This window comes from Hypanus sabinus, unplaced genomic scaffold (assembly GCF_030144855.1).
Source record: "Hypanus sabinus isolate sHypSab1 unplaced genomic scaffold, sHypSab1.hap1 scaffold_520, whole genome shotgun sequence".
NCBI classification, from domain to species: domain Eukaryota; kingdom Metazoa; phylum Chordata; class Chondrichthyes; order Myliobatiformes; family Dasyatidae; genus Hypanus; species Hypanus sabinus.
Window position 1 is genome coordinate 216,682 of NW_026781383.1, and position 130,455 is coordinate 347,136.

Genomic DNA, 130,455 nt, shown 5'->3' on the forward strand with positions numbered 1-130,455 from the left:
AGTGACGTTCAGGCAGGATATTTTCACCAGTTGTTTAATTGTTACCGTCACTGTCTGTAAGGAGATTGTACATTCTCCCTGTGACTGTGTCGGTTTCCTCCCTCATTACAAAGACGTTTGGGTTAGTAGGTTAGTATGCCCACAAGAAAATGAATCTCAGGATTATATATGGTGATGTACAGTATACATAATGAATTTGCTTTCAACTTTTGAAATGAATTTCTCTTGTAAGTTATAGCAAACTTCTGTCTTCCACCACACTGCTGCAGCAAAGCAGCAAATTTCCTGTCAGAGTAAATAGTGACAGTGAGCCTAATATTTCTGAGGATATATGAAAATATGCAGAAGATCACTGTCATAAGGTAGGCGTTGAGAGCGAACCCTAAAGCAAGACACAGACACCGAAGTACGAGGGAAAGTGGGATCTGGTGTGACAGAAAGCAAGGGAAGTGGGGAGAAACAACGCTGGACAAGACTAGGATACAGGGCACAGGCGAGGACGAGACTAGGATAGAGGGACCTGGATGAGGAATTAGGAACAGGGAACTAGGAACTAGGAACCTGGACAAGCACTCCGAGCCAGAGACTGGACCGAGACCTGGAACCTGGGTCTTGACTCGGGCTCGGACTCCGGATCCAGGAGAGGACTGGACGTGGCAAGGTAACAGGACTGGACGTGGGGGCCGGACGCGGGACTCCAGGGCTGGACGAGGACATGAAGCTCAGACTTTGTCTTGGTCGAGGGAGAGCAAAGCCGAAGCCAGGAGAGGCGTAGCTGGGTACTGACACTGGCCCTGGACGAGACCAGGACTCACGGACATGGACTGGAACCCTCCTCGAAACAGGCCTCGGGGACCTGGTCACGGACTGAAACCCTCCTCGGGGACCTGGGCACGGACTGGAACCCTCCTCGGGGACTTGGGCACGGACTGGGACCCTCCTCGGGGACTTGGGCACGGACTGGAACCCTCCTCGGGGACTTGGGCACGGACTGGCACACCTGCACTTGCTCAGGTGCCGGTCCCGCCCGGGAGTTCAGACGTGAGTACAGTTGAAGTAACAGTCGTGGATATGGAAGGGACGATCCAGCTGCAGGGTAACAGCAAAGACGGCCTGACCTACCCCACAGAGGCAGGTACAGGATACTGACAAGACAAACCCCACAGAGGCGAGGACAGGATACTGATAAATCACACCCCACAGAGGCGAGGACAGGATACTGACAAGATAAACCCCACAGAGGCGAGGACAGGATCCTGACAAGACAAAACCCACAGAGGCGAGGACAGGATACTGACAAGACAAACCCCACAGAGGCGAGGACAGGATACTGACAAGACAAACCCACAGAGAGGCGAGGACAGGATACTGACAAGACAAACCCACAGAGAGGCGAGGACAGGATACTGACAAGACAAACCCCACAGAGGTGAGGACAGGATCCTGACAAGACAAACCCCACAGAGGCGAGGACAGGATACTGACAAGACAAACCCACAGAGGCAAGGACAGGATACTGACAAGACAATCCCCACAGAGAGGCGAGGACAGGATACTGACAAGACGAACCGGCACCTACACTCGAACCCAGGGCCACTTATATTCCCGGCTCCAAGCCGAAAATCAGGTGCCTATTAAGCCCAAATGAAACAAGGACAGCCAGAAGACCCGGAGTCTGGAGTCCACGGACTGGACCGTGACAATTACGAGGAATACATGCAGGTTCAAAGTAAGATTTATTATCAAAGTACTTAATTGTCACTATATACTGTCCTGAGATTCATTTTGTTGCAGTCATCTACAGGAAAATAGAGAAAAACAACAGAATTTGAGAAAAACTGTACAAAAGCAAAGACTGACAAACAACCAATGCGCAAAAGAAGGCAAATTGTGTAAATAAAATATATAATACTGAGATGATGAGTTGTAGATTCCTTGAAAGTGAGTCTGTAGATTGAGGAATCAGTTCAGAGTTGATGTGAGTGAAGTTATCCACGCCGGTCAGGAGTCTGATGGTTGTGGGTGATAAATGTTCCTGAAGCTGGTGGTGTGGGACGTCCTGCTGGGAATATTACCACTGATCAGGGTGAATATGACTAGAGGACATCGATTTATGGTCAGTGGTCAGAGATTCAGGATCAGAATTAGGTTTACTATCACTAACGTCTCTTGTGAAATCTGTTGTTTTTTGGTATGTCTGTCTGTCTGTCTAATGTGGGGGATGAGAGGTTTGATCTGTTGGATCTGTGATGTTTATTGGATTCTCACGGACTGTTACCTCCCAGCCAGGTTTGTCCTTACCAGATTTTGGCTATCTTCTTTTCTTTTAATCTCTCACCTGACCCCACCTACCCTGTCTCTCTCCTCACAGATCCCGATTTGGACAACACTCAGGAAACCCAGGGACCAGCGACGGGAGAACCTGGTCCGGGTTTGACCCCCACCCCAGAAGGATTAACAAGCTCAGGTATCTGTGGTGGGGATCACTGAATGGAATGTTGTTCCCCATGGTCAGTCCCTAAAATTCATCCTGTGTCAGACTGAGGACAGTGACGGGGAATTGGGAAGGAGAGGAATGGTGTTGGTTTCACCACAGACCCAGTCTCACATTCCCTGAACTCCTGTCCCATTGTAATGACTTGTTTCAGAGTTTCCACTCGGGTGTCTCTCTGTTCCTTCATTACAGACCAAGAGACTTCCACAGGGGAACAGCCCAAAGGATCATCGACTGGAGGGTGCATACAGGTTCAATCCTATGTTACAGGCACATTCCCCCCTCCGCCTTCCCTCTACCTCCCTCCCGACTCTCCTCCTCCTTCTTTCTCCTCCTTCTCTCCCCCTCTCTCTCCACCCTCCCCCCTCTCCACCCCCTCTCTCCAACCGCCCTCTCCCTCTCTCCCTCCCCCACTTCCCCACACTGACTCACATTCACTCTTACACCCACTCGCCTTGCAGGGCACTGCAATATGAATGACAGTGTCAGGGGAGATGGTGGGGAGAGGAGCCGGTAGGAGACTAGAGAGAACGAAATTGTGGTGGCAGGGAGAGGGTAAGAGGAATGGGGAGTTCTATATTGTTTCTTCAGCCTTGAATACCCTCTGCAAGGCATACATGGTTTACTGATACAGACCTGGGTCGCCAGACTTGAATGCCACATATTTAGCTTTCAGCAGGCGATGTGCTCCCTTGTTATAGAGAGACCTGATGTCACTGAGGAAGGGAATGACTGGATGTGGCGTGAGGGATGTCTGGTTGAGGAGAGATGGTTGGAGTGATTGAGGAGGGAGAGGGTGAAGGATAAACATATTGACAGCATTTATGAGACATTTGTATGAGAATGTGGATTGTTAATGATAGAGGGATGTGGGATAAACACAAAGACAGTATTTATGAGTAATTTGTGTCATTTGTATGAGAATGTTGATTGCTAATGATAGAGGGATGTGGGATAAACACAAAGCAGCATTTATGACACATTTGTATGAGAACGTGGATTGTTAATGATAGAGGGATGTGGGCCAAACTCAGGCAAAGGAGACCAGTTCAATTTGCCTCCTTGGTTGGCATGGATCAGTTTGGTCAAAGGGCTTGTTCCCATGACGTGTTCCTCCAAGAATCCATTCACTATGTGATCGTAAGTCTTCACTCCTCATTAACACACGACACCCAATACCAGGAGCTCTAAACTTCTGCACCGATGACCGTGTACTGCTCTAATCTTACATGTGGATGTAACTGACATCATTTCCCATCTCCATAAAACTGTCCAATGCAGGTAACTGGGTAATCTCACATTCCATGTCTCTGTCTCTCACTCTGGATTCATCCACCTTTCTCTTTCCTTTATCACTGCCACTTTCCACCCCACTCACTGTCTGCCCCTCCCTCGTTCTCTGCCTCTCTTCACTACATGTGCACACTCTCGTCCTGACCCCACCCTGCCCTTTTCTCTCACTCTCCCTGTCCCTGTCTATACGTATATTGACACAGATTTTTGATGTGGGTGTGGGGACGAATCAAGCTGTCAGAGGGTGGGGTGGGTGTGGGAAGGAATCAAGCTGTCAGAGGGTGGGGTGGTTGTGCGGAGGAATCAAGGTATTAGAGGGTGCGGACTGGGGGAGAGGAGATTGCACGAACGAAGGGACAGAGATGAGGAAACATCCCATGAGCAGCACTTGACCTGAGAGTGACACCATGTTGACACTGGGCTGTTTTGTTCAGGAGTTCGCGTGTGGATTAACGTGCAGCTGACAACGAGTGGAAACGTGAGTGAGGATGAAGTGTGGAAAGCCATTCGACGAAAGGTGAGTGAACTCCCTCCCAGTCTCTCAGTTCTTAATCCCTCTCCTTTCCCAACTCTCCCTCTCAGTCACAGCTCTGCCTGCCGTCTCGATGCCCCTCTCCTCCCGTCACTCCTTCAACTCCCCTACCTCAGCAATCATTCATCTTTCCTCCTCTCTGACCGCAGCTCCAGGAGATGTTCGGTGATCCAAATCTTCAGATCAATCTTGCACGGTTCAGGGCAGAACCTTCAGAGGAGTGAGGGAGTGATCTGTCAACGAGTGAAGGAGTCTGCAGTTCCATCTCCCTGACGCTTTACACCCTCTCCCTTACTCCAACCTGCCTTTAGACAAGTATACGGCTCACACGGGGTTAATCCCAGGAGAGCCTGAGATGTTGCTACACTCTGCCGATTCCCCAGTGTGCCGCAGCCTGCGAGCTTTTAGTTGCTCACATTGTGAAGTACGATCCCATTGAGTAGTGACGCCAGAAGCCCAGAACTGAGAGTGAGCACACAGACCCGGCCCGTTCCAGGTGGAGCAGATCCTCCGAATGATGAGGATCAATCACAGAACATCCCGGGTACGGTCCCCGTAAACACCCACACCCCTCACTACAGGACCGGGTCGGTATGAGACGTCACACACCTTCCACAGTGTACGGTCCGTAAACACCCACACCCCTCACGACAGGACCGGGTCGGTGTGAGACGTCACACACCTTCCACAGTGTACGGTCTGTAAACACCCACACCCCTCACTACAGGACCGGGTCGGTGTGAGACGTCACACACCTTCCACAGTGTACGGTCAGTAAACACCAACACCCCACACTACAGGACAGGGTCAGTGTGAGACACACATCTGGGTTTACAATAAAATGGGAACTTTAGCTGATGCTGGGCTTCATTGCATTAATATATCATCAATAATTTGCTCTTAGCTGATTGAACTGGAATTATGTGTGAAATAATGAAACGCTCTTTGATAAAAACACAGAACTGCAAAGACGTCATGGTCTGTGGATGTAGTGAGGAATGTCTCTGATCTCCAGAGGTACTGAGGGAAGTATCCTGTGGACCTTTGCAGACATCTGTGTACACTCGCAGAGCACAGGACAATCCTGCACATACCAACCCGATCAACACGACACCCGACACATCCGTCTGACACCGTCCCGATCTCCATCTCTCTCTCTGACACTCTTCTTGTCCATCCCTCTATCTGATGCACTCTCGTTGTCCATCTCTATCTCTGACACTCTCGTAGTCCATCCCTCTATCTGATGCACTCTCGTTGTCCATCTCTATCTCTGACACTCTCGTTCTCCATCTCTAACTCTGACACTCTCGTTGTCCATCCTTCTATCTGATGCTCTCTCGTTCTCCCATTCTCCCTTTACCTCTAATGCTCTATTTCTCTCTCTCTCTCTCTCTCTCTCTCTCTCTCTCTCTCTCTCTCTCTCTCTCTCTCTCTCTCTCTCTGATACACTCTGTCTCCATCTCTCTCTGACATTCATTCCTCAACTCTCTCTATGACATACGGTCTTACTCCGTCTCTCTCTCTCTCTCTCTCTCTCTCTGATACACTCTGATTTCCATCTCTGACATCGAGCAAGTCAGTCAATCTCTAACCACAGATTCCCACAAAGGGAGAGAGGGAGATTGGGACAGGGTGTCGGAGAACAGAGTGCAGAGACGTTATAATGTGTCCACAGTCTGCAAGGGTTTGAAGGGTTAAAATCCAAGGGATCTTTGATATTCCTGAATATTATTTGGTAGTGAAGCTGATGATTTGCATTGCTATTGCTTCTTGTGCGTGCTCAATAAACATGGAACTGTCCGAACGCAAGATTTTGAGAGATGTGTTCCTTTCATATCATCTGTAATTGCGGGTCAATCTGGAGAGTGAACATTTGCGCCATTTGCTGGGGAGAGTGGGCAGGGCAGAAACAGTGGGTGGCGGGAGGTCAGAGGGTGTGTGTATAGGTCATTCGGGTGGGTGGCTGGGGTGTGTGGGGGGGGGGGGCTGCGCGACCCTTCATAGACCTGGGGAAGTTGGAACGTCCCCCCTCTGGCTCGGCACTCCCCCAGTTCAGGGGAGGATCCAGTTTCCCCCTCAGGGGTCGGGCCTGGATGTCGCCAGTGATCCTGGATCCTCAGCTACTTCCGCTGGGCTTTTATGATCTCCAGGATCCGTCCACATATGGCATCCTGCCAATTCCCTACATGAGGCCGCTGAGAGAGGGTTAAGGACTCGGTCTGTGAGAGGAGGGGATTAATGTATGGGGGCCAAGGTATCAGATTGTTAAGGTCGAAAGCCTAAAGAGGAGTGTGTTAATGGCTCATGGTGAAAGAGGAGGGTGATAATGTACAAGGCCAAAGGAGGAGGGGGTTAATCCAGCAGGCTGGGAGGGAGGAATCAGTCCGTACCATTAGTTCTCAGGGCTGAGAAGAAAGATGGAATATTCCAGAATATTGAGTTTGTAGACAGTGAAGCCAGGTGGGTGGGAAAGGTATGCGCTGGAGAAGGAATCTGATCGGACAGGAGAGTGGACAGTCGGAGAAAGGGAAGGGAGGAGAACACAGGGAGAAAAGTAATAGGTGAGAAGAAGTAACAGGTAAGAGTGGCGAATAGGGGAAGGGCCTGGGGTGGTGCGGGGGGGGGGGGGGTGAATTTCTTCATCAGAAGGAGAAATCAATATTTACGCCTTCAGGTTCAAAGCTACTCAGACGGAATATACGGTGTTGTTCCTCCACCCTGAGGGCAGCCTCATCTTGGCACAGGAGGAGGCCAAGGACTGACACATCGGAATGGGACTGGGAATCGGGTTTAAATAGTTTGGCCACTGGAAAGTCCCGCTTGTGGCAGATGGTGCGTAGGTGCTCGATGATGTGGTCCCACAATTCAGGCCGGGCCTCAACAATGTCGTGGAGGTCGCACCGGGAACACCAGACAAAATAGAAGCCGATACTCAGGTGACACATCACCTGGAAGGACTATCTGAGTCCCTAAATGGAGTTGAGGGAGGAGGTGTATGGGCAGTGTGATGAGCAAACCAAGCTGAGATGGGGTCCAGAGTTCACCCCCCCCCGTGAACTATGCTGCTAATGAGAGAAAGAGAAGGAGGGAGGAGGCATCCAGCGCAGATGAGAGAGAGAGAGAGAGAGAGAGAGAGAGAGAGAGAGAGAGAGAGAGAGAGAGAGAGAGAGAGAGAGAGAGAGAGAGAGAGAGATATGATTTAATATTATGGCTCCTTGGCTGATTATTTACCTTGGCTTCAAGGACACTTTTGCCTGCTTGTTAAGATTCTTGCAGAGACAGCAAGGTGGGACCGGGTTGATGGACGGCCGGTGCCCTGAAAGGCGAGATAAAAAGCAGGTCTGCTAAGACACAGGCAGACACACCACAGGACAGTGAAAGAGCGTTGTGCACCCAGACGAAGGTGGGTTATTTGAAGGACCGATTCGGGGAATGGATCAGTGGCTCACAATGTGTGAAGGTACGACCGGTGGGGAACTGTTTGTGTGCCCATCCTTGCCTGGGTGACGGGTCCACCACTGAAGAACGGTCATATGTGGTATGGTCATAGTCGGTGACCATAACAGAACGTCGGAAGACAGCGGGAAGATCAACAGCAACGGCTTCCCTCTCATCACCTCTCTCTCTCTCTCCAACGGTACACAAGCAACTACCTCGACCTAAACTGAAGTGAACTGAATTCTTCACCATCTTAAGACTTTATTCAGTCACCCCTAGACTTTGAATGAACTTGATTTTGATTCCTATTTCCACACTTCTGTATATATCACTGCTAACCTGTTTCATATATTTGCATTTTATAGAACTGTATTGCTGAGTTTACTAATAAGCACTGTTGGTTACGGTAATACCAGAGTCCAATGTGTTCTCAATTTCTGCTCTTTCGGCAAGCCGGTCACGGGATACGTGCCAAAATTGGGGGCTCGTCTGGGATTTTGAAGGACAAATTGGTGGGGGGGGGGGGGCTTGTTGAATTGATTGGGGGTAAATTCCCTTATCTGATTTGGGTGTGTGAAGACCAAATGGAAAACAGCAGAAATGGAGTTTGAGGGTAATAGGCGTAAGGAGCTGGTGGTACCGTTTAATATCAGCCAGGAAATTGGGTTAGTACCGCCCTTTGATACAACTGAGGTAGACCGGTGTTTCCTACACTTTGAAAAGGCGGCACAGACTCGACAATGGCCGAAGGATAAGTGGATTGTCATGTTACCATATGAGTTGAAAGGGAAGGCTCATAGGGCGTATTCTGCCCTGACCTTTGAACAGTCAAGGAATTATGATTCAGTGAAACATGCAGCACTTAAAGTCTACGCGAGTAGACAAAAGTTCAGAGACTTAAAGAAGTCCAGGAGTCAGAGCTACCAGAGGGTTAGTAGGGATGTTAGAGAGAGACCACCGGCTAAGTCAGGAAGTAAGCCAGGGACTATCGGAAAAGGTAAGGAGGGCGAGAAGCAGTCTGGAGGGAAGTTCCCAGTTTACCTGTTATAATTGTGGGAAGACTGGTCACACAGCGTCCAAGTGTTTTGCTCCAAAAAAAGTGAAAGGAAAAGCAAAGGCGACAACCCCGACTGCCGCATTGAGCCGTTTAACAGACCGCGAAGGAAGGAGGGGTCAGATAGAGTTCAAGAAGGACGCGAGAAATTGATTTTGAACGGGTTGGTAACCGTAAAGGAGTGGTCAACTCCGGTTCCAGTGAGAATCTGGAGAGACACTGGGGCTTGTCAGTCATTGGTCCTAAGGAATGTGTTGGAATTCGGTGATGAGACGGAGACTGGAGATGTGAATGTGAGAAAAGGTATTGGAAAAGGGAGTGAGGCTGTACCTCTGCATACAATATTTCTGAAATGTGACTCAGTATCCGGACCAGTCAAGATAGGGGTGAGGTCTGAACTACCGATAGCCGATGTGGATGTCTTACTCGGTAATGACCTGCCGGGGGGATGTGTTCTCAGCAGTTCAGGTAATGAGCAAGCCTGCAAGTGCTGAGGAGCCGCCCATAGATTCCGAAGTTTATCCTGCCTGCCTGTAACCCGAAGCAAGTCGAGAAAGGCTGCCGAGACAAACATTGATTTAGCCGAGATGTTTTTACCGTCCCTGTACCAACAGGATTTAGAGGACAGTAAGGCTGAGGAGAATAAGGGGCACGAGGCAGATTTATCGTTATCGAGGAAAGAATCTGTGGAGGAACAGAGCAAAGATGAGAAACAGATGTGGCAGCTGGGAGGTCCAATGGTGGACACTGATGGTTTGTATAGCTTGAAAGAACTGTTTGCAGTTGAAGAATTTAAGTGTGTTTCTGATAATGTCAGGGCATTCCGAGATGAAAAGGATGCCAATACCTTGAGGGAGTCTGCTGGGTTAGAAGACGAGGTTGTTTTAAACCACAAGATTGAGTTTTCTCCTGATGGGAGTTGCCTAGAGACTGGCTGGGGGATCAGGGGAACTTGGCATTTGAAACTGGCACAGGTATTGAAAACCTAGAAGAGGCAGCTGTCCCGTTTGCCTGTGTTCAGGTTATTGAAGTACCTGTGGATTCACAGGGTACTGAACCTAGCGTTGAATCTCAGTTAAGGACTGAGCGGTCTGACTTGGTTAAAAAGGAATCCAGTCCTTTCGTGTCAGATGGACTTGGTTCATTGAGTAACGAGTTAACCCTGGCACCAGTGGAAAGTGAGGATTCTCTGTCACTTGTGTTAGAAGGTGTTCTAAAAGTTGGTGATGAGATAAAAGCTGGTGAGGTGAATTTTAATGAAGATAATGAGAAAAGTGTTACTGGACTTTTGAATCAGGTAAATTTAAAGTATGGATTGGTGTCAGAACCATTGACCTTGCTGAAGAGACAGTGGTTTGGTAGCAAAGTGCCTGCTAGTCTGAAAACACGAGGAAATCTGCAGATGCTGGAAATTCAAACAACACACAGAAAATGCTGGTGGAACACAGCAGGACAGGCAGAATCTATGAGGAGAAACACTGTCGACATTTCGGGCCGAAACACTTCGTCAGGACTAACTGAAAGGATGCCCCCCCCCCCCCACTACTTTCAAATCTCTTACTATCTTTCCTTTCAGTTAGTCCTGACAAAGGGTCTTGGCCCGAAACGTCGACAGTGCTTCTCCCTATAGATGCTGCCTGTCCTGCTGTGTTCCACCAGCATTTTCTGTGTGTTGCCTGCTAGTCTGTTACAGTTAGTTTTGGAATTTAAAGATAAAGAACTTGGTGATGTTGTTCAAATTTGTGATTTGGAGAGACCATCTGCTGGTGTTATTATGGAAACTAATAGAACTAATGATCTTGAAAATAGAATTAATGACTTGCTTAAAATTAATGAGTTGTTTGAAAGTTCAGCAAATGGGCTGAGACTGGAAAACATTGGTGATAAGCTAGCACCTGTGCAGGGAGTCTATGAAGGCCTCATCCGAGCTGGTAAGCAAGCTGATCTCGGGATGGTTAAGTGTTCTGGTTCGAAGTGGAAAAGGGACAATGGTTGACCAAACCCCACTTTGAACAACAGGATCTGGTTTTGCAGGAATTTGACTTTTTTGTGACAATGCTTGTGAAAGATAAACTCAATTCCATGGTAGATTGACTGTTTGAAAGTTAAGTTTGAATGTGAAATAATTAGTATTTGTATACTCTTCTGAAATGTACTACATGATAATCACATATGTATTGCTTTGTATTCTGTAATGTACTGACAATGTGATTGCCGATTGTTTATCTAGATGTAAGATTTGAATCTGTATCTGTTTTACTCTGTTAAGTGATGGCTACCTACGTATTGTATTAAACTCTGTAATATACATTCACGTTTAAATCCCCCCACCAGTAAAAACTCTGGACCTTCTAGCTGCCACATCTGTTCCTCATCTTGGTTCTGTGCCTCCATAAACTCATTCCTCACTCCAAAATGTACACCTAGGGGTAGCTTATGGGCAAGACTCAAATTCTCTTTCCTTGACAACCTTAAATTTGCCTCGTCTCTTTTACTTTCCTTAGCTCCACTGTTCTCCATTTTACCACCCTCTAACCCCTCTTGGTACAGGGCTGGTGAAAACGTCTCAACTAAATCAACGCTGGACTCATGTAAATTGGCGCCTGTCTCTGCCGCTTTTCTGGCCATGCTTCGCCTCACTGCGCAGGCGGGAGTAACTTCAGAAACTATGGGCGGGTCCTCAGTCCGGGCAGGCTTGCTCGTCAGCTTCACCGCTGGGTACACATCCCCACCTGCCGGGTCGTTCCCGAGCAAGACATCTACATCGGGTATCGGGAGTGCAGACCGTACCCCTATCGTGACTGGTCCGGAAAACAAATCACACGTCAAAAATACTTTATGTAACGGTAGGGCCTCGGTCCCTTTTCCAACTCCTTCTGTCACGTTCACGTCACCAGTATCTGTCTCACTATTGAATTGCAACACTCTGTTTAGGGTTAAGGACTGAAAAGCCCCAGTGTCTCTCCAGATTCTTACAGGCACCGGGGGGTGAACCCTCCCTCACAGATACCAACCCGGTTGAAAGGGATTTCTCACATCCCTCCTGAACCGGTTTAGCTCCTCCTCTCTTAAGGGCATTTCAACCGGCTTAACACAGCCCGTCGGCGCGGTCGCCTTTCCTTTCCCCGTCGCCTTCCTCGGGGCAAAGCTCCTGGATGCAATATGACCGGCTTTCCCGCAATTAAAACTAGGAGACTTCCTGCCAGACTGTTCCCCGTCTTCTTTACCCTGCTCACCAGTCCCCGGCTTACTCTCTGGCTCAGCCGGCAGACTTCCTCTGCCCTCTTCTACCACATCAAACTCCTTCGCATCCTCTGCTGACAAGGCTGAGTAAGCTTGCTGAGCCTTCCCCTTCAGCACACTCTGGAGTACAACAGCCCGCTTATCCCTCGGCCAGTCCGGACTCACAGCGACCTTTCCAAGTGTAGAAAGTACCGATCAACATCGGTCTCCTCAAATGGGGGAACCAACCTTACCTCCGGGGTCGCCGTGAACCCTCCACCTAGGACCCGTCTCGCATTCTCTTTAACTTCTCCAGCTCAAACTCCCTTTCTCACACCTTCTCTCTCTCTCTTTCCTCCCTTTCTCGCCCTCTCTCTCTTTCCTCCCTTTCTCGCCCCCTCTTTCCTCCCTTTCTCGCACCTTCTCTCTCTCTTTCCTCCCTTTCTCGCGCCTTCCCTCTCTCTCTTTCCTCCCTTTCTCGCCCCCCTCTTTCCTCCCTTTCTCGCGCCTTCTCTTTCTCTTTTCTCCTTTTCTAGCTGTTTCTCTCTCTCTTTCCTCCCTTTCTCCCGCCTTCTCTCTCTCTTTCCTCCCTTTCTAGCTCCTTCTCTCTCTCTTTCCTCCCTTTCTCGCTCCCTCTCTGTTCCCTCCCTTTCTCGCGCCTTCTCTCTTTCTCTTTCCTCCCTTTCCAGCGCCTTCTCTCTCTCTTTCCCTTTCTCGCTCCCTCTCTCTCTCTTTCCTCCCTTTCTCGTTCCCTCTCTGTTTCCTCCCTTTCTCGCGCCTTCTCTCTCTCTTTCTTCCCTTTCTCGCTCCCTCTCTCTCTCTCTCTTTCCTCCTTTTCTAGCTTTCTGTCTCTCTCTTTCCTCCCTTTCTCGCTCCCTCTCTGTTTCCCCCCTTTCTCTCGCCTCTCTTTCTCTTCCCTCCCTTTCTAGTTGTTTCTCTCTTCCCTCCCTTTCTCGCTGTTTTACTCGTAACTCATGCTCGAGCCTCAATCTTTCCATCTGCAGCTGGATCGCAGCCCCTCCAGGTTTGCTCTCAGACACCACCTCCAGGTCCCCTTCGGGAAACACATCCTGACACACATAATACTCAACCGTGGTTCCGTGTATCTCCGGTCTCCTCATTGCCTGCTTCCCCTTCCAAAGATTCAGCCGTTTTGCAACATTCACCCAGTCTGATTTCTTGGCATCCTCTAATGCCTCCAAGGTTGGCATCTTTAGAAATTCCTCAGTCTCCATTTCTGCTGTTTGCCCTTTTTGTTTTTTTTTTCCCCCAGATACGGGAATTTAACCCAATCGATTCAACTAGTCCCAATGTTGGCGTTCAAAATCCCGGACAGAGGCCCCACTTATGTTCCGTACCCCGTAACTGGGCTGTCACCCCAGCAGAAATGGAACACTCGTTGGTGTCTGTTATCACTGGAAACTAACAACGTTTATTAGTAAATTAAGTAATACAGTACACTAGATGCAAGGGTATAAGTGTAACAGGTTAGCAAAGATAATATACACAGAAATATGGGAATCAGCCAAGCTCTATCGAAGTCTAGGGGTAAATGATCAGTCTTCCAGAGTTCAGTTCAGTTTAGTGTAGTTTGAGATAGTTGTTGTGGTACCGTGGAGGGGAAGGAGGGGAGAGATACAGCTGAAGTTTCAGGCAAACCTTCCGTTGTCTTCTTGTCCCGTTGTGGTCAGCGACTGCGACCCCTCCGTTCCAGATGCGACCGTTCTTCCGTGGTGAACCCGTCACCCAGCCGAGGGTGGACACACAACTGGTCCCCACCGGTCGGACCTTTACACCCTGTGAGCCTCTGGCCGATTCCCGCGAATCGGTCCTCCAAACTCCCACCGACTTGTGGGGGCACAATGCTCTCTTCAGGGTCCCGTGGCGTGTCTACCTGCGTCTTAGCAAACCCGCTATTTTACCCCCCCCCCCCATGGGGTATCACCTGTCCATCAAACTTCACCACTTCCTTTCGTCTCAGCAGAAGTTTTACCGAGCAGGTCATGCTCAAAGCGAAATGACCGCGGCAGTATCACTGCAGATGCCAAACGTGTCTCTCTCTCGTTATCTCTCTCTTATTAGCACTTTGGATGGCTCTCCCTTATCTCTCTCTCGTTATCTCTCTCTTATTAGCATTTTCAATGGCTCTCCCTTATCTCTCTCTCGTTATCTCTCTCTTATTAGCACTTTGGATGGCTCTCCCTTATCTCTCTCTCGTTATCTCTCTCTTATTAGCATTTTCAATGGCTCTCCCTTATCTCTCTCTCGTTATCTCTCTCTTATTAGCACTTTGGATGGCTCTCCCTTATCTCTCTCTTATTTAACAGCATGCGTTCTGCATCTCTGCTTGGCTTCACACTTAACAACCTGGAATGCAGAGGCAGAAGGGAGATCTGAGAGGCTAATAAGATTTTGAGAGGCAGAGACAGAGTGGACGGAGAAATCTTCTTCCAAGTGTTGAAACGTCCAACGCCAGAGAGCCTGCATTGAAGGTGAGAAGGGGTCAGTTCAAAGGAGAGGTGAGGAGCAAGTCTTTTGTACAGAGAGTGATGGGTGTCTGGAATGTGCTACCCGGGGTGGTGCGAGAGGCAGAAACATCAGAGACTTTTAAGAGATGTTTATATAGGCACATGAATGTGAGGAAAATGGAAGGTATGGACATTGTGTAGGCTGAAGGGATTTAGTTGGGTTGGCATTTGATTACTAATTTATTCGGCCTGGCATGACATTGAGGGGCCGAAGGGCCGGTTTCTGTGTTGTACTGTTCTATGATTGAAGACGTCCCTGACCCTGACACCAGGGAGGTGAGGAACCTTGCTGTCAGCTACAGAATTACTCACTGTTCCTGTCACTGATGATTCCCCACAGTTCCTGCTCGCCATGGACTTTGCCCTCCCCTGCTCAGCATCAGAGACAACCTGGGTATAGGAAGGGAAAAGATCAAATATGAGGGCAGGCTAACTAATAACATAAAGCGGGTTACCGAAAGTTATTTTCAGTTAGATAAAGAGTAAAAGGGAGGTGATAGTTGATATTAGACCAATGGAAAATGATACTGGTGAGATAGTAATGGGGGATAACGAAATGGCAGACTAAATTAATGGGCACTTTGCATCTGTCTTCACTGAGGAAGACACTAGCTGTGTGTCAGTGGTCTGTGAATGTCAGGGAGCAGGAGTGAGTGCCATTGCTGTTACAAAGCAAAAAGTGCTAGGCAAACTCAGAGGTCTTAAGGTGGATAAGTCACCTGGACCAGATGGACAACATCCCAGAGTCCGGAGAGAGGTGCTGAAGAGACAACGGATGCATTGGTGATGATCTTTACAAGATGAAGCAACAGTTTCTGCAAGGGTTCACTCGATTTCTTCCTTACTTTTCCACAGGGTCCGAAGGTAAGCTTGCCGTGGCCCGGGGATTTTATCCACCTCAGGCTAACCAATCCCTCTCACGTGGTAAGCGGTGAAAATCACTGACGGCCCTTGGTGTTGGCACGGTACATAGCAGTTAGAGTAACGTTTCACAACGCCAGCGACCCGGGTTCAGTTCCGCGGTCTGTAAGTTTGTACGTTCCCAACGTGGGTTTCCTCAAGGTGTCCCGGTTTCCTCCCACATCCCAGAGACGTGCGGGTCAGTAGGGTAACTGGTCACAAGGGTGTAATTGGGCGGTGCGAGCTCATTGGTTGTTACCGTGCTGTATCTGTAAATAAATAAATCAGTCAATATAGACGGAAATGAAGCTGACATCAACACAAGTGGGAGATGCGGTGAAAGTGGGATTGTACATCTCTTGAAAGTAGAATGTTAAGTGCTGTCAGCATCTTACCCAGAACGTCAGCTTCAGGTAATATGTATTCAGGAGACAATATTGCATTCAGAGCAAAGAAAAAAAAATAGCCACATCTCAGTCTGAGTGTACAGAAGGACCAAATGCGTGGTTTATAGTATCAATACCTGGATATAACAACAAGCACCACAACAGTGAGAATGCAGAACTGAGCTAGATCTTTCACTGTAATACCGGACCCTGCCTCGGGGCGGCGCTGTTGCCCCGGCAGTTCCGATGGAAATGAAATCACGGAAGTGTGGGAAGGAAAGAGCCGTATTTACCGATGAACCGGAGAGAAGGAAAAGTCCCCAAACGTCAGCGGTTTCCAGTGAGACCGTCATTAATTACAGTCACTGAACAAACACACTCATTTAACCGTTTCCAGCCCAGAACATCTCCCGCAATATCTGATGAAACAAACGTGATCTTAAACACATACATTTCTGAATGCTGCAGAATAATTTTAGGTTATCACCGAGAGCTGGGTCAGACAGAACATGGAGAAGGGAATAGAAGGATTGAAAATATGTGGCCGAACAGGAAAAAATTATACACACAATCGCGCGCGAGCATATACAGTACTATGCAAATGTCTGAGACACAGACAGATATACAGCTCAAGTGCCTAAGAGTTCTGCCCAGTACTGTATTGTCAACATACAGGGTAGAACGTATTGGTAGATTTGGCGGGAGCAAAGGGTCTTGGGAATGGTGAAGCTGGAGCGCCGCGGGAGGGAGTGTTGGACGGGTGGTAGAGAAGGAGCTCCGGGGTCAGGAAGTGACGTAGGTGCAGGCACTTAGCACCGAGGCAGCAGGCAAGGTCGTCTGATTCCAAGCAGTCGGTTTATTGATCATCACCGAATGTCTCACTGGTGCCTTCCGCTCTCTCCCATCTCCCTTCCAATTTTCCCAAACGTGATTCCCCTCTCCCTGCCCCCTTCCCACTCTCAGTCCACAACAGAGACCAATATCAGAATCAGGTTTGTCATCACTCAGATTTCTCATGAAATTTGATGTTTTTTCGGCAGCAGCAGTACAATGCAATACATAAAATTACTGCAGTACTGTGCAAAAATCTTAGGCTTCAGAGTAATTTATATCTGCCTAAGACTCGTTCACATTACTCTATAAGGAACTTGCTGTGGTGTGCTCGTCAATACGAAAAACACGCGATAAAATAACCCAACATTCAGCAATGATGAAGAATAAAGAATGTTATAAAATGTCGTTAGTGGTTAAAGTACTGATATGGAATAAAATACATTTCTAATATAAAAAGCGGTTTAAAATGCTGACGGTGCAGTGACGGGGGCGAGGTAATAGATAGAGGAGGTGGGGGAGGTCTAACTAAAATAGTTGATCAGATTATCCCCGCGGAAATGGGAGAACGTACAAACTCCTTGCAGATAGCGGCAAGCTGAGTGGAGGAGAGTTTAGAGAAGATGTCAGAGATGAGTTGTTTGTACAGAGTGTGGTGGGTTTTGGAACAGTGTGGTAGACGCGGGTGTAACTACGAATTTTAAAAGACACCTACGTAGACAGGTGAGCGTTAAATTGTCGGATTATGGCCTGTGTAGGAGGGAAGAGTTATAGTTACGGGAAAGTAGGTTTACAGAGGTGGAGAAAGCATGGTGGTCTGAAAGGCCCCGAGTGTGCCGGACAAGTTCTTTGTTCTTTGTTCTACTTTGGTCCTGTCTTCCAAGGTCAGACATAAAACACCTCCCAGATGTGTTGAGGAAGGAGATTGAGAACGTGAAAGTAATCAGTTTTATGTTTAGAAGCATTGAATGGGCTCGTGGGTCTAGTAGTATGATTCTCGCTTAGGGCCTGAGTTTGAGAGCATGCGAGAGGTCCGGGGTTCAAATCCCGGACGAGCCCCTCTGAATAATACGTTTTAGGACTTCATTCAGTGAAGCGCAGGAGAATGAGGCAAGATGTTTAGTGGTAAACAAAACTATGAGGGATATAGATAACTTCAACGTCAGCAGGGTTTCCCCCTCAGATTGACAACTCGAAGTCACAGGTTGAATATGAAAAGTTATATATTCAAGCGGAATCGTTGGGGGAACGTCTTCGCTCAGAGGATATTGCGAGAGTGGAACGAGATGCAGATTGAATTGTAACAATTAAGAGAAGTTTGTGTAACGTTCTCCTTCGGGTGTAACGAACGCCGAATTTAACGTCCGGATAAACCACAGTTAATAAGAACCAGGTCGCAGTAAGATTAACCATTTATGTTCACTCTTCACATTAACATATGGTGAAAACTGTTGATAAAACAATACAAGATTGATACAGTATTTGTTCCTTCCTTAATATCACATTTCAAGTGTAAATACTTGCAAAGGTGACTATAACTACATTACACTAAGGTGCAGTATACAGGGACAGTTTACCTGCTCCATTGACTACTTTAAATACACTTCCATGCAAACTATCCGCGGCTCTTTAACTAACGAAAGCATAAACATTATCTACCGTCGTTATTTCTAACAGGATCGGCATTAACATCTTAGTTCAATATATCGATTATCTATTAACTTACAGCGTTGCTCTCACTGTGATTTCTCATGCCTGCAAACAACTTCTGCTCCGGTGAGCCTCGTGGAAAGCCCCCACCCTCGCGCTAATTTCAAACCGGTGTTTTCCCACAAGACGCGGCGAAACCGGATGTGACGTCATCGCATGCCGATATATTTTACATGCAATGAATATACTTTAAACACTTCTAATTCTAACTAGAAAATACTATTGAATGAATTACTAAGCGAAAATATTATAAACTAAATAACTGTCGTAAAGACAGCACAGTTTGAATGCGAGGGATTTGGAAGGCTATGTTCTTGGAGCGGACTGGTATGGACTAGATGGGCCGAAAGGCCCGCTTCTGTTCTGCAGTGCTCTTTGACTCTATAATCCATGCGGGAATCGGGTCAGGATATAAATGGAGTGGGTGGGAAGTGTTAGGAAGCTGGTGGCCAACTCCTGCCCCATATTCTTTTGTTCCTGTGTTACTGAAATTCAGGACAAATACTAACAAATGTTAGTCGTCATACACTCTACATTGGAATGAAATAAAGATAGTGACCATGGAAAATAGTATTTCGGTAGATGACCGTCTTCCAAAATGTCTCTGCCGTCTGGAGACGTTCTTGCCGAGCCGAGTGTGGCAAACGTAACCTCGTTGTTTCACAAAGGAACTGGGAACCCGGGGGATAGGAGTAAACCAGGTTGTACACAATGATGAGGGGTATAGACAGCGTTAATGCAAGCAGGACCTTTCCACAGAGGTTGGAACTAGAGGTCACAGGTTAATGGCGATTCCTGAGCGATCATTACTACCGTCTCCACAACCCCTCCACCTACCTCTTTCAGAAATCTGGGCTGTCGTCCATCAGGTCCGGGTGACTTGTCTAACTTCAGAACCTTCAGCTTCCCAAGCAGCTCCTCCTTAGTAATGGAAACCTCATTCATTTCTGTCCCCAAACTCTCTCGGATTTCTGGCATACTGTTCGTGTCTTCCACCGGGAGGCCTGGTGCAGGATAGTTATTAAGTTCGTCCGCCATTTTATTGTTTCCCCATTTCTAACTCTCCAGTGTCACTTTACAGTGGTCCGATATACACTCTCACCTCTCTGTAACTTTGTTTATATCTGAAAGTAAAACACATTCGGTATCATCTTTGATATTATCAGCCAGCTGACCTTCATATTTCATCTTTTATCTCTTCAGCTGCTTTCTGTTGGTTTTTAACAGCTTCCCAATCCTCTATCTTCCCACTAATAGTTGCTCTATGATATGTGACAATTAACGCTAATCTTTACCTTTTATCTTTAAGGGCAAATGCCTTGAAGAGTCAATAAGAGACCATTTTGCGACCAGTGAGCATAATTCCACCAGGCTGAAATAGTTCTGCAAAAAGATAGGGCTTTTCCACAATATCAGGTGTTAATTTCATGCGGGGCCAATTTGAGAGCGGTTAGCCGGGGGTTTCCCGGGGTTTATGGTTGAGAACAGGCTGATTTTATTTTCTGGTAAATAGACATCTTGTTTCCAATCAGGAAAGGCAGAGGAGAATCCTCCGGGATTATATAAATATATTGTAAAAAGAGGACACGGCACCGATCTATCAGGAAAGGCAGAGGAGAATCCTCCGGGATTATATAAATATATTGTAAAAAGAGGACACGGCAACGATCTATCAGGAAAGGCAGAGTAGAATCCTCCCGGATTATATAAATATATTGTAAAAAGAGGACACGTCACTGATCAATCAGGAAAGGCAGAGGAGAATCCTCCGGGATTATATAAATATATTGTAAAAACAGGACACGTCACTGATCAATCAGGAAAGGCAGAGGAGAATCCTCCGGGATTATATAAATATATTGTAAAAAGAGGACACGGCACCGATCTATCAGGAAAGGCAGAGGAGAATCCTCCGGGATTATATAAATATATTGTAAAAAGAGGACACGTCACTGATCAATCAGGAAAGGCAGAGGAGAATCCTCCGGGATTATATAAACATATGGTAAAAAGAGGACACGGCAACGATCTATCAGGAAAGGCAGAGGAGAATCCTCTGGGATTGTATAAACATATTGGGGTAAATGCATGTTCAAAGAGTGAGTGGATCTGTCCGGCCGTCTGTGTGGAGCCCGAGGGAATGGGCGAGGTTTCAGGTGAATACATCCCAGCTGAATTTAGCGTGGAGGATATATGGAAGCAAGGAAATTCAGGGAAGAAGACGGTGCTGCCTTGAACCATACGCCCGTTGCAAAAGATGAGGTGCTGGCCGCCTTACACTGCAGAGTAAATGCATACTGTATATCTTGACCCCCTCCCCCCAACGCTGACCATTCTCCATTAACCATTCTCTTCTCTCCAGTTCCCCAGCTGTTCGTTTTTTCCGTTTGCTTTAAAGGAACTGTGCACTCTTCTAAACACTCGCTGGATAGAGAAGAAGGGAAGAATTAACCGTTGATTCTCACCAGTAACTGGGACAACTATAGTTGACACCCAAACAACACTAGACCCATGTTACACATTCGGCGCAGGTTGAGAGGATGGTTCTGAAGTCACGTGGTGCGCTAACCTTCATTGGTCAGAGATTGAGGTCAAGTACCGCGAGGTAACGTAACTCTGTCAGACTCCAGTTGGAACGCACTTGAGTATTGTGTTCAGTTCAGCTCGTCCCGTTATAGGAAACGTCAGCGATCAGGGATCAATGTTTTCCCCGATACATTTACGTGTATTCGTAAGCTGACGTGGTGTGTTGGGATGGCATGCAACAAAAACAACATTTACCGGTGATAAAGCGTAAACAGTTATATAAATAACGTTCGTGATTACAGTACGGATTTAGAACAGAATGTGCAAAAATAACAAAGACACCAGCGTGTATTTACAATGTAAACAACTTGATAGAAATGTAGTTTACGGTATTTACATTGTGGTGCAGAGACTGGGGTGATAAATAGAGGGCGCTTCGGGGAGCTGTGGTGGTTCTACATAGAATGGTTGAGCGGAATAACTGTCTGGAGGGAGGTGTGGGGAAAACGTTTAAAAATACTTTAGAGAAGGTGCAGAGGACGTTCAGCGGGATGTTCCCTGGATTAGAGCACGTGTTGTGAGGGAAGGCTGAACGAGCTGGAACATTTCTCTTCAAAGCTGCAGAGCGTGATGCCGGTGTATGAGATTACAGGAGACACAGGGTGGTCAACAACACCTTTTTCATCAGGGTGGCAGCGGCCAATATGAAAGGACACGCGTTGAAGATGTGCGGAGGAATGTTTAGGTGAGAGGAAAGTTGTTTTTATTTTGAACGATGTGGTGAGTTCTGGGAACGCACTGCCGGGATGCTGGTGGCTGACACAATAGGGACGTTAAAAGATACTTGGATAGACAGGTGGATGTCGTGAAAATAGCAGATTGTGGGCTGTGTAGGAGGGAATTGTCATATTGATGGCAGAGTAGGTTTACACAGGTGGGCACAGCATCGTGGGCCGAAGGGCCTGTAGTGTGCTGTACTAGTCTTTGCTCTTTGAACTAATTTCGTGGTAAAATTACCACTCTATAACTCTATGAGGGATTTGGACTGGCGCAGAATTGGAATGGATGGGAATCGTTGTGAAGCTGTGTGGCCAATTCCTTCTCCTGTGTTCTTGTATTACTGAAATTCAGCTCTATCGACAGGAACAGGTGTCCTGAGTGTGATACTCTCTACATTGAAGCGAGATACACAACGGGAACATGGGAAATAGTATTTGAGAGGATGACCATCTTCCAACTTTCTCTGACCTCTGGAGACGTTCCTGCCGAGCAGAGTGTGGGAAATGTAACCTCGTAGTTTCACAAAGGAACCAAGAAACCCGGGGAATTGGAGCAACCCAGGTGTACAGAATTATGAGGCGTATAGACAGGGTTAGTGGAAGCAGGTCTTTTCCACTGAGGTTGGAGCCAGAGGTCATGGGTTAAGGGTGAAATGTGAAATAGACGCGGTGGTTTAGTGCATTTGTGCTTTCAAAAGGATTTTGTTAAGTTTCCTAAAGGAGTCTGGCATGGATTGTGGCATTGAATACGAACCCACACGGGGCATTGTCAGGTGACAGGGCCGAAGCAGGGAAGAGGGAGATGCGGGCCTTTTGCTGGATGGAAGGAAGTGACAAGTTGGAATTCGCGGGGTTCGTTCCCCAGCCCAGTTGTTCGCAGAGTACGGCGATAACTTTGAAGCTTCAGTAAAGTGTTTAAAGATTAGATTTATTTGTCACGTGTACATCTAAACTTCGGGTGAAATTCATCATCGGTGTCAAATTGAATCAGTGAATATTGTGCTGGGGGCAGCCCACAAGTGTCCAGCACCAACATAGCGTGCCAGCAACTCATCAACCCGAACCAGTACGTCATTGCAACGTGGGAGGAAACCGGATTACCCGGAGGAATCCTAGGCGGTCGGGGATAGAACGTACAAACTCCTTTCACTGAGCAGTGGAAATTGAGTCCCGATCTTACAGCGGCCACTCGAATAGCCTGACGCAAACCGCTCCACTACCGGGTCATGTTGTGGACACATTGTCTGTCTGCGGACGGCATGAAACTACACTGTTGCTGGTGCGATGGGGAGCAGTGAGCAGGACGCAAACCGCTCCACTACCGGGTCATGTTGTGGACACATTGCCTGTCTGCGGACGGCATGAAACTACACTGTTGCTGGTGCGATGGGGAGCAGTGAGCAGGACGCAAACCGTCTCCGATACGGTCCATTCAGGATTGGTGAACGGGCAGATGTGTACCAGATGTGGACGGTGATAACTGAGAGGTTAGTCTTCATTCTTATCAACTAGAAACCAGATTATTAATGACGTAAGGGAAATGGGTCACGAAAAGGAAATGGGACCGGAGTGTCCGTGGACACGAGGCAGAGATTCAGGTGGCACAAGAGATTCTGCAGACACCGGAAACCCAGAGTAACACGCACTAAATGCTGGCGGATCTCAGCATGTCGGGCAGCAGCATCTATGGAGAGGAATGAATAGTCATCCCTTCCTAACCAGACCCTTAATCCGGGCTGATAAGGATTCAGAAGCAGCGAGCACTTGGGGAGACATGTGGGAGGCCATGCTTTATTGCAAGAGGGAATGCGTACAGGAAAGTCCCAGCGCAGCCCCACAGGGCCTTTGTGAGACCCCACGGTGCGCAGTCTGACCGTTTTATCTATGGAGAGGAGTTCGTTTCATGGCGAGGATGCGAGCCGTTCTGTTCGCCAGTTGTCTGTCCGAACGGAGGATGAGAGACCGGGCCGATCATTCTGTGCTGTCCCCACCGTGAGGCGGGATGTCAATGACACCCTTCAAAGTCCAACATGTCCCGATACGATGGAAAGTGGTCCCGACTTTCACCGGAGGTTGACAGGTTCCTGATGAGAAGCAGCGTGAACGGAATGAGGAGAACGGGATCGGGATAAATAGCCACGATAGAATGGCGGTGATGGGCGGAATGGCCTCATTCTGCTCCGTTGCCTTATGGTCTCGGTGTGGACTCCAAACCTGGGGGTCACATCGTCAAGTTATTTACAAACGTCACATATATGACCAGGGGAGCAGAGGACCATAAGGCATAGGAGCAGAATTAGGTCATTTGGCCCATCGAGTCTGTTCCAACATTCAATCGAGGCTGATCCGTTTCCCCCACCTCAGCCCCACTCCCCGGCCTACTCTGCCAGACCATAAAATGGAGATCGGGACTCAACTCGTCACCGAGGCAGATATATTAGAGAAATTTATGAAACTCACAGCTACATACAGAAATGACAAGCAGATACATGTCCAGACCTGCCGAAGGGTTTCGGCCCGAAGCGTGGGCTGTACTCTTCTCCATGGATGGTGCCTGGCCTGCTGAGTTCCTCCAGCATTTTGTGCGTGTTGCTCGGATTTCCAGCGTTTGCAGATTTTCTCTTGCTTGTAGCGAGGGAGGGTTAGGTTGGTCTTGGCGTACGTTTAAAGGTCGGCACGACATCGTGTGCCGAGGGTCTGTGCTGTGCTGTGTTCTCCAGGTTATGCCAAGGGCAGACTGGCCTCCCCGCACTTTGCCGCGGTTGTTCGGTGCGTGGGCCTTCAGAAGCCCGGGGGCCGGACAGGTGATCCCGGGGTCGCTCAGGTGGCCGAGGCGCCGATGACCCGCAGCAGCGAGGTGACCGGATACACCGCCGCGCTCTTCAGCTGCTCCCGGAACCTGGACTGCGTCGCCGCGTAAATGAACGTGTTGGTGCAGCAGCTGACAGTCCGCAGCATAAACCCGAGCAGCGGAAAGATGAACTGCGAGTCGTTCCTCCCGGCCCCCCGCCGTCCCCGTGATCTGATAGCAGATGAATTCCACGACGGGCGTCAGCCACAGGAGGATGAAGCTGCCGGAGAGGGTGAAGAGTAAAACTATAGACCTCCTCCTGCTCTCCATCTCCGGGTCGCTGCGGGTCTCCCCACTGCTCTGACCCCGAAGCCCCTTCCGGACCCGGCTGGCCGCCAAAATGTGCCTGACTGTCAGAGCGTTGAGCAGCAGAATGACAGCGAAAGGGAGGAGCGGGGTTAAAACCGTGTTGAACCAGTCATACCCCATCCAGCCTGGTTCGGTAAAGAAAGCGATCATTGGATAGCAGCCCCGCGGCACATTGTCGATGATCACTCTGGGTACATACGTGAAGTGGTAGGGGACATTTTTCAGACACAGCAGGACGCCGGTTGTCCCCAGGACCACCGCCGCAGTCTCCCCGGTGCAATATCTTGTTTTCAGCCGCTGGCAACAGACCGATGGAGTGTGAAAGTGACGGTGAACCAGACGGAGCAGTCGGCGGCGGAGCGACGCAGCACGGTGATGACACTGCACACCGGGGTTATGTTGAGGAAGCACTCCGGGAAATAATGGAAGTTGATCCGGTACAGAATAACCTCGGTGAGGATCAGCATCAAGTCCGCCGCCGCCATGGCGACCAGGTAGCGAGTGGTGCAGGTGGAGAGACCGCACTTTCCCCGGGACAGGAGGGCAATCGCCAGCAAATTCACTGGAGGGAGCGAGCAGGGATCAGAACGGGGGAAGTAATGGAATCGTGTTAGAGCACACAGCATACACTCGGTGTCCACTCTATGAGGGACACCGGTACACCTGACTGTTAACAGAAATATCTCATCAACCAATGACGCGGGAGCCGCTCATTTTTTAGAAGCACGCAGACCGCTCTGATGATAGAAATGAGAACCGGACACATCCTGGATGTGGGTGGGGGTTGGACCTTTAATGATGAATGACACTGCAGGTAACCCTTTCCGAATGAAACTTCGAGGCTCCACAATCTCAAAGTTTTTATAGCCATTGAGATCTCCAAGGGGACATGGAGGCTTCAACAGTTAAGAACAGTCATTTTAGAATTGTGTGTTTTGAAAAAAAGCATCAGCCGAGCCAATTCCCTGTTGGGATTTTAATTTCTTTGCATTAATTGCGGAACTCCAAAGAATGGAAAATATGACACGTTAATGAGTGAAAATTTGGATCGGCGTTCTTCCAGCAATTAGAATATAGGAGCAGAATTAGGCTATTTGACCATCGAGTCCACACCGCCATTTCATCGTGGCTGATCCAATTTTCTTCTCAGCCCCAAACTGGTCTTAGACTCTCCCACCACAGGAAACAGCCTCACCACATCCACTCCAGCAAAGCCTTTCAGCATTGGATGGGTTTCAGAGAGGTCGCAATTTGTTCTTTTGAATTCCATCGAGAACAGTCCCAGAGCCATTAAACGCTTTTCATATGACAAGCCATTCAATCCCGGATTCACTTTTGTGAAGCTTCGTTGAACCCTCTGCAGTTTCAGATCTAAGGGAAGGTAAGGGACCGAGAACTGTTCACAATACTCCCAGTGAGGCTTCATCAGTGCTTTGTAAAGTCTCAGCATTACATCATGGTTTTTATATTCCAGTTCTCTTGTAATGAATGCGACATTGCATTTGCCTTCCACACCAGAGACTCGACCTGCAAATTAAACTTTAGCGGACCTGCACAAGGACTCCCAAGTCCTGTCGCACATCGGATTTAACTTGAATTTTCTCTCCATTTAGAAAATAGACACTTTTTTCATTTCTTCTGCCAAAGGTTATGACCATTCATTTCCCAACACTGTATTCCAGCTGCCATTTCTTTACCCATTCTCCAAATCTGCCTTTCTGTAGAAACATAGAAACCCTAGAGCTTTGTGGGCTCTTCAGCCTGCAAAGCTGTGCCGAACATGCCCCACCTTAGAATTTACTGGGATTACCCATAGCCCTCTGTTTCTCTAAGCTCCATGCAACTATCCGTCTTCACCACCGTCGCTGGCAGCCCATTCCACGCACCGACTACTTTCTGCTTAAAAAACCTGCCCCTGACATCTCCTCTGTATCTACTTCCAAGCATTTTAAAACTGTGCCCCTCTTGTTAGCCACTGCAGCTCTGGGAAAAAAAGACTTTGACTATCCACAAGATTAGTGCCTCTCATAATTTTATACACCTTTATCAGGTCACCTCTCATCCTCCATCGCTCCAAAGAGAAAAGGCCGAGTTCACTCAACCTATTCTCATAAGACATACCCCCCAATCCAGCCGTTTTGCATCCTATCAACCTCCACTGTAACCTCTGACAACCCTCCACACTATCCACAGCATCTCCACCATTTATGTCATCAGCAAATTTACTAACCCATCCCCCCACTTCCTCATCCAGGTCATTTCTAAAAATCACGAAGAGTTAAGGTCCCAGAACAAATCCCCGAGGCACTCCACTGGTCACCGACCTCCATGCAGAATATGACCCGTCTACAACCACACTTCGCGTTCTGTGGGGAAGCCAGTTCTGGATCCACAAAGTAAGGTCCCCTTGGATCCCATGCCTCCTTATTTTCTCAATAAGCCTTGTATGGGGTATCTTATCAAATGCCTTGCTGAAATCCATATGCACTACATCTACTGCTCTACTTTCATCAATGTGTTTAGTTACTTCCTCACAAAATCAATCAGGCTGGTAAGTCACGACCTGCCTTTCGCAAATCCATGCTGACTTCCCCTAATCATATTACGCCCATCCAAATGTTCAAAAATCCTGCTTCTCAGGTTCTTCTCCATCAACTTGTCAACCGCCGAAGTAGGACTCACTGGTCTATAACTTGCTGAGCTATTTCTATTCCCATTCTTGAATAATGAAACAACATCCTCAACCCTCCAATCCTCCGGAACCTCTCCCGCCCCCATTGGTGATTCAGAGATCATCGACAGAGGCTCAGCAACCTTCATCCTCGCCTCCCACAGTAGCTTGTGGGGCATCTCGTCCGGTCCCGGTGATTTATCCAATTCGATGTTTTCCAAAAGCTCCACTACATCCGATCTCTTAATATCTACCTTCTCAAGCTTTTCAGTCCGCTGTAAGTCTTTCCTACAAGCGCCAAGATCCTTTTCCGCAGTGAATACTGAAGTAAAGTATTCATTAAGTACCTCTGCCATCTCCTCCGGTTCCATACACACGTTTCCACTGTCACACTTGATTGGTCCTATTCTCCCACTTCCTATCCTCTTGCTCTTCACATACTTGTAGAATGCCTTGGGGTTTCTTTAATCCTGACCGCCAAGGCCTTCTCTTGTTCTCGCTCTCCTAATTTCTCTCTTAAGCCTTATAAGCCTTATAATCTTCTAGATCTCTATCATTCCCTAGCTTTTTGAACCTTTTGTAAGTTCTTCGTCTCTTGACTAGATTTACAACAGCCCTAGTTATCCACGTTTCCTGTAGCCTACCATCCTTTCCCTGTGCCACATTTCTTTCGTACGTTTCCCTGAGAATATCTGCTCCCAATTTATGCTTCCAAGGTCCTGCCAGATAGACTCAAATTTCCACTTACTCCAATTAATTTCCTTCCTAATTTGTCTGTTCCTAACCCTCTCCAATAGAAGGAAAGAGAATTTTGGTCATTATCTCCAAAATGCTCTCCCACTGAGAGATCTGACGCCTGACCTGGTTCATTTCCCAATACCAAATCAAGTCCAGCTTCTCCTCTTGTAGGTTTCTCTACATACTATCAAACGCCACCCCATCTAAACCCCACGCTCTATTGACCTGCTCCCTACTTTCTCAAATCTACCTGCCCCTCCATCTATTTTCATATAGTCTGTAAACCTCCGCAAGAAAGCCATCAATTTATCATCCAAACAACTGAAATAACCTGAACAGAATCAGTCCCGACATAGACCCCTGTGGATCAGCAATAATCAGCGGCAGCCAGCCACTTAAGGCTGCCTTTATTCCCACACTTTGTCTCCAGCTAATCAGCTCGGCTTTATCCATGATAGACTCTTCCCTGTACTACCATGGGCTCGTAACTTTTTAAGGAGCCAAACGGCGGTTCAGGACAGATTGAGTGGCCGCTCAACACATTTCGTCCAAGGGGCGTCTGGAGCCGTTTCCAGCCGCCTGAGTTTGGTCAACCAATGAGGACTAACTTTCAAATGCACTTCATGTGTCCAAAATATTAAATATCCAATATTAATTGCCTAGAAATAAAATCTTAAATTCGGCAAAGCCAAGCCACCAATCTTTTTGGATTTCTGCAAATATTTTTTACTCAGCCTAAGATTTTTATTCTGCCATATATAAGAAATTTTAGGGTCAATAGTATCAAAAAAAGATTAAGGAATAAAGATCGGTACCGCTTAGAAAAGATATAAAAATTTAAGTAAAATAATCAGTTTTTTTTTGTTTGTGCTAAACTTGCGTTGATTCAATTTAAAGCGATACATACGGCACATAAGTCCGAAGGTAAATTAGCTCGATTTTATTCTCATATAAATCCGATCTGTGATAGATGTCATTCTGAGGTAGCCTCTTTGACTCATATATTTTGATCTTGCCCTCTCTTGGAAAAGTTTTGGAAAGATATTTTTGATATATTTTCTACAATTTTACATATGGATTTACAACCTCATCCAATTACGGCAATTTTTGATTTACCAATGATCGATCTGCCCTCTGAAGCTCGGCAGATGATTGCATCTGCCTCCTTAATGGCTATTGAACTGGAAAGAAATTAATCCTCTAACCACATCTCAATGGTTCTCCCAAACCATATCTTGTTTAAATTTAGAAAAAATTAGAAGTGTCACATTTGACCCCTCGGTTAAATTTGCAGAAACTTGGAGGCCTTTTAGTCAATACTTTCATAGAATGTAATCTGACTTTCTCTGATCCCTTTATTTTATTCATTGAGTTGAGTAGGGGAGCGGAGTTAACGACATTAATGATATTATTTGATATAATTGAATAGCCCAGCTTTGTTTCGTTTTGTTTTAGTTTGGTTTAGATGTTTTTCGATTTCAATTTTGGTTTTTTTCCCCATCTTTTTATTTTTTTCTATTTTGGCTATCAAGGGTTTGGGAGGTCAATTATATTGGTGCTATTTATAGCTTTTTCTTTCATATATTAATTACCAACAGTCTAATCCCACTCGCTTGACACTACCATGATCATTAAGTATTTACTTTTGAAAAACAATAAAAAGATTGAAAAAGAAAGGATTTTATTTTAGTTGTCAGTCACTATGTTATTAACTGAGTAACATTTTTCTCTCTTGAGTTTATGCCAAGAACATTTTTGGAGCATTTACTTTTTTCAGTTAATTCAATAATCCTCTCCTCACTTCCCCACTCTCCCAGTAGGGACAGCACTACGAGATTTTATTTCTTAATAATTCGGAGGATGGAGTTAACCGGATACTTCACGGCGTTGACAAACTCCTGCCGGAACTTCGATTGAGTCACCCCATAAATGAAAGTGTTGGTGCACAGACTGAAGTTCTGTAGCATATATCCGACATGTGCAAAGATGAACTCGGAATTGTTGTACTGGCTGGGAGTTGTTCCGGCGATGTTGTAATATAAGAAGTCAAGGACAGTTGTTAACCACAGAAGGATAAAGCTGCCAGATATAGTAAACAGTAAGATCATCGACCTCCTCCTGCTCTCCATCTCCGGGTCACTTTGATTCTGCCCTTTGCTCTGACCCCTCAGGGCCTTCCGCACACGACTGGCCAGTAAAATGTGTCTGACCGTCAGAACATTGAACAGCAAAATAAAAGCGAGAGGCAGCAGGGGGGTCACAACCTTATCAAGCATCCTGAACCCCACCCACAGCGGGTCGGTGTAATAAACCCGCTTCCGTTTACAGAACCACGGTACTTTATCAATGATAAATTTGGGTTCGGAAGAGAAATAGAAGGGGACGTTTTTCAGACACAGCAGGACGCCGGTTATCGCCAGAACCGCCGCCGCAGTTTTCAAGGTGCAGTATTTTGTTTTCAGCTTCTGGCAACAAATGAGGACAAAGCGGTCGAAGCTGAATGCGACGGTGAACCAGACGGAACAGTCCCTGGCCGCGCACATCAGGAAAAAGTTAATGTTACAGGTGGGATACCTGTCCAGGTATGATCCGGGAAAGTAATAGCTGATTCGCATGAGTATGACGGCGGTGACGACAGCCAGCATGTCCGCTGCTGCCATGACAACCAAGTAGCGAGTGGTGCAGCTGGAGAGGCCGCACTTTCCCCGGGACAGGATCGCGATCGCCACCAAATTCACTGTGAAGAATAAAAGAGAATGGATTATTTAATAAACTCCGCCGACTGTTCGGAACCCCGGGTGACTTCGTCAGTGAGAGACCCTACTCACCCGGTGCACATTGCCACCCCTTGTTTTAATCAACTGGTTATCTGCTCTGACGAAGTGTTATCTGGTCCTGACGAAGGGTCTCGGCCCGAAACATCGACAGCGCCTCTCCCTATAGGTGCTGCCTGGCCTGCTGCGTTTCGCCAGCATTTTTTCTGTGTTGTCTGAATTTCCAGCATCTGAAGATTTCCTCGTGGTTATCTGCTCTGCCTCTTGACACCAGACTGAGTTCTGTTTCTCAAGCCCTGCTTACACATAACCGGGTCCTATAATTCTTGTCCCTATAAAACACCGTTTTCACTGGAGCAATTATGTTACTGTGTAAGCAGAATATACGAATGGAGACCGCTTCAGAGATGGCTGACCGGCACCGACAGACGGCCCTGATACAGGCAACAACATGTCTGCTACCCGACCGTGAGTCCGATCGAGAACGTGGAAACTGTCATTTTTAGAATAATAATTTCATTGTTACTCTCAATTGAAAGAAAGGAATGAACAGTGAATATTACTCACAATATCTTAACAAAACACTGTTGCTGATCCTACGATGGGACGCAAAGATGCAAATTCAGAAATCAGAGGGGCCACGGGCCTTCGGTGCAGGATCCGGTAATGGTGAACTTATCGATGCTAGGATTCATTTCGAGAGGACCAGAATATAAACTCAAGTATGTACTGCTGAGGTTTATAAGGCGTCAGTCACACCGCGTTCAGAGCTGTTTTGGGACGAAAGAACGCGATGGCATTGGAGAGTGTCCGGAGGAGTTTCACGGGAATGATCCGGGTAATGACAAGTTTAACGTATCAGGATCGGGTGATGGATGCGGGTCTTTACTCGCTGGAGTTTAAAATAATGCGGAGGGGGGGGGAGGATCTTACTGAAAACGGTCAAATATTGAACGTTTATATAGAGTGGATGTGTAGAGGGTGTCGTCTGTAGTGGTGGAGCCTGGGACCAGAGTGCATGGACTCAGAATAGAGAGAAGTCTCTTTAGAATGAAGACGGTGGGAGAAATGGTTTTCCAGAGGGTGGTGAATCTGTGGAATTTTCTGCCACATACGGCTGTGGAGACCAAGTTATTTGGGATATTTAAAGTGTTATGTAAAGGCGTGAAATGTTACGGGCTGAAGTCTGGAGAATGGGGTTGAGAGGGATCATCAGTTAGTCATAATTAACTATCCGAGCAGACTCAAAGGACCGAGAGGCGCCGTTTTGAATCGATGTCTTACGGTCTACCGTTTGCCGCTCGTCATTGAATTAGGTATTGAGCGTGGAGTTTGTCACCTTACACAATAGAATTCAAGTTTAGTCTCATTTGAAAGAATGCAATAAACAGCAAATGCTGTTCGGAATATCTGAACAGAATAATGCCGCTGATAATATGATGGGACATGGGATTAACCGCTGGATCAACGGGCAAGAATTCCAGGTACAAAACGGAGCAAATTACTGGCTGACAACACATCATTTCCAGTCGCTTACCGGGTAAGCCAATGATGGCAATGATCAAATAGCAGATCCTTCGGGCGCTGTTAAATGTTTCCAACATTTTCGGCCCGCACGCTGTTGGCGGCCTTTCTGATTGAAGCTCCGGATCCGCATTCCGTCCGGGAGCATCACAGTTATAAACCCTGAGATCTCCTCTGGGAATCTTCAATTGCGACATCGTTCAATACCGACAAATTTAGCATTGAGAAATAAAGATGACGACAGCAGCGTGGCATCTTCATTGTGTTGCAATACAATTATTTCACCATTACAAATGAGACACCAGCAAACATGCGGCCGTTAACAATGAAGCATAACTTGATAGGAAATATTGTAATTCAACAATGGGATCATTTGTGCTAAGCCAGCCCAGTCATTGGATTTAAAGTGTGATATTGCTTGATCAGGTCCTATTGGGTTCGGGTCATTGATTGATGGAGAGTTGCAGCAGAGAAACAAACCCTGCGTCCACCGAGTCAGTTCCAGTGACTATCCGCCCATTTACATCACTCCTATAGCCGTCCCGTTTTATTTTCCCCTCGTTCTCATCAACGAGTCCCGCAGAACATCTTGCCGTTTGCCTGCATGCCACCTGCAATTTCAACGTTCAAAGTACATTTGTCACAAAGCATGTATGCAGTATTCAACACCGGGATCAAAGTTCAAAGTAGGTTTATTATGAAAGTATGTCTGTAGCATACAGCCTGAGATTTGTATTCCCGCTGGTAGTCACGAAACAAAGAAACACCATGGAACCCATTCCAAAAAGCATCAAACACACCACACGCAAAAAGAACAAGCCGTCCAAAAGGTAAAGGTAAAGGTCACTGACAGGGAACGTTCAGTTCGGTTCACGTCATCAGCGCCGTGTCGTTTGATGACCTCAGGCCGCAGATCCTTCCGGCCCGATCAACATCGCACAATAAAACAACAAATAAAGGCGCAACCAGAAACGAGGAACACTTTGATGTAGTGGGGAAGGGTCGATTGATTTTAGAGTAGGTTACATGGTCGGCCAAGACTGTGGGCTGAACGGCCTGTACTCTGCTGTAATGTTCTATGTTCTCACAAAATGCCCTTGTCTTAGACGAATCAAAATTGAATCACCTTTCAGGGTTACAAGGCAAATGGAAATCCTTGTGTATCCGGATTTAACCGAATATTTCAAGATGTTGAACTTCATCGACCACACAGAAGCATCCTGTTTCTGAACAATGTTTATTTCATTATTACCGTTAATACCGCCAAACTAAAAGCACACGGGCATAGTTGGCCAACAGTAGCTTCAAAGTCATGATGAAGGCGTTTCATCAGTCAAAGTATTAAATATTAACGTTAGGACGTTATATTGCGGTTACACGCTGAGATCGCATTGGAACATTGTGTAGGGTTGTTGCTACCCCATTTTCTACAGGCAGCGTGGTCACCAGGAAAGGAACGTCAGTCGTCAATGACCCACAGCACCCAGACCATGTACTTTCCCCGATAACGTCATCAGGACCCACGCCACCCAGACCATGTACTTTTCCCGTTACCGTCATCAGGACGCACACGACCCAGATTATGTAATTTCCCCAATAGCGTCATCAGGATCCCCACCACACAGACAATGTACTTTTCCCGTTTCCCCATCAGGATCGCCACCACACAGACCATGTACCTTTCCCGTTTCCGCATCAGGATCCCCACCACACAGACCATGTACCTTTCCCGTTTCCCAATCAGGATCCCCACCACACAGACTATGTACCTTTCCCGTTTCCCCATTAGGATCCCCACCACACAGACCATGTACCTTTCCCGTTTCCCCATCAGGATCCCCACCACACAGACCATGTAACTTTCCCGTTTCCCCATCAGGATCCCCACCACCTAGACAATGTACCTTTCCCGTTTCCGCATTAGGATCCCCACCACACAGACCATGTACCTTTCCCGTTTCCCCATCAGGATCCCCACCACACAGACCATGTACCTTTCCCGTTTCCCCGTCAGGATCCCCACCACACAGACCATGTACCTTTCCCGTTTCCCCATCAGGATCCCCACCAAACAGACCATGTACCTTTCCCGTTTCCCCATCAGGATCACCACCACACAGACCATGTACCTTTCCCGTTTCCCCGTCAGGATCCCCACCACACAGACCATGTACCTTTCCGGTTTCCCCATCAGGATCCCCACCACACAGACCATGTACCTTTCCCGTTTCCCAATCAGGATCCCCACCACCTAGACAATGAACCTTTCCCGTTTCCCCATTAGGATCCCCACCACACAGACCATGTACCTTTCCCGTTTCCCCATCAGGATCCCCAACACACAGACCATGTACCTTTCCCGTTTCCCCGTCAGGATCCCCACCACACAGACCATGTACCTTTCCCGTTTCCCCATCAGGATCCCCACCACACAGACCATGGACCTTTCCCGTTTCCCCATCAGGATCCCCACCACACAGACCATGTACCTTTCCCGTTTCCCCGTCAGGATCCCCACCACACAGACCATGTACCTTTCCCGTTTCCCCATTAGGATCCCCACCACACAGACCATGTACCTTTCCCGTTTCCCCATCAGGATCCCCACCACACAGACCATGTACCTTTCCCGTTTCCCCGTCAGGACCCCACCACACAGACCATGTACCTTTCCCGTTTCCCCATCAGGATCCCCACCACACAGACCATGTACCTTTCCCGTTTCCCCATCAGGATCCCCACCACACAGACCATGTACCTTTCCCGTTTCCCCATCAGGATCCCCACCACACAGACCATGTATCTTTCCCGTTTCCCCATCAGGATCCCCACCACACAGACCATGTACCTCTCCCGTTTCCCCATCAGGATCCCCACCACACAGACCATGTACCTTTCCCGTTTCCCCGTCAGGATCCCCACCACACAGACCATGTACCTTTCCCGTTTCCCCATCAGGATCCCCACCACACAGACCATGTACCTCTCCCGTTTCCCCATCAGGATCCCCACCACACAGACCATGTACCTTTCCCGTTTCCCCATCAGGATCCCCACCACCTAGACAATGTACCTTTCCCGTTTCCCCATTAGGATCCCCACCACACAGACCATGTACCTTTCCCTTTTCCCCATCAGGATCCCCACCACACAGACCATGTACCTTTCCCGTTTCCCCATCAGGATCCGCACCACCTAGACAATGTACCTTTCCCGTTTCCCCATTAGGATCCCCACCACACAGACCATGTACCTTTCCCGTTTCCCCATCAGGATCCCCACCACACAGACCATGTACCTTTCCCGTTTCCCCGTCAGGATTCCCACCACACAGACCATGTACCTTTCCCGTTTCCCCATCAGGATCCCCACCACACAGACCATGTACCTTTCCCGTTTCCCCATCAGGATCCCCACCACACAGACCATGTACCTTTCCCGTTTCCCCATCAGGATCCCCACCACACAGACCATGTACCTTTCCCGTTTCCCCATCAGGATCCCCACCACACAGACCATGTACCTTTCCCGTTTCCCCATCAGGATCCCCACCACACAGACCATGTACCTTTCCCGTTTCCCCATCAGGATCCCCACCACCTAGACAATGTACCTTTCCCGTTTCCCCATTATGATCCCCACCACACAGACCCTGTACCTTTCCCGTTTCCCCATCAGGATCCCCACCACACAGACCATGTACCTTTCCCGTTTCCCCATCAGGATCCCCACCACCACCCAGACAATGTACCTTTCCCGTTTCCCCATTAGGATCCCCACCACACAGACCATGTACCTTTCCCGTTTCCCCATCAGGATCCCCACCACACAGACCATGTACCTTTCCCGTTTCCCCGTCAGGATCCCCACCACACAGACCATGTACCTTTCCCGTTTCCCCATCTGGATCCCCACCACACAGACCATGTACCTTTCCCGTTTCCCCATCAGGATCCCCACCACACAGACCATGTACCTTTCCCGTTTCCCCATCAGGATCCCCACCACACAGACCATGTACCTTTCCCGTTTCCCCATCAGGATCCCCACCACACAGACCATGTACCTTTCCCGTGTCCCCATCAGGATCCCCACCACACAGACCATGTTCCTTTCCCGTTTCCCCATCAGGATCCCCACCACACAGACCATGTACCTTTCCCGTTTCCCCATCAGGATCCCCACCACACAGACCATGTACCTTTCCCGTTTCCCCATCAGGATCCCCACCACACAGACCATGTACCTTTCCCGTTTCCCCATCAGGATCCCCACCACACAGACCATGTACCTTTCCCGTTTCCCCGTCAGGATCCCCACCACACAGACCATGTACCTTTCCCGTTTCCCCATCAGGATCCCCACCACACAGACCATGTACCTTTCCCGTTTCCCCATCAGGATCCCCACCACACAGACTATGTACCTTTCCCGTTTCCCCATCAGGATCCCCACCACACAGACCATGTGAATTTCAACTGAAATGTTCCCGGTTGTAGAGTCTGACACTCCAAGCGTGAACAGATTATGCCTCTGAGCTTCGAAACGACCTCATCGCCAACCTGTCTCTCCACATCATCATTTGGCAGCGACTGACGCGCTTCATTTTCTCAATGGATTTAAATGGATGCCTGCAATTAAATTCGTGGCAGGGGTAATTGACTAATCGTTGAAATGAAGAACGAAACAATCAAATGATTACTGCCATTGAATCGGTCTGTATTCAACAGGTCAATGATTCGAAGAACATTTATTATCAAAGAACGTATAAATTATATAACCTTGAGATTTGTTGGCATACAGGCAGCCGCAAAGGAAGAAACACGAATGAACCGAATTAAAAAATAAAGCCCAACCCCGCAACCCTCTGCTCATAGAGAAAGAGGAAAAGAAAACACAAATCATGCAATCAATGGAAGCGAGCAACTGCAACACCAATACGAGCCACATTGAGTCCTTGGATCCAAATCCCCGGAGCAGCCCGGAGTAGGCCCAAAGCCTCGGGACTCAGTCCATTCTATTAGCGGGGAAAACAGCCGCAAAGTTTTCAGACACGAAGAACTGCAGCCGAGGGCAGTCTCACAGCCGTGGCGTCGCAGAGAGAGGAGCCCCTCAGTCTCTCTGAGCCGGCGTGTAAATTGTCCAAAACAGCGGATCATCCCTCGCATTACGACCCGGGCTCTGCCGAAATGTATCGCTCCGGGCCTCGATTTCGCTGCCCACGAAGACCCCGGCACCCAGAGCGATCCAGCCTCACACGACACCCGGATTCTGCATATCCTGATGCATGGAATATAAAGTGGTGGCTGACAGGAACAGCCTGTGATGGAAAAGAGGAATGAAACGCAGCCCTTTAATTCACAGGGCAGGATGAGAGATGTAGGGAGGTTTGACACTGTCTGGGTCCCGAGCGAACCGACGTACAGGAATCACAGAGACTTCGGCAATTCAAACAAGAGTAAATATTTATTACAAAAATTAACCAGAAAAACTAACAGGAGTTCAGACAAACAATACGGAATCTTGATGAACAAAAATCACTGGCCATATTGTAGGGTGCAGGAACGGTGGTGTACAAATGCTGCAGTAAATCTTTTCAAGAAGAAAAGAAAAGCTTACGAAGGTTCAGTGAGCGAGGTGATGTTAGAGATCGAGAAGATCAGAAGGCTAACAGGAAGGAGCTTAATAAATAAATTAGGAGAGCCAGAATGGGCCAGAAGAAGGTCTTGACGGGCAGGATTAAGGAAATCCCCAAGGCATTCTACAGGTATGTGAAGAGCAAGAGGATAAGGCGTGAAGGATTAGGACATATCAAGAGCGACAGAGGGAAACAGTGTATGGAACCAGATGAAATAGCAGACGTACTTAATGAATATTTTTCTTCAGTATTCACTATGGAATAGGATCTTGGTGATTGCAGTGATGACTTGCAGCGGACTGAAAAGCTTGAGCATGTAGATATTAAGAAAGAGGATGTGCTGGAGCTTTTGGAAAACATCAAGTCGGATAAGTCGCCGGGACCGGATGCGATGTTCCCTAGGCCACTGTGGGAGGCGAGGGAGGAGATTACTGAGCCTCTGGCTCAATTGGGACGGGAGAGGTTCCGGAGGATTGGAGGGTTGCGAATGTTGTTCTCTTATACAAGAAAGGGAGTAGAGATAGCCCAGGAAATTAAAGACCAGTGCGGCTTAATTCAGCGATTGCTAAGTTAATGGAGAAGATCCCGAGAGGCAGGATTTGTGAACATTTGAAGAGGTATAATATGATTAGGAATAGTCAACATGGCTTTCTCAAGGGCATGCCGTTCCTTACAAGCCTGATTGAATTTTTTGAGGATGTGACTGAACACACTGATGAACGAAGAGCAGTAGATGTAGAGTAAACACGAGGAAATCTGCAGATGCTGGAAGTTCAAACAACAACACACACAAAATGCTGGTGGAACACAGCAGGCCAGGCAGCATCTATAGGGAGAAGAGCTGTCGACGTTTCGGGCCGAGACCCTTCGTCAGGAGTAAGAAGTCAATGTTCATGCCATCAGGTTGGAGGCTACCCAGCCGGTATATAACGTGTTGTTCCTCCAACCTGAGTTTGGATTCATTTTGACAATAGAGGAGGCCAAGGATCGGCATATCAGAATGGGAATGGGATGTGTCACCGGGAGATCCTGCTTTTTCGGGCGGACAGTGGCCACACATTTTAATTCCACATCTCATTCCCATTCTGATACGTCTGTCCATGGCCTCCTCTATTGTCAAAATGAATCCAAACTCAGGTTGGACAAACAAAACTTTATATACCGGCTGGGTAGCCTCCAACCGGATAGCATGAACATTGATTTCTCTAACTTCCGTTAATGCCCCTCCTCCCCTTCTTACCCCATCCCTGACATGTTTAGTTGTTTGCCTGTTCTCCATCTCCCACTGGTGTTCCCCCCACCTCCTTTCTTTCTCCTGAGGCCTCCTGTCCCATGATCCTTTCCCTTCTCCAGCTCTGAATCACTTTCGCCGAACACTTTTCCAGCTCTTAGCTTCATCCCACCCTCTCTGGTCTTCTCCTATCATTTCACATTTCCCCCTCCCCCCACTACTTTCAAATCTCTTACTATCTTTCCTTTCGGTTAGTCCTGACGAAGGGTCTCGGCCCGAAACGTCGACAGCTCTTCTCCCTGTAGATGCTGCCTGACCTGCTGTGTTCCACCAGCATTTTGTGTGAGATGTAGAGTATTTGGATTTCAGTAAAGCATTTGATAAGGTACCCCATGCAAGGCTTATTGAGAAAGTAAGGAGGCATGGGATCCAAGTGGACAATGTTTTATGGATCCAGAACTGGTTTGCCCACAGAAGGCAAAGTGTGGTTGTAGACGGTTTATATTCTGCATGGAGGTCGGTGACCAGTGGTGTGCCTCGGGGATCTGTCTGGGACCCTACGTGATTTTCATAAATGATCAGGATGAAGAAGTGGAGGGATGGGTTAGTAAGTTTGCTGATGACACAAATGTTGGGAGTGATGTGGATAGTGTGGAGGGCTGTCAGAGGTTACAGTGGGAAATTGATAGGATACAAAACTGGTCTGAGAAGTGGCAGATGGATTTCAACCCAGATAAGTGTGAAGTGGTTCATTTTGGTAGGTCAAATATGATGGTACAATATAATACGAACTGTAAGACTCTTGGCTGTGTGGAGGATCAGAGGGGTGTCCATAGGACACTCAAAGTCGCTACGCAGGTTCACTCTGTGGTTAAGAAGGCACACGGTGCATTGGCCTTTATCAATCGTGAAATTGAATTTAAGAGCCGAGAGGTAATGTTGCACCTCTCCATGACACTGGTCAGACCCCACTCGGAGTACTGTGCTCAGTACTGGCTGACCCACTACAGGAAGGATGTGGAAATAATAGAAAGGTGGGGAGTATGAATTTTGAAAACAGCTTGAGGGAACTTACCTCTGACATCTCCTGTGTACCTACTCCCCAGCACCTTAAACCTGTGCCCTCTTGTGGCAACCATTTCAGCCTAGGGAAAAAAGCCTCCGACTATCCATTTGATCAATGCCTCTTATCATCCTATGCAGCTCTATCAGGTCACCTCTCACCCTCCGTCACGCCAGGAGAAAAGGCCGCGTTCACTCGACCAGTTTTCATAAGGCATGCTCCCCAATCCAGGCCACATTCCTGTAGATCTGCTCTGCACGCTTTCTATGGTTTCCACGTCCTTCCTGTCGTGAGGCGACCAGAACTGAGCACAGTTATACCTGACTGTCAGAACGCTGAACATCATAATAAAATAAAATAGTAGCAGTGGGGTTAGAACCCAACATCTTGAAGCCCACCCACCACGGAGCAGTGGAATAATCCGACCTCCTTTCACAGAACAAAACCACATTGTCAGTTATCCCTCTAGTCCTGAGGTTGTTCACCTTTTTTAATGCCTTCGACTCCTTTGACAGCCCGGTCAAGCCCATGCACCCTTCTCAGAATAATGTGTTTAAATATACAATATATAATAAACATAATTACAAAATTAAACTATTATATTTAAATACAGTTACCAAAATATTTTTAAAAAGAATTAATGATATAGTAGTATATGTGTGCCTCTTTATTAATCCATTAAATACCAAAGCGATGCATTAAATATATAGACAGGTTAAGGTTAGATTTTATTCTTTAAAGCTTATCACTCTGAAGACTGTGATTACTCAGCTTGAATAAGAACATTAAATTGTGAGGTAGACTTTGATAAAGCAACACGCATGCCATGTTGGATGTCTAGGACAAGAGGGTATAGCCTTAGGATAGAAGGGCACCCTTTTAAAACAAAGATGTAGAGAAATTTCCTCAGCCAAAGGGTGGTGAATTTGACGGATTTGTTGCCTCAGGCAGCTGTGGAGGCCGGGTGTTTGGGGGCATTTAAGGCAGAGATTGATAGGTTCTTGATTGGACATGGCATCAAAGTTTACTGGAACATGGCCGAGAGCTGGGGTTGAGGAGGAGGAGAGAGAAAAACGAAACAGTCAAAAAGGATGGCTTAATTCTGCTCCTATGTCTTATGGTTGTATGGTCGTATAGACATGTCGGACTGCTGACGGAATAGAGGCACTGTCGTGCTTTCTTCGCAATAATATTTTTGTAATGGGTCCAGGACAGTCCTCTGAGATAATGACATCCAACAATTTATGGTTATTGACTCTCTCCAGCTCTGGTCCTCCGATGATTACCGGACAGGGACCTCTGGTTTCCCTCTACAATCAGTCACTTGGTCCTATCGACTTCGAGAATAATGGAGAACAACGAAGCTGAACGACGACTCGGCGCAGGGCTGCCCGATAGTTGGCCAACTGCGTCACACGAGCGTCCGCAGACAGGAAGTCTGCGATCCATTTTGATCTGCTGATGGGTCTAATATCTATCGCAGTGTTGAAGTGGTGATCAGTGTGCCGTAAGCGATGTTTTGAGACATTTGTAACAACTGTATGGTGATATGAAAATGTCTGTGATTTCCATCGTTGACCAACTCACATTTACTACTAATCGTACTGTGGCTTTTTGCCTGCATTCATAATTGAAGGAAATGCTAAATGTCAGTTAGTGGTCTTTGAAAACAAAGATGTAATTTTTCCCATTTCCGTTCATCTATCCATTGGCACCTGACAGCAAGTTAAAATAACCCTACTCTATAATCACATGTTCAAGAAGAGGGTTTTTTTAAACAAGAAACAGAACACAACGCCAATTGTTGGCACAGCCACGGTCGCCATTTTCTCCATGCAATATTTTGTCTTTACTGCTGGTAAATGGAAGGGGAACGAATGGAAATGTAAGAATGTGTTCTGTGTTTGTTTAGCCTAGGAATATGTTTGATTTGTGGCTGGCAAGGACTCGTGGCTGATGGGCCTGTTTCCGTCCTGTGTCAATACATGAAGAAGTTAAGCAGCAGAGAGGGCGGAAGAATTAGTAAGACGAGACTCGTACTGCGAAGCCAGGATTGCCGTGTTATTCCTTCGATCATCCGATTGTCAGGAAAATGTGGACATTTATAGGTATTAATATTGAAGTAGTAAAATGGATTCAGCAGTGGCTGGATGGAAGATGGCAGAGAGTAGTGGTGGATAACTGTTTGTCAGGTTGGAGGCCGGTGACTAGTGGAGTCAAGGATCTGTACTGGGTCCAATGTTGTTTGTCATATAAATTAATGATTTGGATGACAGGGTGGTAAATTGGATTAGTAAGTATGCAGATAATACAAAGGTAGGTGGCGTTGTGGATGATGAAGTATATTTTCAAAGCTTGCAGAGCAATTTAGGCCTGTTAGAAGAGTAGGCAGATAGAGTTTAATGCTGATAAGTGTGAGGTGCTACATTTTGGTAGGAATAATCCAAATAGGACATACATGGTAAAGGTAGGGCATTGAAGAATGCAATAGAACAGAGTGATCGAGGAATAATGGTGCATAGTTCCCTGAGGTGAAATCTTATGTGGATAGGGTGGTGAAGAAAGCTTTTGGTATGCTGGGCTTTATAAATCAGAGCATTGAGTATAGGAGTTGGGATGTAATTTCAAAATTGTACAAGGCATTGGTGAGGCCAAATTTGGAGTATTGTGTACAGTTCTGGTCACCGAAGTATAGGAAAGATGTCAACAAAATAGAAAGTGTAGAGAGGAGATTTACTAGGATGTTACCTGGGTTTCAGCACCCAAGTTACAGAGAAAGGCTCAACAAGTTAGATCTTTATTCTTTGGAGCGTAGAAGGTTGAGGGGGGACCTGATAGAGGTATTTAAAATTATGAGGGGGAGAGACAGAGTTGACGTGGATAAGCTTTTTTCCATTGAGAGTAGGGGAGATTCAAACAAGGGGTCATGTTGAGTGTTAGGGAGCAAAGGTTTAGGGGTAACACGAGGGGGAACGTCTTTACTCAGAGAGTGGTAGCTGTGTGGAACGAGCTTCCAGTAGAAGAGGTAGGGGCAGGTTCGATATTGACATTTTTAAAAAATGTAGATAGGTATATGGATAGGAAAGGAATGGAGGGTTATGGGCTGAGCGCAGGGCGGTGTGCCTAGGTGAGGATAAGCGTTCGGCACGGATTAGAAGGGCCGGGATGGCCTGTTTCCGTGCTGTAATTGCTATATGGTTACATGAATATAACAGAGAGGGAGATACAGACAGACTGACAGCCAGACAGTCAGATAATTAGACAGGCAGGCAGTCAGCGACGGATAAAGGAAGAGTTTTTTAATGCATAGCTGTGAATAATACGGCAGAATTGCTTCTTTCTGATTCAGGAACTGAAGATTACTCATCCGAAGTTGCTGCATTCGATATACAGATCGGACGGATGAATTATGCAACTTTGGAATTGAACAATTATCTTCATTTACGGACAGATTGTGCTAGAATATAAATTAAAATGAAGGTTATCTAATAATCACTGGACATATTTTCACCACACTCAATCCGACATGGGGGTCTGTCGATACATGCACTGTTATAATTCCCACATAACGCTGAAACAATCCCGCAGAGCAAAGGGAAATAATTGTAGATAAATTAGAATTCAAAGTCAGAACTTGCACACTGGAGAGAGGTTTGCAGGTTAAAGAGTGACAGCGGTGTGCACAGGGGCATTTGCCATTGGAGCTGACAGAGTAGGAGAAGCATGGATAGTACAGAGTGTGCAGTTTCAGGACCAAGAATAGTACTGAATGTGCTGTTTCAGGACAATGGATAGTACTGAGTGTGATGTTTCAGGACTATGGATAGTACTGATTGCGCTGTTTCAGGACAATGGATAGTACTGAGTGTGATGTTTCAGGACAATGGATAGTACTGAGTGTGATGTTTCAGGACAATGGATAGTACTGAGTGTGATGTTTCAGGACAATGGATAGTACTGATTGTGATGTTTCAGGACAATGTATAGTACTGATTGTGCTGTTTCAGGACAATGGATAGTACTGAGTGTGATGTTTCAGGACTATGGATAGTAGTGAGTGTGATGTTTCAGGACTATGGATAGTACTGAGTGTGATGTTTCAGGACAATGGATAGTACTGAGTGTGATGTTTCAGGACAATGGATAGTACAGTGCGTTCAGCTACAGGACTATGGATAGTACTGAGTGTGATGTTTCAGGACAATGGATAGTAGTGAGTGTGATGTTTCAGGACAATGGATAGTACTGAGTGTGATGTTTCAGGACAATGGATAGTACTGAGTGTGATGTTTCAGAACAATGGAGAGTACAGAGTTTGCAGCTTCAGCACTATTTTTGAGAGAACTTCAGGGACAGGGGACAATTCTGGTGACAGCTTGATTTCTGTCGAGTATCACGATATTCTTCCACTTTCCAAAAACAATATAGGCTGGTTTAAAAACTGGCCATTACAAAGTTGTCTATAGTGTATAAATGAGTGGTGGATCTGTACGAGGGGCGTACAGTAATTGGAGTGTGGAACGTGTTTGTTATAAAGTCTCTCATTAACTTGATGGGTTGCTGAAGTCTGAAGCTCAAGGTGAAGTCTGACTTCCCGACCTACTGTATGTATGAGCGTGTTAACTTTGTGGTCTAACAGTGATCATTCCGATCGAAATCTCTGTTCCCGCTATGCTGCGCGAGGGCGTGCTCGCTCGGTAAATACTCCCCCTAACATTGCCTTTGCCGCCACGTAGCTGGAAGTGCCACGAAGTTTTCAGACCGTGACATAAGTTGCTGCTCAGTGGAATGGTTGGTCTGAACATCTGTAAAAGTAAATAGACAGAACTTTGCGCAGGAAAGCTCTTTTGGATTGATTACAACTTCATTATCCCTTCCCTTCCAATTTATCCGATGCATTGTTATAAATACAGCTCTGGGATTTGGAGGAATGCATTGTTTTGAGAAGGTGTATAGATTAACCACATATTGGATCGAAGTCTGCACAATGGATGGGTTCTCGTGTTCTGGGTTGCAGTATTATTTAAACGTAATACTCTGACTGAGCAGCAGTAACGTTTGATACGAACATAAGAAACAGGAGCCGAAGTTGGTTGTCTGGTCTGTCGAGCCTGCTCCGCCATTCAATAAGATCATGGCTGGAAACTCAGGAATCATCCTGGTGAACCTCCTCTGCACCGCGTCGAAAGCCGGTATATCCTTCCTCAAGTAAGGAGAGCAGAACTGCACACAGTACTCCAGGTGTGGCCTCACCGGTACCCTGTACGGTTGCCGCTTAACCACCCTGCTCTTAAATTCAATCCTCTGATGTTCTATAAAACAGACAAATGTATTGCAACATTCCATTTGCCTGTTTAAACAGCTACATCGCCACGCATTACAGTGGATGCTCTGATTTACCGCGCGGTATTCATTGAAGGTTTTTAATATTATTTTAACTATGTAAACCACTTAGAGGTTCTCTGTCTTAAAAGTTTCTTCCGGGTCTCCGCTGGTCTTTTGTATTATTGTGCCGCTTCGAGATCAATTTTAATTACAGTTTATATCAAAGGTTGATATTGCCGTAAATTATTGTCATTTGTTGACAGCATTGCATTGGAACTTTCTTAACCGTGTAATTCCTGTAGATTGCCGACATCAATTAAATCTTTCAAGCTATGGCCAACACGGGTGTTTCAAGTTTGAGATCAAGTTACGTTTTTAATGTCTCAGTTATAGAGTTCGGTTTTTCTGCCATGAGAGGGGATCGCAGCAAATACTGTTGACTATCGGCGGCAACTGAACAAAGGTCGACAGTGGAATAATACGGGATCGGTTGATTAACACCAGCCTGCTTAAATGAAGAGCCTCATCTTTGATTGAAACTGTTTTCGCCATTTCATTGATTAACTTATTAAGAACTGTCGGTAGTCTGGGGCATTCATATATTGATGCTAAGTACATCCAAAGAGTTTCGAAATTTACTGACGAGTGATTTAATTAAACCAATTCTGAATGTGAATGATGTTGTAACCTCACTGTCCCTGTGGGGATGTGGAGGGGTTTATATTAAAGACAGCCGGGACAAGTATCTCACTGTAGTTGCTTCTAAGTCAACGGATCGGATCCTTCACACGGAAAATGCTGGAGACGTTCTACAGTGCCAGGAAAATATATTATATTGTAATTGCAGTTATTGGTATCCCGGGTAAGCAACGATAATTTTCTTTAGTTAATTTTGTAACTTTACACTCGAGATTCTCTCCCCGTTTAATCTATGGATGAAAATGTTTGCCTGCTAATCCAATGGTTTTGCTTTGACCAATAGTGGAACAACGGTATCGTTTCCACGACCCAACATCCCCAATGTATGGCACTAGTAATGATAATTATAGTAGTTCTAATGGTAACAGTAATAAACAATAATAATAACAAGAAAAAAAATAATAATAATAATAATAATAATAATAATAATAATAATAATAATAATAATAATAATAATAACAGAACGTCTGTTGATCTTTCTGTGTGTCTAAAGTTCTTACTGAAAATTCAGATTTTACAACCACAGAGAGACATCCGGCGAAGAGGTTGACAAGTAGCCCGGTTACTGCCTGATAACAAATAGTATAATCCGCAGAGGAGATCTGTGTTGTTGAGTTTCTGTCCATTATATTGAAGGATACAAACAAATGCTTTAAAACAGTGGTGTAGTGAGAATGATCCAAGTAACTCCCATTTTATTTGGCTTTTTGTGATGTGATTTATTTCTTCTTCCGCTGCTGTTGTTGTTTAAATAAGTTTACTCATTATTACTCTTCACAAAAGCCATGTTCCCATGACACCATTTTGCAAACGGTGTTCGACCTGATCTTCACGTTCACCATTAATCTCTTTATATCACATTTCCAGAGAATTTACCGCATGGAATTCGCCCAGTCCGAATCGCTGGCATGTTGGCACAGTGTGCTTACGTAAAATTGAGACTTTGATTCGGATTGTGAACGAAATGCACACAGATGCCTGCACTTTGTCTCGCTTACACACGGGAACTTGGATGTATTGAAGGGAGACTGATAGTCAGTATTACTTGTTAAACTTCCAAGCAGAAAATACTCGGAACATGGAAAACCATTGCACAGAGTTTTCGCGATTTTGTGTCTCTTCTCTTTCCGCAGTGAATCTGGTTGCGATTGGGATCCTGTCCCGAGGAAAGTGTGGCCTCTCCACCTGTACCACTCGCTACCTGGTGGCCATGGCAACGGCGGACCTCATGGCTGTTACCACTGCAGTCATACTGAGGAGGATCAGTTTTTACTTCCCAGGATCCTTCTTGGATATCTACCCAGTGTGTAGCATTATCTTTGTACTGCAGTGTGCGTCAAAGGACTGTTCCGTCTGGCTCACCGTCACCTTCACCTTCGATCGGTTTGTCGCCATTTGCTGCCAGAAGCTGAAAACGATCTACTGCACCGGGAAAACTGCGGTTTTGGTACTGATGACTACCTGCACTCTGATCTGTTTTAAAAACGTTCCTTTCTATTTTATACACAAGCCAGGGACACTGATTAATAACGTATTTTGGTTCTGCAAATTAAGAGAAAGTTATTACACTGAGCAGGGATGGGTGGCTTTTGATAGGTTGAATTGGAGTTTAACTCCGTTAATCCCCTTTGCTTCAATCCTGCTTCTCAACTTTCTGACAGTCAGACACATCCTATTGGCCAGTCGAGTGCGCAAGGCATTAAGGGGTCAGAGCAAGGGAGACAATCGGAGTGACCCGGAGATGGAGAGCAGGAGGAGGTCGGTGATCTTACTCTTCTCCATATCCGGCAGCTTCATTCTTCTGTGGTTATCAACTGTTATTAATTTCATAAAATATAACGTTTCTCAAACAGATCCTAACAATTACACCGATTCTGAATATGTCTTTGAGCAGGTCGGGTACATGTTGCAGAATTTAAGCTGTTGCACAAACACTTTTATTTATGGAGTGACTCAGGCCAAGTTCAGAGAACAGTTCATCAGCGCAGTGAAATACCCCGTGACGTCACTGCTGCGATTCATTCACAAACTAAAGAACTGACCCCGGCCACGGCTGCTTTCAATATCTCCAGTTCAGGAAAGTAATATTTAATACCTGAATAAGTTACCCATGGATGCAAACAACGGGATTGACAGGCGGGAGTTTGTCTTAGAGAGCGACATTAGATCTAATGGAAAAACGCTGGTTTATTTTGTAGAATTTTACCCAGAAATTCCAGATTCAAGATTCATGTCGGTTTATTGTCATTCTTCCGTTCACGAGTGCAAAGGGGAACGCAATGAATGTTACTCCAGATTTGATGCAGCGTTGAAAATAAAACACGGTAAACTTAAATAAGCATAATGAACTCGGTGAAACAATGAGAAATCCACAATAAATAAAGCAACACTATAAACACGTTTGCAAGTAACTGTTATATACCGAGACTGATAGAATCAGGGCGGGTGTTGATCAGCTTGCCAGTTTGGAGAAAGTAACCTTAGCGTGGATGTTGTGTCGCCTCTCCCCTGATGGTAGTGTGAGCAGTGGGACAAACAGTTTACAGGCATATCGGGCATGATCCGTTTTGCAGAGGTTTACCGTCTCACCTTGTAGCTGATACCCAATGTTTTTATGCTTCAGTCATCCTCGTTCACTCCAAGAACCATCTGAATGTCATAGTTTAGACAGGTGTCTGTTTACAACCTTTCTTCCTTGACCTCGATAGAAATATCTAGTCTGAGCAAGCTTCTCCAACAACACAAGTTCGGTGACATTCTCTGGGACGTTGTTCGTGATGTCGTGATTCTTGATGAGAAGGGGTATCAGAGGCTGAGATTGCCATCCTTGGAATAGTGTCTGCTGAACACAGTCTTGGTAGATGCATCCAAGGTAATGATAAGTACAGGAAAGGTAGATAGGAGGAAATTTACCGCCATGTCAGAGCAGCGAACAATTAGGGAGCTTACCTTCCTGTTCGGAGGTAAATCATCAGCAGAGTAAAAGGATTTTCGTCCAACTGTTGGATCCTGGAATGCACTGCCTGAGAAAGTTGGATTCAGAGCCTTTCCCAGCATGTATGAAACCGTTTACTGAGAGAACTGGAAAGCCAAGGCCGAGAAGGCGACGAACAATTGACTGGAAATGAGGTTGGTATGGATAGAAACAATGGACATAATTGACCAAACAGACTGCTTCTGAGTTGTATGTAGCCCGATGCCTCGATGGCCACGACTCAAACTCCCACACATAGAGTAAAATGCTCACATCAATCCCCACTGCCCAACTTTGCTCTGATCCTCAGCACAAACCCGAGATGAGAATTCTGCGACGACTGACACTAATTCCATCATTCTGCCCCATTGCATCCCAACATAAACCCGGGATACGCAGCCGGGTGAACTGGAGATTAGTTTTCACTCTTTTCAATAAATCAGATGGGTTCCTTGATCCATTTTTTCACCTCACTAACTTGGTCCTCAGGATGTAAACCTTCAGCAAACAATCGTCCTTTTCCTTGGCCGGGGATTTCCATTTACTGCTTGTCTGTGTTACTCCCACCACGCACTTTACCCATCAGCAATCACTGACAGAGATTCCGACCATGTGCAGTGAATCCTCAGGGAGTTTTCAGTCATTGGCGTCAACCAATGGTCAGTAGTAGAACCGGGTATCTGCGGTTAGCTTTGGGGAGCATAAAAATATAGATTATCAGGACGGATAAAGAGAAAGGGTGATATAACTGCACAATCATGGACGTTGAAATATTATTGGTAACTAACAAACGAATCGACTTGCGTGTTGGAAACGTGAAAAAAATATCGACAACATTTAATTAACATAATCACGAATTCTACAAGTTGCAATTCTGCAAAAGAGCTTTCTTGCGGATTATTTGTAGGTGCTTGAAAATAAAATGCAGGACGGGACGGGTTGGAGGAATGGGTGCGTGGGTGGAGGACAAGCAGTTCCCGGAGGGAACGTGTTCCGGGTCACGACCGCAAAATGAACTGAACTGCTCAGTGTCGCGATCTCCGTGTGTTTCACTTCCTCAGCTGGGACATGACGACCTTGTGAACGGGGAGCGCAGACTAATAAATTGCAAGGAAGTCGCTGACTAGAAAGGAAAATGGTGTTGAGAGCAAAGGGAGTGGTGTAGTACGATCCAGAAGTCTGCAGAAAGTAAGGGATACGGACGAGTCCGTCACGGGTAAAGCCCTCCCCGTCATTGAGAACATCTACCCGGAGCGCTGTCACGGTAAACCGGCGTCCATCATCGGAGTTCCCCACCACGCGGGTCATGCTCTTTTATCGCTGGTGTCATGTGGGAGAAGGTTCAGGAGAGTCAGGACCCCACACTACCTGGTTCATGAACAGTTAAAACCTGTCAGGCACCAGGCCCTTGAGCCAAAGGGCCTAACTTCACTGAACCTCACTTGCCCCATCACTGAAATGTCCCTACTGCCTATGGACTCACTCCCAAAAACTCTTCATCTCCTGTTCTAGATATGTATGGCTTATGAAATAGTTGTTATTATTTGTTTATTTCTGAATTTGCACAATTTGTTGTCGTTTGCACGTTGGATGAACGCCCGAAGTTGGTGCGATCCTTCAGTGGTTCTATTATTGTCATGATTTTTTTGTGGGCAGCACTAAAGCGAAATACAGAAAATAACTACGCCCTCGATATGCTCTATATCATTACAGTATTGAGCTGATATCGTTCATTTGGAATCGATCTCAGTTTTAATTGATATAACTGCACACTCATGGACGTTGAAATATTATTAGTAACTAACAAAGGAATCGACTTGCGTGTTGGAAACGTGAAAAAAAATTCACGTTTACTAGAATGTTTACAAGAATGTTACCTGGGTTTCAACACCTAAGTTAGAGGGAAAGATTGAACAAGTTAGGTCTTTATTCTTTGGAGCGTGGAATGTTGAGGGGGGACTTGATAGAGGCATTTAAAATTATGAGGGGGGTAGATAGAGTTGACATGGATAGGCTTTTTTTCCGTTGAGATTAGGGGAGATTCAAACAAGAAGACTTAAGTTGAGACTTTGGGGGCAAAAGTTTAAGTGTAACATGAGAAGGAATTTCTTTACGCAGAGTGGTAGCTCTGTGGAACGAGCTTCCAGCAAAAGTGGTAGAGGCAGGTTCGGTATTGTCATTTAAAGTAAAATTGGATAGGAATATGGACAGGAAAGGAATGGAGAGTTATGGGCTGAGTGCGGGTCGGTGGGACTAGGTGCGAGTAAGTGTTCGGCATGGACTGGAAGGGCCGAGATGGCCTGTTTCCATACTGTAATTGTTATATGGTTATATTGTTATATGAGAAGTTCTGGTCTGATTTCACCCTTTGGTCAGGGCTAGTATATTTATTTTTACTCGACCTGAAGAAAAAGGTAAAAACCTCTATCGCATTGGAAATGTTCTTGTGAAGATCCCTGTGAAGAACGCTGCGAGGGTGCGCGGCTGGTGTAACACGGAACAGCCACCTTGTATGTTTGCTGCTCTTATCCTGTTTCTCTGTTTTGTATTCTATTCTCTCTGATGTACCCGTCTTATTTTTAATGTCCTGCGTTTCTCCAGCACAAAGTTCATGTTTATATCGTTCGAAATTGGTTCTACTATTTGAATTAATTCATAGCTTAACTGATGGAGTGGCATATAATTTCAAATCACCCATGTGGAGAAGCCGTGTTAAGGTATAGCTCATTTCATTATTTCAGATTTGATACCCAATGTGCATCAGATTCAGTAAATTAGAGGGCGGGTTTAAAGCCGAACAGAACCATAGTGAAGAGTCGCCTTGTAAAATGCCTCGGTTTATTTTGGTAACGGCCGTTTTTCTTTTTATGGTTGTTAAAATACAGGGTGATCTGAGTAAGTCACTGCTTCATCAGATATTGCAGGAATTTCACCAGTATTGGGTGGGTGTGGTGAACTTTCAACTCTGACCGTTAAAAATCAGGCCCCTGAACCAGCGAGGGTAATTTCACTCTTCTCAACATTGAAGTGACCAATGAACACAACCTATGGACTCACTTTGAAGAACTCTTCAACTCAGTATTACTTACTTACTTCGTACTTGCATAAGTTGTCCTCCGTTGCTCATTAGTTGCTTGTCAGCATTTGTCTGCAGTTTCCTTTAATTCTAATGTATTTTCTTCGTTCTACTGTGAATGCCTGATAGATATTGAAATTCAGGGTAGTATATGGTGACATGCATGTACTTTGAAATAAGAAATTGACTTTGGACTTTGAATTGTGCTGGCTGGTGGAGGAGTTGGCACTTGAACAGATTTGTGAGGTTTGATCCAATTCATTCCTGGCCGACTTGGCCGCAGAGAGTGTCCAATTTGTCAGCCAAAGAAATTGCCGCATCCCTTCACTTCCGCATCATTTGCAGAAGACACTCAATCATTGTATAGTTTCGTCTGGGGCGCAATACTGGCTCACAGCAAACGTACCTCTTATTAACAATTCGAGGAATTATGGTCGCGGGTTATTTCACAGCGTTTAAAAATTACTCTCTGAACTTCACAGAGACACACGGAAGTAAATGGGTTAGAACACATACTGGATTCTGTATCTTGTATCCGAGATGGCCTCAGATATACCAAGATCGGTTATAATTACTGGGATTTGTTCCTGCAGTATTACGATATAAGCAATCCATAACGGAGGTTGGACACGGGAGAATGAAGCTGACGGATCTGGTGAAGAACTAAATCACAGAGCTCCCTTCGTTCTCAGCCTCTGGGTCAGTCTGATTCTTTCCCTCACCCTCAACCCTCAGGGTCACATTCAGATTTATTTTGATCAGATGTACATCGAAACATTCAGTGAAATGCGTCGTTTGCCTCAATAACAACACGAACTAAGGATGTGCTGGCGGCATCCCGTAAGTATCATCAGACATCCTGACACCAACATAGCTCACCCACATCGTTCCACAGAACAACACAAGCAACAGCAACAGAGAAACAGACAAAATATCCGAAACACCGAAATAAGCCCCTTCCTTAAATTCTAACTCGTGCCTCTAGTCTAAATTAGATTCGCGAATTCACAGTCACCCGTCCTCCGACTTCTCCTGACTCACTGACTCGCAGACGCAGGTCTTCTGTCTCAGCGACATACGCACAGGACTGGTAAATAAAATATACCTGACTGTCAGAATGCAGAACATCATTATAAACGAAAACGGTAACAGTGGGGTTGCAACCTAACATCCTGAAGCCCCCCCCCCCACTCCCCGCCACGGAGCAGTGGAATAAGCCGACTTCCTTTTATGGAACCACGTCACATTGCAATATATCTCCCTCGGCCTTAGGTTGTTTACCTTTATTAATGCCTTGGACCCCATTGGCAGATCGACGAAGCCTATGGACCCTTCCCACAATAATGTATTTAAATATATAAATTAAAATACACATAATTAAAGAATTAATCAATTATATTGAAATGCAGTTATTAAAGTAGTTTTAAAAATGAATTAATGATATAGTAGTATATGTATGCCTATTTATGAACACATTAAATGACCAGGCGATGTATTTAAAGTATAGGCAGGTTAAAATTAAATTTCAATTTTAATGACCTATCAGTGTGAAAGTTGTGAATGCTCAGCTTGAATAAGAACATTAAATTGTAAGGTGATCTTTGATAAAGTAACACGCATGTCATGTTGGAAGACTTTACATCATAATGCAAACAGCGTACAATAGGGAAGTACGGAGAGGGAAATTAAAAAAAAACACAGAGAGCCTCTGCTACTCACAGGTTTTGCAACACCACAATCTGTGAGCAAAAATATGATGTTACTTTAAATAACACACTTCAACAGTTATCCCAACCGGCAGCCCGTGTCTGAAGCTGCCTGGTCAACACTCATAGCCCGTACTTCTCTCTGTATGACAAAAAGCAGCGTTACGGAATGTTAAGAATTTACATTTGAACTGTCCAGTTTTGCAAAACCTTTTTCTTTTTCAATATATTTGCTGATTTCTTACGTAAAGGAATGCAGAGTACAGTAGGATATATAATATATATCGATTACAATATATGGAAATCACAAATATAGTCTCATTACCCCGTATCTGTACACAATAAATTTAAACATAATATTGAAAAGAGATTATTTTATTATACAAAAAAATCTAAACCCACTACCAGAAAAAGAAAAAAAAACAGCTGTTTGGTTAAAAAGAAGTGTAGGAAAAAGTCCTTTTCATATAATAAAACATATTGTTAGCCAACATCTGTGCTCAATAGCAAATAAAAGATTTTTAAAATAATTCTAAAAAGGTCCCCACAATGTTAAAAAAAATCTTGTCTAGGTTCAGAAATTAAACAACGAATCTTCTCTAAATTTAAGCATGACATAACATCATTTAACTAATGAGTATGAGGAGGCGGAGTGGCATCCTTCCACTTCAGCAACAATGCCCTCCTGGCTAGAAGAGAAATGAAGACCAAAATATGCAAATCATTTACTCCAACAATACCAAATGAGGGAGTCAAAGGATTAGGTTTAAAATTTACTTTAAAAAGCACCGAAAAACTTTGGAATACTTCCTTCCAATATTGAGAGATTCTAATATTCCAATAAAATTGAGAGAGCTTATCTTTAGTCATATGGGCCCTGTGAACCATTTTAAATTGCAGAAGGGAATGACGGGCACATAATGATGAGGTATTAAACAATTTAAATGTTTTATTCCAAGTGATCTCAGAAGCTGGAATCTGTAAATCGTGTTCCCAGAGATTTTTAATATTGCCTAAAGGAATATTTCATATTTCTCCCAACAACATACCATAGATGATAGATATAGATCCATTATGGAAGGGTTTCAAATTAAAAAATGTATCATGTAAGTTCTTATCTGGACTTTTAGGAAATGTATGTACTTGAGAATGCAAAAAGTCTCTAATTTGTAAACATCGAGAAAAGTGAGATTTGGGTAGGCTATACTCAGCATGCAATTGTTCAAATGAAGAGAGACGATCTCCAACAAACAAATCCTGAAAACATTTAATACACAATCTATTCCACTCCTTAAAAACTACATCAGTCATAGAAGGTTTAACAAATAGTTAGAAATATGGGATTTCAAAGAGAAAAACGCAATAAAACAAAATATTTTCTAAATTGTACCCAAATACTCAAGGTGTGTTCAACTACAAATTTATCAGTTAAATTACATAAAGATACAGGAACTGACGATCCGAGAAGTGAAATGATAGAAAATTGATTAACAGAATTAGCCTCTAAAGGAACCCGAACCGAACAGACCTCTCGATTAACATAATGTAACCAAAACGTAAGGTCCCGTCTTTTGACTGCCCAGTAGTTAAAACTAAAATTGAGAAAGGCTAAACCTCCATTCTTTTTATCTTTTTGAAGATGAACTTTATTTATTCGATAAATATTAAGTGTCCATATATAAGAAGATATAATACAATCCAGGCAATCACAAAAGGATTTCGGAATAGAAGCAGGTACGGTCTGAAATAAATATAATAATTTAGCCAAAAATTTCATTTTAATAGAATTAATTCGGCCAATCAACGATAAAGAAAGGGGTGACCAAGTTGATAACGCCTTCTTAATATAAATCAGAGATATTTTCTTTTAAAATGAATTTATAATTCGCAGTAATTGCTATGCCCAAATAAGTAAATTAATTTCTTACAATTTTAAATGAATTAGTATTAAATAATATCAAATTATTCACAGGAAAGAGTACACCCTGATGAAAGTTAAGCTTATATTCTGAAAACTGACTAAAGCAGGAGAGTAAGGTACGGATGGTAAAGAAGACTCCACGTTGGAAGTGTAGAGCGAAAGGTCATCAGCAGAAAGAGACCCGAAGCGTCCACTGTACCTCTCCCTATAGATGCTGCCCGGCCTACTGCGTTCCACCAGCATTTGTGTGTGTTGCTTCCATTTCCTCGTGCAGATTTCCTCGTGTTTGCAAAAGACAGCCTTGTCTGGTTCCACGTTGAAGTTTAAACGGTTTAAAATTCTAAGAGTTAGTAAGAACATGAACGGAGGGAGATAAATAAAGTAATTTAATCCACTGAATAAAATCGGGCCCAAAGTTAATTTTTTCTAAAGTTTTAAGTAAAGAACTCCTTTCAACTCGATCAGAGGCTTTTTCAGCATCTAAGGATATCACACATTCCGATATCTCTTTAGAAGCAGAATAAATAACATTCAATAAACGACGAATATTAAAGTGGGAGTATCTAGTTTGAATAAACCCAGTCTGATCATGAGAAATAATAGATAGCAAAATACTTTCAATACTACGAGCCAGAAGTTTAGATAAAAGATTAGTATCAACATTATGTATGGAAATTGATCTAAAAGAAGAGCGTTCAGTTGGATCCTTGTTCTTTTTTAGAATTAGCGAAATAGAGGCTTCATAAAAAGATTGTGGCAACATACCCAATGTAAAAGAGTTGGAGAGGACTGAATATAAGTTAGGTATAAGCAAAGAGGAAAAAGCCGTATAAAACTCTCTGGAAAATCCATTAGACCCTGGAGCCTTCTCCGAGTGCAAATAGTGAACATCCTCGGCAATTTCCTCATAAAAAATGATTTGATCCAACAATTTCCGATTATCCTCTGAAAGTGTAAGAATCGATCTAAGAAATTATTCATTACAAAATTATCTTTAGGAGGATCAGAACTATACGGTTTAGAATATAATTCTCTAAAAGTATTGTTTATTTCTGAATGATCAGTTGTTTTATCACCATTAGCTTTATCAATTTCATTAATTTGGCGTTTATCTATAAAGGTCTTTGATTTGCTAGTCAATAGTTTACCCGTTTTATCCCCATGAACATAAAACTGTTAAACCTTTTAAAAGTTGAATTTCAGTTGGATAAGTTAACAGCAGACCGTATTTAGTTTTAATTTCAACACGTCTTTTATATAAAGCTGGATCTGGATCCAAAGCATATTTTTGGTCTAATTGTTTCACTGATTGGCTAATTCAATTCATTCCTTGTTAGCTTTTCTCTTAACACTTGCGGTAAAAGGAATAATATGTCCTCTAATATAAGCCTAAAATACATCCCATAAAATAAGATAGAAGTCTCTTCTAGCGTATTCTCTTCAAAAAAAGACTGATTTGTCTCTCCAAAAATTTGTAAAATTCTTTATCGGTTAACAGAGTTGGATTAAAACATCAGAGTCTGTTTATTTGGGAGATACCAGGAAGATTTAAAGATAAAAACATAGGAGCATACAAATTAGCAAACACCATTAATTTATTATCTAATTTCCCTAACACTATAACAAACGCTCATTGGTATCAGACACTGCATTATGTTGAACTAAAGTAACTGAATTGTCTATAACAACCGAAACTCCTCTTGCCTTCGCCTGAAATAAGGAATGAAACAATAAAACTTTCTAGCGGCTGAAAAGACGCAAATGATCACATTTACGGACATGCGTTTCTTGTAAAAAAAAATAATTGAGACATTTAGTTTCTTAATATATTAAACGTATTACGTTTCACAAGAATAAATCTAAATAAATTAATAGGATGGTTTATATTAAATATTGCTTAAGAGAGAGGTTAGAAAAAAACCGCTGGGATGCATATTAAATCCAAGCAATAAACTTTACGATAAAGTTACCAAGCAACAAATGAAGCTAAGAGAACAAAACAGCTGCTAGAAACGAAAAAAAAAACCCCAGCCCGCACCCAAAGAAAAATCCCTCACAATTCGGATCTTCTGGCTTTCATAATCAATCACACCTTTCCGACGAGATTCACGAATTAAAAGTTCTTTTGTTTGAAAGTGGTGACGACAGATTATCACTGAACGGGGTCGATCTCCTGAAGGGGATCTTGATACCTGCCATCTCTGAGCTCGGTCTATTTTAAGTGGCGATTTTAAAATATTCGGAAATAAATTAGCCAAATGGTTTCCAAAAAATTCCGAAGGCTGATTGCCTTCCATTTACTCTTTAAGACCCGGAATACGCATGTTATTTCTTCGGGTTATGCTTTCTAAGTTGTTAATCTTCTGTCTTAATATGTCATCACCCTTTGACCGCTTATGACAGATCTTTTCCAGGTCATGAGTCTTCCTATTCAAGATTGTCAAAGTGTCTTCATTTTCTTTTATCCGTTTATCGTGTTCACTTAGTGTAGAATCCAATTTTACATCCATTCGTTTAAATTCGGTGCTGAGTTGCCGGAGTTCCTGCTGGAACTCCTCCAAAAGTTCATTTTTATGCTTCCGAAATGTCTCCAAAATAGATTTCAAAGTTATAGCAGGGTCCTCTTCTTTTTTTGGTAGCTTTGGCACGACTCATCGTAAATCAATATTGCGTTTAAAAGTAAGTTTACAAATCAATTTAGAATCAATAAGTTAAGTAGAGTAGGAACAATTATAAAAACGCTGCTACTCCATCAACAGCCAGTAGGCTCTTTAACACACAATTAAAACGAACAGCCTCCTTCTCCGTATTGAACAAGCGGCAATTGCAGATAAGTTCAAAGTAAAATGTATTACCAGACTACATACACGTCATCACATGCATATCTGAGATTCTCGTTCCTGCCGGCACACTGAGCAAATCTATAGATCAACAACTGCAAACTGTAAACATGAGGAACTGTTGACCGTAAACAAGCTGTCCAAATGCAGGTGTAAATAAATAGCCATAAATAACTAACATGAAGTAACAAGATAACAGATTCCCTGAATATAACTATCAGCTTTTCTTCAAATGCCTGATAGTTGAGGGGCAGTAACTGCTCTTGAACCTGGTGGTGCAAGTCCTGAGGCACTTGTACCTTCTACCTGATGGCAGCAGCAAGAAAAGGGCATGAACTGGGTGGAGAGGATATCTGATGGTGGATGCTGCTTCTCTGCGGCAACGTTTCATGTAGATATGCTCAATGGTTGCGATTATTCTACCCATGGGGGGGGGGGTCTGAGGGTGAGGAGTCCCGGTGAGGGCGTCTGAGTGTGTTTGGAGTGACTGAGGGCAGGGAGGGTCTGTGGGTGAGGGAAGGTAGTAGCTGAGGATGATTCAGTGAGGGAGGGTCTGGTAGTGATGTTTTTCAGTGAGGGAATGATTGAACGTGAGGGAGGGAATGAGGATAAGCAGTGTCTCTGTAGGAGGGACTGAGGGTGAGGAACGTTCTTGGTTAGGGCGAGTATGCGAGTGAGGGAGGGTCCGGGGGTGGTGGGTCGCAGTGAGGGAAGATTTGGGGGTGAGGGTCTTGATGAGGGATGTTCTTGGGGTGTGGAGGGTCTCGATGAGGGAGGTTCTGAGAGTGGGGAGGGTCACAGTCAGGATGGTGTTAGTGAGGGGTGACTGAGGGTGAGGAGGGTCTTGGTGAAGGAGGTTCTGAGGGTGGGGAGGGTCACAGTGAGGATGGTGTTAGTGATGGGTGACTGAGGGTGAGGAGGGTCTTGGTGAAGGAGGTTCTGAGGGTGGGGAGGGTCTCAGACCATGGGAACTCTTACATTGAGTGTTGGTCTGAGTAACTCCTGAGGTAGAGATGGGTCTGAGGTGAGGGAACACTCTAGGATAAGGGATGGACTGCGGAAACTCATGGGGTAAGAGGACATTGTCTCTTGTAGCAGCTCCAGGGATGGGCTGAAAGATCTCCTGAAGTAGTGGGAGGATTGAGGTGAGGGAGCTCCCTTGGGTGAGGGATGGATCCGAGGGAGCTTCTGAGATCAAGGGACCATCTGACTTGAGGGAACTCCATAGGGTGAGAGATGGCTGGGTCTAAGGGACTGACGAGGGAGCTTCCGAGATAGTGGGGTATTCGGAGTGATGAGCTCCTGGGGGTGAGGGACGGTTTTGAGAGGGAGCTCCCGAGGGTGAGGGAAGGTGTTGAGAGGGAGCTCCCGAGGGTGAGGGACGGTGTGTTGAGGGGGAGCTCCTGAGGGTGAGGGACGGTGTTGAGAGGGAGCTCCCGAGGGTGAGGGACGGTGTGTTGAGAGGGAGCTCCCGAGGGTGAGTGACGGTGTGTTGAGGGGGAGCTCCCGAGGGTGAGGGACGAGTCTGAGGTGGGCAGAGTCCCAATGGTCAGAATCCACTGATGACGGGTCTGTTACAGGAAGGTGTCAGACTGAGAGCGATGGACTCTCCGTGTCAGAGGCAACGTCTGGTGAGGAGCTACAGGGGACCATTGAACAACAGATGGAAACCAGGCTGAGGTGAGAGATGGAGCTGAGACTGGGAGGGTGAACATTTCCTCTGGTCTCACTCCCCACTGAGATATCACTGCTGTCCCATCCCTGCCCCTATTATCCTGAATTAATCTCTACAACACTGTCCACCATGACCCTCTGCTCTAGAATTACCTCCCGAGACCCCTCCACCACTGAGTGTATGTCCCTCATGATTGTCTACACCTCTATAAGATGACCACTCATTCTCCTACACTCCAATGGGGACAAAACAAAAAGTCCCAACCTGCTCACCCTCTGTCCATAACTCAGTCCCACGAGTCCTGGCAACATCCTGGTAAATCTCCTCTGCACTCCGTCCAGCTTCATGATATTGTTCCTGTCGCAGTGTGACTAAACCTGAGCATAGTATTCCAAATCTGGCCACACCAACATCTCGTACAACGAATAATGTCAGAACATAGAAATAGGAACAGGAGAAGACCCACAGACACGAGACAATCTGCAGATGCTGGAAATCCAAAGCAACACACACGAAATGCTGGAGGAACTCAGCAGGTCAGGCAGCATCTGTGGAAAAGGGTAAACAGTCGACGTTTCAGGCTGAGACCCTTCATCAGGACAGAAGGGAAAGAAGAGAAGTCCGATTAAATAGGTGGGGGAGTGGAGGAGGAAGTACAAGGTGGTGGGTGATATGTGAAACCGGGAGTGTGGGAGGAGGTGAAGTAAAGAACGGGGAAGTTTGATGGAAGAGATAAAGGGCTGGAGAAGAGGGATCTGATAGAGGGTAGAAGACCATGGGAGAAAGGGAAGGGTAGGAGCACCTGAGGCAGGTGATGGGCAGGTAAGGAGGTAAGGTGAAAGAGGGAAAAGGGAATGGTGAGGGGGGTGGGGGCAATTACCAGAAGCTCAAGAAATCGATGTATATGCCATCTGGTTGGATGCTCCCCAGACAGGTGTTGTTCCTCCAACCTGAATGTGGCCTCATTGCGACAGTAGAGACCATGGACTGACGTGTCGGAATGGGAATGGGAAGCAGAATTGAAATGGGTGGTCACTGGGAATCCTGCTTTTTCTGGCAGATGGATCGTAGGTGCTTGGTGAAGCGGTCTCCCAATTTTCGTCGGCTCTCTCTGATATACAGGAGGCCACACCAGGAGCACCGGATACAGTAGATGGCCCCAACAGACTCACAGGAAGTGAGTGAAGGAATTGTAGTGAGGAAGGAGGTGTTGGGACAGGTATGACTCTTGTTCCGCTTGGAAGGATGAATACCAGGAGGAGATCAGTGGGGAGGGACGAGTGGACAGGGAGTTGTGTCGGGAGTGATCCCTGTGGAAAGGGGGGGGAGTGCGGGAGAGGGCGAAGGCACAGAGTGAATCTACCTCCACACCGTCCCATCACACACTCCCGGGGTCACACACAGAGTGAATCTCCAACCACACTATCCCATCTCAAACTCCCGGAGTCAGACACAGAGTGAATCTCCCACCACACCGTCCCATCACACACTCCCGGGATCAGACACAGAGTGAAGCTCCCTCCACACCATCCCATCACACACTCCCGGGGTCAGACGCAGAGTGAATCTCCCTCCACACCGTTCCATCACACACTCCCGGGGTCAGACATAGAGTGAATCTCCCTCCACACCGTCCCATCACACACTCCCGGGATCAGACACAGTGAATCTCCCTCCACACCGTCCCATCACACACTCCCGGGGTCAGACACAGAGTGAATCTCCCTCCACACCGTCCCATCACACACTCCCGGGGTCAGACACAGAGTGAATCTCCCTCCACACCGTCCCATCACACACTCCCGGGTTCAGACACAGAGTGAATCTCCCTCCACACCGTCCCATCACACACTCCCGGGGTCAGACACAGAGTGAATCTCCCTCCACACTGTCCCAACACACAATCCCGGGGTCAGACACAGAGTGAGTCTCCCTCCACACCGTCCCATCACACACTCCCGGGTTCAGACACAGAGTGAATCTCCCTCCACACCGTCCCATCACACACTCCCGGGGTCAGACACAGAGTGGATCTCCCTCCACACCGTCCCATCACACACTCCCGGGGTCAGACACAGACTGAATCTCCCTCCACACCGTCCCATCACACAATCCTGGGGTCAGACACAGAGTGGATCTCCCTCCACACCATCCCATCACACAATCCCTGGGTCAGACACAGAGTGAATCTCCCTCCACACCGTTCCATCACACACTCCCGGGGTCAGACACAGAGTGAATCTCCCTCCACACCGTCCCATCACACACTCCCGGGGTCAGACACAGAGTGAATCTCCCTCCACACCGTCCCATCACACACTCCCGGGTTCAGACACTGAGTGAATCTCCCTCCACACTATCCCATCACACACTCCCGGGGTCAGACACAGAGTGGATCTCCCTCCACACCGTCCCATCACACACTCCCGGGGTCAAACACAGAGTGAATCTCCCTCCACACCGTCCCATCACTCACTCCCGGGGTCAGACACAGAGTGAATCTCCCTCCACACCGTCCCATCACACACTCCCGGGGTCAGACACAGAGTGAATCTCCCTCCACACCGTCCCATCACACACTCCCGGGGTCAGACACAGAGTGAATCTCCCTCCACACCGTCCCATCACACACTCCCGGGTTCAGACACAGAGTGGATCTCCCTCCACACCGTCCCATCACACACTCCCGGGGTCAGACACAGAGTGAATCTCCCTCCACACCGTCCCATCACACAATCCCGGGGTCAGACACAGAGTGAATCTCCCTCCACACCGTCACATCACACACTCCCGGGGTCAGACACAGAGTGAATCTCCCTCCACACCGTCCCATCACACTCTCCCCGGGTCATACACAGAGTGAATCTCCCTCCACACCGTCCCATCACACAATCCCTGGGTCAGACACAGAGTGAATCTCCCTCCACACCGTCCCATCACACACTCCCGGGGTCAGACACAGAGTGAATCTCCCTCCACACCGTCCCATCACACAATCCCGGGGTCAGACACAGAGTGAATCTCCCTCCACACCGTCCTATCACACACTCCCGGAGTCAGACACAGAGTGAATCTCCCTCCATACCGTCCCATCACACACTCCCGGGGTCAGACACAGAGTGAATCTCCCTCCACACCATCCCATCACACACTCCCGGGGTCAGACACAGAGTGAATCTCCAACCACACTATCCCATCTCAAACTCCCGGAGTCAGACACAGAGTGAATCTCCCTCCACACCGTCCCATCACACACTCCCGGGATCAGACACAGAGTGAAGCTCCCTCCACTCCATCCCATCACACACTCCCGGGATCAGACACAGAGTGAAGCTCCCTCCACACCGTCCCATCACACACTCCCGGGGTCAGACAGAGAGTGAATCTCCCTCCACACTATCCCATCACACACTCCCGGGGTCAGACACAGAGTGAATCTCCCTCCACACCGTCCCATCATACTCTCCCAGGGTCATACACAGAGTGAATCTCCCTCCACACCGTCCCATCACACAATCCCTGGGTCAGACACAGAGTGAATCTCCCTCCACACCGTCCCATCACACACTCCCGGGGTCAGACACAGAGTGAATCTCCCTCCACACCGTCCCATCACACAATCCCGGGGTCAGACACAGAGTGAATCTCCCTCCACACCGTCCTATCACACACTCCCGGAGTCAGACACAGAGTGAATCTCCCTCCATACCGTCCCATCACACACTCCCGGGGTCAGACACAGAGTGAATCTCCCTCCACACCATCCCATCACACACTCCCGGGGTCAGACACAGAGTGAATCTCCAACCACACTATCCCATCTCAAACTCCCGGAGTCAGACACAGAGTGAATCTCCCTCCACACCGTCCCATCACACACTCCCGGGATCAGACACAGAGTGAAGCTCCCTCCACTCCATCCCATCACACACTCCCGGGATCAGACACAGAGTGAAGCTCCCTCCACACCGTCCCATCACACACTCCCGGGGTCAGACACAGAGTGAATCTCCAACCACACTATCCCATCTCAAACTCCCGGAGTCAGACACAGAGTGAATCTCCCTCCACACCGTCCCATCACACACTCCCAGTGACAGACACAGAGTGAATCTCCCCCCACACCGTCCCGTCACACACTCCCGGGGTCAGACACAGAGTGAATCTCCCTCCACACCGTCCCATCACACACTCTCCAGTTGGCTTGCCACCTTCCTGCCTCCCTCCCCTCATCTCCCATGTCCTCTACCCCTCAGTGACAATGACTACAAGGAGGACGAGGAGGAACTGAGCGAGGTGGATTCCGATGATGTTTAAGAGTTCTCCGATGACCCCGAGGATGAGAATTACATCCGTTCATCCGATAGGTGTGTGTGTGTGTGTGTGTGAGTGTGTGTGTGTGTGTGTGTGTGTGTGTGTGTGTGTGTGTGTGTGTGTGTGTGTGTAAGTTTGAGAAATCGATGTTCATGTCATCTGGTTGGATGCTCCCAGACAGAATATAAAGTATTGCTCCCCCAACCTGAGTGTGGCCTCATTGTGACAGTAGAGGAGGCCATGGACTGACATGTTGGAATGGGAATGGGAAGCAGAATTGAAATGGGTGGCCACTGGGAAATCTTGCTTTTATCTCCAGTCAGAATGTAGGTGCTCGGTGAAGCGGTCTCCCAATTTTCACTGGGTCTCTCTGATATACAGGAGGCCACACCAGGAGCGCCGGATACAGTAGATGCCCCAACAGACTCAGCTCACCCGGAAGGACTTTTTAGGGCCCTGAATGGTACTGAGGGAGGAGGTGTAGGCACAGTTGTGGCTGTAGTTCTGCTTGCAAGTGTAGCATCTGTGCCCCCAATTTACCCCCATTCACCTAGGGTTAACCGCAGTCGCCCCACCAATAGTAAAATACTTCGGTGTAAATACAGTGTAATGCCCCCCAGTACACGCCCGCAACACAAGTATCAGACAATACACCAAAGGCGAGTAAATAATTGCAACTTTATAGTTATTTCCTAGTGATGGGTTAGTAGAAACAGATAACCTAAAAACGCCGAATCAGTAGGTTCATCAGTTTGTGCACATAATATTTTAATACATTGGAGCTCACGCCTCCGGTTCCATCCACAACGACCTTCCGAGCCTTTGGCCACCGTCCAAACCGCCGACGTCCAGTATCCGCTGCCCTAGAACCGCTGTCCACTCCTCACACGTCCATCCTCCTCGCTCGCCTCCCGAGAAAAGACCGTGAACTCCTGCTCAGCTCACAGATACAAGATAGCATAACAATTCTTCATCGACTAGTTCCCCCCTTAGCTACAGTTATAACCCAAACATTCCAGATACTGAAACACATTACAGCATTAAGTAACATTACAGGGAAGCCATTTCATTATAACAATACAAAGAAGCCATTTTGTTAGCCTGAACAGTTAACACCACAGTTACTGAGAGCCCGACATAAGACTTTTACTCCTGTATATGAAGGTTGTAAGTTGTAAGGTCAATTCCAATTCAATGTACACAGGCCTCAGAACAGTAACTAGGATGTAGACTATAAATTGCATGTAAAAAGGGACAATGTAATGATAACTATGGGGATTTCAATTTGCAGGTAGATTGGGAAAATCATGTTGGCGTTGGATCCCAAAAGAAAGAATTTGTAGAATGCCTACGAGATGGCTTTTTAAAGCAGCTGGTGGTTGAACCCACCAGGGAAAAGACAAGTCTGGATTTGGTGTTGTGTAATGAGGTAGTGATCATGATACAGAATTCACCCTGCAGTTTGAGACGGAGAAACTAAAATCAGATGTATCGGTATTACAGTGGGGTAAAGGGAACTACAGAGGCATGAGAGAGGAGCTGGCCAAAGTTGATTGGAAGCGGACATTAGTCGGGATGATGTCAGAGCAGCATTGGCTGGAGTTTCTGGGAATAATTTGGAAATGCAGGATAGATAAATACCAAAGAAGAAGAAATATTGCAAAGGGAGGATAAGACAACTGTGGTTGTAAAGAGAAGTCAGTTACAGCATAAGATCGAAAGCAAGGGCATACGGTAAATCAATAATTAGTGTGGACCTGGAGGGTTTTAAAAACTAAATGAAGGCAATTAAAAAGAAAGAACAAGAAAAGATTAAATGTGAAGGTTAATTAGCCAGTAATACAAAAGAAGAAAACAAAAGGTTTTTCAGGTATGCAAAAAGTAAAATTGAGACAAGTGGAAAATGACACTGGAGAGGTCATAATGCAGTATTAAGAAAGGCGGCCAAACTTAATAAATATTTTGTATTTGCCTTCACTGTGAAAGACACCATCAGTCGGCCAGAAATTCGAGTGTCGGGGGCAGAAGTCAGTGTAGTTGCTATTACGAAGGAGAAGGTGTTTGGGTTGGTGAAAGGTCTGAAAGTCGATAAGTCACCTGGACCAGATGTACTACACCCCAGGGTTCTGAAAGAGGTGGCATTAGTAGTGATCTTTCAACAATCACGAGATTCTGGGATGGTTTGGGAGGAATGGAAAATTGTAAATGTCACTCCACTCTTTAAGAAGGGTGGGAGGCAAACAACAGGAAATCAAAGGCAACAAAAAACACCCAGATTGAGAACAATGGGCTGTTCATTTCACACACGCAGGTATCACATGTTGAAAGCCACAGATGCAAATTCACCCACAGATGCAAATTCACCCACTAACAGAACTGAGAGGAGTTCCTGGAATAGGGTGCTGAGCTGATGTAGAGAGTGAGACAGAAAAGTCGGGGGGGGGGGGGGGTGAGGTGAGAGAGGGTCAGAGAGATGCCCATGTAGTTTGTGGGGCTGAATATTCAGTTTCTCTGCAAAATATTCCAGATTATTCACTCTGCCTCTGTGGCCATTACAGTTCCAATAGGAACATCCCTCTGGTTAATTCTGCCCCGTTCTGTTCTCCTGTTTGCCACCAGATGAAAACAGACTGAGAACAGAGGGGTTTTCACATCATAGACACAGGTCACATTTGGTGAAAGGTCGCAGGTCAAAGTAAGAGGCATTGGCACAATGTGAGGTGTTGGGGGGTGGGGAAAGTGGAGAGGAAGAAAGTGAAAGACAGTTGAGGTGAGAAAGGAAGGGGGGAGAGAGAGAGAGATTGACAGTGTGATTCACAGTGTCATACAACAGTGAAACTGGCCTCCCCACCATTGAGCACATCCAGAAGGAGCGTTGACACAAGAAAGCTGCATCCATCATCAGTGACCCCCATCCAGACCGTGCTCTCTTCCCCCTGCTCCCATTGGGCAGGAGATACAGGAACCTCGGGTCTCACACCACCAGGTCAAGCACAGTTATTACCCTTCAATCATCAGGCTGCTGATCCAGTGAGGATAACTTCACTCACCTCAAACTAAACTGATCCCAACACCTTGTTCACCTTAATAACCAGGGATGTTGATTAATTTAACTGAAAATGTGGTCCTTTTTTCACCATGGAGCCAAAAAACAGAGAAAATTGTACAGCATGGTGAAACTAAATTTCAAAAACTGAAACGTCATTAGTCTAAATATTCATTCCGTTTGCTCAGTACTTAATTGAACCGCCTCTCACAGCCAATAGTCTTTTCAGATGTCTTTATTCGCTTTGTACAATGTAAGGGAACGGGATTTGCCCATTAACTCCTGTAAATTTGCTCAAACTGTGCCAGATTAGTTGGGAAGTGACGGTCGACAGCTTTATTGTCGTTTTGCCAGAGATGTTCAATCGTGAAGGTCAGGACTCGAATTGGGCCTCTCAAGGATGTAGACATAAAACATAGAACAGTAAAGCACAGGAACAGCTCCTTCAGCCCATAATGTTGTGCCGATCCAGCTACAAAGCAAATCAGACAGACTAATCCCTCCAACCTACAGAATGTTAATATCCGAACATCTTCCACACATCCATGTGTCTATCTAAACATCTCTTAAAAGCCTCTCGTGTATTTGACTCTACCACCACACCAGACATCCATCACTCTCTGAGTAAAAAACTTACCCCTCACATCCCCTTTGAACCCAACTCCTCTCACCTCTAATACATACCTGTATGAGACATTTCAACCCTGGGGAACAGATACTACCTGTCCACTCTATCTGTGCCTCTCATAATATTATAAACCTCTATCAGATGTCCCCTCAGCCTCCTCCGCTCCAGAGACGACAACCCAAGTTTATCCATCCTCTCATGCCCTCTGAACTGGGGAGCATCCTGGCAAACCTCTTCTGTACCCTCTCCAAAGCCTCAACATCTGTCCTGTAGTGATGTGACCAGAACGGTTTGCAACAGTCCAGATGTGGCCCAACCAGAGTTTTATGAAGTTGCAACATAATCTCTTGACTTTGGAACTCAATGCCTCGACTAATAAGAGCAAGCATTCCATAAGCCTTCTTCACCACCTTATTGAACTGTGTAGCCACTTTCAAGGAGCTGTGAACTTGGGTCCAAAGATCTCTCGGCTCAGCAACACTGCTAATGATGTTGCCCTTAACAATGAACTGTCTCCTTGCATTTTCCCTGTCAAGGTGCAACACCTCACATTTACCTGGGTAAAGCTCCATCTGCCATTTCTCAGCCCATATCTGCAACTGATCTATATCACACTGTATTCTCTGCACGTCTTCCACACTATCCACAATTTCACCAATCTTGGTATCATCCTCAAACCGGGCTGGTGTTGCCAAGCCCCAGTGGGTCACCTCCCCCAAGTAGGATCCATAGAGGTGTCATCAAAGATGCCCTCACCCGCATCTCCTCCACTTCCCGCACTTCAGCCTTTAACCCATCCTCCCGTCACCACAACAGGGACAGGGTTCCCCTTGTCCTCACCTACCACCCCACCAGCCTCCAGATCCAACATATTATCCTCGGCAACTTCCGCCACCTTCAACAGGACCCCACCACCCAGCACATCTTTCCCTCCCTACCCCTCTCAGCTTTTCGCAGGGATCGTTCCCTCCGCGACTACCTAGCCCACACATCCCTTCCCACAAACTCCCACCTGGCACTTATCCCTGCAAGCGCAAATGCTACACCTGTCCCCACACCTTCCCCCTTACCACCATTCTGGGCCCCAGACAGTCCTTCCAGGTGAGGCAACACTTCACATCCAAGTCTGCTGGAGTCGTCTATCGCATCTGGTGCTCCCGGTGCGGCCTCCTCTACCTCGGCGAGACCCGAAGCAGTTTGGGGGACCGCTTCGTTGAGCACCTACGCTCCGTCCGTCACAATAGACAGGACCTCCGGGTTGCCACCCACTTCAACTCTGCCTGTCATTCCCATCTAGATATGTCCATACATGGCCTCCTCTACTGCCATGATGAGGCCAAACTCAGGTTGGAGGAACAACACCTCATCTACCATCTGGGTAGCCTCCAGCCTGGTGGTATGAACGTTGAATTCTCCAGTTTCTGGTAATTCCCCCCTCCCCCTTTCCCCGTCCCTCTCTGCCTCTCTCCCCTTTCAACTTTCTGCTCCTTTATCTCTACAGTTCTTTCATGCTTATCCCCTCCCCCTCCCTCCTTTATCTTTCCTCTGATTGGTTTTCCACCTGGCGCCTCTAGGCCCTACCCCCTCCTTTATCTCTATTACTGGGCTTCGGCCCTCTCTTCCTCCCCATTCCTGATGAAGGGTCTCGGCCCAAAATGTTGGCTACTCTTTTCTCACGGATGCTGCCTGACCTGCCGAGTTCTTCCACGTTGTGTACATATTCTTTGATCCACAGCATCTGCAGTTGTATATTTTTGTTGTCCGTAGAGATGTACTCGTTTCTGAGGTTAATGGCCACAGGGGAACCCTTCCTAATCCCCTTACCTCCCCTTCAGACTGGGGTTGTTGTTCTCACACCGGTCCACAACCCTCTCCACGTCCTCTCTGTACTCCAACTGGTCATCGTTGTTGCTGAGGCCACAACCACTGTTGACAGGGTTTGATCTGAATCCCGAGATACACTCATGTGTCAGCAGGGGGCTGAGCATACAGACCTGGGGAGCGCCAGTGCTCAGTGTAATGGGACTGGAGACTTTACTGTCCACACAGACTGACTGTGGTCTTTCATTCAGAGTCCAGGATCCAGTTACAGAGGGACGTGTTGACACCCAGAGAGGGCAGTTTCTAGGGTACGATGGTGTTAAATGCCAAACTGGTGTATAAATGTGAGACCCCATTTTCCAGGTGGGACAGGACAGAGTGGATGGCAGAAGCTAATGCATCATCATTGGATCAATTCAATCCGAACCAGAAAGTGAACCGGTAAGGGGGCAATGTAGGCGGGAGAGAGGCTTTAATGTGCTCCATGACCAGCCAGTCAAAGCATTTCATAATGGCTGATGTCAATTCCACCAGATGATAGTAATTTGGACAGGTTACTGTCACCTTCTTTGGCCCTGGAATGGTGGTTGCCATCTTGAAAACTGAGGGACAATGGACTGCTCGAGAGAGATGTGGAATATATCCGTCAGCACCTCAGTTAGCTGGGATGCACAGTCATTCAGAACCCGACCTGGTATATTGTCAGCTTTGTGTGGGTTAGCACTGGCCAGGGTCTTCCTCACCTCAGCTTCAGCCAGACGGAGGGTCTCCTCCCCTGGGTGTCTCTCTCACCAGCACTTTGTTCTGTGCCTCAAACCGGGCTAAAAGACATTCAGCCTGTCGGGGAGTGAGGCGTCCTGGTCCCTCTGATCCAAAGACAGCATCACGATCCCTCAGCCATGCATGGCCCTCTGCAGTGAGCCATGGCTTCTGACTTGCCCCACACAGGTGTGTTTTGTAATGGTAACAGTCTCAGTACACTCCTCTATGTAGCTGGTCACAGAATCCACATATTCCTCGATGTTAACATGGTTGACATAGGTAGCAGCCTTTCTGAACATTCTGTTTCAAAGCAGTCCTGCAATGCTGAGATTGCTCCCTCAGAACTGGTTTGGCCGGTTTGATCAGTGGTTTGTGTGCTGGAATTAGCGTAACAGACAAGTGATCTGAGAGCCCAGTGTGGGGCAGGGGAACAGTTTTATATGCTCCTGGTATGTTAGTATAAACCAGGTCTAGTGTACAGTCAGTTAATTCTGCTCTGTTCTGTTCTCCTGTTTGCCAGCAGATGCAAACAGACTGAGAACAGAGGGGTTTTCACATCAGAGACACAGGTCAAAAACAATGTATTGAGGGGAGGGGATTAGAAGAGCGAGAAAGTGAAAGAGAGCAGAAGTGAGAGAGGAGGGGAGAAAGAATCGCAGTCATACAGCACAGAAAGAGGCTCTTTGGCCCACTGGGTACGTGCTGACCATCAAACACCATTGACACTGATCCTACCCTAATCACTCGTTATTGTCTCCATATTCCCCCAGTGGCAGTTTTCTGTGGCCATTTAATCTACTGATCAGTGTGTGGAATCAAACCAGGACACCCTGCTCCAGAGTTACCTCCTGAGGCCCCTCATCTCATTATGCAAGAAGACAACACACCAGGAGCAGAAGATGTCCCGGACCCTCGAGTGATTTGCCCCAGTCCCACACCAGTACACAAGAATGGAGAAACCTGTTAAAAGTAGTGGGGTCAGCATCCATGATCAAGGACTCCTACCACCCAGACTATGGTCTCTTCCCACTGCTTCTATTGGGCAGGAGATACAGGAGTCTTGCATCTCACATCACTAGTTCAAAAACAGTTGTTACCTTTCAATCTTCAGGCTGCTGAATCAGAGTGAATTCACTGAATTCAGCAGCCTCCATTCCAGAATCCAGTGTTGATGAAATATCCCTTCTAACATCTTCATCTCTTGCAAAGCCCCGGAGTGTATTCCATCTGGTCCAGGTGATTTACCTACCTTCAGCCCTTTCAGCTTCCCAAGCACCTCCTCCTTACCCCCACTCTTACCCCATGACACTCTCCAGTTTCAGATGTACAGCTGCTTTCTTCCATCGTACAGACTGACACAAGAACAATTAGGATGGGAAACAACTTCTTTCCCCGGGCTGTCAGACACGGAACTCCCAGCCTCCTGCCAGGTCACATCACACTTGAAGCATGATGCGGTCTACTTTTTAACTTGTGTCACAAATGCACCTTATTATTTATGAATCTACAAGTGGTGATATTAACGTGTGTGTGTTACCTGTATGTCCGGAGGAACGTTATTTCGTTTGGTGGTAAACGTGTGTACTGTTGAATGATAATAAACCCAACTGGAACTTGAGCTTGAAAACATTTATTAAATTCATCCACCAATTCTACGTCCAATCATTACTACCGCTCCAGCATCATTTTCCATTGGTCTGATATCCACTCTCTTGTACCCTTGATTTATCTAAAAAATCTTTTTGTGAGCTCTTTTATATTATTGGCTAACTTACTTCCATATTGCATCTTTTTTCTTTTTTCCCAGTTACCTTCTATTGGCTTTTAAAAGCTTCTGAATCCTCGCACCTCCCACTAATTCTTGCTCTATTCTCTGTCCTCTATTCTGCTTTTATGCTGACTTTCACTTCCCTTGTCATCATGGTTGCATCAGCCTCCATTTAAAAGACTTCTTTTCTTTGGGATTTATCTACCCTGCACCTTCCGAATTGCTCCAGAAATTCCAGCCATTACAGTTCTACTATCATCCCTGCAAGTATTCCCTTTCAATCAACTTTGGCCAGCTCCACTCTCATGCCTTCTCTTGGAATGCAGCGCCAATCTGATTTTCCAAATCTGCCTGCATATTGAAAACCCCATGACTATCGTAACATTGCGCTTTTTTCATGCTTTTTTAAAATCTCCTGTTGTAATTTCTACCCCACTGTTAAGAGTCTTGTATATAACTCCCAACAGGGTCTTTTTATCCTTGCATTTTCTTAACTCAACCCCCAGGGATTTAACATCTTCCAATATTATTCACCTGTTTCTAAGGATTTGATTTTAGTTTTTAGCAAGAGAGACACCCCACTTCCTCTGCCTACGAGCCTGTCCTTCTGAATGACGGAGGAGGTTGGGGGATGAGCAAACGGAGGGATTGGGAAGGAGTCTGTGTGTGGAGTGTGTCAGAGTGATGGAACTGAGACTGGGGGAGTGTGGTGGAAGAACAGAACTGGCTGGTGTGTGGACGTTGCAGGAAGAATCAGTCTCAGCCCTGGACCTATCCTCCAAACTCCATTTCTCACCTGGACCTTCTCTCGTCCCAGATCCGGATAGGAACACAAGCCCCAACGCCGGGCAGGAGAAGCCGACGGACACCACGTGCAAAACCTATGAGATGATCCCAGGTAACCACTGAGTTCTGATAGGGGATCGTCAGGTACTCCTGATCACAGGGACCCTTTCTGATGTATCTGGCCTTCGGGTGGTTGGGGTCTGCATGGAGCATCTCCCCAAACAGAGACTGGCATTCCCTCTCCCCCAAACCCCACCACTTTCAGCCCTGGTGGGGGGGGGGGAAGGCCTTGCTCTGACTGTCCCGTGGAACTGGCATGCAGATGTTTCAGAGATGTGCAGGAGGGGTGGAATTCTTTCGCAAGCAAGACATGGATATGGAGAAAAGGGTTTTTGATTACACAAAAATTTGTGCTCATGTAGGAGAAATTGCTGATAATTGACTTGGCGTTGAGAAGTTCTGACAATGTCAAGTTGCACTCGGGGAGACACAATGCAGGGTCAGACATTGAGTGGGGGGTGCAATCACACTGATGGGATTGAACAACACACCCCAAGCAGTCACCGGGACATTGAATAGATATGTAATCAGGTTAAGGAAATGTGTAAAAATAATGCAGTTGTTGTCATGGGGGGTTTCAACTTCCCTCATGTAAACTGGGACCACCTTAGTGCAAGGGGTGTGGATGGGGCAGAAAACAGGTTATTTTCTTTGGAGCAGTGGAGGCTGAGGGAAGATCTGATCGAGGTTTTTATGATTATGAAGGGCTGAGATGGAGCAGATAAGGAGTGTCTGTTTCCAGGGTTGAAGCGCCCAACTCCAGAGGGCAGGTATTGAAGGTGAGAGAGGGGTAGGTTCAAGGGGGATGAGAGGGGTAAGTTTTTTACTCACGGAATGGTGGATGCCTGGAAATCGCTGCCTGGTATGATGGTAGAGGCAAATACATTAGGGGCTTTTCGGGGACGTTTAGATTGACAGATGGATGCGAGGAAGATGGAGGGATTTGGACATTGTGTGGGAAGGAGGGATTAGATTTTGGATGGTTTTGATTTACTTTTTAGCTGGTCCAGTACAACATTGTGGGTTGAATGGTCTGTTCCTGCGCTGTACTGATCTCTGTTCTGTATGAGACCAAGGTAAACTGAATCGGCCAGTGTGTGGGAGACACCAACAATGGGGGCATAGTGGGCGTGAGGAAGGCTGTCAATATCTGCAGCAGGATCTGGATGAGTTGGGGAAATGGCAGATGGAATTTAATGCAGACAAGCATGATCGCACTTTGGGAATGTAAAGCAGGTTCAGACTCACACAGGGAACGGTGCGGTGGAACAGAGGAATCTGGGAATACAGATCCATAACTCTTTGAAAGTGGTGCCACAGGTAGATAGGGTTGTAAAGCGAGCTTTTGGCACATTGGCCTTCATAAATAAAAGTACTGACTGCAGGTGTTAAGATGCTATGCTGAAGTTGTACGAGACATTGGTGAGGATTAATTTGGAGATTGTATGTAGTTCTGGTCACCCACCTACAGGAAAGATATCAATAAGATTGAAAGAGAGCAGAGAATATGTAGAAGGATGTAGCCAGAACTTGAGGACTTGAGTTTTGGGGAAAGGTTGGATAGGTCAGGAGTTTAGTCCCGGGGATGTAGGGGACAGAGGGGAGATTTGACAGAGGTATACAAAATTGTGAGGGGTACAGAGAGGGTAAATGTGAACAATCTTTTTCCACTGAGGTTGGATGGGACTGGGACTAGAGTTCATGGGTTAAGGGTGAAGGTGAAATATTTGAGGGAAACCCGAATGGGAACTTCTTCACTCGGAGGGTAGTGAGAGTGTACAACGAGCTGCCAGCAGAAGTGGTGGATCTGGGTTTGATTTCAACATGTAACACAAGTTTGGGTAAGTACATGGATGAGAGGGATTTGGAGGGACACAGTCTCGGTGCGGGTAGATGGCACAATGCAAAATAATAGTTTGGCAAGGACTAGATGGGCTGAAGGGCCTGTTTCTGTACTGTAGTGCTCTATCACCCAAAGATCTAGATCCCTCTCTAGATGTCATTACTCTCCCTCTGAGAGCGGAAGCCCCCCCACAGTATCCAACTTCCAGTGAAGAATTAGGGTCAAATTTTTCTTTAATACACATTCCATTGGATAGGGTTGGTTTTAGCCATTCAGTACTATACATCATGCGATGCTTAGAAAAATTTGTTCTTCTTTGTATTATTGACCGTACCAATCTTTACTGGCTTCAGCTAACGTACACATTTCCCTTCTTATTGAATTAATATCTAGCCAGGGAGACAAAGTGAATTTACACGTTCTACAGAAAGGCTGGTGGTGGATGGGGGAAGGGACTGGTTACTGGAACGATGGGCAGGAGAGGAACCTGGGGTCAGTCTGGGTCCCCGTGCTTACACAGAGAGGCTGGTGGTGGATGGGGGAGGGACTGGTTACTGGAACGATGGGCAGGAGGGGAACCTGGGGTCAGTCTGGGTCCCCGTGCTTACACAGAGAGGCTGGTGGTGGATGGGGGAGAGACTGGTTACTGGAACGATGGGCAGGAGAGGAACCTGGGGTCAGTCTGGGTCCCCGTGCTTACACAGAGAGGCTGGTGGTGGATGGGGGAGGGACTGGTTACTGGAACGATGGGTAGGAGGGGAACCTGGGGTCAGCCTGGGTCCCCGTGCTTACCATCACCAACACTCCAGCCCAACCACCCATCTTACCGTGTGAGTCTGCTATCTCTGGATCTGCTCTGACTGAACACTTCTCTCAAACTCCCAGTGAATGAGCTCCTGTTGGATGAGGAGTGTGAGGGGATGATCAGCAGTGTCCACGTGCTGTACCTTGGGCAGAACAACCTGGGAGACCCCCGGGAGCGAGAGGCCTAGCTCGATCAGGTGAGAGATGTTGTCCACATTCATTCCCAGAGGTGGAGATTCTGATTCATGTGCCTTTGGTCAATCCAGGTCAATGATCAGTGAGTCTCCTTTCCCGATGAACGGTGAAACACCCAACCCTGAAATGATTACATCTGAGTCACCAGAGACTCCCTGTCCTCAGTCACCACCCAACACAGGATATAAGAACAGAATTAGGCCATTGGGCCCATCAAGTCTGCTCCATGAATGTGTTTCACCATGGCACTTTCTCCCTGTAAGACAAACCCTCTTACCGATCATTCTCTGCCCTAAGTACACCCAGTGTGAATGGGGACTGCCCCACCACCTGATAATCACCATCTCCCCGTCTCCCCCACCTCCACCCCATTATACACGACCTCCAAAGACAAACTGTTTACAGTGATCATTGTCCCCTCGTTGTCCCACCATTCCTCTGAATCCCTTATTCCTGAGTACATTGTGTGCACATACGGGCATGGACATAGCCTTGGACAGTCGGTTCCCAACCTGCTTTCCTCCTCCATTGGCAACGAGTTCCCACCAACCGACCATCTCCACTCATATCCTTTCAACTTTGCATTTCCCCCATCGTCTCAGTGATCACTTTGTGACTTTCCTGCTCGGGGTTCCCGTCGTTAGCAGAGCAGAGGTTCCTCTGGTTTGGGGAAATGTTTTCCTCTGGTGCCTGTTTTCTAGGAACATTTATCTCCCATTCTGTGGACTGTCTGTTGTTCATGAGATATGCTGATTTACAGGTTTAGGGGACATGATTCCATTCATTAGGGAGTTAATGTTTCAGCTCAGTGACCCTTGGTCAGAACTGTCTGGGAGAGGGGGAGATACGTCTGGTCTCGGTTTGGGAGACAGCAATACACTGCACCAGGGAATCGGTTTCAAAGGTTTGTGAGGAGGTGGGTTTCCATGTGGTCGGGAAAGGATCGTGCCTGGTTTTGGGAGGTGGTGAGTGAAACTCCCAGACTGAGGGGTTGAGGGGAGTATCCTGGTCTGGAGAGGGGAAATCCCAGAATCCGAGTGGGGAAATCCCCTGGTCAGAGGGAGGGGGGCATCCCCTTATCTTCAGGGTGAGGAAAATCTCCTGGTCTTAGGGTTTGACGAGAATCCCTTGGTCCGAGGTGAGGGTGTGGTATAAATACCCCTGGTCTTGGGGGATAAGAGATGTTCTCTGGTCCAAGGGGAATGAGAGGCATTCTCTGCCCTCGGGGGTAAAGAGATCCCCTAGTCCAAGGAGAGTGGAAATTTCCTGGACAGGGTGGGGGGAGAGGTGGGAATGCCCTGGTCTCAGTTGGTGAGGAGAATTCCCTGGTCCGAGAGTGAGAGGGAGGTGAATGCCATTCTCTAGTCTCAGCGGGTGAGGACAATCCCCAGATCTGAGAGGGATGAGAGACTCTTCCTGGTCTCGGGGTGAGGACAATCCCCTGATCTGAGAGGAATGAGAGACACTTCCTGGTCTCAGTAGGTGAGGACAATCCCCTGATCTGAGAGGGGTGAGAGACACTTCCTGGTCTCGGGGTGAGGACAATCCCCTGATCTGAGAGGGGTGGGAGACACTTCCTGGTCTCAGTAGGTGAGGACAATCCCCTGATCTGAGAGGGATGAGAGACACTTCCTGGTCTCAGTAGGTGAGGACAATCCCCTGATCTGAGAGGGGTGAGAGACACTTCCTGGTCTCAGTAGGTGAGGACAATCCCCTGATCTGAGAGGGGTGAGAGACACTTCCTGGTCTCAGTAGGTGAGGACAATCCCCTGATCTGAGAGGGATGAGAGACACTTCCTGGTCTCAGTAGGTGAGGACAATCCCCTGATCTGAGAGGGATGAGAGACACTTCCTGGTCTCAGTAGGTGAGGACAATCCCCTGATCTGAGAGGGGTGAGAGACACTTCCTGGTCTCAGTAGGTGAGGACAATCCCCTGATCTGAGAGGGGTGAGAGACACTTCCTGGTCTCAGTAGGTGAGGACAATCCCCTGATCTGAGAGGGATGAGAGACACTTCCTGGTCTCAGTAGGTGAGGACAATCCCCTGATCTGAGAGGGGTGAGAGGTATACTCTGGCCTCGAGTTGAGGAGAATTCCCTGATCCATGGATGAGGACAATCACCTTTTGGAGGGGGTAAGGGGCATTCTGTGAGAGGGGAGAGTTTTCTCAGGTCTGAAGGAAAAGCTGATTCCATTTTCCGGGAAGCTCTATCCCCAATTTGGAGCATCGGAATTTCTCTGATCCCGAGAGAAGGTGGATCCTTGTTGTGGGATGTTTGGAGGAGCAGGTTTTCCTGGTGAAGGGATGGGGTTTGGGGAGGGGTTGATGGTGATTTCTGAGGAATTGAATTTTCCTGGTGTTTAGGGAGTGTAGTTCTTGGTGTAAAGAAGGGAATCTCCTGGTGCTAAGTGATGGATTTTGTGGGTGATGAGAGGAGGGTCTCTCTGCTGTCCTGATCCCCCACACAGTGCGGTCTAACTGTGTTTCTTCACCCGTCGCTCCCCATCGACATCCCTGGTCCACAGATACGTGAGATACTGAGGAAACAGCTCCCCTACAAGCAAATCCTGTCCAGGAGAAAATGTGACAAGGGAAATAACTGAGAAGGAAGATCTCAGACTGTGTTTTTCCAACGTATCACAGGGTGATGGACAATGTGTGAAGTGTTCATGGGTTGTGGTGGGGAGTGTGAGGTTTCAGTCAGTTGTGTGATGGTGGTGGGGAATCCAATATCAGTGAAATATTATTAGCATCAATTAGACTGTGTATCTGTCATTGAGAATCAGGTTTATTATCAGTGACATATTACTCTTTCATCTTTCATTATTTCTCATCGATTGAGTGTAATAATGGGTTTAATCCAAGCAATGAAAGACACATTCAGATTCCTGGGATGTGTCTCTGTAATTGTTTCTGTATTTCCAATGATCCATGATACTTTAATTAAGAACGTATTTCTGTTTTACTTCAGTTGTGATGTTACGGTCATTTATGACTGTTGTTAAAAGTAATATCATAAAGACACAAAATAAATGAACATTGCCAAACAGCTTGTGGAGAAAGGAGACCGTTTCTGCACAGTTGATCTTCCTTTGCATGTCAGCTGTTTGTCGGTCTTTATTTAAGTGTAGATTTTGGTAAGTTGTATCGTGCTTTATTTTCACGTGAATGCTTGTATGAAAATGAGTCTCAGGGTAGTATATGGTGATGTATACGTACTTTGTTAATAAATTTACTTTGAACTTTAAGCTGTTCTTTTCAGTATCTGAATCAGGTTTAATAACACTGACGTATGTCATGAAATTTGTTGTTTTGTGTCAGCAGTACAGTGTAAGACAGAAAATACTATGAATTACATTAACAAATGTATAGAATATAAAAATAAGTTGTGTAAAAAGAGAGCAAGAATATCTTCAAGCTGATTATCTTTCCTGCAATTCCATTGAGCACTGAAGACTGGTTCTGGATTGAATTAATATCTGCTACACTCACATAATTCCACAATTCCTGAATCATTCCAAACAGAACCTATCAAATACCTGGAAGAGGCCTGAACTGCTACAGCACAGGAGGCTATGGATCAACAGCAGGTAAGAGGGAAGAGTGGAGATGGGTACCTGCTGTGTTTTGTAACTACAAGACATTAAACTAATGAAAAGAATGACATGGGAGCGGGAATGTGAGTCTAACTAGGCACACACATATCACGTGGTAGCTTCATGACGCATGCAATACTTTAATTTTTACAGATAGTCCATAATGAATTATTTAAACAAGAATGTTTAGTCAACAATATATTTACAATGTTACTGAAATATTAACTACACAACATTCCTACCTGCTTAGCTGTAAACTCCAATTCAATGGAGAATGCATCTCAACTCTCTATACACAGTATACTATATAATACAACTGCTGTAGACAGACATCATGCATAGTCAATTTGAAATTGTCCCATTCAGGCGAAAGATTGATTCACTATGGATGGAGGTTTTCTTACTCTGATGGGATAATGTCTTTCCTGACTGAGGGATCGCTACACTTGGCAGGTGTGACTTTTGAAGCATTGAGCCTCACCCACATTAGCACTGGTTAAAACATTTTACACCCCAAAGCTGACTCGAGGCCTTTCTGTCGATCTGTGCATGTTGTTTGTCACTGCAGCATGAAGGCAACGTGATGCGGAGGCTGTGGGGTGTTCATTTCCATCACCCAGAACTTGTGACATGACTGCACCTGTACCATAAGGCGAGGTGTCATGGGCAAGCTTCCCTAGACAGTGTGGATCAAGATGTTTGAGTACAGTGTGTGTTGTCACCATTTCCTCTGCCTTTTGTCCATTACCATCTCTTCTCCATCTATGATGATGAGTGCAGGGAGTGGAGGAGAGTAGCCAGGTTTGGCAGGAATTAACAAATCATAAAAAGTACCACAACTCTGACATGTCTCGGGGCATCCACCACTGCTTGAATTTTCTCAGCACACTTGTGTAATTCTTGTGCATCAATGATGTGACCACAGTAAGTGATGTTTGGTTTAAAGAAGTTACAGTTGTGTTGTGCTCTGGGCCATAATCTTTTAATCTTTTTAACTCTGTCTTGAGGTTTTAGAGATCATCCTTACTGGTCATCTGGGTAACACTGAGTGGCTGGACAGCCTTGCAGCACCTGGTTCCTCACTTTCTGCTGGACCTCAGGTGCAGATGCTCCTCCAAAAATAAGCAGAAAAACCCTTTGTAGTGTTTATGCTGAGAAACACTATGGACTCTTCTTTCATCTCCCTCTGTAGGTAAGCCTCAGCTAAGTCCACTTTGCTCAAGTGTTTTCCTCCAGAAAAGTTTGCAGAGGTATCCTCCATCCCAGGCAGAAGGTATTGATCTACTTTTGGTACTGGGTTGATGGTGATCTGAAAATCACCACAGATCTGGACAGACCCATTCTTCTTGGCTACTGGGACCACTGGCATTGCTCATGGGTTCCACTCGAACTTGGACAGAATTTCTTCAGCCTCCATGTGATCCAGCTCACTGGCTACTTTATCATGGATAGTGTAAGGAACTGGTCGGGCTTTGCTAAACTTGGGTGTGGGATGTTCATTTAACACTGTTTTACCCGTGATACATTTGAGTTTTCCAACGGCATCCCTGAACACTGCTGTGGCATCATCCAGGACCTTGCTTAATTCACTTTCGGTCGTCTCTCACAGGGGATGTGTTATTCCCACAGGAATGATCTCTTCTCCAGTATGAGATCTGCAGGCTTCAATTTAATATCTTTGAAATGGCATTCAATCTGATTTTGTGGAATTACTGGAACAGCTGAGCTGGAGTCCAATTCTGTTTTAAGCCACATTGCTTGTCTATTATTGGTTTTCAAATTGTAAAGCTCAAGAGTACCCAGTCTCGTGTCACTCTACCCAAGAACATCTGCTGATGCTGGAAATCCAGAGCAACACACACAAAACGCTGGAAGAACTCGGCAGGTCAGTCATCATCTATGGAAAAGAGTTAACAGTCCACGTTTCAGGCCAAGACCCTGCATCAGGACTGAAATGTTAACTGATGGTGCTTTTCCACAGATACTGCCTGACTTGCTGAGTTTTTCCAGCACTTACATAGAATAGTACAGCACATTACAGGCCCTTTAGCCCACAATGTTGTGCCTACCTTCAAACCCTGCCTCCCATATCCTCCCCCCACTTTAAATTCCACCATATACCTGTCTAGTAGTCTCTTAAACTTCACTAGTGTATCTGCCTCCACCACTGACTCAAGCAGTGCATTCCACGCATCTACCACTCTCTGAGTGAGAAACCTTCCTCTGATATCCCCCTTGAACTTCCCTCCCCTTACCTTAAAGCCATGTCCTCTTGTACTGAGCAGTGGTGCCCTGGGGAGGAGGTGCTGGCTGTCCACTCTGTCTATTCCTCTTAATATCTTGTACACCTCTATCATGTCTCCTCTCATCCTCCTTCTCTCCAAAGAGTAAAGCCCTAGCTCCCTTAATCTCTGATCATAATCCATACTCTCCAAACCAGGCAGCATCTCCTCTGTACCCTTTCCAATGCTTCCACATCCTTCCTATACTGAGGTGACCAGAACTGGACACAGTACTCCAAGTGTGGCCTAACCAGAGTTTTATACAGCTACATCATTACATCGTGTCTCTTATACTCTATCCCTCGACTTATAAAAGCTAACACCCCATAAGCTTTCTTAACTACCCTATCTACCTGTGAGGCAACTCTCAGGTATCTGCGGACATGTAACTCCAAATCCCTCTGCTCCTCAACACTACGAAGTATCCTGCCATTTACTTTGCACTCTGCCTTGGAGTTTGTCCTTTTAAAGTGTACCACCTCACACTTACCCGGGTTGAACTCCATCTGCCATTTCTCAGCCCACTTCTGCAACCTATCTATGTCTCTCTGCAATCTTCGACAATCCTCTACACTATCTACAACACCACAAACCTTTGTGTCATCTGTAAACTTGCCAACCCACCCTTCTACCCCCACATCCAGGTCGTTAATAAAAATCATGAAAAGTAGAGGTCCCAGAGCAGATCCTTGTGGGACACCACTAGTCACAACCCTCCAATCTGAATGTACTCCCTCCACCACGACCCTCTGCCTTCTGCAGGCAAGCCAATTCTGAATCCACCTGGCCAAACTTTCCTGGATCCCATGCCTTCTGACTTTCTGAATAAGCCTGCCATGTGGAACCTTGTCAAATGCCTTACTGAAATCCATGTAGATCGAATCCACTGCACTACCCTCATCTATATGCCTAGTCACCTCCTCAAAGAACTCTATCAGGCTTGTTAGGGACGATCTGCCCTTCACAAAGCCATGATGACTGTCCCTGATCAGACCATGATTCTCTAAATGTCCATAGATCCTATCTCTAAGAATCTTTTCCAACAGCTTTCCCAGCACAGATTTAAGGCTCACTGGTCTATAATTATCCGGACTATCCCTACATTTTGTGTGTGTCCGTGTGTCCCTGTGTCACTCTTATGATGATCAGATTTTCATCATGCAGATTAATGCTCTTTTTGTAACTACAACTGTATATTTATATTTTGCTCTTCCCTGTGCAATCCATTTATTTTTCTCTGTCTGGCATGATCTATGTATGGGCAGAATTTGTTGGGTATATCCAGGAGGGATTCTTAAATCAATACTTGGACAATCCATTGAGAGGAGGAGCTGTACTGGACCTGGTGTTGGGTAATGTACCTGGCCAGGTGACTGACTTTTCAGTAGGTGAGCAGTTGGGGTACAGTGACAACAACTCCTTAACTGTCAGGATAGATATAGATAAGGATAGGTATGGATCTCGTGGGAGAGTTTTACATTGGAGTAGGGCAAATTACAAGGCGATTAGGCAGGAACTAAGAATGGTTAATTGGGAACACCTTTTTTCTGGCAAGTCCACATCAGACTCGTAGAGAGTGTTTAAAGGTCAATTACACAGAGTACAGGAAAGGTGTGTTCCTGTTTGAAAGAAGGACAGGAATGGAAGGTGAGGAGAGCCTTGGATATCCAGAGAGGTGATGTATTCAGTCAAGGTGAAAAAAGGCAAAGTATGTAAACCTACGGATGTCAGGATCAAGTGAAGCACATTATGAGTATAAAGAAGGCAGATAAGAACTAAAGATGGCCATTAGGAAAGCCAGGAGAGGCCATGAAAAGTCATTGGAAAATAGCATTCCAAGGCATCCTACAGTATACATACATCGAGCAAGAGGATAACTATGCAGAGGGTAGGAACACAACCGGATAAAGGGGGAACATTTGTTTCGGTGTGGACATGTGAATGAGGTATTAATGAGTACAGTACATTGCTCAAGTGATTACCAAGGAAAAGGACATGGAGGACCAGGAGATCAGTGCCGTGTGGATAAAGTCTGGTTCGGCCTCACCTGGAGTACTGTGCAGAGTTCTACTCAACCCAACAAAGGAAGGATGTTGAGGTTTTGGAGAGGTTGCACAGAGGTTTACCAGGATGCTGTCTGGTTTGGACAGAATGTGCTAACATGAGAGGCTGGATAAACCTGAGTTGTTTTCTCCAGATCGTCAGAGGCTAAGAGGACTATGAGAGGCAGAGATACAGAGAGTATCTGTTTCCCAGGGTTGAAATGTCTAATACCAGAGGGCAGGCATTGAAGGTGACGGTGGGTAGGTTCAGAGGGGATATAAGGGGTAAGATGGTGGGATATAGGCATTGTGTAAGTAGGATGGATTAGTTTTCAGGTGTTTTTGATTTAGTTTTCAACTGGTTGGACAGAACATTAAGGGCCAAAGGGCCTGTTGCTGTGCTGTACTGTCCTATAATTGATGCACTTCTTTGTATTTCTGCAAGTTTCATCTTTAAAGTGCCATTGGTCTGGCGAATGTGAGTCCTCGCCAAACCAGTAACACAATGTTGTTCAGACACTCCAGCTCTGATTCGTCATTTCAATGTAGTTCACACTCATTTTCATTTCTGACTGCAACACAATTATGTCTACGTTGGACACTGGGCTGAGTTTACAGGAATATAATGGACAGAGAGGGTGAGAGAGGGACAGTTCACAGGATAAATCCCCCCACACCAGCAATGTGTCAGTGTTGGACACTGCGCTGAGTTCGCAGGATTATAATGGACAGAGAGGGTGACAGAGAGACAATTCACAGGATAAATCCCCCCACACAAGCAGTGTGTCAGTGTTGGACACTGGGCTGAGTTTACAGGTCAGTTAATCACTCCGCCACACGAGGTGCACCTTCCATCCTGTCATTGGTCAATTCACCCGCTCGCCGCGCGCACTTTGCCCTACGTCACTGCTCAGATAACTCCGCCCACCACTGAGCTCCATCTTTGTTCAGGTAAACCGTCTGCCTGCGAGCTCCTCTCTCCGCCTCTGGTCGGTTCGTTTGCCCAGACCTTCCTCGCTGCTTTATTGGTTGGTCAGTCCGCCAATCCTGCTAGCCCCACCTTCCTCGCTGCTTTATTGGTCAGTCAGTCCACCAATCCTGCTAGCCCTCAGTCATTGGTTGATTTATCTACCCGAGGCTCGAGCTCCGCCTGAGTCAGTGACTGTGAGGCGGGTCTCGGCGAGGGAGGGTCTGAGGGTGAGGAGGGTCTCGGTGAGGGAGGGTCTGAGGGTGAGGAGGGTCTCGGTGAGTGAGGGTCTGAGGCTGAGGAAGGTCTCAGTGAGGGAGGGTCTGATGGTGATTGGGGTTTCATTGAGGGTGGGTATGAGGGTGAGGAGGGTCTCAGCAAGGGAGGGTCTGAGGGTGAGGAGGGTCTCGACAAGGCAGGGTCTGAAGGTGCGGAAGGTCTCAGCAAAGGAGGTCTCGTTGAGGGATGGTCTGAGGTTGAGCAGGGTCTCGCTGGCTGAGGAGGGTCCAACAGTGATATGGGTTTCATTTAGGGTGGAATGAGAGTGAGGAAGTCCTCGCTGAGGGAATGTCTGAGGATAAGCGAGGGTCTGAGAGTGTCAGTGAGGGGGATGAGGAGGGTGAGGAGGATCGCAGTGAGGGAGGGTCTGGTGGTGATAAAGGTTTCAGTGAGGAAGGGAATGAAGATGAGCAGGGTCTGAGGGTGAGGGAGAGACTCAGTGAGAGGGGGTCTGAGGTTGAGCAGTGTCTTGATGAGTATGTTGATGAGGGAGGGTCTGAGAGTGAGGTAGCATCTCAGTGAGGAGTGTCTCAGTGAGGGAGGGCCTGTGGGTGAGGAGATGTTTGAAGGTGTCAATGAGGGAGGAAATGAGTATGATGAGGGTCTCTGTAAGGGAGGGTCTGCTGGTGATAAGTGTTTCATTGAGGGAGGGAATGAGGGTGAGGAGGGCGTTGCTGAGGGAATATCTAATGGTAAGGGAAGGTTTGAGTGTGTCAGTGAGGGGGAGGATGACGAGGGTCTGAGGGTAAGGGGATCTCAGTGAGGGAGGGTCTGATGATAAGGGTTTCAGTGAGGAAGGGAATGAAGATGAGCAGGGTTTGAGGGTGAGGGAGAGTCAGTGAGAGGGGGTCTGAGGTTGAGCAGTGTATTGATGAGGGTGTTGGTGAGGAAATGTTTGAGGCTAAGGGAGGAGCTGAAGCTGAGGTGGGTCTTGGACCATGAGACCTCTTACACTGAGTGATGGTCTGAGTAGCTCCTGAGGTAGAGATGGGTCTGAGGTGAGGGAACACTCTAGGGTGAGGGATGGACTGAGGGAACTCGTGAGGTAAGTGGACAGTGTCAGTTGAATCAGCTCCAGACATGGGCTGAAGGATCTCCTCAGTGGGATGGATTGAGGTGAGGGGGCTCCCTAGGGTGAGGGATGGATCAGAGGGTTCCTGAGGTCGAGAGACCATCCGACGAGGGATATCCCTAGGGTGAGAGATGGCCGGGTTTGGGGGACACACGAGGGAGCTTCTGATGTACTGGTACGGTCTGGTGTGAGGGACGGACCTGAGGGAGCTACTGAGGAAGTAGGGTAGTCGGTGTGAGGGGGCTCTTGGGGCTCAGACACAGTGAGTTGAGTGGGACCTCCTCAGGGTGAGGAACAGACCCGAGGTAGCAGAATGGTCTGGTGCAAGGAGGCTCCCCTGGGTGAAGGATAGTGTCTTGAGAGGGAGCTCCCGAGGGTGAGGGACGGTGTGTTGAGAGGGAGCTCCCGAGGGTGAGGGTCGGTGTGTTGTGAGGGAGCTCCCGATGGTGAGGGTCGGTGTGTTGAGAGGGAGCTCCCGAGGGTGAGGGACGGTGTTGAGAGGGAGCTCCCGAGGGTGAGGGACAGTGTGTTGAGAGGGAGCTCCCGAGGGTGAGGGACGAGTCTGAGGTGGGCAGAGTCCCAATGGTCAGAGTCCACTGATGACGGGTCTGTTACAGGAAGGTGTCAGACTGAGAGCGATGGACTCTCCGTGTCAGAGGCAGAGGCAACGTCTGGTGAGGAGCCACAGGGGAACATTGAACAACAGATGGAAACCAGGCTGAGGTGAGAGATGGAGCTGAGACTGGGAGGGTGAACATTTCCTCTAGTCTCACTCCCCACTGAGATATCACTGCTGTCCCATCCCTGCCCCTATTATCCTGAATTAATCTCTACAACACTGTCCACCATGACCCTCTGCTCTAGAATTACCTCCCGAGACCCCTCCACCACTGAGTGTATGTCCCTCATGATTGTCTACACCTCTATAAGATGACCACTCATTCTCCTACACTCCAATGGGGACAAAACAAAAAGTCCCAACCTGCTCACCCTCTGTCCATAATTCAGTCCCACGAGTCCTGGCAACATCCTGGTAAATCTCCTCTGCACTCCGTCCAGCTTCATGATATTGTTCCTGTCGCAGTGTGACTAAACCTGAGCATAGTATTCCAAATCTGGCCTCACCAACATCTTGTACAATGTCAGAACATAGAAACAGGAGCAGGAGAAGACTCACAGACACGAGACAGTCTGCAGATGCTGGAAATCCAAAGCAACACACACAAAATGCTGGTGGAACACAGCAGGTCAGGCAGCATCTGTGGAAAAGAGTAAACAGTCGCCGTTTCAGGCTGAGACCCTTCATCAGGACAGAAGGGAAAGAAGAGAAGTCCGATTAAGAAGGTGGGGGGAGTGGAGGAGGAAGTACAAGGTGGTGGGTGATAGGTGAAACCGGGAGAGGGGGAGGAGGTGAAGTAAAGAACGGGGAAGTTAGATGGAAGAGATAAAGGGCTGGAGAAGGGGGAATCTGATAGAGGGTAGAAGACCATGGGAGAAAGGGAAGGGGTAGGAGCACCTGAGGCAGGTGATGGGCAGGTAAGGAGGTAAGGTGAAAGAGGGAAAAGGGAATGGTGAAGGGGGTGGGGGCAATTACCAGAAACTGGAGAAATCGATGTTTATGCCATCTGGATGCTCCCCAGACAGATGTTGCTCCTCCAACCTGAGTGTGTCCTCATCGCAACAGTGGAGACCATGGTCTGACATGTAGGAATGGGAAGGAGAATTGAAATGGGTGACCACTGGGAAATCCTGCTTTTTCTGGCAGATGGATCGTAGGTGCTCGGTGAAGCGGTCTCCCAATTTTCACTGGGTCTCACTGATATACAGGAGGCCAGACCAGGAGCACCAGATACAGTAGATGGCCCCAACAGACTCACAGGTGAAGTGTCAGCTCACCTGGAAGGACTGTTTGGGGCCCTGATTAGCGGTGAGGGAGGAGGTGTAGGGACAGTTGTGACTCTTGTTCCGCTTGCAAGGATGAGTACCAGGAGATCAGTGGGGAGGGACGAGTGGACAGGGAGTTGTGTCTGGAGTGATCCCTGTGGAAAGTGGGGGGAGTACAGGGGAGGGAATGATTTGCTTGGTGGTGGGGTCATGTTGGTGCTGGCGGATGTTATGTAGAATTATGGGCTGTACGTGAAAGCAGGTGGGGTGGTATTTGAGGAAAAGAACTCTATTCCTGGTTTGACGGCAGGAGGATGGGGTGAGAGCAGATGTGTGTGAAATGGAAGAGATGCGGGTGAGGGCAGCGTTGATGGAGGAGGAAGGGAATCGCTTTTCTTTGAAGGAGGAAGACATCTCAGTAGTTCTGGAATGAAGGGTGATGGGGTTTTTACAAGTGACGGGGTGGGACGAGGTGTGGTCCAGGTAGCTGTGAGAGTCGGTGGGTTTGTAAAAGATATCAGGAGATAGACTGTCTCCAGAGATGGAAATAGAGATTGAGAAAGGGGAGGTATAGACGAGGTAAATTTGAGGGCAGGGTGGAAGTTGGAAGCAAAGTTGACGAGCTCAGCACGGGTGTAGGAATCAGCACCAATGCAGTCTTTGATTAGCATGGGAAGAGTTGGGGAGCAATACCAGTGTACGCTTTGAACAGGAATGTTAAATGTAGCCAACAAAAAGGGAGGCACAGCTGGGACCTATGTGAGTGCCCATGGCCACACTTTTGGTTTGAAGGTGGTGGGAGGAACCGAAGGAGAAATTATTGAGGATGAGGACCAGTTCCACCAGACGGAGGAGAGTGGTGGTAGATGGGAAATGGTTGACTCTGTTGTTCTGAATGTAACTCCCTGGGTCGCCTCAGGCTCGCTCAGCTCGTTCTTGTCTAGGGGGAGCAGCCTTCGGCCCCACCAAACTGGGTAATCAGCTGGTGTGGATGCTGTGTGATGTCCCCGCCTCGCCCAAAAACAGACAGTACACCATATGCGATTAAATGAGTACAATTTATAAAGGTTACTATAACTAAGTGATTAATAACGATACAGTATATATGAAGAGAAAATTAAAGAAAAGGCGCCAAACTTATCAAAGTCCAAACCACTTCGTGCACAACCGTTGGAGCTCAATTACTGAAGTCTTCTGGCCACCACTCGATCCCCTCCGAACTCCTCGACTCGCAGCTCAGGACCCTCCGAACTCCTCGACTCTCCAAACAGCTCAGGACCCTCCGAGTGGTCAACCAAGCACATCTAGCTTCATCCCCCCCCCCCCCGGAGAATCTCCCGGCCTCAGACCCCGATCCTCGCCCAGCTTAGAGCATTGCGTCCTCTCTCTCGACCCCCTCGCGCCGATCTGCCCAAAAGCCCGTCAACAAAAGCTTACAGACTCAGAAGAAAGAACATTAATCCCCATTTGGTTTACAAAGGAATACCATTCTCGGTATCAGTAAATTAGCATTCCTGCTAGTTAACAAAAAGAAACCCTTTCCCAACAGTAACAAAGAAAAAAGAAGAAACCCCCTTTACATGAAGAAAGTGGAGAGATTTAATGCCCACCCGATGGGGGATGGAAGTGTATCGGGTCTGGACATCCAGAGTGAAAATGAGGTGATCAGGACCAGGGAGCTTAAAGACATTGAAAAGATCAAGATCACGTGAAGTGTGACGGATGTAGGTAGGAAGGGACTGACCAAGGGGAATAAAACAGTGGAGGTATGCAGATGTAAGTTCAGTGGGGTAGGAGCAGGCTGAAACACTGGGTCTACCTGGACAGTCAGGTTTGTGGATCTTGAGTGGGAGGTGGAAACAGGAGGTGCAGGTTAAGGGAACTATGAAGTTGGTGGCAGTGGATGGGAGATCCCAGAGTCGATGAGGTCTGTGACGGTGTGGGAGACCATAGTCTGGTGCTTCTTAGTGGGGTCCTGTTCAAGGATTAAGTAGGAGGAGTTGTGTGAGAGTTGTTTCGTGGACTCAGCAGGGTAGTGGTCAGTCCACCAGACTACTACAGCACCCCACCCTTATCTGGAGGATTGATAGTGAGGTTAGGATTAGTGCGGAGAGAGTGGAGAGCAGCGTGTACAGAGGGGTGAGGTTGGAATTGGAGTGAGGAGGGTTAAAGTTAAGACAGTTGGTGTTTCGCAGGCAATTGGCTATAAAAAGAAGAGCAGGCAGAAGACCAGAGCACGGTGTCCAGGAAGAGGAGGGTTGGAGATGGCAGACTGGGTAATCGGTGCGGTCTGCAGAGTCCTTGCCAAAGACGTAAGCATGGATACAGAGGCAATGGAAGAAGAGTTCAATGTCACGGTGGGTGCAGTGGGGCAAAAGTGAGGCCTTAATGAGGACAGAATGTTCTCCCTCAGAGAGGGGAAGGCCAGAGGGAATTGTGAAGACCGGCACGGATGAGAGTTGGGATCAGAATGGGGAAGAGGGTTGGTAGTGTCTGAGGAGAGAGGAGGGTTGGAGTGTCCAGGGAAGGTGGGGTTGGAGAATGTATGTAGAATCCTTGTGGGTAAAATTCAGAATCTGCAAGACTAAAAAATCCCTGATGAGAGTTGTATCACACTGACACAGAGGTGTTAAGGAAACAACCTCTCCCTCAATGTCGTTAAAAAACAAAGGAGCTGGTTGTGGACTACAGGAGGAATGGAGACAGGCTCGCCCCTATTGACATCAATGGATCTGGGGTTGAGAGGGTGAACAGCCTCAAGTTCCTCAGCATAAACATCACCGAGGATCTCACGTGGTCTGTACATACCAGCTGTGTGGTGGAAAAGCACAACAGTGCCTCTTTCTCCTCAGACGGTTGAGGAAGTTTGGTCTGGGACCCCAAATCCTAAGAACTTTCTACAGGGGCACAATTGAGAGCATCCTGAGTGGCTGCATCACTGCCTGGTATGGGAACTGTACTTCCCTCAATCGCAGGACTCTGCAGAGAGTGGTGCGGACAGCCCAGTGCATCTGTAGATGTGAACTTCCCACTATTCAGGACATTTACAGCGACAGGTGCGTAAAAAGGGCCCAAAGGATCATTGAGGACCCAAGACACCCTAACCACAAACTGTTCCAGATACTACCATACGGGAAACGGTACCGCAGCATAAAAGCCAGGACCAACAGGCTCCGGGACAGCTTCTTCCACCAGGCCATCAGACTGATTAATTCATGCTGATGCAACTGTATTTCTATGTTATATTGACTGTCCTGGTGTACGTAACATTTATTATAAATTGCGCAGTTAGATAGAGACAAAACAGAAGTATAGCATCTGAGCCCCCAATTTACCCCCGTTTACCTATGGTGAACCTCAGTTGCCCCGCCAATAGTGCAGTACTTCGGTGTAAATACAGTGTAATGCCCCCCCTCCAGTACACGCTCACAACACAAATATCAGACAATACACCAAAGGCGAGTAAGTAATTGCAACTTTATAGTTATTTCCTAGTGATGGATTAGTAGAAACAGATAACCTAAAAACGCCAAATCAGTAAGTTTATCAGTTTGTGCACATAATATTTTAATGCGTTGGAGCTCACGCCTCCGGTTCCATCCACAATGACCTTCCGAGCCTTCGACCACCGTCCGAACCACCGACGTCCAGTATCCACTGCCCTGGAACCACTGTCCGCTCCTCACACGTCATCCTCCTCGCTCGCCTCCCGAGAAAAGACCGTGAACTCCTGCTCAGCTCACAGATACAAGATAGAATAACAATTCTCCATTGACTAGTTCCCCCCTTAGCTACAGTTATAACCCAAACATTCCAGATACTGAAACACATTACAGCATTAAGTAACATTACAGAGAAGCCATTTTGTTATAACAATACAAAGAAGCCAGTTTGTTAGCCGGAACAGTTAACACCACAGTTACTGGTACTGAGAGCCCTACATAAGACTTTTACTCCTGTATATGAAGGTTGTAAGTTGTAAGTTCAATTCCAATTCAATGTACACAGGCCTCAGAACAGTAACTAGGATGTAGGCTACAAATTGCACCAGGAGTTAGAAAGAGCATGTATAAAAGGCAATCGAATGATAGCCATGGCGGTTTCAATTTGCAGGTAAATTGGGAAAATCATGTTGGTGCTGGATCCCAAAAGAAGGAATTTGTAGAATGCCTACGAGATGGCTTTTTAAAGCAGCTCGTGGTTGAACCCACTGGGGAAAAGACAAGTCTGGATTTGGTGTTGTGTAATGAGGCAGAGATCATGATATGATAGAATTCACCCTGCAGTTTGAGAGGGAGAAGCTGAAATCAGATGTATCAGTGGGGTAAAGGGAACTACAGAGGCATGAGAGAGGAGCTGGACAAAGTTGATTGGAAGCGGACATTAGCAGGGATGATGACAGAGCAGCAAGGGCTGGAGTTTCTGGGAGTAATTTGGAAATGCAGGATAGATAAATACCAAAGATAAAGAAATATCGCAAAGGGAAGATGAGGCAACTGTGTCAACTGTGGCTGTAAAGTGAAGTTAATGACAGCATAAATTCAAATGCAAGGGCATACAGTAAATCAATAATTAATGGGAAGCTGGAGGGTTTTAAAAACTAAATGAAGGCAATAAAAAAGCAATAACGAGAAAAGATGAAATGTGAAGGTTAATTCGCCAGTAATTTAAAAGAAGAAAACAAAAGGTTTTTCAGGTATGCAAAAAGTAAAATAGAGACAAGTGGAAAATGACACTAGAGAGGTCATAATGCTGTATTAAGAAAGGCGGACAAACTTAATAAGTATTTTGTATTTTTCTTCACTGTGAAAGACACCATCAGTCTGCCAGAAATTCGAGTGTCGGGGGCAGAAGTCAGTGTAGTTGCTATTACTAAGGAGAAGGTGCTTGGGTAGCTGAAAGGTCTGAAAGTCGATAAGTCACCTGGACCAGATAGACAACACCCCAGGGTTCTGAAAAAGGTGGCTGAAATTATTGTGGAGGCATTAGTAGTGATCTTTCAACAATCACTAGATTCTGGGATTTGGGAGGAATGGAAAACTGTAAATGTCACTCCACTCTTTAAGAAGGGTAGGAGGCAAACAACAGGAAATCAAAGGCAACAAAAAACACACAGATTGAGAACAATGGACTGTTCATTTCACTCACGCAGGTATCACATATTGAAAGCCACAGATGCAAATTCACCCACTAACAGAACTGAGAGGAGTTCCTGGAATAGGGTGCTGAGCTGATACGGAGAGTGAGACATGTGGGGGGGGGGGGTGAGGTGAGAGAGGGTCAGAGAGATGCCCATGTAGTTTGTGTGTCTGAATATTCAGTTTCTGTGCAAAACATTCCAGATTATTCACTCTTTCTTCTTGGCCATTTCAGTTCCAATAGGAACATCCCTCTGGTTAATTCTGCCCTGTTCTGTTTGCCACCAGATGCAAACAGTCTGAGAACAGAGGGGTTTTCACATCAGAGACACAGGTCACATTTGGTGAAATGTCACAGGTCAGAAACTATGCATTGAGGAGTTCGAGGGGAGGGGATAGGGAGAGTGAGAAAGTGAAAGACAGCAGAGGTGAGGGAGGACGGAGAGATAGTTACAGTCATACAACACAGAAACAGGCTCTTTGGCCCACTGGGTACATACTGACCATCAAACGCCGTTGACACTGATCCGACCCTGATCACACGTTATTGTCTCCACATTCCAAGGGACTGTGGCCATTTTATCTACTGATCAGTGTGTGGAATGAAAACAGGACACTCTGCTCTAGAGTTACCTCCTGAGGCCCCTCCATCTCATTATGCAAGAAGACAACACACCAGGAGCAGAAGATGTCCCGGACCCTCAAGCCCAGGCCACCACTCACTGGTTGATATGTCCCAGTCCCACACCAGTACACAAGAATGGAGAAGCCTATTAAAAGTGGTGGATACAGCCCAGTACCCAGAAAAAGCTCTCCCCACCATTCACATCGACAAGAAGCGTCGGCACAAACAAAGCAGCATCCATCACCAGTGACCCCCATCCAGACTGTGCTCTCTTCTCACTGCTTCCACTGGGCAGGAGGTACAGGAGCCTTGGTCTCACATCACCAGGTCAAGAACAGTTATTACTGATCCAGTGAGGATAACTTCACTCACCTCAATACTAACCTGATTCCACAACCTAAGGACTCTACATCTCATGTTCTCAGTATTATTTATTTATCAATCTATCTGTCTTTTTACAGTGCCTTGAAAAAGTATTCAGGCCCTGACACCTTGTTCACAAAAATGAGTTTTGCAGCCAGGGATTTTGATCAATTTAACTGGGAATTTTTATTTGTGAATCACATGCTCCTTGTTTTTGCAATGGAGCCAGAAAAGAAACAGGGGAAATTGTAAAGTGTGGAAAACTAAGAATTCAAAAACTGAAATATCAGCAGTTCCAAAGTGTTCATTCCCCCCCCCCCCCCCCATTTGTTCTGTACAGAAGGAGCCAGGCTGACTCGAGGGATTTGGAAAGTGGTCGAGGCAGTTTTGGGGCGTGCAGATTGGAGAAAAGTTGGATTGGCAGACCCAGCATAAATACATCCCAGAGAAGAAGTGTTCTAACTGGAGACTGAGGCTGACAAGGGAAGTCGAAGATGGCATAAAAGCAAAAGAGAGGGCATGGATCACAAAATCAGTGTGAGGCTGAAAGATTGGGAAGCCGATGAAAACCAACAGAAGGCAACTTCAAAAGCAATGAGAGAAATGCGAAATATGAAGGTAAGCTATCCAATAAAAGTGGATACAAAAGTTTTTCTCAGATATATAAAGAGACGGGAGAGTGGATATTGGACCAGTGGAAAACCGCTGGACAGGTTCTAATGGGGGACAAAAATAGTGGATGAATTTACAAGTATTGGTGTCTGTCTTCACTGTGGAAGACAGGATGCCAGAAATTCAAGAGTGTCAGTGTGTAGAAGTGAGTGTAGGTGCCTGAAACACCATTCATAAATTTGCAGATTCCACAACTATTGTTGGCGGCAGTTCAGATGGTGATGAGGAGGTGTACAGGAGTGGGAAAGATCAGCTGGTTGTGTGGAGTCAAAACAACAACCTTGCACTTAATGTCAGTAAGACCAGGGAATTGACTGTGGACTTCAGCAAGGGGAAGTCAAGGGAACACACACCAGTCTTCAATGAGGGATCAGCAGTGGAAAGGGTGAGCAGATTCAAGGACCTGGGTGTCAGCATCTCTGAAGATCTCTCCTGGGCCCAACATTAATGGAATTACAAAGACAGTGCCTATATTTAAGAGTTTGAGGAGACTTGGTTTGTCATCAAAGACTCTCACAAATTTCTACAGAGGTACCGTAGAGAGCATTCTAACCGGTTCAGCACTGTCTGGAATGGAGGGGATACTGTACAGGATCAGAAAAAGCTACAGAAAGTTGCAAACTCAGACAGTAATTCATAGGCCAGTTCATCAGACTTCAGTGGTTGGTAAGATGTTGGAGTCCATTACTAACCATGAGGTTCTGGGGAACGTGAAGGCACATGAAAAAATAGGCCGTAGTCTGCATGGTTTCCTCAGGGGAAATGTTGCATGAGAAAGCTCTGAAACTCTTTGAGAAAATAACAGGCAGGAGAGAGAAAAGAGAGTCAGTGGATGTTGTTGACTTGGATTTTCAGTCGGCCTTTGACAAGGTGCTGCACATGAGGCTGTTAAACAAGATCAGAGCCCAGGGAAGATACTGGCATGATGGAGGATTGGCTGAACAGCACAACACAGAAACAGGACTTTCTGTCCATATAGTCCATGCTGAACTATTAACCTGCCTCGTCCAATCGACCTCCTCCCAGACCAGAACCCTCTGTACCCCTCCCACCCTCGTACAATCCACATTTCTCTTGAATGTTGAAATCGAACGTGCATCCACCTCTTCGGCTGGCAGCTTGTTCCACGCTCTCGCCTCTCTCTCAGTGAAGAAGATCCCTCTCGTGTTCCCCTGAAACAGTTCAAGCTCTGTTTACATTTACCCTCTCCATAATATTGTATCGTGAGGGGTATGGATAGGGAAAATAAACCTCTGTCACATCTCCCCTCATTCTCCTACACTCTGGGGAATAAAGTCATAACCTGTTCAACCTTTCTCTGTAACTCAGGTCCTCAAGTCCTGGTAACATCCTTGTGAATGTTCTCTGCACTCTTTGAATCTTGTTGATATCCGACCTGTAGGTAGCTGAACAGAAATGTACACAGTTCTCTAAATTGTGCCTCACCACATCTTCAACTTCAACAGGACATCCAACTCCTTTACTCAATACTGTGATTTATGAAGCCCAATGTGCCAAAAGCATATTATGACCCTCTCTACCTGTGATGTTACTTTCAAGGAATTATGGATTTGTATTCCCAGTTGCCCCTGTTCTACCTCACTCTTCAGTGACCTACTGCTCACTGTGTAAGCCCGACCCTGGAATGTCCGACCGAAGAGCAACACCTCACACTTGTCTGCATTAAATTCCATTTGCCAATTTCAAACCCATTTTTCCAGCTGGTCTCCATCTTGCTGCAAGCTTTCATAGATTTCCTTATTCTCCACGACAGCCCAAACCTTGGTGTCATTCGCAAATTTGTCGACATAGGTGACAAACAAGTGCAGTCGCAGCTCTGATCCCTGTGGCACACACCACTAGTCACAGGCCTCCAGTCAGAGAGGCAGACATTTACAAATACAGACCCAGCTCTGACCCTGCGGCACACACCACTAGTCACAGGCCTCCAGTCAGAGAGGCAGCCATTTACAAGTACAGACCGAGCTCTGATCCCTGTGGCACACATCACTAGTCACAGGCCTCCAGTCAGAGAGGCAGCCATTTACAAGTACAGACCCAGCTCTGATCCCTGTGGCACACACCACTAGTCACAGGCCTCCAGTCAGAGAGGCAGCCATTTACAAGTACAGACCCAGCTCTGATCCCTGTGGCACACACCACTAGTCACAGGCCTCCAGTCAGAGAGGCAGCCATTTACAAGTACAGACCCAGCTCTGATCCCTGTGGCACACACCACTAGTCACAGGCCTCCAGTCAGAGAGGCAGCCATTTACAAGTACAGACCCAGCTCTGATCCCTGCGGCACACACCACTAGTCACAGGCCTCCAGTCAGAGAGGCAGCCATTTACAAGTACAGACCCAGCTCTGATCCCTGTGGCACACACCACTAGTCACAGGCCTCCAGTCAGAGAGGCAGCCATTTACAAGTACAGACCCAGCTCTGATCCCTACGACACACACCACTAGTCACAGGCCTCCAGTCAGAAAGGCCTGTGACTCGTGGTGACCACAGGGATCAGTTCTGGGCCCGTTGTTTGTCATCTGTAACAACAATCTGCATGATAATGTGGTAAACTGGATCAGCAATGTTGCTGCTGACCAGGATTGTGTGTGTAATGGACAGTGAGGAAGCTATCAATGGTTGCAGTGGGATCTGGACCAGCTGAGAAAAGGGTTGAGAAAGGGCAGATAGAATTTATTGCAGATGGGGGTGAGATGTTGAATTTGGGAGGACAAACCAGGATAAGACTTCCATAGTGAATGTTAGGGCTCTGAGGTGTACGGTAGAACCACGGGACCTGGAAATACAGATCCACATTTGCTTGAAAGCAGTGTCACAGGTAGATACAGTTGTAAAGAGAGCTTTAGGTACATTGGTATGTACAGGGTATAGGATTGGGATGTTATGTTGAAGTTGTAAATGATGTTAGTGAAGGTGATTTCAAAATAATGTGTGCAGTTCTGGTCACCTACCGGTAGGAAAGATATTAATAAACTTGAAAGAATGCAGAGAACATTTACAAGGATGTTGCTGGGACTTGAGGATCTGAGTTACAGGGACAGTTTGAATCCATTAGGAATTTATTCACTGGTTTTCTTAGTGGGAACGAGGAAATATTTTAGAGGAATCTGAGGGAGAACTACACTCAGAGGGTGGTGTGAGTGGATCTTCACTCAGAGGGTGGTGTGAGTGGAACGAGCTGCCAACGGAAGTGGTAGATGCAAATTCAATTGTAACATTTAGGAAAAGTTTGGATAGGTGGATGAGATGAGAGAGGTCTGGAGGGCTGTGGTCTGGGTGCAGGGAGATGGGAACGAGGCAGAGGAGCAGGCTGGCATGGACTAGAATGGCCGAATTTCCTGTTTCTATGCTGTAGTGCTCCATGACTCTATGACCAACACCCTCCCATACAATAAATGTCAATGTGCCATTGGCCCTCCTAACTACTGCTGCCCCTTCCTGCAGTCTGAGATAAACACCCCACGGTTGACCAGTGTGACTACACACCTGCATCTGTGTATAAACATCTTTGCATCTTTCATTAAATTCTCTCTAAATTCCTTCTCCATTACAGACTCTGTACACGGTCCACTCCCCGTTACTGACCCATTGCCAACCTGACCGGGGGTTTATCCTGTGTCCACTCCCCCTCTAATGTCTGCTGTCCATTACAGACGATCTACACCTTCCTCTCCACAATACTGACCCATTATAAACCTGGCAACAGTAATCCTGTGACTATTTCCTCTCCAGCACCTGTGTCCATTCCTGTCCCTCTGCTCAATACTGACCCATCACTGTGGTTGTTAGAGGAAGCTCACTGACTGGGAACAATAGGCTCTTCATTACAGAGGCTCAGGATACATGACGTTTGTTTGTTTGCTTTGCATACTTTTTCAAAACATACGTCAACTGTTCCACCGCCCAGTTCTGGTTTCATTGCTTCGAGAAGCCGATGCGGAAAGTAGTCGTTGACCTGTCGCTGCGTCTGACACCACTCACAGCAGAGAGTGAGGAGGTTGTAGGTGGTCCCATCTCCCTCCAGTTCACACAGCAACACCTCATCGGGAGTCACACGTGAGTAGACATCACCCAGACTGATTGAATCTGGAAATTTGTCTTGTGTTCTGTGTTTGTGTGTGGGTGATGCAGAGAGAGAGAGAGAGAGAGAGAGAGTGTAAATAAATGAAGGTAGATGGAGCTCCTCTGTCTCATCCATCTGTGAGGTTTCAGAAAGGGATTTCTCACCTCTGTCTGGGGTCTCAGTCACGGAGAACTCACTGTATGTGTGATCCAGAGAGGGAGATCTCACCTCCTTCCATGGGGACTCTGGAGTATCTCACCTCTGAGTTCTCACTGAGGGAGGTTTCATCTCTATCTTTGGGTTCAGTGAGGGAGATAAAGAGATCCCACTTCTGTCTGTGGGGTTTCAGTGAGGGTGTGATGTATCTATCCCACTGTAGGTGGATATCCCTTTCCATCCTCAGTTCCCATCCCCATTTACACCTTGTCCTCCGCCCCAGTGTGTCATTTCTCACTGAGTTAATTCCAGTCTTTCATTTCCAGAATGTCACCGGCTGAACTGAGGGTTGTGCTGCTGATCCTGGGTTTTCTTGGTGAGTAATGTCTTGTAGGGACAAACTGCGTGCTGTGTACAGTAAGAGGGAGTAGATGTTATTTATTGTTTCTGTAGATGAGCAGAGACAGCCTGTATTTAATGGGGAAAAGTACTGAAGGGACCTGGGGAACATTATGAATGCAATTTGACACCAGGACACACGGCATTAGAGCTGGTGATCAGAAACGTCCAGATACCCGGTTTGGTGAAACAACAGTAGGGAGTGGAGGGAGATGGGGAGGCAGAGAGGTTTCAGCAGAGAATCTCAGGCTTGAAGACTGAGGAGAAGGCACGGCTGGAAATGCAGTGATTACACTCCGAGAGGCTGGGACTGGAGGGAGTGTTGAGAGGCTGGAGGAGATTACACTGGGAGGAACTGGTGAGTCTATGTTGGGATGTGAAAGCAAAGTTGGGTTGTATGTTACTTAACCAGATTAGTGAATGGTGGTGGGTGAAGGGGTTTGGGGCAATTTCAGGCACAGCCAGCAGAGTGTGTGGAGAGCAGAGTGCAGGAGTGGGAGGTGGCTGACGGTGTGAATGAGAGACGGACTGGGTCAGGGGCGGAGCTGGGTGACGTTACCAAGGCGAGCATCACCGTGGGGCAGAGGTGCCTTTTAAATGTTATTATCGTACCTGTCTCAATGACTTCCAGTGGCAGCTCATTCTGCATTCGTACCACCCTCTGTGGGTTTCCTCTGGGTAATCCGGTTTCCTCCCACAGTCCAAAGATGTACCGGTTAGTCAGTTAATTGGTCTTTATAAATTGCCCCGTGAATAGCAACAGGCAGAAAATGCTGGAGGAAATGAGCAGGCCAGGCAGTATCTATGCAGAAGAGTAAACAGTCAATATTTCGGGCCAAGTTTCTTCATCAGGACCGGGAAGCAAGAGGAGCAGTCCATCTTTTTTTTTCCCAGTCCTTCTTTCCAGTCGTGATGAAGAGTCTGAAGCACCATCAATAACTCACTCTGAGATGTAAAGGCGAGATATCGGCTTTTATTGACTGGAAGAAGGAACAAGCAGTGAGTGACCACCATACTACATCCTGGAGACTGAGAGGCCGGGCTCAGGCCTCAATCGCCTTTATACAGGGGTCTGTGGGAGGAGTCACGGGTGCAGTCAGCAGGGGGCGTGTCCAGACAGTTCACCACAGAGTCTCAGCCTGAAATGTTGACTGTTTATTCTTTTCTGTCTAAGCTGGCTGACCTGCTGAGTTCATCCAGCATTTTGTGTGTGTTGCTCTTGGAATCAGTGTAACTATGTGCCCTCAGTGACCACTTTATTATGTGCAGAGTGTAATTGGCTAATTAGATATTTGTATTAATGGACAAGTGTGCAGGTGTACCTGGTAAAGTGGCCACTGAGTGTATCCCCAATGACGTGACCTCCACAGTCGTCTGTGGTAATGAACTTCAGTGATTCACCACACTCCGGGTAAAGAAATTCCTGCTTATCTCTGTTCTAAAGGGATGTCGTTGTATTCTGAGGCTGTGCCCTCTGGTCCGAGACTCCTCCACTATCGGACACGATTGTGTCCACTCTCTCCAGCCTTTCAATATTTGATAGGGTGTGTAAGGAAACTCATAGATAGGCACATGGATGGTAGAAGAATGGAGAGCTGTGTAGGAGGAAAGGGTTTGATTGATCAGAATCAGGTCTGATACCACTGGTATATGTCATGTCATTTGTTGTTTTGTGGCAGTACACTACAGTACAAGATAAAAAAAAACTATATATCACAAGAAGAAATATATTTAAATAAAAAAAAGTTGTGCAAAGACAGAGCATAAAAAGTTTTTACAGTGGTGTCAATGGGTTCATTGTCCATTCAGAGATCTGATGGCGGAGAGGAAGAAGCTGTTCCTGAAGCGTTGAGTGTGTGTTTTCAGGCTCCTGTACCACCTCCCTGACAGCAGCAAGGAGAAAAAGGCATTTCCTGGGTGATGGGGGTCTTTAATGATGGATGCTGCTGTTTTGAGGCGTTACTTGTGAAGATGTCCTCGATGCTGGGGAGGCGTGTGTCCATGATGGAGCTGGTTGAGTTTACAGTATTCTGCACCTTTTTCTGATTCTGTGCTGTGGCCCTCCATACCAGACGGTGATACAACCAGTTAGAATGCTCTCCACTGTACATCTGTAGAGATTTGCGAGTGTATTTGGAGTCAGACCAAGTCCTTCGAACTCCTGATGAAATGTAGCCACTGCTGGGCCTTCTTTATAATTGGCTCAATATGTTGGTCTGAGGATCGATCTTCAGAGATGTTGACACCCAGTAGCTTGAAACTGCTCACCCTTTCCACTGCTGATCCCTCGATGAGGACTGGTGTGTATTCCCTTGACTTCCCCTTTCTGAAGTCCACAATCATTTTCTTGGTCTTACTGACGTGGAGTGCAGGGTTGTTGTTATGACACCACTCAACCAGCTGATCCACTCACTCCTGTACGCCTCCCCGTCACCATCTCAAATTCTGCTGGCAATAGTTGTGTTATCGGCAAATTTATAGATGGTGATTGAGCTGTGCCGAGCCACACAGTTGTTGGTGTGGAGAGAGAATCGAGCAGTTGGCTGAGTTTGATCCTTGAGGTGTGCCGGTGTTGATTGTCAGTGAGCAGGTAATGTTATTTTCCATCTGCACTGACTGAGGTCTCCTGATGAAGAAGTCAAGGATCCAGTGACAGAGGGTGGTTTTGGAGGTTGTTTTTTTTTAATTTATTTATTAATTTTTTAGAAAATTACAAAGAATAAATGTACTGATAAAGTAGTATGAAAGAGAAAAAATAATATTAACCCTCCCCCCCCTTAACCCTCCCCCCCTTAACCCTTATTTAAAGAAAAAAAAAGAAAGAAAGAAGAGAAAGGTTGCCTGTATATCGGAGGATCCCCACATGCTCCATGGAGTTCAAAATAATTTTAATTTTAATTTTTAATTTTCTCCAATTAATTTATAATTTTATCTTCAAAGGACCTATGTATTTAATCCTATCTTTTGTAGGTATGGGAGCCAAATTTTCAAAAATATATCATATTCATTTCTTAGATTGTATGTAATTTTTTCAAGTGGAATACAACTATATATTTCATTATTCCAACGATCCATAGTTAAATATAAATCAGATTTCCAAGTAACTGCGATAACTTTTTTGGCTACTGCCAATGCAATTTTTATAAATTTTTTCTGATACTTATTCAATTTAAGTTTTGGTATTGTCGCTTCAGTGTCTCCTAATAAAAATAATATTGGACTATGTGGGAGTTGTACTCCAGTAATTTGTTCCAATAAAAGTCTTAGATTTATCCAAAATGATTGAATTTTAAAACAAGACCAAGTAGAATGTAAAAAAGTGCCAATTTCTTGATTACATCAAAAACATTGGTCAGGCATATTTGAATTTAATCTATTTATTTTCTGTGGTGTTATATATAATTGATGTAAAAAATTATATTGTACTAATCTGTCAAATATTTATTGTATTTATCATACTATCAGAACATAATCTTGACCAGCTTTTTCCATCAATTTTAATATTCAAATCAGATTCCCATTTTTGTCTTGATTTATGAATTCCTGATTTAATTGTCTGATTTTGAATCAAATTGTACATACAGGATGTAAATTTTTAATTTTTCCTCTTTGAATTAATATTTCTATTTCACTAGGTTTTGGCATCAACATTGTTTGACCCAGCTTTTCTCGTAAATAAGCTTTAAATTGAAAATAACAGAAAACAGTGTTGTTTGATATTTTATATTTATTTTTTAATTGATCAAACAACATCAATATACCTCCTTCAAAACAATTACCTATATATTTAATCCCCTTTTGGAACCAATTATGTAAAAGTTTATTATCCATTATAAAAGGAATAAGCCTATTTTGAATTAAAGTTCTTTTTGCTAATAAAGATTTCTTTATCTCATCATCCCTATTTACCTTATTCCATAAATCAATCAAGTGACTTAATATAGGAGATTCTTTTTTTTCCGGTATCCATTTGGATTCCCATTTATATATAAAATCTTCTGGTATGTTTTCTCCTAACTTATCTAATTCTATTCTAATCCATGCCGTTTTTTCTTCATCAAAAAAAGACGCAATAAATCTAAGTTGATTTGCTTTATAATAATTCTTATCATTTGGAAGTTGTAACCCTCCTAAATCAAATTTATTTATCAATTTTTCCAATGATATTCTTGACATCTTTCCTTTCCAAAGAAATTTCCTTACATAGTTATTCAGTTCTTGAATTGTATTAGTAAATTGTATTAGTAAAGTTTGGAATAAATATTGCAATCTAGGAAATATATTCATTTTTACAGCATTAACTCTACCTATTAATGTTATTGGTAACGTCATCTATTTATCAAGATACTCTTTTATTTTTTTTTAATAATGGCAAATAATTTTGTTTATATAATTTTTTTACATCATTATCAACTCTAATACCTAAATATTTTATCCCATTTATTGACCATCGAAATTGAGTTACTAATCGACATTGATTATAATTTCCTTTGGTAATTTTGGTAAGGGGTAAAATTTCACTTTTATCCCAATTTACTTTGTACCCTGATACTTTCCCATATTCTTCCAATCTAAAAGATAGTCTTTGCAAAGATTGCAATGGGTTTGTTAAATAAATCAAAACATCATCAGCAAATAAATTAATCTTATATTCTTCTTGATTAACTCTAAAGCCCCCAATGTCTGAATCTGTTCTAATTAATTCAGCTAATGGTTCTATTGCCAATACAAATAAAGCAGGTGATAATGGGCAGCCTTGTCCAGTTGACCTTATTAAGCAAAATGGTGTTGAAATCTGACCATTTGTAACAACTTTAGCTTGAGGATTAGTATTTAAAGTTTTAATCCATTGTATAAAAGATTTTCCAACTTATATTTTTCCAATACCTTAAATAAAAAATCCCATTCCAATCTATCAAATGCTTTTTCTGCATCCAAAGCAACTGCCACACTCATTCCCTCTCTTTTTTGTGCCAAATGAATTATACTACGTAACCGAGTTATATTGTCCATTGATTGTCAGTTTTTAATAAAACCTGTTTGATCCATATGTATTAATTTTGGTAAATATTTAGATATTCTATTATATAAATTTTTTGTTATTATTTCATAATCTGTATTCAACAAAGAAATAGGCCTATATGATGTTGGTTTTAAAGGATTATATATTTTTTTGGCAATTATGTTAAAAAAGATTGTGGAAGTTTATGCATTCTTTCCACTTGATATATTAATTCCATAAAAGGAGGAATTAATAAATCTTTAAATTTTTTATAAAATTCAGGCGGAAAACCATCTTCTCCTGGGGATTTATTACTCTGAAGTGATCCTAAAGCTTCTTCAACTCTTTTAATGTAAAGGGCATATCTGATCCTTTCTGTTCTTCCAAATTTAATTTTGCAAGGGTTATTTTTGATAAAAAATTATCTATCTCAGCAATCTTATTTTGTGATTCCAATTGATATAGTTCAGTATAAGTTTTTTTTAAAGTTTCATTAATTTTTAAAGGTTTATAAGTAACCTTATTTGCACTTGTTCTAATTGCATTTATTGTTTTAGAAGCCTGTTCTGTTTTCAGCTGCCAAGCTTATGTGATCTTTCACCTAATTCATAATATTTCTGTTTAGTTCTCATAATTACTTTTTCTGTACGATATGTCTGGAGTGTATTATATTGTAATTTTTTATTAACAAGTTGTCTTCGTTTTTCTTCTGTCATGTATCTTTGAGATTATTTTTCTAACTTTATGATATCTTTTTCCAATTGATCTATTTCTGCCATGTATTCCTTCTTAATTTTAGATGTATAACTTATAATCTGACCCCTTAAATATGCTTTCATCGCTTCCCATAATACAATTTTATCCTCAACTGAATGTAAATTCGTATCAAAAAAAATTGAATCTGTTTTTTTATAACATCACAAAATTCTTGACATTTTAATAAAATTGAATTAAATCATCTACAGATCAGTTCCTCCTTATCCATCTTTATCATTGTCATTATCAAGGGGGAATGATCTGACAGTATTCTTGCTTTATATTCCACACTTTTCACTCTATCCTGAATATTTTTTGATTATAAAAAAAATCAATCCTTTAATAAGATTTATGTCTATTTGAATAAAATGAATAGTGTTTTTCTCTTGGATTAATTTTTCTCCATATATCAATCAGGCATAAATCTTTCATTAATGATAAAGTTAGTTTTATTATTTTTGATTTTGTAATGACTTTAGTTGACCTATCCAAAACTGGATCGAAACAAAAATTAAAGTCTCCACCTATTAATATTTTATCATGTGCATCAGCCAAGTTCAAAAAAACTTCTTGTATGAATTTTGCATCATTTTCATTTGGTGCATAAATGTTCATGAGTCCATAATTCTGAAAAAATTTGACAATGTATAATCACATATCTCCCCACAGAATCAATTACTACATTTTGTATTTAATTAGTAAAGTTTTATTAACCAAAATTGCAACTCCTCTCGATTTTGAATTAAATGAAGCTGCAATGACATTTCCAACCCAATCTCTCTTTAATTTCTTATGTTCTGTTTCTGTTAAATGTGTTTCTTGTAGAAAAGCTATATCTCCTTTCATTTTCTTAATATATGTTAAAACTCTTTTTCTTTTCACAGGTCCATTAAGTCCATTCACAATAAAACTTAAAAAATTAAGTAAATTAATTATTCATAATACCTTGGGAACTCTTTAAAATTCTCCATGTTGCTATGAGTCTCTCCCCAACCATCCAGGCAAAAAAGAAGAAAAATAGAAGAAAGATAACTAATATATAAGACAATTAAACAAAATACCCCCCCACTAATGTTGCGAATAAAAAGAACACAACATTACCCCCCCCCCCATTTTACAGGTCATGGCAATCGCCATGATTGTACACGTGAAACTCACAGCCATCGATCAGGAGCTTCTCCAGCTCCCCTGCAAAAAAAAAGAAAGAAAATATATTAGTGAAGAAACAGAAAAAAATTATTGTCTCTACTCCCAGTTAATACTCCTGAACTATTTTTTTTCTTATTATTCCAAACTTATTTCAGTCTTCATCATTAGTTCACTTCATTTCTATAATTCTTTACTCCCCCTCGTGGATATCAGGTAGTTCTTGTACAAATTTCTCTGCTTTCCGGTAGTCAACGAAAAACCTTCCTTCTTCGTTATCCAGGAAAATAATCAATTTTGCTGGGTAGCTCAATAAAAATTTATAACCCTTTTCCCATAAAAATTTTTTCACTGGATTAAATTCCTTCCACCTCTTCAGAAGATCATAACTTATGTCTGGATTAAAAAAAAACTCTTTTCCCTTCTATCATCAATAGCCCATTTCTCTTTTTAGCACCTTGAGTAGCTGCCTTCAAGATCATTTCTTTATCTTGGTACCTTAAGCATTTTATCAAAATTGATCTTGGATTTTGATCTTGTTGAGGTTTTGGTCTTAAAGCTCTATGTGCTCTTTCAATTTCAATTACTTGACTTCCTTCTTTCGTTTCCAAAATTTTCGGAATCCATTCTTGGAAGAATTTTATCGGAATTTCTCCCTCTGTACCTTCTTTAAGACCAACAATTTTAATATTATTTTGTCTACTAGAGTTTTCAAGCGCATCTATTTTTTCCAATATCCGTTTTCTTTGTGTTGTCCAGGCAAGATTATTGTCTTCTATCTTATCTATTCTTTCAGTGTTTTCTTCCATTTTTACTTCCTTCTCTTTAACTTTATTATCCATCTTCTTTTGTTTTTCCACCACATTATCGAGTGTATTCTGCATCCTTCTTACATCTGTTCTTATAGCTTTTAATTCATTCATCATATATATCAGGATATCTCTTATGTCTCCTTTAATCTCCTCCTTTTCCTCTTCTTCTTCATCTGTGTTTCCCAAAGAATCTGATTCCACTTCCGATTCACTTCCAGCCGTAGTTGGGATTTGTAGTTTTGTTAGTATCTGTTCATGCATACTTGTTTCTTCACGCATGCGTTGTTCTTGCCGTTTCTTCTTAGAGACCGCCGACATTGCCGCAACTTCCTGTCCCGCACCATCAGAAGTGCCATGCACTTCGCCGGGAGCAGATCCAACTTGAGTCCGAGGCTTCGCCGAGACAGTTAGGCCTTTTTCCCCGCCGACTTGCGCAGTCTTCGAAGTAGTAGCTTTCTTCTGTTTCGGTTTAGGAGCCATATCTAAAAATAATCCTGAGTTGCTTATAAATAGATTCTAGTAGGTATTTGTTAACTCTTCTTCACTTAAACCCTATTTCATTACTTTTTACGAGGGAGTTGGATTCCCAACGTCTCGAGCCTACGTCATCACGTGACACCCCCCCCACCCCGTTTTGGAGGTTGTTGATTGGTACTGAGGCTGTGATGGTGTTGATCACTGAGCTGTAATCAATAAGCAGCAGCCTGACAGAGGGATCGCTGTTGTCCAGGTGATCCAAGGCCGAGTGTAGAACCAGTGAGATTGTAAACATGAGATCTCCTGAAGAAGAAGTCAAGGATCCAGTGACAGAGGGAGGTTTTTGAGGTTGTTGATTGATACTGAGGCGGTGATGGTGTTGATCACTGAGCTGTAATCAATAAACAGCCACCTGACAGAGCTGTTGTCCAGGTGATCCAAGGCCGAGTGGAGAACCAGTGAGATTGTATCCACTGTAGACCTATTGTGGTGACAGGCAAATTGCAGCAGGTCCAGGGCCTCGCTTAGGCTGGAGTTGATTCTGGCCATGACTAACCTCTCAAAGTACTTCATCACAGTAGATGTGAGTGCAACTGAACGGTTGTCCTTCAAATTACAAAAAAAGAGTTTTCATCAAGTACTTAGAGTACCTTGTAAAAATATTCAGTCCCCAACCCTTTGATCACATACGTGAATATTACAACCAGGGATTTTGACCAATTTAACTGAGAATTTTTATTTGTGAATCACATGCTCCCTTTTTCACAGTAGAGCCCAAACAACAGGGAAAGTTGTAAAGCATGAAAAACTAAAAATTCTAAAACTGGAACGTCAGCAGTTCAAAAGCATTCATTCCCCTTTGCTCAGTGCTCAGTTGAACCACCTCTCACAGCTATTACAGCCAGTAGTCTTTTTAGATAAGTCTCTATTAACTGTGACAATGTGACGGAGCAAGGTTTGTCCACTCCTCCTTGCAAATTTTCTCAAGCTGTGCCAGGTTCGTTGGGAGTGCTGGTGGACAGCAATCTTGACGTCTTGCCAGAGATGTTTGATCGGGTTAAGGTCAGGACTCTGACTGGGCCACTCAGGGACGTCAATTGTCTTCATTTGAAGCCACTCCATGGTTTCTCAGGCAGTGTGATTTGGCTTGTTGTCCTGCTGAAAGATGAACTTCTCCCAGTTTAAGCTTTCTAGCAGAGGCTAGCAAGTTTTTATCCAGGATCTCTCTGTATTTTTCAGCATTCATTGCCCCATCAACCATTGCCCCCTGACTAGATTTCTGGTCTCTGCTGCTGAAAATCATCTTCATAGCAGGATGGGATACCATACATTCCAGTATAGATGGGGTTATCGGGCTGGTTCTTTGCCATTCTTCCATAAATACTTGTTTTGTGCAAGGATTTAAAGATTGTGGAGCCATGAACGTCATCTCCAGTTGCAGCCACTGACTCCTGCAGCTCACTCCGAGTGACTGCTGTTGTCACAGTAGCCTCTCTTACAAGTGCCAATCTTCTCCGGTGACTAAGTTTAGAGAGATCGCCTGACCTGGGCAGTGTGGCTGTGGTTTCGTATTTTTCCACTGATTCATGATGGACTACACTGAGTTCTGAGGAATGTTCAGTGCCTTTGAGATGGTCTTGTACCCTTCCCCAAATTTGTGCTTCGATATTATCACTTGTCTTGAATGCTCTTTAGTCTTCATTTTGGTTTGGTCTGTTGAAAATCTACCATACTGTTAGCCCTTACTGGGAGAGGGGTATTTGTTCAAGTGATACTCCAATTTTCTCCATCGGCAAATGGGGTGATTGAGGATGAATACTTTTTCAGCCTCACAACTTTGGTTTTTAATTTTCAGCAAATTGTTGACCAGATTTGGAATTTTGATTTGATTTCACACGATGAACACTGTTTCATGGATTAGCTCAAAATATCCTACTTCGATATATTTTAAATTTAGAAGCAGAATAGGTAATACATGAAAATAGTTGTGGGGACTGAATACTTTTTCAAAGCACTGTATATGACACCCAGAGGAGAGGGAGATGGGAGTAGACCTGGGGTGGAGGGTAGTAGGGAGAGACCATGGAGGGAGAGTTAGAAAGTGCCCAAAGGAGACGGGGAAGGGATGCTCCGAAGGGAGACAGTGGTAGTGAGAGACCGAGGGAGATAATGAGACACAGAGGGGAGAGGAATGTAGGGAGAGAATGAGGAAAAAGGAAGGTAGGGAGAGTCCGAGGCAGAGGGTGGTAGGGAGAGATGAGGGGAGACTGAGATAGACAGAGAACATGGGGACAAGGAGTTTGGCAGAGTGAGGGGCGAATGACTTGGGGAGAGCCTGAGGGCAGAGTGAGTTGAAGACAGCGAGGTAAGGAGAGACCGAGGAGGGAATGAGGTAGGGAGTGGAGGAGGGGTGAATGAGATGAGGAGAAACCTAGTAGAGAGGGAGTTATGGTGAGCCCAAGGGATGAGTGAGATGGGAAGAGATCGAATTAAACTTATTTTTGGAGAAGGAAATTGGAGGATCAGAACGGGAGTGCGGCAGGAATCATTTTGATTTTTTGTTCTTCTCATCGGGGTTAAGAGAGACGGGACTGCGAGGCATGTGACGTCGGGTAGTGAAGCGGGGAAGATTTAAAAGGAACACAGCCTTATACAGCGGGCAGCGGAGTGAGCCAGGAACAGAAGGAAGGCTTAAGGGCTTTGGCTCAATGGGCTTAGGTGGAAGCGGGCGAGGCAAGGTAGGCTTAGGTTTCAGTTTTTCCTGTTATTTGAGGAAAGGGGAAGTATGAGTGTGAGGGCAGCTTGTTGTTCTCGGTGTCGGATGTGGGAGGTCCTGGAGTCTCCCAGCCTCCCGGACGTCCACATCTGCACCAGGCGCGCCGAGCTGCAGCTCCTAAGGGACCGTGTTAGGGAACTGGAGCTGCAGCTCAATGACCTTTGTCTGGTCAGGGACAGTGAGGAGTTGACAGAGAGAAGTTGCAGGCAGGTGGTCAGACTGGGGCCACGGGAGGCAGACAGGTGGGTTACAGTTAGGAGGGGGAAGGGGAAGAGTCAGGTACTACAGAGTACTGCAGTGGCTGCACCCCTTGACAATAAGTACTTCTGTTTGAGTACAGTTGGGGGGGGACAGCCCACCTGGGGGAAGCAACAATGGCCGTGCCTCTGGCACAGAGTCCGGCCCTGTAGCTCAGAAGGGTAGGGAAAGGAAGAGGAAGGCTGTAGTAATAGGGGACTCGATAGTAAAGGGGTCAGATGGTCGATTCTGTGGATGTAATCAGGAGACCCGGATGGTAGTTTGCCTCCCTGGTGCCAGGGTCCGGGATGTTTCTGATCACGTCCAAGGTATCCTGAAGTGGGAGGGTGAGGAGCCAGAGGTCGCAGTACATATCGGTACCAATGACATAGGTAGGAAAAGGGAAGAGATCCTGAAAGGAGAATATAGGGAGTTAGGAAGGCAGTTGAGAAGAAGGACCGCAAAGGTAGTAATCTCGGGATTACTGCCTCTGCCAAGCGACAGTGAGAGTAGGAATGGAATGAGGTGGAGGATAAATGCATGGCTGAGGGATTGGAGCAGGGGGCAGAGATTCAAGTTTCTGGATCATTGGGACCTCTTTTGGGGGCAGGTATGACCTGTACAAAAAGGACAGTTTACACTTGAATCCTAAGGGTCCAATATATTCTGGTGGGGAGATTTGCTAAGGCTACTGGGGAGACTTTAAACTAGAATGGTTGGGGAGTGGGAATCAAATTGAAGAGACTAGGGGAGAGGAGGTTAGTTCACAAATAGAGAAAGCTAGTAGACAGTGTGTGAGGGAGGATAGTCAGGTGATAGAGAAGGGGAGCACTCTGACCGAAGATGTAGGGAAGAAGGAAGAAAATTATAATAAAGTTGTTTTGCACTGTCACAGATATACAGAGAGGAAGAGGTGGAGAGTTTCTTAAATGCATCTCTTTTAATACTAGGAGCATTGTAAGAAGGGTGGATGAGCTTAGAGCATGGATTGATAACTGGAAATTCGATGTTGAGGCCATTAGTGAAACTTGGTTGCAGGAGGGGTGTGATTGGCAACTAAATATTCCTGGATTTTGTTGCTTCAGGTGTGATAGAAATGGAGGGGCCAAAGGGGGAGGTGTTGCAATGCTTGATCGAGAAAATATTAGAGTGGTGCTTTGGCAGGATAGATTAGAGGGCTTATCTAGGGAGACTATTTGGATGGAATTGAGGAATGGGAAAGGTGTAGTAACACTTATAGAGGTGTATTACAGACCAGCTAATGAGGAACGAGAATTGGAGGAGCAAATTTGTAAGGAGATGGCAGATATTTGTAGTAAGCACAAGGTTGTGATTGTGGGAGATTTTAATTTTCCACACATAGACTAGGAAGCCCATTCTGTCAAAGGGATGGATGGTTTGGAGTTTGTAAAATGTGTGCAGGATAGTTTTTTGCAGCAATACATAGAGGTACCAACTAAAGAAGGGGCAGTGTTTCATCTCTTGTTTGGGAATGAGATAGGTCAGGTGACTGAGGTATGTGATGGGGAGCACTTCGGGTCCAGTGATCCGAGGGGAGAGGGAGTTAGTGAGAGTGAGGGGAGAGTGTGAGGTAGTCAGAGTCTGAGGAGAAAGGGATGTAGGGAGAGACCAGGGGAGAGGGAGGTAGGGAAAGAGCGAGGGGAGATGTGGTTAGTGAGAGACTGAGGGAAGAGGGATGTACGCAGAGACTAAGGGTATGGGGAGGTTGGGAACGTCCGAGGGGAGAGGCAGGTAGGGAGAGACGGAGGGGAGAGAAAGGTTGGAGGAAGCCAAGAGGTGAAGAAATGAGGGAGGCGAGGGTGAGGTTGTGGTGTCTGGGGGAGGTGGAGATAGCGAGAGAGAGACCGGGGGGGCGGGAGGGTGGCAGAGTGATCTTGGCTAGATGAAGTTAAGGAGAGGAGAGAGGGGGTAGGGAGTGATTCTGTGAAAGTCAGAGGGGAGATTGAGGTAGAGACAGACTGTGGAGGGAGGGAGACGGAGAATTGAATTGACTTTATTTCTTACACATACATGAGTAAAAATCTTTACGTTACGTCTCTATCTGAAGGGGCAAAGTGCAATATATAGTAATTTGTAATAAATAGTATGTACACCAGGACAGTCACTATAACATAGAAATACAGTTGCATCAGTGTGAATTAATCAGTCTGATGGCCTGGTGGAAGAAGCTGTCCCGGAGCCTGTTGGTCCTGGCTTTTATGCTGCGGTACCGTTTCCCGGATGGTAGCAGCTGGAACAGTTTGTGATTGGGGTGACTCGGGTCCCCAGTGATCCTTCAGGCCCTTTTTACACACCTGTCTCTGTAAATGTCCTGAATAGTGGGAAGTTCACATCTACAGATGCGCTGGGCTGTCCGCACCACTTTCTGCAGAGTCCTGCGATTGAGGGAAGTACAGTTCTCATACCAGGCAGTGATGCAGCCAGTCAGGATGCTCTCAGTTGTGCCCCTGTAGAAAGTTCTTAGGATTTGTGGGCCCATACCAAACTTCCTCAACTGTCTGGGGTGAAAGAGGTGCTTACCTGCTGCCCATGTCAGTTACAAATACACACGAGATTCTGCAGATGCTGAAAATCTGTGGAAAATGCTGAGAAACTCAGCAGGTCAGGCAGCATCCATGGTGAGGAATGAACAGTGGACGTTTTGTGCTGAGACCCTTCATCAGGACTGGAAAGGACGGGGAAGAAATCGAAATAACAAGGTGGGGGGAAGAGAAGCAACACAGGCTGGGAGGTGATAGGTGGAGCCAGGCGAGGGGCGAGGTGAGTGAGTGGGAGGGTGAAGTGAGAAGCTGGGAGGTGATAGGTGGAGCCAGAAGAGGGGGAAGGAAACTGAGTGGGAGGGTGAAGTGAGAAGCTGGGAGGTGATAGGTGGATCCAAACGAAGGGGAGGTAAGTGAGTGGGAGGGTGAAGTGAGAAGCTGGGAGGTGATAGGTGGAGTCAGGCGAGGGGGGAGGTAAGTGAGTGGGAGGGTGACGTGAGATGCTGGGAGGTGATAGGTGGAGCCAGGCGAGGGGGAAGGTGAGTGAGTGGGAGGGTGAAGTGAGAAGCTGGGAGGTGATAGGTGGAGCCAGAAGAGGGGGAAGGTAAGTGAGTGGGAGGGTGAAGTGAGAAGCTGGGAGGTGATAGGTGGAGCCAGGCGAGGGGGAAGGTAAGTGAGTGGGAGGGTGAAGTGAGAAGCTGGGAGGTGATAGGTGGAGCCAGGTGAGGGGGAAGGTAACTGAGTGGGAGGGTGAAGTGAGAAGCTGGGAGGTGATAGGTGGAGAAGGTAAAGGGCTGAAGAGACCCGAAACGTTCACTCTTTATTTCTCTCCATCGATGCTGCCTGGCCTGCTGAGCTCCCCAGTATCTTGTGTGTCCGATACACATCCCAGTGCAGAATGTTTAGTCAGGGGTTTATCCCACTCCCTAATTCATGGGTTTAATTCAACTCTCTGGTCCATGTGTCCATTCCTGTCCCGACACACAGAGCCCTTTTCTTGCCCTGAGCTGTTGCCGATGCTGTGTCCATTGAGGAAGTTTGGGAAATGAGAACAATGGACTCTTCATTCCAGCGGCCCGGATACATGTCAACTCCCTTACTTTGCATGTTCACCTATATCATATCTTCAGCCGTGTCGCTACCCAGCCCAGTGCTCTTTCACACCAGCAGCCGGTGTGGAAGGTAGTTGGGGGCAAGGCTGACACCACTGATGGACTGACCCCAGAACTGAGGAGGATACAGGTAGTTCCATCTCCCTCCGTCTCTCACGCAGACTGTAAACCGTGGTCAGGCTCAGGTATAAGTGATCTGTGCCCTTAACAGATGTACATGTGAGTGTGTGTGTGTGAGATGACCCCGAGTGAGGGTCAGAGTGTGACTGACGGGGTGCCGTTCCCCATTGAGGGTCAGAGTGTGACTGACGGGGTGCCGTTCCCCATTGAGGGTCAGAGTGTGTGTGACTGACGGGGTGCCATTCCCCATTGAGGGTCAGAGTGTGTGTGACTGACGGGGTGCCATTCCCCATTGAGGGTCAGAGTGTGTATGACTGACGGGGTGTCATTCCCCATTGAGGGTCAGAGTGTGTGTGACTGACTGGGATGCCGTTCCCCATTGAGGGTCAGAGTGTGTGTGACTGACGGGGTGCCATTCCCCATTGAGGGTCAGAGTGTGTGTGACTGACGGGGTGCCATTCCCCATTGAGGGTCAGAGTGTGTGTGACTGACGGGGGGCCATTCCCCATTGACTGTCAGAGTGTGTGTGACTGATGAGGTGCCGTTCCCCATTGAGGGTCAGTGTGTGTGTGACTGACGGGGTGCCATTCCCCATTGAGGGTCAGAGTGTGTGTGACTGACGAGGTGCCATTCCCCATTGAGGGTCAGAGTGTGTGTGACTGACTGGGTGTCATTCCCCATTGAGGGTCAGAGTGTGTGTGACTGACAGGGTGCCGTTCCCCATTGAGGGTCAGAGTGTGTGTGACTGACGGGATGCCGTTCCACATTGAGGGTCAGAGTGGGTGAGACTGACGGGGTGCCGTTCCCCATTGAGGGTCAGAGTGTGTGTGACTGACGGGGTATCGTTCCCCATTGAGGGTCAGAGTGTGTGTGACTGACGGGGTGCCGTTCCCCATTGAGGGTCAGTGTGTGTGTGACTGACAGGGTGCCGTTCCCCATTGAGGGTCAGAGTGTGTGTGACTGACGGGGTGCCGTTCCCCATTGAGGGTCAGAGTGTGTGTGACTGACGGGGTGCCGTTCCCCATTGAGGATCAGAGTGTGTGTGACTGACGGGGTGCCGTTCCCCATTGAGGATCAGAGTGTGTGTGACTGACGGGGTGCCGTTCCCCATTGAGGGTCAGAGTGTGTGTGACTGACGGGGTGCCGTTCCCCATTGAGGGTCAGAGTGTGTGTGACTGACGGGGTGTCGTTCTCCATTGAGGGTCAGAGTGTGTGTGACTGACGGGGTGCCTTTCCCCATTGAGGGTCGGAGTGTGTGTGACTGACGGGGTGCCGTTCCCCATTGAGGGTCGGAGTGTGTGTGACTGACGGGGTATCGTTATCCATTGAGGGTCAGAGTGTGTGTGACTGACGGGGTGCCGTTCCCCATTGAGGGTCGGAGTGTGTGTGACTGACGGGGTGCCGTTCCCCATTGAGGGTCAGAGTGTGTGTGACTGACGGGGTGTCATTCCCCATTGAGGGTCAGAGTGTGTGTGACTGACGGGGTGTCGTTCCCCATTGAGGGTCAGAGTGTGTGTGACTGACGGGGTGCCGTTCCCCATTGAGGGTCAGAGTGTGTGTGACTGACGGGGTGCCGTTCTCCATTGAGGGTCAGAGTGTGTGTGACTGACGGGGTGCCGTTCCCCATTGAGTGTCAGAGTGTGTGTGTGACTGACGGGGTGCCGTTCCCCATTGAGGGTCAGAGTGAGTGTGACTGACGGGGTGCCGTTCCCCATTGAGGGTCAGTGTGTGTGTGACTGACGGGGTGCCGTTCCCCATTGAGGGTCAGAGTGTGTGTGACTGACGGGGTGCCGTTCCCCATTGAGGGTCAGAGTGTGTGTGACTGACGGGGTGTCCTTCCCCATTGAGGGTCAGAGTGTGTGTGACTGACGGGGTGTCCTTCCCCATTGAGGGTCAGAGTGTGTGTGACTGACGGGGTGCCGTTCCCCATTGAGGGTCAGAGTGTGTGTGACTAACGTGGTGCCGTTCCCCATTGAGGGTCAGAGTGTGTGACTGACGGGGTGCCATTCCCCATTGAGGGTCAGAGTGGGTGTGACTGGCGGGGTACTGTTCCCCATTGAGGGGCAGAGTGTGTGTGACTGACGGGGTGCCGTTCTCCATTGAGGGTCAGAGTGTGTGTGACTGACGGGGTGCCGTTCCCCATTGAGGGTCAGAGTGTGTGTGACTGTCGGGGTGCCGTTCCCCATTGAGGGTCAGAGTGTGTGTGACTGACAGGGTGCCGTTCCCCATTGAGGGTCAGAGTGTGTGTGACTGACGGGGTGCCGTTCCCCATTGAGGGTCAGAGTGTGTGTGACTGACGGGGTGCCGTTCCCCATTGAGGGTCAGAGTGTGTGTGACTGATGGGGTGCCGTTCCCCATTGAGGGTCAGAGTGTGTGTGACTGACGGGGTGCCGTTCCCCATTGAGGGTCAGAGTGTGTGTGACTGACGGGGTGCCGTTCCCCATTGAGGGTGAGAGTGTGTGTGTCTGACGGGGTGCCGTTCCCCATTGAGGGTCAGAGTGTGTGTGACTGACGGGGTGCCGTTCCCCATTGAGGGTCAGAGTGTGTGTGACTGACGGGGTGCCGTTCTCCATTGAGGGTCAGAGTGTGTGAGACTGACGGGGTGCCGTTCCCCATTGAGGGTCAGAGTGTGTGTGACTGACAGGGCGCCGTTCCCCATTGAGGGTCAGAGTGTGTGTGACTGACGGGGTGCCGTTCCCCATTGAGGGTCAGTGTGTGACTGACGGGGTGCCGTTCCCCATTGAGGGTCAGAGTGTGTGTGACTGACGGGGTGCCATTCCCCATTGAGGGTCAGAGTGTGTGTGACTGACGGGGTGCCGTTCCCCATTGAGGGTAAGAGTGTGTGTGACTGACGGGGTGCCGTTCCCCATTGAGAGTCAGAGTGTGTGTGACTGACGGGGTGCCGTTCCCCGTTGAGGGTCAGAGTGTGTGTGACTGACGGGGTGCCGTTCCCCATTGAGGGTCAGAGTGTGTGTGACTGACGGGGTGCCGTTCCCCATTGAGGGTCAGAGTGTGTGTGACTGACGGGGTGCCATTCCCCATTGAGGGTCAGAGTGTGTGTGACTGGCGGGGTACAGTTCCCCATTGAGGGTCAGAGTGTGTGTGACTGACGGGGTGCCGTTCCCCATTGAGGGTCAGAGTGTGTGTGACTGACGGGGTGCCGTTCCCCATTGAGGGTCAGAGTGTGTGTGACTGACGGGGTGCCGTTCCCCATTGAGGGTCAGAGTGTGTGTGACTGACGGGGTGCCATTCCCCATTGAGGGTCAGAGTGTGTGTGACTGACGGGGTACAGTTCCCTATTGAGGGTCAGAGTGTGTGTGACTGACGGGGTGCCGTTCCCCATTGAGTGTCAGAGTGTGTGTGACTGACGGGGTGCCATTCCCCATTGAGGGTCAGAGTGTGTATGACTGACGGGGTGTCATTCCCCATTGAGGGTCAGAGTGTGTGTGACTGACTGGGATGCCGTTCCCCATTGAGGGTCAGAGTGTGTGTGACTGACGGGGTGCCGTTCCCCATTGAGGGTCAGTGTGTGTGTGACTGACGGGGTGCCATTCCCCATTGAGGGTCAGAGTGTGTGTGACTGACGAGGTGCCATTCCCCATTGAGGGTCAGAGTGTGTGTGACTGACTGGGTGTCATTCCCCATTGAGGGTCAGAGTGTGTGTGACTGACAGGGTGCCGTTCCCCATTGAGGGTCAGAGTGTGTGTGACTGACGGGATGCCGTTCCACATTGAGGGTCAGAGTGTGTGTGACTGACGGGGTGCCGTTCCCCATTGAGGGTCAGAGTGTGTGTGACTGACGGGGTATCGTTCCCCATTGAGGGTCAGAGTGTGTGTGACTGACGGGGTGCCGTTCCCCATTGAGGGTCAGTGTGTGTGTGACTGACAGGGTGCCGTTCCCCATTGAGGGTCAGAGTGTGTGTGACTGACGGGGTGCCGTTCCCCATTGAGGGTCAGAGTGTGTGTGACTGACGGGGTGCCGTTCCCCATTGAGGATCAGAGTGTGTGTGACTGACGGGGTGCCGTTCCCCATTGAGGGTCAGAGTGTGTGTGACTGACGGGGTATCGTTATCCATTGAGGGTCAGAGTGTGTGTGACTGACGGGGTGCCGTTCCCCATTGAGGGTCGGAGTGTGTGTGACTGACGGGGTGCCGTTCCCCATTGAGGGTCAGAGTGTGTGTGACTGACGGGGTGTCATTTCCCATTGAGGGTCAGAGTGTGTGTGACTGACGGGGTGTCGTTCCCCATTGAGGGTCAGAGTGTGTGACTGACGGGGTGTCATTCCCATTGAGGGTCAGAGTGTGTGTGACTGACGGGGTGCCGTTCCCCATTGAGGGTCAGAGTGTGTGTGACTGACGGGGTGCCGTTCTCCATTGAGGGTCAGAGTGTGTGTGACTGACGGGGTGCCGATCCCCATTGAGTGTCAGAGTGTGTGTGTGACTGACGGGGTGCCGTTCCCCATTGAGGGTCAGAGTGAGTGTGACTGACGGGGTGCCGTTCCCCATTGAGGGTCAGTGTGTGTGTGACTGACGGGGTGCCGTTCCCCATTGAGGGTCAGAGTGTGTGTGACTGACTGGGTGTCATTCCCCATTGAGGGTCAGAGTGTGTGTGACTGACAGGGTGCCGTTCCCCATTGAGGGTCAGAGTGTGTGTGACTGACGGGATGCCGTTCCACATTGAGGGTCAGAGTGTGTGTGACTGACGGGGTGCCGTTCCCCATTGAGGGTCAGAGTGTGTGTGACTGACGGGGTGTCGTTCCCCATTGAGGGTCAGAGTGTGTGTGACTGACGGGGTGCCGTTCCCCATTGAGGGTCAGTGTGTGTGTGACTGACAGGGTGCCGTTCCCCATTGAGGGTCAGAGTGTGTGTGACTGACGGGGTGCCATTCCCCATTGAGGGTCAGAGTGTGTGTGACTGACGGGGTGCCGTTCCCCATTGAGGATCAGAGTGTGTGTGACTGACGGGGTGCCGTTCCCCATTGAGGGTCAGAGTGTGTGTGACTGACGGGGTGCCGTTCCCCATTGAGGGTCAGAGTGTGTGTGACTGACGGGGTGCCGTTCCCCATTGAGGGTCGGAGTGTGTGTGACTGACGGGGTATCGTTATCCATTGAGTGTCAGAGTGTGTGTGACTGACGGGGTGCCGTTCCCCATTGAGGGTCGGAGTGTGTGTGACTGACGGGGTGCCGTTCCCCATTGAGGGTCAGAGTGTGTGTGACTGACGGGGTGTCATTCCCCATTGAGGGTCAGAGTGTGTGTGACTGACGGGGTGTCGTTCCCCATTGAGGGTCAGAGTGTGTGACTGACGGGGTGTCATTCCCATTGAGGGTCAGAGTGTGTGTGACTGACGGGGTGCCGTTCCCCATTGAGGGTCAGAGTGTGTGTGACTGACGGGGTGCCGTTCTCCATTGAGGGTCAGAGTGTGTGTGACTGACGGGGTGCCGTTCCCCATTGAGTGTCAGTGTGTGTGTGTGACTGACGGGGTGCCGTTCCCCATTGAGGGTCAGAGTGAGTGTGACTGACGGGGTGCCGTTCCCCATTGAGGGTCAGTGTGTGTGTGACTGACGGGGTGCCGTTCCCCATTGAGGGTCAGAGTGTGTGTGACTGACGGGGTGCCGTTCCCCATTGAGGGTCAGTGTGTGTGTGACTGACGGGGTGTCATTCCCCATTGAGGGTCAGAGTGTGTGTGACTGACGGGGTGTCATTCCCCATTGAGGGTCAGAGTGTGTGTGACTGACGGGGTGCCGTTCCCCATTGAGGGTCAGTGTGTGTGTGACTGACGGGGTGTCATTCCCCATTGAGGGTCAGAGTGTGTGTGACTAACGTGGTGCCGTTCCCCATTGAGGGTCAGAGTGTGTGACTGACGGGGTGCCATTCCCCATTGAGGGTCAGAGTGGGTGTGACTGGCGGGGTGCCGTTCCCCATTGAGGGGCAGAGTGTGTGTGTCTGACGGGGTGCCGTTCTCCATTGAGGGTCAGAGTGTGTGTGACTGACGGGGTGCCGTTCCCCATTGAGGGTCAGAGTGTGTGTGACTGTCGGGGTGCCGTTCCCCATTGAGGGTCAGAGTGTGTGTGACTGACGGGGTGCCGTTCCCCATTGAGGGTCAGAGTGTGTATGACTGACGGGGTGTCATTCCCCATTGAGGGTCAGAGTGTGTGTGACTGACTGGGATGCCGTTCCCCATTGAGGGTCAGAGTGTGTGTGACTGACGGGGTGCCGTTCCCCATTGAGGGTCAGTGTGTGTGTGACTGACGGGGTGCCATTCCCCATTGAGGGTCAGAGTGTGTGTGACTGACGAGGTGCCATTCCCCATTGAGGGTCAGAGTGTGTGTGACTGACTGGGTGTCATTCCCCATTGAGGGTCAGAGTGTGTGTGACTGACAGGGTGCCGTTCCCCATTGAGGGTCAGAGTGTGTGTGACTGACGGGATGCCGTTCCACATTGAGGGTCAGAGTGTGTGTGACTGACGGGGTGCCGTTCCCCATTGAGGGTCAGAGTGTGTGTGACTGACGGGGTATCGTTCCCCATTGAGGGTCAGAGTGTGTGTGACTGACGGGGTGCCGTTCCCCATTGAGGGTCAGTGTGTGTGTGACTGACAGGGTGCCGTTCCCCATTGAGGGTCAGAGTGTGTGTGACTGACGGGGTGCCGTTCCCCATTGAGGGTCAGAGTGTGTGTGACTGACGGGGTGCCGTTCCCCATTGAGGATCAGAGTGTGTGTGACTGACGGGGTGCCGTTCCCCATTGAGGGTCAGAGTGTGTGTGACTGACGGGGTATCGTTATCCATTGAGGGTCAGAGTGTGTGTGACTGACGGGGTGCCGTTCCCCATTGAGGGTCGGAGTGTGTGTGACTGACGGGGTGCCGTTCCCCATTGAGGGTCAGAGTGTGTGTGACTGACGGGGTGTCATTTCCCATTGAGGGTCAGAGTGTGTGTGACTGACGGGGTGTCGTTCCCCATTGAGGGTCAGAGTGTGTGACTGACGGGGTGTCATTCCCATTGAGGGTCAGAGTGTGTGTGACTGACGGGGTGCCGTTCCCCATTGAGGGTCAGAGTGTGTGTGACTGACGGGGTGCCGTTCTCCATTGAGGGTCAGAGTGTGTGTGACTGACGGGGTGCCGATCCCCATTGAGTGTCAGAGTGTGTGTGTGACTGACGGGGTGCCGTTCCCCATTGAGGGTCAGAGTGAGTGTGACTGACGGGGTGCCGTTCCCCATTGAGGGTCAGTGTGTGTGTGACTGACGGGGTGCCGTTCCCCATTGAGGGTCAGAGTGTGTGTGACTGACTGGGTGTCATTCCCCATTGAGGGTCAGAGTGTGTGTGACTGACAGGGTGCCGTTCCCCATTGAGGGTCAGAGTGTGTGTGACTGACGGGATGCCGTTCCACATTGAGGGTCAGAGTGTGTGTGACTGACGGGGTGCCGTTCCCCATTGAGGGTCAGAGTGTGTGTGACTGACGGGGTATCGTTCCCCATTGAGGGTCAGAGTGTGTGTGACTGACGGGGTGCCGTTCCCCATTGAGGGTCAGTGTGTGTGTGACTGACAGGGTGCCGTTCCCCATTGAGGGTCAGAGTGTGTGTGACTGACGGGGTGCCATTCCCCATTGAGGGTCAGAGTGTGTGTGACTGACGGGGTGCCGTTCCCCATTGAGGATCAGAGTGTGTGTGACTGACGGGGTGCCGTTCCCCATTGAGGGTCAGAGTGTGTGTGACTGACGGGGTGCCGTTCCCCATTGAGGGTCAGAGTGTGTGTGACTGACGGGGTGCCGTTCCCCATTGAGGGTCGGAGTGTGTGTGACTGACGGGGTATCGTTATCCATTGAGTGTCAGAGTGTGTGTGACTGACGGGGTGCCGTTCCCCATTGAGGGTCGGAGTGTGTGTGACTGACGGGGTGCCGTTCCCCATTGAGGGTCAGAGTGTGTGTGACTGACGGGGTGTCATTCCCCATTGAGGGTCAGAGTGTGTGTGACTGACGGGGTGTCGTTCCCCATTGAGGGTCAGAGTGTGTGACTGACGGGGTGTCATTCCCATTGAGGGTCAGAGTGTGTGTGACTGACGGGGTGCCGTTCCCCATTGAGGGTCAGAGTGTGTGTGACTGACGGGGTGCCGTTCTCCATTGAGGGTCAGAGTGTGTGTGACTGACGGGGTGCCGTTCCCCATTGAGTGTCAGTGTGTGTGTGTGACTGACGGGGTGCCGTTCCCCATTGAGGGTCAGAGTGAGTGTGACTGACGGGGTGCCGTTCCCCATTGAGGGTCAGTGTGTGTGTGACTGACGGGGTGCCGTTCCCCATTGAGGGTCAGAGTGTGTGTGACTGACGGGGTGCCGTTCCCCATTGAGGGTCAGTGTGTGTGTGACTGACGGGGTGTCATTCCCCATTGAGGGTCAGAGTGTGTGTGACTGACGGGGTGTCATTCCCCATTGAGGGTCAGAGTGTGTGTGACTGACGGGGTGCCGTTCCCCATTGAGGGTCAGTGTGTGTGTGACTGACGGGGTGTCATTCCCCATTGAGGGTCAGAGTGTGTGTGACTAACGTGGTGCCGTTCCCCATTGAGGGTCAGAGTGTGTGACTGACGGGGTGCCATTCCCCATTGAGGGTCAGAGTGGGTGTGACTGGCGGGGTGCCGTTCCCCATTGAGGGGCAGAGTGTGTGTGACTGACGGGGTGCCGTTCTCCATTGAGGGTCAGAGTGTGTGTGACTGACGGGGTGCCGTTCCCCATTGAGGATCAGAGTGTGTGTGACTGTCGGGGTGCCGTTCCCCATTGAGGGTCAGAGTGTGTGTGACTGACGGGGTGCCGTTCCCCATTGAGGGTCAGAGTGTGTGTGACTGACGGGGTGCCGTTCCCCATTGAGGGTCAGAGTGTGTGTGACTGACGGGGTGCCGTTCCCCATTGAGGGTCAGAGTGTGTGTGACTGACGGGGTGCCGTTCCCCATTGAGGGTCAGAGTGTGTGTGACTGACGGGGTGCCGTTCCCCATTGAGGGTCAGAGTGTGTGTGACTGACGGGGTGCCGTTCCCCATTGAGGGTCAGAGTGTGTGTGTCTGACGGGGTGCCGTTCCCCATTGAGGGTCAGAGTGTGTGTGACTGACGGGGTGCCGTTCCCCATTGTGGGTCAGAGTGTGTGTGACTGACGGGGTGCCGTTCCCCATTGAGGGTCAGAGTGTGTGTGACTGACAGGGCGCCGTTCCCCATTGAGGGTCAGAGTGTGTGTGACTGACGGGGTGCCGTTCCCCATTGAGGGTCAGAGTGTGTGACTGACGGGGTGCCGTTCCCCATTGAGGGTCAGAGTGTGTGTGACTGACGGGGTGCCGTTCCCCATTGAGGGTCAGAGTGTGTGTGACTGACGGGGTGCCGTTCTCCATTGAGGGTCAGAGTGTGTGTGACTGACGGGGTGCCGATCCCCATTGAGTGTCAGAGTGTGTGTGTGACTGACGGGGTGCCGTTCCCCATTGAGGGTCAGAGTGAGTGTGACTGACGGGGTGCCGTTCCCCATTGAGGGTCAGTGTGTGTGTGACTGACGGGGTGCCGTTCCCCATTGAGGGTCAGAGTGTGTGTGACTGACTGGGTGTCATTCCCCATTGAGGGTCAGAGTGTGTGTGACTGACAGGGTGCCGTTCCCCATTGAGGGTCAGAGTGTGTGTGACTGACGGGATGCCGTTCCACATTGAGGGTCAGAGTGTGTGTGACTGACGGGGTGCCGTTCCCCATTGAGGGTCAGAGTGTGTGTGACTGACGGGGTATCGTTCCCCATTGAGGGTCAGAGTGTGTGTGACTGACGGGGTGCCGTTCCCCATTGAGGGTCAGTGTGTGTGTGACTGACAGGGTGCCGTTCCCCATTGAGGGTCAGAGTGTGTGTGACTGACGGGGTGCCATTCCCCATTGAGGGTCAGAGTGTGTGTGACTGACGGGGTGCCGTTCCCCATTGAGGATCAGAGTGTGTGTGACTGACGGGGTGCCGTTCCCCATTGAGGGTCAGAGTGTGTGTGACTGACGGGGTGCCGTTCCCCATTGAGGGTCAGAGTGTGTGTGACTGACGGGGTGCCGTTCCCCATTGAGGGTCGGAGTGTGTGTGACTGACGGGGTATCGTTATCCATTGAGTGTCAGAGTGTGTGTGACTGACGGGGTGCCGTTCCCCATTGAGGGTCGGAGTGTGTGTGACTGACGGGGTGCCGTTCCCCATTGAGGGTCAGAGTGTGTGTGACTGACGGGGTGTCATTCCCCATTGAGGGTCAGAGTGTGTGTGACTGACGGGGTGTCGTTCCCCATTGAGGGTCAGAGTGTGTGACTGACGGGGTGTCATTCCCATTGAGGGTCAGAGTGTGTGTGACTGACGGGGTGCCGTTCCCCATTGAGGGTCAGAGTGTGTGTGACTGACGGGGTGCCGTTCTCCATTGAGGGTCAGAGTGTGTGTGACTGACGGGGTGCCGTTCCCCATTGAGTGTCAGTGTGTGTGTGTGACTGACGGGGTGCCGTTCCCCATTGAGGGTCAGAGTGAGTGTGACTGACGGGGTGCCGTTCCCCATTGAGGGTCAGTGTGTGTGTGACTGACGGGGTGCCGTTCCCCATTGAGGGTCAGAGTGTGTGTGACTGACGGGGTGCCGTTCCCCATTGAGGGTCAGTGTGTGTGTGACTGACGGGGTGTCATTCCCCATTGAGGGTCAGAGTGAGTGTGACTGACGGGGTGCCGTTCCCCATTGAGGGTCAGTGTGTGTGTGACTGACGGGGTGCCGTTCCCCATTGAGGGTCAGAGTGTGTGTGACTGACGGGGTGCCGTTCCCCATTGAGGGTCAGAGTGTGTGTGACTGACGGGGTGCCGTTCCCCATTGAGGGTCAGAGTGTGTGTGACTGACGGGGTGCCGTTCCCCATTGAGGGTCAGAGTGTGTGTGACTGACGGGGTGCCGTTCCCCATTGAGGGTCAGAGTGTGTGTGACTGACGGGGTGCCGTTCCCCATTGAGGGTCAGAGTGTGTGTGACTGACGGGGTGCCGTTCCCCATTGAGGGTCAGAGTGTGTGTGTCTGACGGGGTGCCGTTCCCCATTGAGGGTCAGAGTGTGTGTGACTGACGGGGTGCCGTTCCCCATTGTGGGTCAGAGTGTGTGTGACTGACGGGGTGCCGTTCCCCATTGAGGGTCAGAGTGTGTGTGACTGACAGGGCGCCGTTCCCCATTGAGGGTCAGAGTGTGTGTGACTGACGGGGTGCCGTTCCCCATTGAGGGTCAGAGTGTGTGACTGACGGGGTGCCGTTCCCCATTGAGGGTCAGAGTGTGTGTGACTGACGGGGTGCCGTTCCCCATTGAGGGTCAGAGTGTGTGTGACTGACGGGGTGCCGTTCCCCATTGAGGGTAAGAGTGTGTGTGACTGACGGGGTGCCGTTCCCCATTGAGAGTCAGAGTGTGTGTGACTGACGGGGTGCCGTTCCCCATTGAGGGTCAGAGTGTGTGTGACTGACGGGGTGCCGTTCCCCATTGAGTGTCAGAGTGTGTGTGACTGACGGGGTGCCGTTCCCCATTGAGGGTCAGAGTGTGTGTGACTGACTGGGTGCCATTCCCCATTGAGGGTCAGAGTGTGTGTGACTGACGGGGTGCCGTTCCCCATTGAGGGTCAGAGTGTGTGTGACTGACGGGGTGCAGTTCCCCATTGAGGGTCAGAGTGTGTGTGACTGGCGGGGTACAGTTCCCCATTGAGGGTCAGAGTGTGTGTGACTGACGGGGTGCCGTTCCCCATTGAGGGTCAGAGTGTGTGTGACTGACGGGGTGCCGTTCCCCATTGAGGGTCAGAGTGTGTGTGACTGACGGGGTGCCGTTCCCCATTGAGGGTCAGAGTGTGTGTGACTGACGGGGTGCCATTCCCCATTGAGGGTCAGAGTGTGTGTGACTGACGGGGTACAGTTCCCCATTGAGGGTCAGAGTGTGTGTGACTGACGGGGTGCCGTTCCCCATTGAGTGTCAGAGTGTGTGTGACAGACGGGGTGCCATTCCCCATTGAGGGTCAGAGTGTGTGTGACTGACGGGGTGCCGTTCCCCATTGAGTGTCAGAGTGTGTGTGACTGACGGGGTGCCGTTCCCCATTGAGTGTCAGAGTGTGTGTGACTGATGAGTTGCCGTTCCCCATTGAGTGTCAGAGTGTGTGTGACTGACGGGGTGCCGTTCCCCATTGAGTGTCAGAGTGTGTGTGACTGACGGGGTGCCGTTCCCCATTGAGGGTCAGAGAGTGTGTGACTGACGGGGTGCCGTTCCCCATTGAGGGTCGGAGAGTGTGTGACTGACGGGGTGCCGTTCCACATTGAGGGTCAGAGTGTGTGTGACTGACGGGGTGCCGTTCCCCATTGTGGGTCAGAGTGTGTGTGACTGACGGGGTGCCGTTCCCCATTGGCGATCAGAGTGTGTGTGACTGACGGGGTGCCGTTCCCCATTGAGGGTCAGAGTGTGTGTGACTGACGGGGTGCCGTTCCCCATTGAGGGTCAGTGTGTGTGTGACTGACGGGGTGCCGTTCCCCATTGAGGGTCAGAGTGTGTGTGACTGACGGGGTGCCGTTTTCCATTGAGGGTCAGAGTGTCTGTGACTGACGGGGTGCTGTTCCCCATGGAGGGTCAGAGTGTGTGTGACTGACGGGGTGCTGTTCCCCATTGAGGGTCAGAGTGTGTGTGACTGACGGGGTGCCGTTCCCCATTGAGGGTCAGAGTGTGTGTGACTGGCGGGGTGCCGTTCCCCATTGAGGGTCAAAGTGTGTGTGACTGACGGGGTGCCGTTCCCCATTGAGGGTCAGAGTGTGTGTGACTGACGGGGTGCCGTTCCCCATTGGCGATCAGAGTGTGTGTGACTGACGGGGTGCCGTTCCCCATTGAGGGTCAGAGTGTGTGTGACTGACGGGGTGCCGTTCTCCATTGAGGGTCAGAGTGTGTGTGACTGACGGGATGCCGTTCTCCATTGAGGGTCAGAGTGTGTGTGACTGACGGGATGCCGTTCTCCATTGAGGGTCAGTGTGTGTGACTGACGGGGTGCCGTTCAACATTGAGGATCAGAGTGTGTGTGACTGACGGGGTGCTGTTCCCTATTGAGGGTCAGAGTGTGTGTGACTGACGGGGTGCCGTTCCCCATTGAGGGTCAGAGTGTGTGTGACTGACGGGGTGCCGTTCCCCATTGAGGGTCAGTGTGTGTGTGACTGTCGGGGTGCCGTACCCCATTGAGGGTCAGAGTGTGTGTGACTGACGGGGTGTCGTTCCCCATTGAGGGTCGGGGTGTGTGTGACTGACGGGGTGCCGTTCACCATTGAGGGTCAGAGTGTGTGTGACTGACGGGGTGCCGTTCCCCATTGAGGGTCAGAGTGTGTGTGACTGACGGGGTGCCGTTCCCCATTGAGGGTCAGAGTGTGTGTGACTGACGGGGTGCCGTTCCCCATTGAGGGTCAGAGTGTGTGTGACTGACGGGGGGCCATTACCCATTGAGTGTCAGAGTGTGTGTGACTGACGAGGTGCCGTTCCCCATTGAGCGTCAGAGTGTGTGTGACTGACTGGGTGCCGTTCCCCATTGAGGATCAGAGTGTGTGTGACTGACGGGGTGCCGTTCCCCATTGAGGGTCAGAGTGTGTGTGACTGACGGGGTGCCGTTCCCCATTGAGGGTCAGAGTGTCTGTGACTGACGGGGTGCCGTTCCCTATTGAGGGTCAGAGTGTGTGTGACTGACGGGGTGCCGTTCCCCATTGAGGGTCAGTGTGTGTGTGACTGATGGGGTGCCGTTCCCCATTGAGGGTCAGTGAGTGTGTGACTGACGGGGTGCCGTTCCCCATTGAGGGTCAGAGTGTGTGTGACTGACGGGGTGCCATTCCCCATTGAGGGTCAGAGTGTGTGTGACTGGCGGGGTACAGTTCCCCATTGAGGGTCAGAGTGTGTGTGACTGACGGGGTGCCGTTCCCCATTGAGGGTCAGAGTGTGTGTGACTGACGGGGTGCCGTTCCCCATTGAGGGTCAGAGTGTGTGTGACTGACGGGGTGCCGTTCCCCATTGAGGGTCAGAGTGTGTGTGACTGACGGGGTGCCATTCCCCATTGAGGGTCAGAGTGTGTGTGACTGACGGGGTACAGTTCCCCATTGAGGGTCAGAGTGTGTGTGACTGACGGGGTGCCGTTCCCCATTGAGTGTCAGAGTGTGTGTGCCTGACGGGGTGCCATTCCCCATTGAGGGTCAGAGTGTGTGTGACTGACGGGGTGCCGTTCCCCATTGAGTGTCAGAGTGTGTGTGACTGACGGGGTGCCGTTCCCCATTGAGTGTCAGAGTGTGTGTGACTGACGAGTTGCCGTTCCCCATTGAGTGTCAGAGTGTGTGTGACTGACGGGGTGCCGTTCCCCATTGAGTGTCAGAGTGTGTGTGACTGACGGGGTGCCGTTCCCCATTGAGGGTCAGAGAGTGTGTGACTGACGGGGTGCCGTTCCCCATTGAGGGTCAGAGAGTGTGTGACTGATGGGGTGCCGTTCCACATTGAGGGTCAGAGTGTGTGTGACTGACGGGGTGCCGTTCCCCATTGAGGGTCAGTGTGTGTGTGACTGACGGGGTGCCGTTCCCCATTGGCGATCAGAGTGTGTGTGACTGACGGGGTGCCGTTCCCCATTGAGGGTCAGAGTGTGTGTGACTGACGGGGTGCCGTTCCCCATTGAGGGTCAGTGTGTGTGTGACTGACGGGGTGCCGTTCCCCATTGAGGGTCAGAGTGTGTGTGACTGACGGGGTGCCGTTTTCCATTGAGGGTCAGAGTGTCTGTGACTGACGGGGTGCTGTTCCCCATTGAGGGTCAGAGTGTGTGTGACTGACGGGGTGCTGTTCCCCATTGAGGGTCAGAGTGTGTGTGACGGGGTGCCGTTCCCCATTGAGGGTCAGAGTGTGTGTGACTGGCGGGGTGCCGTTCCCCATTGAGGGTCAGAGTGTGTGTGACTGACGGGGTGCCGTTCCCCATTGAGGGTCAGAGTGTGTGTGACTGACGGGGTGCCGTTCCCCATTGGCGATCAGAGTGTGTGTGACTGACGGGGTGCTGTTCCCCATTGAGGGTCAGAGTGTGTGTGACTGAAGGAGTGCCGTTCTCCATTGAGGGTCAGAGTGTGTGTGACTGACGGGATGCCGTTCTCCATTGAGGGTCAGAGTGTGTGTGACTGACGGGATGCCGTTCTCCATTGAGGGTCAGTGTGTGTGACTGACGGGGTGCCGTTCAACATTGAGGATCAGAGTGTGTGT

At 47.4% G+C, this 130,455-nt stretch overlaps 2 protein-coding genes and 1 long non-coding RNA gene across 7 annotated transcripts; 1 reads left to right on the plus strand and 2 right to left on the minus strand.

The window, feature by feature from the left end:
* Window positions 1-30,103: 30,103 nt before the first annotated feature.
* Window positions 30,104-32,760, minus strand: LOC132389271 (probable G-protein coupled receptor 139). Its single transcript, XM_059961763.1, has 2 exons — window positions 32,577-32,760; window positions 30,104-31,002 (listed from the first exon to the last, which is right to left on the minus strand). Exons 1-2 carry the CDS (start codon window positions 32,758-32,760, stop codon window positions 30,104-30,106), a joined length of 1,083 nt encoding a protein of 360 aa, XP_059817746.1.
* A 27,896-nt stretch (window positions 32,761-60,656) lies between these two features.
* Window positions 60,657-100,259, plus strand: LOC132389267 (uncharacterized). Of its 5 annotated transcripts, XR_009510472.1 has the most exons (10): window positions 61,853-61,888; window positions 64,968-65,078; window positions 70,772-70,961; window positions 73,868-73,948; window positions 76,625-76,740; window positions 79,265-79,876; window positions 80,265-80,329; window positions 81,343-81,527; window positions 87,595-87,700; window positions 94,565-94,675. It is a non-coding gene; the product is annotated as an uncharacterized LOC132389267 (long non-coding RNA). The 5 variants fall into 5 exon arrangements; XR_009510469.1 differs by lacking the exons at window positions 61,853-61,888; window positions 79,265-79,876 and adding an exon at window positions 60,657-60,716; XR_009510470.1 differs by lacking the exons at window positions 79,265-79,876; window positions 94,565-94,675 and adding an exon at window positions 100,231-100,259.
* A 6,904-nt stretch (window positions 100,260-107,163) lies between these two features.
* On the minus strand, window positions 107,164-108,628 carry LOC132389268 (uncharacterized). The gene is made up of 2 exons (XM_059961761.1): window positions 107,706-108,628; window positions 107,164-107,249 (listed from the first exon to the last, which is right to left on the minus strand). Exons 1-2 carry the CDS (start codon window positions 108,497-108,499, stop codon window positions 107,216-107,218), a joined length of 828 nt encoding a protein of 275 aa, XP_059817744.1. The 5' UTR covers window positions 108,500-108,628; the 3' UTR covers window positions 107,164-107,215.
* Between the last annotated feature and the right edge of the window lie 21,827 nt (window positions 108,629-130,455).

What these genes read in the sequence shown, in the direction of transcription:
- LOC132389268 (XM_059961761.1), bottom strand. Translation starts at nt 108,499, where the DNA reads ATGGCTCCTAAACCGAAACAGAAGAAAGCTACTACTTCGAAGACTGCG. An exon ending in ATTTTGATAAAATGCTTAAG is followed by an intron (nt 107,250 to 107,705) that starts GTACCAAGATAA and finishes TTTTTTTTGCAG; the next exon opens with GGGAGCTGGAGAAGCTCCTG.
- LOC132389271 (XM_059961763.1), bottom strand. Translation starts at nt 32,760, where the DNA reads ATGTCGCAATTGAAGATTCCCAGAGGAGATCTCAGGGTTTATAACTGT. An exon ending in TGCCATCATTGGCTTACCCG is followed by an intron (nt 31,003 to 32,576) that starts GTAAGCGACTGG and finishes TATTCTTCACAG; the next exon opens with TGAATTTGGTGGCGATCGCG.